Source organism: Hibiscus syriacus, unplaced genomic scaffold (assembly GCF_006381635.1).
Source record: "Hibiscus syriacus cultivar Baekdansim isolate YM2019G1 unplaced genomic scaffold, ASM638163v2 tig00116964_pilon, whole genome shotgun sequence".
NCBI lineage: Eukaryota > Viridiplantae > Streptophyta > Magnoliopsida > Malvales > Malvaceae > Hibiscus > Hibiscus syriacus.
Genome location: NW_024063489.1, coordinates 2,569,030 through 2,689,416, shown reverse-complemented (window position 1 = coordinate 2,689,416; position 120,387 = coordinate 2,569,030). Strand labels below are relative to the sequence as shown.

The window sequence follows — 120,387 nt, the reverse complement described above, 5'->3', positions numbered from 1 at the left end:
ACAAAAGGGTTGGTTAGTTGCAGATTTGAGTCTTGGTAATCTCGAAAGAATATGACAAATAAGTTTAATCAATTATGAATAATTAAAGCTTAATCAGTTCACTGCAGAACAACTTGAGAAGGAATAATAATGGAAATAAACATGTAGAAAACTTGTTTCTTTATCCTTGAAAATACAGACATGCCTACAAATTTTGATCACAGAGGTTGGTATGAGATTGATCCCGTAAATGCCAGCCAAAATGTCATTGACGTAAAAGGAATCGGCTGCGGCAGCACCGGGACATATCTGAACTGCAATGATTTCGCCACCAAGAAATGGAGAAACTGGATTGCCAGTGCTGTAAACCCATCGCTTATGCTTCGTCCCACTAAACCTTGCCCTTCAACTGCAAATCAAGTATTCGACTTTTAAATAAAAAACTTACAAGGAAAAAAACAGTGAAAATTTTGCACTCGCCTGAGTTGTTGACATGGGTGTTTTCCTGTAAATTGTAATGGAAACCATGGAAACACGTGGTTAAGATAACATAGAGAAGCGCTCCAAGAAGAGCAAAGCCATAAATATCCTTGCTCCTGTTGAAATTCTAGATGGCTGCCATTCTAGATGGTAGCCGGTTGAATTCAAAAATAGGGGCTGTTGTGTTTTGTTGAATTTGGGCAAGGGTAAATCACACATTTAGTCATTGTACTTTAGGGTATTTTCAAAGATTAGTCCCTAAGTTTCAATTATAAATACCCTAGCTCATTTAGCTTCAAAATCATCCCAAAATCTTCCAGTTCTCTCTCAAGTGTGTTTTGTAAACACTTGTAATTTTTCTCTTCAGTAAAAGATCTGCAGCAGTCCGGAGACGTAAGCACAATTGGCTGAACTCCGTTATCAATTTTTCGGGTATTATTTTTCCGCTTTTATTTCGTATTCTCACTAATCTGGCTATAGGGAAATTACTTGTTCTCGTTATATTTCCTAACAACTGGTATCATGAGCTTTTGGTTGTGAATTTTGCCAATTTTTTCTGCGGGTTACTATTCACGTGAATAGTGAATTTCGTGAATAGTGAAATTTTGTCGGCGATACGAATTTGTCGACGGAGGTGTTCAAATACACGGCGGTTCGCAGAAATTGTCAAAAACGATTCAAAGAAGCCAGATTCGAGTGGAAGCGATGGCTGCAGACGAAGGGAATGTGAAAATTGAAAAGTTCGATGGTGCGGACTTTGGCTTTTGGAAGATGCAGATCGAAGATTTTCTGTACCAGAAAAATCTATATCAACCCCTCTCAGGAAAGCAACCAGAGGGCATGAAGGATGAAGATTGGGCTCTTCTCGACAGACAAGCCCTCGGAGTTATCCGACTGACGTTATCCCGCAATGTTGCTTTCAACATAGCAAAGGAAAAGACCACGGCGGGTCTTATGGCGGCTCTCTCCAGTATGTATGAGAAGCCATCGGCCTCAAACAAAGTTCATTTGATGAGGCGATTATTTAATTTGCGGATGACGGAAGGGGCATCGATGGCACAACACCTAAATGAACTTAACACAATCACAACCCAGTTGAGTTCAGTGGAAATTGAATTCGATGATGAAGTTCGAGCTTTAATTCTCTTATCATCTTTACCAGACAGTTGGAATGCTACTGTTACAGCAGTCAGCAGTTCGTCGGGAAACAGCAAATTAAAATTCGACGATGTTCGGGATCTGGTACTGAGCGAAGAAATTCGACGGAGAGAATCGGGTGAAGCATCAACCTCCTCAGCCTTGCATACGGAGTCCAGAGGGAGAACTTCAGAAAGGAATTCAAATCGTGGCAGATCGAAATCCAGAAGGGGAAAATCAAGAACAGGAAATAAAGATTTTACCTGTTATAATTGCGGCAAGAAGGGTCACTTTAAAAGAGACTGTCGAGCACTGAAGAAAGATACAAGCGCACAAGGATCTGCCAACATGACAGAGGAGACAGGTGATGCCATGATTCTAAGCGTCAACAGCCCGATTGAATCATGGATCTTGGATTCAGGGGCATCTTTCCACTCCACGTCATGCCAAGAAATCATGGAGAAATATGTCAGTGGTGATTTTGGGAAGGTTCATCTTGTTGATGATGAAACCTTGAAGATCGTCGGAAAAGGAGACATCCGACTAAAGCTGCCAAACCAGACCACCTAGAAGCTGACAGGAGTGAGACATATTCCTGGTCTCAAAAGAAATTTGATTTCTGTAGGACAGCTTGATGGAGAAGGATACAGTACAACCTTTTCAGACTGTGAATGGAAGATTACCAAAGGAGCACTCGTCATTGCTCGTGGTAAGAAGACTGGTACTCTCTATGTAACCTCAAATTTAGAGAATATCATTGCAGTAGCAGATGCTGATGGAAAATCAAACCTATGGCACCAAAGGCTTGGCCATATGAGCGAGAAAGGAATGAAGATACTTCTGTCAAAAGGGAAGTTGCTGGATCTAAAGAATGTAGATGTCGGACTATACGAGGATTGCATCTTTGGCAAACAAAAGAAAGTCAGTTTTGCAAAGATTGGCAAGACACCCAAGGCAGAAAGGTTAGAATTGGTTCATACTGATGTATGGGGACCATCCCCAGTTCCATCTCTTGCAGGCTCACTATATTATGTCACCTTCATCGATGATTCAACAAGGAAGGTGTGGGTTTATTTTCTGAAGAAGAAATCAGAAGTCTTCGATATCTTCAGAAAATGGAAGGCCATGGTGGAAAATGAGACTGGTTTGAAAGTCAAGCGGTTGAGGTCTGACAATGGAGGAGAGTACAGAGACAGTAGATTCAGAGATTTCTGCGCAAACAATGGAATCAAGATGGAGATAACAGTTCCCAAGACACCGCAACATAATGGTGTAGCAGAGCGCATGAACAGAACTCTGAATGAACGTGCCAGAAGTATGAGGATACATGCCGGCTTGCCCAAATTTCTATGGGCTGAAGCAATCAACACTGCAGCTTACTTGATCAACCGTGGGCCCTCAGTTCCTTTGAATGGCAGAATACCAGAGGAAGTTTGGAGCAAGAAAGAAATAAACCTTTCACACTTAAGAGTGTTTGGTTGTATTTCTTATGTACACATAGACTCTGCTGAAAGAAGTAAGCTTGATGCTAAGTCTAACAAATGTGCCTTTGTTGGTTATGGCGGTGATGAGTTCGGTTACCGGTTTTGGGACTATGAAAATCGGAAGATCATCAGAAGCAGAGATGTCATTTTCAATGAGAATGTGATGTACAAAGACAGGTCAATTGTAGAATCAAGTAGTTCAAATACCAAAGCTGAAACAAAGGAATTTGCTGAGTTTGAGGAGATTCCTGGAAATGATGTTCAAATCAATCCTGAAGCAGTTCAAGAAGAACCAAGCACACCAGAACTGAGACGCTCCTCCAGAATTCCTAAACCAACCCAACGGTATTCTCCTTCTTTACACTACTTGTTGCTGACTGACAATGGTGAACCAGAGTGCTATGATGAAGCAATGCAAGTGGAGGATTCAGTCAAGTGGGAGTCTTCCATGAAAGATGAGATGGACTCGCTTATGTCAAATCAGACATGGGAATTAGCTGAATTACCACTAGGCAAGAAATCGCTCCACAACAAGTGGATTTACAGGATCAAAGAAGAGCACGATGGGAGCAAACGCTACAAAGCAAGATTGGTTGTCAAAGGCTTTCAGCAAAAAGAAGGTATTGACTACAATGAAATTTTCTCTCCAGTCGTAAAATTGTCTACAATCAGACTGGTGTTGAAAATTGTAGCTGCAGAGAATTTACATCTTGAGCAGTTAGATGTAAAGACAGCTTTCCTTCATGGTGATTTGGAGGAAGAAATCTATATGAGGCAGCCAGAAGGCTTCATAGAGGCAGACAAGAAAAACCTGGTATGCAGGTTGAAGAAGAGCTTGTATGGTTTAAAACAAGCTCCTAGACAGTGGTACAAGAAGTTCGATAGCTTCATGAGTAGCAGTGGTTTTATCAGATGCCAAGCAGATCATTGTTGCTACATCAAGAGGTTCGACAACAGCTTCATTATTTTATTATTGTACGTTGATGACATGCTCGTTGCAGGCTCAGACATGCAAGAGATTATACACTTGAAGCAAAAATTATCGAAGCAGTTTGCTATGAAGGATCTGGGCGCTGCAAAGAAGATTCTTGGGATGAGGATCAAGAGAGACACAAAGTCGGGGACTTTGATGTTATCACAGGCTGAGTACATCAACAAAGTACTCTCCAGGTTCAACATGCAAGATGCTAAACCAGTAAGTACACCTTTAGGTGTTCATTTCAGACTCTCCAAAGACCAATCACCAAAGACGGAGGAAGAACGTGCACACATGGTGAAGGTGCCATATGCCTCAGCAATTGGAAGTCTGATGTATGCCATGGTTTGTACCAGACCAGATATTGCTCATGCAGTGGGAGCTGTTAGCAGGTACATGAATAATCCGGGCAAGGTACACTGGGAAGCAGTCAAATGGATCCTCAGATATCTTCGGGGTACCACAAACAAAGCACTTTGTTTCAAAGGTGGAGATATGATACTGACAGGCTATGTAGATGCTGACTTAGCCGGAAATGTCGACATCAGAAGGAGCACTACAGGGTATGTCTATACTCTAGGAGGAACTGCAGTGAGTTGGGTTTCTCAACTACAGAAGATAGTTGCTCTCTCCATAACTGAAGCAGAATATGTCGCTGTTACGGAAGCCAGCAAGGAGATGGTTTGGCTCCAAAGTTTCTTGGAAGAGTTAGGCAAGAAACAAGAAAACAATATCTTGTATTGCGACAGCCAAAGTGTTATCCATCTAGCAAAGAATCCGTCTTTTCATTCCAGGACAAAGCACATACAATTGAGATATCATTTTATCCGGTCTCTTCTGGAAGATGGGATTTTGAAACTTGAAAAGATTAGTGGAGCTCAAAATCCGGCAGACATGTTGACAAAGACGGTGACTACGGACAAACTGAAGTTGTGTTCAACTTCAGTTGGCATGCTAGAATAAAAGACCAGAAATACTGCTGCATCGATCAAGGTGTGAAGACAGATTAAAATCAGTCTTCAAGTGGGAGATTGTTGAAATTCTAGATGGCTGCCATTCTAGATGGTAGCCGGTTGAATTCAAAAATAGGGGCTGTTGTGTTTTGTTGAATTTGGGCAAGGGTAAATCACACATTTAGTCATTGTACTTTAGGGTATTTTCAAAGATTAGTCCCTAAGTTTCAACTATAAATACCCTAGCTCATTTAGCTTCAAAATCATCCCAAAATCTTCCAGTTCTCTCTCAAGTGTGTTTTGTAAACACTTGTAATTTTTCTCTTCAGTAAAAGATCTGCAGCAGTCCGGAGACGTAAGCACAATTGGCTGAACTCCGTTATCAATTTTTCGGGTATTATTTTTCCGCTTTTATTTCGTATTCTCACTAATCTGGCTATAGGGAAATTACTTGTTCTCGTTATATTTCCTAACAACTCCACCCATTCAATTTTGATGCCATTTTAGAAAACTTATCAGTACTTTCTGTTTATCTTCTTTTATGTTTCCAAGTTAACTCTTTGGGGTTTCTTTTAAAGCAGTTTCAGGCAACTAGAATGCAATGAGAGTCGACTAACCAAGTCAAGTTCCAATGTGGGTCGTTGCATTAATGAAGGAGAAATTTCTCATTTCAGAATAGAAAGTAGAAACATGGTTGGGGCACCAAATGTCCAATTTCCTTCACCCTTAGTCAACTTAACTCATGTTTCATGCAATTGGACCACAGGAGATAATGATAACCCTATATAAGAACGAACACATAATTTTATATTAGAGCGAACTAATTTATAAAATTTTAAGGAGCAAAAATAGATCATCGCTAAAAGTATAAAGAAAAAAATCTAAAATATATAAAAATTTAAAATTTTTAAGAGGAGACGACTATTATTCAGGTCGCCCTTCCTTGGATCCATCCCTGACCATAAGACTTCCATGTCTGGTTGGAATTAAGCCGTAGGGGGGAGGGAGAGTCTAAAAACCTTAACACTTGCAATGAGGATATATGATAAAAGTACTGTAAAAAATCAATCTATTATATATCATCACTCGTTCGTGTAACAATTCAACTGAAAATAAAATCAATTATGATAATAAAACTAATTTAAGTGATAATAATATATCGATATCATAATATTAAAGTTGTCCCCAAGCTTTGGAAAGCTTCAAATAGAAAATAGTCATTATTTGAAGGACATGTAAGTAATGTAAATTTGTGGTTGTGAAGGACATTAACAGGAAAAGTAGGTCTACATATTGTGTTAATTTATAGATCTGCTTGAAACCTGACATTTTAAAATTTTCAACCTATGTAAAGATGACTATTAATCTACTTGGTAATTTTTTCTTTCTTTTAAGAGAAAGCTAAGGAATTTGAGTTTCTCTTGTTTTCCTTAAACTTTTATTTGTCTAAAAAAATTAAGGTGTAAAATATCAGCTTTATCCTTTTTTTTTTCTCTTTGTATATTGTTTTATGAAGGGTTGTAGTTGTAAATCTATTATAATTAATAATTTACTTTTACTTTTACTTCCACTATTTATACCAAATATTTTTTTTTTGCAATTACTTTCTTTCTTTTTTTACTGATTTTAATTATCCAAACAAAATAATGAAATCTTCTTCTTTACTTTGCTCTTTTATTTTCCTTTAATCCAAGCATTGTGTAAGAAAACTGAAGAGTTGAAATAGCGTAGCAAATGTGAGGCTGTTGACTCATGACTGTGTGGATGAATGGGAAGGGCAAATCCCCTTTGGCAAAAACATAATCATGCAAGAACACAGGTATTTTTTCCAAAGGATAAATCCTCCATAATACCTCAACTCCACGTGTATCTTTGCTTCTAAAATGATTAAACCATGAGCAAAGGATTCAAGGAAGATCAAGAACATATGTTGCGAATAATTATTAGCGTAGGAGTATCTTCAATCAGAGTCCAGAGATGATAAACTCAGCTTTATTGCAGCTTAATTTTTTGGTACAATATCATGAAGTAATCATAAGATTCATTTGATTCAAACTTCGGTTTACTCCCAATCTTTTCAGTCTAAACAAATATACAACAGCAATTTAACAAGGAAAACAAAAGTCTACATATTGTTCCAAAGATCAGCTTGAGACCTGACATTTCCAGTTTTGGTCTGCTTCTAGAGATCCTAGAATCTGCAGGCAAAAGATGAAACAGAAAGTACTATTTATCACCAGAATCAAGAAGGAGGGAGATTGGATTAATTCATTGAAATAGTTGTGTAAAAGAACACATTATATTGAAGCTTCAACTTGACAAGTAGGTTTTGAAGTGGTGTCTGCCAAAGGAGGTTTGCCCTCTAATGCAGTTGAGCATATTCGACATGGAATAAGGCCTAATGTACTAATGTTGATGCCTTTTTTTTTCTCTCGTGGGAGAATGACATGGATTGCCACCTGATTGTTCATATGTTGAAATTTCACATTTTTACAGAATTTCAGTGAATCACCACCGGGATTTTGGCATCACTTGAACATGTAACCATATTCATAAGGACCCACAAATATTTTCACAAAAGATAGAAAGAAGAAAGAAAAAAAGGGTTCTGAAGAATACCTGTAATGGTTGCTTTGGCGCACAAGACCAAAAAAATGTTCTTTATGTGGTGAGGGTATATCCTTCTTGTAAGACTATACGCAGGACGAAACCAGGAAAAATATTTCAAGGTCCCATGAAAGTTATAAATTTTCAAAGGGTTAAAATATTTTTTGGGCGAAACCAAACGAAAATACTAATTTAATTTAATATTATCGATTAATCAAACATCAGCTCAGTTAAAAATTATTAAATTATCTCTACTTTGAATTACTATTATCTATCATAATATATTTTATCTTTTTATATTTCTATATAATCTTTAACTAAGTAAACAAAAATGATATTAGAATCAATCAATCAAACCCATGTTTAATAAAATTTAAATAAATTCTTGATCACTCCACTTATAATTATTATTAAAATGATTTTATAAATTATAACTTTTTACACAAAATATTTCTTTTATCCATATATATTTAATTTATATTTGACTCAAATTATTACATTTAACTTATTTTGTTTTTATATTTTATTTTATCGATTAAATATAAAGATTTAAATTGAATTATAAAGAATCAATTAAACACGTATATCATATATCTTTTACTTATTTTTACCGTACAAATTTCTTTATACTTATTACAAAAGTATAAAAATCAAAATGCATTAAGCGTGATAACATGAGGACCTATTCGGTATTTTTATACATACTTTTTAATACAAATTTGAATATAAAATTTAAAAAAAAATTATTTTCATTAAAATGGTTGGAGATTCACGGAATGATGGAATCAAGATTGTTTTCCAATTTGATCAAGTAAAACATATCAAAATGGTGAAATACAACAAAATAGCACGATCACTTTCATAATTCAGAAAAATCTTAAAACGACGACGTCAGAAACAAGCTGACGTCAATAACTACGATCCCAATCGATCAATGGCAGCGCGAGCAACGGCGGAGGTAGGCTCGACCTTTAGAGCTTCCTCGAAAGCCGCTCTTGCTTCCGCTTTCATCTTCTTCATTTTGTAACAATCTCCCAGCAGACAGAACACCTTGGCGTTATCCCCGCTTAATTCTACAGCCTTGGTCAAATCGTCAATCGCTGAGTCAACACGGCTTCCGCGCCGGTTCATGCTCATCATCAACTCAGCTCGTTTGAAAAGCGCATCGCCCCGCTCTTTATTGGTCAAAGACTTGGAAGCAAGAGGGGATAGAGCAACATCGAGGGAGTCAAGAGCAGAGGTCTTGAAGCCCTGAAGATCAAGAGCGAGGGCTTTGAGGATGTAAGAAGCGGCGTCTTTCGGGTCGAGAGGAATGGCCTTGTCGGCCTCGGATTCGGCTTTTTGGGCTAGAGAGGCGGTGGATGAACGAGACTTGGAGCATCTGGCTTGAGCTAAGAGCTGGGCTCCGAGGACGAAGTGGCGCTTAGCTTGGTAGTCAGCTCGATTCCTGTAACGGATTTTGGTGAAGATCTTCTTGGGAATATCGTGCATAGCGAGGAACATGAAGATCGTAACGAGAATCAAAGCGCCTTGTAAAAGTAGATCCGTCCACATCTTTGACATAATCCCTTGAAAAAATTTTGGGAAAGAAAAACACAACAGAAAGAAGTGAGTTTTCCCAGACGACGACGATGGTTGTTGTAGTAATGATTGTTTTGAGATTGGCCGTCAAGTTGGTTCAGGAATTGGAAGTACTCTATTATTATTGTTTTTTAGTAATTGCAAAGCTAATTTAATTGTTATACGAACAGATACGGGATTTAAGTTTGACATAGAATATTACATATAGAAAAAATCAATCTACTTTTTATAAATAAAAAAATATCAGAGTACTATTTAAATATATCAAACATAAAATACTTCTATCTAAAAAATCAATATGGTGAGATATAAAATATAATTATAACGTGATAGAAAATATAATTTTTTTAAATCATACAATAAGCGTATGATATTATAATAAAATTGCAGTTATAATTTTCTCTAAAATCATTTTTCAAATGTAAAAACTAAAGTTCCATTTCGTTTTAAAAATAGCTTCTGTTTTCGCTCTTGTTTTTTTTTTAAAAAAATACTTTTAATTATTCAAAAACTAAAGAACACTTTTGAATAATAAAAATAAAAATTTATTTTCAGAAATAAAATTAACAAAAATATATTTGATATATAATTTTACAAAACAGAAATGAGCAAATAATTATTAAACCATAGATATAGTAAATACTGTATGCCAAATATCTCAAACTCTGGTTTCTATAGGCTTTGATAACCGAATTAACGATTACACAACCCATCATTTACAAAGAAAATACATAATAAATACTATATAGCCAAAGGTAAATTTCCGAATTCTTAAACCCCTTCGGATTTATACACATCTATTCATAGGATTTATACTTTCTTTGGAAGGCAGCCCCCATGGTCTTAAAACAACAAAAACATATTTAATACAGAAAAGTCGGTTTAAATAGTTTGCTGTAACATTTATTCATAGGCCCCTTCTTTTTTAAAATGGGAATTTAACCGCCTCCCAAATGGGTTTGGTTATATAACACATCTAAATCTACAGTTGCAGTTCTGTTGGTGGAATAAACATTATACAGCCAAGCCAAGTGCAAGAGTTGCTTGCTGCAGTTAAAATAGAATTCCCTGAACCGGCTTATTCCATGCTATTTTCACCGTGGGAATGGCTTGGGTTAAGGGTCACTCTGTCACTGTAATGGAGACTTGAGAAGCTTCTTTAGTGCTTCTACTATGTTGGCGAAAGATGGCCGTTGAGTCAGATCGCTGCAAAAAATAAAAAGCAACACCATCATTGTTAACTACGGAAGTTAAATTTCCAAAGCAAACTGGTTGCATGATCCACTACATGTCAATCTTTAAAGGACGATCATAATATGAATTCTAGGTGCAGTGGATAAATCATGGGACTTAGTTTACTCACTCAGACCAACATGATTCCATTAGGGAAGCCAATTTTGGAGAGGTATTCGGTGGAATGGTGAGTCTTCTGTTTTGGAAAGCAACAGCACCGACCACCTAAAGTTTTTACGTACCACAATTAGCAACGTTACCATTTATTCGAAACAACTCGAATAACAATCTCATAAATACTTATGATTATTACATTTCATAAGAAACACACAAGAGGAACTAGAATGGAACTGAGGAAAAAAACGAATATATTCATTCACCTGGGCAGGACTGAGTCCACTCCAAGGTTGTTGCATGGTCACAAGCTCCCATAGGATTACTCCAAAACTGTAGACATCGGATTTTTCATTTGAAGGCTCTCCACGAAGGAATTCCGGAGCCATCCACTCAGGCTGAAAGAAATTAACTACATGATTACACGCTGATTGATGCAGTCGGATGAAAAATTCTCAAACCACAATAGACTGACGACGGGTTAAATAGAATGCATATACGAGTCTGAACCTTTTTGGTATCTATGCATTAATGTCGGAACTTTTATGGTATCTATGCATTATTGATGTGTGAATGTGCTAGTTTGTCTCCAGTACAAGAGGAAGTTATGGAAACTTACTGTTCCCGCGACAGATTTTGATGATATAAAAGTGCCCGCTTTGAATCTGGACAATCCAAAATCACACACCTAGAAATCACATAAGAAGATGAAGTCATGCTTTGAAATGTAAAAATAACGCATAATTTGGCAAATTGAGAAACTCTTTTGTCGTACCTTTACTGTCCAATTCTTATCGACCAACAGATTCGGGGATTTAAGGTCCCAGTGAACAATGGGAGGATGAAGACAATGAAGATAGTTGATCCCCTTGGCCTGTTTCCAATATAAAACATTAATACTGTCCCAACATCAAGTTTCATTAATAGATAAAAATTGTGAGTAAAGAATGTTACAAACCACATCCAATGCCATGCGCAATCGTCTCCTCTGATCCATTGTTTCCCCAGCAGCTGGCCTATGAATGAGGCGGTATAAACTACCCCTGTTTGACAAAAAAGAACCACGTCTTATAAGGCACATTAGTTGCACAAACATATCAGTTCATTATCATAATGTGAAATAAGTTGATTTTACCTTGGCAGATACTCGGTCACTATTGACAGATGAGGCCGCTTCGTAACAGCTCCCATGAAGAGGACCACATTTGGATGTCGAACGCGTTTCATTATAGCAACCTAAACAAAATGCATTGATAACTTAAGCTGTGTATTTGTATACTATATTTGCTCAAAAACATTCGAAAATAGGAGTAATTTACGTGAGAACTTGGCCATGTGTGAAAATAAACAACATGCCATCAGCTCCTTTAGAAATGTATCACACGGACACAGTTTCAAGCATAAATTCATGCATTAAGGCACAGAAATGGATGTCCCTGAGGAGGACATTGAATGCATATACAAGCCATTTATAGAGTTTTAATGCGGCAGGAAAGCGGAACCAGTTAATAGAAATATGCAATGCTAAAACATACGGATAATAACAATATCTTATTTAGGTTTTATCCAGTACAAACCTCTCTTAGAAACTCCTTCAACTGATCATCATGAAAATCTTGGACAGTCAAAACTTTGACCGCAACATCCTGCATTTGGAGAACAATAGTTTATTAGTTTAAGCCAATAACTCATTAGGACAAAAGAAAAATATCCAAAAAAAAAACTGATAATGTAGCCAAACAAAGAAACAAACTAAAGAAAAACAACTGTTCTCCCTTGCTGAGATATAAGCCCATACTATGCATTTCAACTAATATTGGTCTATGATAAAGAAAAATAAACTTGTATACCATTACACACATGCAACAACAAATGATATATCAACTATGGCACCTTAAGTACAATCCCGTAAGCTCATTTATTATTCAATTACAGTATCAAATGAAGACATATTTCTATCAGAATCATTCATATTCCAATAAATCAGGAAACCAATGATTTTCAGTTGCAAGAACAAAAAAATACTAACCGATCCATGCCACTCAGCACGATGAACTGTTCCAAATGAACCTGCAAAAGGAGAGTTTAAGCAAAAAAGTTGGTACATGCTTCATCATTTATTTTTTGAGATATGATTCAATTTTCCAAATGCATAAAGAAAAGTAAATATGTATGAGTTATATCCTATAACGAAAAAGTAAGAGAATTACCAGCACCAACGCGCTCCTTAATATGCAATTCATCCCATGATATCTCAAGCCAATCCATCGCAAGAGAAGGTTCAAGATTTATAAATTTTGGGATGGTGACAGCAGAGAATCTACCCCGGTTATCAAGTTCAACCCCGATCTCCTCCAGATCTACCTGACTTGGCGAGGTAACTTTCAACTGATTTACACTTTTCACCACTGAGCTACCAGGTATAACAATCTCTTTTCTAAGAGTTTGATCTAAGGCAACTTTGTCTCTACTGAGTTCAGAATTTTCGGGCATTGTTGTAACAGCTGCAGTTTCAGAAGTCAGCAAAGATTCCTTTCCAAAACAACCTTGAGAAATCGGTGCATATATTGATGCCTTTTGACTTTCAAGCAAGTCGCTGCCCTTCAATTCTTGAGATTTCTCATTGCCACCTGCAGGAGATCAGTCTCCACTGTTTTAGTTTGGTTAAACAATTTTGGTCCATTTTTCCCCCTGAATTTGTGTACAAAATATCACGCACCTGAAAGTATAGGATTCTCACAAAGAGAAAGTGAATCCTTTGGATTTTTAATCTGACAATGCGAGGCACTATCCATATGAGGCTGTTGGAATTCTTTTAGATGAGAAATTTGAAATGGTGAAGGCATTGACGAAAGGAATCCTCCATTGATAGATGAATCTGGACCGTGGATATTCCCTGGCTCCCCAACTAGATCAACTACATATTCCCTGCAAAACAGTGTATTCGTCTCTAAGCAACAATGCATCAAAACAGAACTAGAAAATTTTGAAGATCAAAGAATCGCTAATTTTCTCAATGCAAGTATTTTTAAACGATGGCATAAACTTGTCCCCGTTTATTTTATTAAATTCAAACAATTTAATTGCAAATATGTGAACTAAAAGTTGCACAACTTACCTCGGTGATTGCCGGTCATCTTCGATTTTGACAAGGCAAGAAGAACGATGATCGGCTGCACAATATTTGCATCCTCGAGCAATCCTACAGGGCAAACCGATATAGTCCGCCAATTTCTGCAGGTTTGAACAATACACTATGTTAGTTAAGGATCCCAAAAACGACTCATTTTCTCCTAGGTCATCATATGTTAATCTGCATTTAAAGGGTGATCAGGCCTTAAGAATACAAATACATTTCACACATCAACATTATAAAATCAAACGCTCATTTTTCATTTGATATCCTGGTCTGGCGGTTATAAAGTGAAGACAATCTTTTTAATCAAGAATAAGATGAGCCATGTTTGGCCAGAAGGTTATTAAACAACAACTTTGAAATCTTTTGAATTTTGAAAAAGAGAAAATATTTAAAAGCTTTAGAAGTTCATTATATAACAACAGATTTGAGAAGGGGGACAAAGTGAAGACACGAAAACGGAGACCCCAAGAATCAAATATTTCAAAAAGGCCTTGTCAAATTCAACATAGCAAGCTACAATACCTCATTGAATGATCCGTGAACAGAGAGTGCTCATTTAATGGACACTTATATGTGGCTTTTAAAATTTATGGTGCTCAAGGAACTCTCAGTCCTTGTTAGCAAAACCTTATATAAGAGGGCATTTCCAATATATTAGTAACTTCTGAAACACTAATTACTTTGGATCAAAATGAAAAATAAAATGGCAATCCAAAATCATGTACAAATTAACAAAATATATATAAACAAAACGCCTTTCATTCATAGGAGTATATTTCTGGAGAAAGAAGAGATGGAATAAAAGAAACAAACATATCTTTGTTGTTGTGGCGCATATATTTTAACATTCAAGTTTATGGGTTTTGATTAGTCATTAGTGGATATATATTAGATACACTAATAGTGCATAGAGATACACTGTCAGCAAATCGGGATTATATCAATGAAGTGACAAGGAAATGGCATTTTTTATTATTGTTATTGTTTATGCCAATAAAAAAGTAGCAGATTCCTTAGCCACCACTACCGATTTTCATTTTCTGCGTGCCAGTGGATGGATCACAGGAGTAGATTGAATTTGATGAGAAAATAAAGTAATAAAGGCTAATCTTTCGGCACCTTAAAGAGGATTGCACGATGCCTGCAAAGTCCCATTGATAGGCTGCCAATGGGGAGTACAACACACTTATGAAAGTCCCTCAATCTCCTACTGACCAATTTCCAGCGTTTGTGAAGATCTCCTTGCTCCCCTGGAAATGTTCCTCTAAAATATAAAAAACAATTCGAACACAATGAATAATTTGATAAGAAACGGTGAAAAGGAAATGAATCATCAGTGAAAATAGATTTAAAAGAGAATAAAGCCTACCCCATGTATATAGCAACAAGCTTTCCAAGTTTCTTGACCAACACTAAGGTGTTTTCTGAAGCACAGTATAACTCTTGGGCTTTATCTTCAAGCTCTTTTAGGCGCGAATCCCCTCGTTTGTCAACAAGAACAACCTCAATAGACGTCTCGCTGGGTTCAATTTCTTTAAGAGACATCAAAGGTGGTAAGCGTCTTCCTTCTTCGAATTTGTTACACATCACCCATAGATATGGATTCATCCCAATAATATTATAAAAACCATCTGATATCTTATCATTGTATGATAAACAGCCACTAATCTGCAAATTCAATATAAATCCATTAGAGTTTCGCAAATTTTGAAAATGAATACTAAGTTACTAACTTGCAAGTGAAACATGTACAAAAATAAATGTCAATCGAAAAAAATAGAGAAAATACCCATAGACGATAAGAAACAGTTTCTGCATCGACAACAACAGGTCCACGATACTCCTGCAAAAGCAAAGATTCACCGAATAGACTTGCTTGAGAGGTAAGCCTTCTAGCCAGCATAACCTGTAAATAATAACTTTCCTTTGACTTGAGCGCTAAGTCATCTTTACTCTTCTCCACCTCTTGTTCCTCGACTTCCTCCATCTCCGGCACGGGGGTCGATGATGTCTCCTTAGTCCAAGTATCTTTAACGTCGCTCGACAAGGTTCCATCCAATGTCGTCCCAGAAAACAAGCTCCCAGCATAGCTACTACCACTAGAGAACCTCGTAAGTGACACCTGCCGGTTAAAGTTTCTGTCAACACTGCGGTCATCAATGACGGCGCTGGTTTCCGGAGCAGGTGCCGGAGGAGGAGGTGAAGGCTGTGGCGGCGGAGCTGGTTCCGGAGCTAATAACAACTGTTGATCTTCATCATGATCGGTACTCGAAGAGAGGCGTCGAGAGGACGGTTTCACGTGACGTGATCTGTTAGTAGTAGATTTTTTGTCGACGAACCAATCGAGGAAAGCGGCGAGCTGTTGTTTTTTGACGCGAAGCTTTTCGTCTGTGAAAAGATCTGATAACGGAGAGTAGCTGTAGTTGTCGTTGTCGGTCTTAGCAGCTGGCGTCCTAAAATCTTTTGACGCTGTCCCTGAGATTGAGTTGTTGCGGTCATTTTCAGCGTTGAAGTTGCTTATGGCTGGTGTTGTTGCTGTTGAAGTCGCGGTTCCAAACGCAGCAGCTGTAGCTGTGGGGAATGTTTCATTGGCGGCAAGCTTTTTCTCCTGATTCAATAGTTGCTTAGTAGACGCATCGAACCCACGATCGGGAAATTGCCTAGGGAAGAAGTACGTTGTTCGATGAGGCATATTTTCACACGACGTTCACAATATCACTTTATCTCTCTCTCTCTCACTCTTCTTCCCTTCCTTCCTTCCCGCCGGCACGTATGATCAACTCTCCCCACCCAAACTAGTTGGTCATTCCGTCCAACTCCTGCAAATTATCAAAGGATCACGAGAACAAGCTCTGAACAAAGGGGGGGGGGAACGAAGAATATCAATGAACAAACATAAAACAACGTAAAGTCGGTTTGGCTTTTAGTATTGCAACATTGGCGCAAATCAAGGCAAACCCATGGGAACAAACGGTTTTGGAAGTAAAAAGAAAGAGAGAAAGAAAAAGGAATAAGACGTTTTTAATATATTTGATTGCAGAGTACAGCAAGAAAGTATGGGACGTAGAATGAAATGTCGAAATTCGAGACTAAATTACAGGAGAAGGAAGAGAGCAGAAGGGAAAAGGGGTTGAGGCTAACGAGCGTGGAGGCACACGTCCTGTAATAGGCGCACACGTAAGAATGGCAAGGAAGGAGAAAGCGGCCCGTAGATAGGAGGAGGAGGGGGTGCGCATTGCACATCAAAGTGTAGGATAGCCAAAGAGGGCTATGGGGAACCCCGCGGGTTTTCGTGATTAAAAAAACAAACACTCAACTGACATGAAAGGAAGGCTCCGTTATAATACAAACTTGACTTTGGGCTTTGACTCTTGGGGAGGGGAAGAGGGGGTGTGGGGGAGAAATGGCGGACCAATGAGAAGATTTAAGTTTATATTTTCATCAGGAAAAAGCAAAATCGAAATTACCAGATTGTCCTTTGGTTTTGTTTTGAGTGAGCAGCGATTGGATTGGACAGTTGTATACTGGTAGGCTGTGAGTAACGGCATCACGTGACGTTTTTGCCTTTTTGTTAATGAAGAAACAGTTCGCACTTTGCATTGTGTTTTATAATTTAGGCGGTTTGATTTGATTTGCTGTTGTCTCTGCCGTAAAAAGGCCGATTATCTCTTATTTTATGCTGTATTTTGATAATTATTTAATGTACTGTTAATAAAAATTAGGTTAAAATACATTATTGATCTCTCGATTATTGATATTATTTAGTTGACTTTCTTAACAATTGAAAGTTATAAAATGATCATCCTATCATAAGACTTTTTTGTTGAGTCATTTTAATTATTAAAAGTTATAAAATAATCACCGACTATTCATATGTTCCAAATTTATTTTTTTCGTTAAAAAATGAGACTATGTCTCAACCGGACGTTAATATGTTCACTGAGATAAGATAAAAATATAGTTCTAGAATTATTTGAGTTTTGTCTTATAGATCGAATCTCTGTTTACATTATGTCATTGAGTCAGTTTTTGAAACATTATACCACCAAATCAGTGCTTAAAACCAATGACGGTGCTAATAGACATCATTAAAGTACGATTTTATCATATCTCAATCAGCATATTAATGTCTAAATCAAACGACCGTTAAATTTTTAACAAAAAAAAAGATGAGTTTTGAACATATGAATAGTCAAGTGACAATTTTATAACTTTTAATAGTCGGGAGACTCAACAAAGCAGTGCCCTGAGGACTATTTTATAACTTTCAATTGTTGAGAGACTCAATAAAACATCATCCTATAGTCAAAGGAACATTTTTGTACTTTACCTTAAAAATTATTTTCATAAATAATAAAAATTAAACTGAGTATCATTATTATAAATTTAAATATTTTAAAAATAAAATATGTATCGTCCATTTAATATTATTTGAAAAAAAATACTATCAATACACATGGTAATCCTTTTATATATTTCATTTTGTTATTTTGAGTAGGCTTAAAGTAAAAAAAAATCTATCTTTTAATAAAAATAAATATATTTTAAATTATAGTTTTTTTGACGCGTCAACATTTCGTTGATTACAAAAAATCAATTAAAAAATAAGACTTAAAATATTACAAAAATGATAATTTAAATTCTTAAAATGTATATATATATATATGATTACTTAAGATTTGTTTTGATAAAAAATAGTTTTAATAATTAAAGTGAATATATATAATTTAAAGATTTATTTATTTATTTTAAGTCTTTTGAGTTATGAGAAGGAAAGTCAGAATACTTAATAGAATTATCTATTACAATTATCAATGCAGTATTATTACCTTAAAAACAACTTTTTTTTAATCGTATATTAAAATTGCAATACCTTACGGGTCCTATTAAAAAAGTACAACTTTTTATCTGTTATTGCTTTCCCTTTTGAGGAGGTTAAGGGTTGTTTAGTGTTGAATCTAATAGCAATTGGACTAATGGAATTAATTGTTTTATGGAAACTGTTTTTGACTTGAATAGGAAAGATATCTGAAATTGTCGCATGCATCGCGGCATTTCTTGGGCAACGAATTAATTGATAGTTTAAATATTTTTATTTGAATTTAGTATGTTAGGATGTTATTAGACTAATATTTAGTATCAAGGTGTCTTTAAAATATATATATATATTTTAAATAGTTTAAAGTGATTACAAATTAATATTTGTGATCAATTGAAAAGTTCAGAGATTTAATTAGAAATTAATGGTGTAAGTTGATTAGCAAGAATTGAAAGATGGAAGGGCATAATGGTCATTAGACAAAGAAATGAATTAAAAATTCATTAGTGGGTGTATTATATACATGTGGAGGATGAGAGAAAAGGAAAGAAGAGACTTATTTCTCCTCTTCATCTTTCTTCCTCCTCTCCACTGTGAGTCCATAGTTAAGATAAGACATCTTTAAGTTTGTTATTTCTTGTAAATTTTGATTAGTTTTGATTCTTAGAGTGTTAGGAAAGCTTAAGAAAGCTTAAAGAGAAATAGAAACTAAAAGATTTACAAGTTATGGGTGATTGAATATAAAGGGGTTTTGAGTGAATTGAAGAGAAAGAATTAATAAATAGATTTTGAAATCATATTTGACTTGTCATAAGTTGGAATAAGAAATCTAAAGTGTTAGAAATGGATTTGGGGTATGTTGATTATTTGGTGTGATTTTTGTTTCCAAGTGTTCTAATGAGATTTGGGTGTTGAGGAGTATTAAAGTGAGACAGGTTAGTTTTAATAAGTGTATTGTAGTTTAAAGGGCTGAAAGGAGTTAAAAGTGAGTTTTAACTGAGTTTTGGTAAATTTTTGAAATGAAAAAGGTGATTTCTGGGCAAGGGTATCGGTACTGGATGAACAGTATCGATACTTCAAAGCAAAAATGGTGTGAAATATGAGTTTGGGTATCGGTACTGGAAGAACAGTATCGATACCATAAGGTAAAAATGTATGAATCCTTTAAATAGTATCGATACCGAAGGAGTAGCATCGATACTAAGGGTATTGATACCAATGGATAAGTATCGGTACGATTTTTAGAAATGAAATTCAGAATGTAGAATGGGTAACGATACTGAAGTATATTATCAATACCATAGTGAGGAAGTTGTTGAGTTAATCGATTGATGGAAATGGCCAAGAGGGGGGTGAATTGGCAATTAAAATTTTGGTGGAAGCTTTTGCAGAAAATTGAAAATATTTGCACAACGATTTAGAGTGGTTCGACTTTCTCAACCAAAGTCTACGTCCACTACCTTAGCTATCCACACTAAGGATTTTCCAACAAATTCACTAATTTGTTCTTTCTTTTGAGGATAAAGAATAACCTTACAATTCCCTCAAGAATTATACCCCAAATTCTTGAGCACACTCTTTTTCAAAGAGAAATACACAAATTTGCAAACTTACAAGGAAAACCTCACAAGGTAAGATGTTTGCACAATTCTAGAACAAGAAAAGAACACTAAAAAATAATTACAAATGAGCACAAATGGTGTTCTTGAAAGCAAAATGAATATTGAAAGAAAAATTGGCTTGATTTGCACAAACTTAGTGTTTGATGCTTTCTTTCTTGTTTCTCTATGATTTTTTATTGATCAAAGGCTTCAGAACTTGTTTAAATACTCCCTCAATTGATTCTGAACGTTGGGGATGATTAGTGGAGTCAATGGAGTCGTTTAAGTGTGAAAACCATTAATACAACAACTTGGAGCGTGGGGGGAATCGGTACCCCTTATGGTGAATCGGTTCCCTAAGTGTAAAATTCAAATATTTCGACCGTTAAAAAGGGGGAATCGGTACCGCTGGGGGGAATCGGTTCCCTCCGAGCATACTGGAATTCTCGAAGCCAAACCATTCAGGGGGAATCGGTACCCCCTTGGGGGGAATCGGTTCCCTCTGAACAATCTGGAATTTTTGGCTTTGAAATGGTTCGAAATATTTTGTAAAATTGTTTTGAAATTATTTTAAGACTAAAACTTAATTTTACACTTGAGTAAGGATTAAAAATGACTTTTAAAAGATTTGGAGTAATATTTTGATATTCGAATAATTATATCGAATATACTTAGAAAACCTTATTGGAAAATCTTAAAATTCATTTATCTTAATTTGTTATATCGAAATATCAAAATGTTTTCAACAATCTCCCCCTTTTTGATATAACAAAACATTTTAGTAATTTTAAGATTTTGAAATAAAAAACGACGTTTTTGAAAAATTACTCCCCCTTACTTTAACACTTCTCCCCCTTTTTGTTAAATCAAAAAGACATTTTAAAAGATTTTAAACAAGGTTTTGAAATCATTTAGCCAATTGATTATAAATATATATAGCTTAAGCTGCTAAGATCACAATCAAGAGAAACGTTAGCCATTAGTTCCATAATTCAATATTCATAAATAATGTGAAATGACAAAAATTGGTCATAATGCAACTAATATGTAAATGATGCAAAAATAAACATTAAGCTCAAAATGAAAGTTAAAATCAAACCAAATATATAAGCATGTAAGTTCAAATATCCAATTATTCAACAAATTCAAACATCCAAAATAAAACAATCCATTAACATCAAAATGTTTCACAATTCAAAGTTCTGAGTTCAGGATGATAAATCCATTGGCCCGTTTCCTTATCCTTTTTCCATCTTGCTTTCTTTAAGAAAGTAAGATTGATTTGGTTTTGAAGAGGGATAGGAATATCAGAAGAGACCCTAAGACCGAGTTTGATAAACAAATTACTAAGGAGACAACCATAAACCAAGGTTTCTATATTCTTAGAAGGAATAGAGTTTATGGAAACTCACTAAAGATGATCTGTGGCAGATTAATCTTCTTTTTATGTTGGACACAGTATATCCACCATATATCTATGTTTATAAGGGAGGAGTACCTACCTCCGGATGGTCTAAACCACCAAGAGATCAAATAATGAAGGAATCTATCACAATGAGTTCTTAGGGTACTCTCACTATCCTTAGACTTATAGGGTGAATCCACAGTCTCTTTTTCATTAAACCTGAGTTATCTAGTCCAAAATGGGCAACGATTATGCCGGAGTCAATAAAAATGAATTGTTCTAAAAGATATGATCGAATTCCTATAATTTCAGATCGGCACTCGTTTTGGACACATACCACATTGGAATAGAAAAATACGGACTAATTGATGATAAACCAAAGGTTTGAGTTTAAAGAGTTTATCAAACTTCTAGGATTTAAGAGTAGGAAGATATTGGAAGTTCATATCTTCTATAGCTTGGATCGAAGGGATACGTTCTTCCCGGATTTTGTATGACTCAAAACAAGTATGGTACCTATGTTATAGATCTTGTCTACGACCAGGTACGTGAAACAAGAGTTCAAAATGGTCATATTTGGGTTATTTGGATTGGGTGGAGGAATAAGAGGTCGTTTTGACTTGAGCGACTAGACAATGTCCTAGGTCGTTTAGGATTTGACATGGTTTAAGAATTGGAATAGAATATGTAACCTGCAAATTTAAACACATGTATGCAATATAATCAAACCCAAAACTCAAATGAGTCCTCAATATTTCAAGTTTCTATAAACCGAATTCTAAAGGGCAATGTTTTGAAAAACTATTTGGAAAAATAATGTTTGAAAATCATAATACGTATAGTTTTTATGAAAACAACATAATTGAATAAAAAAACATCAATTAAAACAACAATTCTCGATTTTTTTATTTCAAAATTAAAAGATAATTTTGAAAAATTGAGTGTTTTTGACGAAATTGGTTGTAAAATCATCATATAACCAATGCTCGATGTAATGTTCATCTTAGAACTAATCAAAACTAGTCATAAGTTCAAAAATCAATGAAATAGAGGATTTTGAAACATTATCTTGAAAATTTGGATTTTATGAGAATGTGATGTTTGCAAGGATTAGAAGTTGAAGAAAGATCTAATTTCGACTTGTATTTGATGATTTTGGCAAAAATGGAGATTTGGAGAGAAATAGAGGATGAACGACGTTTAAGAAAGAAGAGTGGTTTTGAGAGAATGAGTTTTCTGGTCGTGATATATCCAGAACCCGTGGGGGTATCGATTCCCTCAAGGAGGGAATCGTTTCTTATTCAAAGGGGGAATCGGTTCCCTTATAGGGGTATCGATTCCCTCTGCCAAATATTTAAAAAATTTGTATTTTAAACATCCAATAGAGCTAAATTAATTAATCCTAGTGGTATTGGCAACTCATATTTCAAAAATTAACTATGTTCAAACAATCAAATTTGTCATTAAACATCATTTGAACAAACAATTAATTTTCACTAATAATCATAAACTCCCCCTAACTAATAACAAGAATGCAATCAAAAATATTATTTTAAGCATTTTTCATTTATTCTTAAAAGTGCTAAAAATTATTTTTAAACACTAAGTGAAGATAGGTCAGTTAAACCTAATTATCTCCTAAGTGTCCAAAATCTTTCCTTATCTAAGGGTTTTGTAAAAATATCCGCTAATTGATGCAAAGTATCAACAAATTCTAGAACTACATCTTCCTTAGTGACATGGTCTCTAATGAAGTGATGTCTTATTTCAATGTGCTTAGTTCTAGAGTGTTGGATGAGATTTTTAGTGAGACAAATAACACTAGTATTGTCACACTTGATAGGAATGGTACCTACTTCAATTCCATAATCAAAAATTTGTTGTTTCATCCATAAAACTTGTGCACAACAACTACCAGCTGAAATGTATTTGGCTTCAGTGGTAGATAATGCAACACAATTTTGTTTCTTTGAAAACCAAGAAATCAGCATATTTCCAAGGAATTGGCAAGTACCGGAGGTGCTTTTCCTATCTAATTTGCATCCTCCATAATCCGCATCAGAAAAGGCATGCAAGCTAAAGCTAGAGTCTCTAGGATACCAAAGTCATAAACTAGGAGTGTCCTTAAGGTATCTAAAGATTCTCTTAACAGCTAGTAAATGTGATTCCTTAGGGCATGATTGAAATCTAGCACATAAGCAAACACTAAACATAATGTTTGGTCTACTTACAGTTAGATAAAGTAGAGATCCAATCATTGACCTATATAATTTAACATCTATACATTTACCTCCTTCATCTAAGTCAAGCTTTGTTGAAGAGCTCATTGGAGTGTCATGAGATTTGCTATTTTCCAGTCCAAACTTCTTGAGCATATCTTTGACGTACTTAGCTTGATTGATGAAGATGCCATCTTTTCTTTGCTTGATTTGGAGTCCCAAGAAAAATAAGAGCTCCCCCATCATGCTCATTTCGAATTCGCTTTGCATTAGCTTAGAAAATTCTTGGCAAAGAACATCATTAGTAGAACCAAATATTATATCATCAACATAAATTTGAACTACTAATAAATCTTTACCTTTATGCTTTAAAAACAATGTAGTGTCAACCTTCCCTTTTGAAAAACCTTTTTCAATTAAAAAATTTGACAATCTTTCATACCAAGCTCTAGGAGATTGTTTTAAACCATAAAGTGCTTTTGTCAATTTAAGAACATGATCCAGAAATTTTGAATCTTCAAAACCTGGAGGTTGTTCCACATACACTTCTTCTTTTATAAAACCATTTAAAAATGCACTTTTAACATCCATTTGATATAATTTAAATTCATGAAAACATGAAAATGCTAATAACATTATAATTTCTTCCATCCTAGCTACGGAAGCGTATGTTTCATCATAGTCTATGCCCTCTTCTTGAGTATACCCTTGAGCAACAAGTCTAGCCTTGTTTCTCACTATATTATCACTTTCATCAAGCTTATTCCTAAATACCCATCTAGTACCTACAGTAGATGTATTACTATGCCTTTCAACTAATGTCCATACTTTACTTATCTCAAATTGATTTAACTCTTCTTGCATAGCCATAATCCAATGTTCATCATTTAATGCTTCTTTAATATTCTTAGGCTCTATGCATGAGATAAATGCAACATAATTACAAATATTTCTAAGAGAATATCGAGTTGTTACCCCTTTGGATGGATCATGTAACATCCTTCATACCGGGTTAGTGATTAAATTGTAAAGTTTTAGAATTTGGTGATTAAAGTAGAATGATGGAAAAGTTCAATGACTTATTTGAGTTATTTTGTGTAGGATTGAATTATAAAGAAGGAGGATTAGAAGGACAAAATGGTCTTTTTATAGCAAGATAATTATTTGGGGTCAGTATTATATTAACCACGTGGAAGTATAGGAAATCAAAACAAGCTTCCAGAGTTCTCTTATTCTTTCTTCTTCTTCTTCATACGTGAGACCCAAGCTAAAGGTAATATCTCTTGTTAGTGAATTTCTTGATGAATTTATGGTTGATTTATGACCATTAGGCAATAATTAAGCTTAAAGGAAGTTTAATTTGTTTTAAAACCTCAAGATGAGAAGTATATGAAGAATTAAAGAAAGGAAGTAGAAAAGTGAAATCTTGGATTAGAGTTCATAATAATAATTGGAAGTGAGATTTGACTTGTCATCAAGTTAATTAAGGGATAGGAAGTATTAGAATAGGAATTTGAACATGTTGCAAAACTAGTATAATTTTTGCAATTACATAGGATTGACTAGATTTGGAGTTTAAAGAAGTGATTATGGAGTAGAAATGAGTTTAAGTATGTGTATTAAAGTTAGGAATATTAAAGGGAGTAAAATAGGAAGGTTTGAGCTGAAATAAGGTGATTTTCGAGCTCAAAATGGGATTTCTGGGCTAGGGGAATCGGTACCCATTCAAGGGGAATCGATTCCCCCTCAAACGAATATGAATTTCCAGAATGCTAGAGGGGAATCGATACCCCCACAGGGGGGAACCGATTCCCCCATAAAAAAACTATCAATTCCTTAAATTGTTTAGGCTATTAGAGGTTAATTTCAAGACTTAGTCATCTGATAATCATCTTGAAAATTATGCTTATGTAGATATTGAGCCTAATCGAGTTCTGGAACAATCGACAAGTAGGATCGATCGAGGGAAAGATAAAGAAATCTAGGTGAGTGCATATGCATAGCATGAATATAGTATTATAATCAGTTCTAGACTTATGATAAGTCTCGATTCAATATTTTGATACATGATTACATTCCATATTATGAAACATGATATGAGTTTATACCATATGCATTATGTGACATGAATATGCACGAAATGATATGTCTATGTGATAAAGGTATGAAAATACTATGTCTACGTGATACAAATTATGTGAATTGTGAAAGCCCATGTTATGTAGATGAGAACTATAAGTATAGTTGACATGCCAAGGGTAGAGGGTCTACGCGGTCCTTCGGGATATATATATATATTCTTTGGAACCTGTGTAAAGTCTTGTGAGACACATACTTGATCCCTAGTATATGTATATGATTCTTAAGGAATGATATGTGGTCCTTATGGACATTATTATATGGCACTACGGTGCAATTCTACGTGGCACTTCGATGCAATTATACGAGCTGTGGTGATAGCATAGTGCACAACCTCACAATAGTCACATACCTTAGGTTCTCAGTATGGTATCATGGGCTAATGAACTTAATAATGTGAACTTATGAATGTGAAATTTGATAAGTCTATGTGTAAGAATATGATTATGGTTATTGCATTGATTACATTCATATTATCATTGCAACCCATCTCATTTTGGTAATTTCTTTATATTTTATGGTTATTATTATATTGCCTCACTAAGTCGATGACTTAGCGTGTGAGTGTTGCACACGTAGGATTCGATAAAGTAGACGATCGAGGTTAAGCAGCTGGACAACATTACTCCTGCAACTATCAGATCAGAAGCAACTTAATAGTATGTCATTTTGTTATGTAAATCAGTGTCGGCATGTAATAGAAGGTTAAGTTGTGTATGCTCTGAGTATTTTGTGAACCTTGTATAAACCTATATATATATATATATGTAGATTATCGTATTTTCTTAATATAATTCAAATGTTTTGTTATTTCGTTAAGAATAATGCTTTAAAAAGGTAATGTGACATCTCAAACTCGTATCTGGGTCGGGTACGGGTACGGGTTGGGGTATTACATTTAATGGTATCAGAGCTATGGTTTAGCCGATTCTAGGCATAAACCAGAGTCTATAGAGTCTTTAAATGGAATACATGCCAACATATAGTGAGAACTTCTGATCTGGTATAGTATGAGTATGTTGTTTTGCTAATAGAATGATGTGTTTATTCTTATTAGATGTCCGAACATAGTAGCTCCCGAAGTGAAGCGGGAGAGGATAGGCCTGCTGAAAGCAGTAGTTCACCTGCCCTGGCCAGGCATCTCAGGGAGTGCCTGTACAAGACCAGGATACTTTCTTCAGGACGTTGGACGCTATTCTGACGCGTCTTCAACCTCTTGTTCCACCAACTCAAAGAATGAATGTAGCAAAAGAGTTGAGAGGTTTAGGATCTCCCGAATTTAAGGGAGAAGCCGAAGAAGGTCCGGTTGTGGCGGATCTTTAGTTAAATGATTTGAAAATCATGTTTGATGGTCTCCACTATTCTGAAGTGGAGAAGTTAGATGGAGATGTCTCATTGCTGAGGGGTCAGGCGATGATATGGTAGACGAACATCACCATGAGGATGTCCAATGACCAGTTGACTTGGTCTTTGTTCTTAGATGAATTTAAAAACAAGTACATTAGAGATCAGTTCATTCGGCAGATGAAAAATGAGTTTTTGAATTTGAAACAGATGAACCACTCTATATATGAGTATGAGTGCGAGTTCAACAAGTTGAGTCGGTTCGCAGCCTAACTTGTGCCTACTGAAAAAGATGCTTATGAATAGTTTGTGGAGGGCTTACTGTAACATCCGCAATACCAGGTTAGTGACCAAATTGTAAAGTTTCAGAATTTGGTGACTAAAGTATAAGAATGAAATAGTTCAATGATTATTGGATATATATGATGAAGGTTATTTAGTAATTATTAAAGGAAATAAAGGGCAAAAGGGTCAATTGACCAAGAAATGAATTAAAAATGGGATTGGTAAGGATAAATGCACGTGGAAAGGGAGAGAATTCTCCAGAGTTTTCTTCTCCTTTCTTCTTCTTCTTCACGTGGAAGCCAAGAGCCAAAGGTAAGTTTCTTTGTTTATAATTGAATTGTTGATTTTAAGGTTGGGTTTTGATTATTAGATGATAACTAAGTTTAAGGAAAGCTTAAATCATCTTAAAAGTAAATGATGGTGGAGTTAGGAGAGATTAAAGATTTAGAGTTTACAAATGAAATCTTGGAATAAAGTTCATTTCTTAAATTGGAAGTTAAATTTGACTTGTCAATGGTTAAATTAAGAGATTTGGAGTGATAGAATTGGATTTAGAACATATAGAAAATTTGGTATGATTCTTGAATCTCATAAGGAAGATAGGATTTTGAGGTTAAAGATGATTTACATGGATATAAGTTGGTTCAAGTAATGGTAGTTGAGTTTAATGTCATAAGAGGGGCTTAAAATAGAAGAATTAAGGGAAGAGTTGATGATTTTCGTGCTAAAATGTCAGTTCTGGGCAATGTGCATCGATGCACATTCATTGTGCACCGATGCATCGATGATAAATCCCTGAAATTGTTTAAGGTGCATCGATGCATAAGGAGTGCATCGATGCCTCCCCATTAAATACAAACATCGAATAGGGTTTATGCATCGATGCATGGTGTAGTGCATCGATTCATATCTTCATTAAAATATAAAAATGACTCTTCTTTTAGCCCAAGAAATGATAGTTTAGAATATATTAATTAGTATACTGATTAGTATCAATGAATTATTATGTAGATACAGATCCTAAACAAGTTACGGAACTTATCAAGTAAGATCGATCAAGGAAAGATAACAGATCGACATTGACTAGTGAGGCCAGGTGAGTGCGTACTATTAGAATATACGTATTGTATATGGAAATTTTACTTGCGACAAGTCTGTTTCCAATATGTTGAATATATGATTATATGATTATGTTTGATATTACATGAATTTGCTTAGTTGTATTACATGTTAGGTGGTATGAATTTATATGATATGTGTTATATGGCAATGATTTATGTATTATAGGAATTAGATGAGTTATATGAACCTGAGATATAAATTATAGGAGCATGAACTATGTAAAATAGCAATGATTTATATGATAATAAGAGAAAGGATATAAATTACATGAGTTAGATATATATATATATATATACATATATATAGGAATTTGTATAACCAACTTATTAGATTAGATGAAAAGTGAGATAAGTTAAATAACATTGATTTATAGGACAATATAAGAATAATATATAAATGAGGAGGCTTTGACAGAAGTGATTATATGAACATGTAAAATAAGTTATATGGAGAGGATATATGAATTGAAATGAACATATAATACATGAGTCATATGGTAAAGATTTATGAATCTATAGGAAAATGTTATGGGAACTATGTGATGATAAGTTATGAGAAAATATTTATATAGGTAACAAGCTATGTGAAATTGAATTAAGTAATATATGAAACTAGAATATAATTAATGTGAAATAAGTGATTAGGTAAAACTGTGAGAAGTTATAGGGCATTGTTATTCAAAGTATATGAAAGTATGTATATGGATACATGTATAAGTTTATATGTTATACTATGTGCTATGTGATATACTTGATGTATGAGAATCATATGAGAATAATAGATGACAATGAGTTACATGCCATATGAACACAAGAGAAGTGTTATAAGCTACGTGACAGATGATTATGAAATCATATAAAAGTGAAATGTACATGTGAATATGTGAAGTGATATGAATATAATGCCCATGTTATATGATACGAGAGCTATAGGTATAGTTGGCATGCCAAGAGTCGAGGGTTTTACCTATGTTTTTCGAGACATATGGACAATATACCTATGTTCTAAGGAACATATGGACAGTTTACCTAGGTTCTTTGGGACCTATGGACAGTTGCCGAGGTTCTTTGTGACCTCTGGATAGTTACGGGGGTCTTTGTGACCTCTGGATATGTCCTTCGGGACATTTATATGAGCTGTGGTGACAGCATAGTGGTGCACAACCTCAATAGACTCACATATCTATAGTTCTCACAGGTGCACATGGGATAATAAGAGATATCATTGAATGTAATGTATGTGATGTATATAGGTGTTTTGTGATATAAATTATATAATATGATATATGTGTGTTAATGATTATTGTATATGCTATAAGATATATGATATGAGCTTAATTGATCATATAAACAAGAGAATATAAATATGAAAGGTGATAATATGATAACGATAGGAAAGAAAATAATTATATGTATATGTGGGTGTGATGCTTGTTTGTGATATGTTAGTAGAAATTGTTCAAGCAGGATTACGATTTAGAGTTTTATTATATGTTTTATGCCTCACTAAGTCAACGACTTAGCGTGTGATTGTTTCACACGTAGGTTACAAAAGTGAGAAGAGTAAAGAGCAACGTGGAGCAAGACATGTCAGTTCTTCTTACCAAAAGTCAGATCATAAGAAAGATAAATAATATGTATTTGAATACATAAAGGTCTAGTTGGCATGTATTCAAGATAATATATTGTATAAGCTCTGAATAGTTCGATAAAGGTTTTGAATAAGTTATATGTAATAATGAATTTTAAATTACTCACTATTTTATACAAGTAAAGGTTTTTGAAAAGTCCATGTGGCACTTCGGACTCGGATCTGGGTCGGATACGGGTTGGGGGTGTTACACTTACGCCCTAGATTGAAAGAGATGCTGATAGTATTGAATTTGTCCTCATTCCAGGAGGTGATCAATCATGCAAAAGCTCTAGAGAGAGCTCAGAATGAGAGATTCGGGGATTCAAGAGTTCAAACATCAAAGATGACAGGTGTTTCTTCCAGCTCAACACCATCAAAAAGAGGAAGAGATTCATGATTTCAAAGTAATTTTGGGAATGGATTGGTTGTTCTGTTACTATAGAGATATTAATTGTAGATTGAAAAAGGTAACCCTGAAGAGTCCAGGAGGAACAGAAATAAGTGTGATCAGTGAAAGGCTTAATCCTTTTGCAAATGTAATATCAGTGATGTCTGCCAAGAAGCTATTGTTGTAAGGATGTCAAGGTTTTCTTGCTAATATGATAGATGCCAGAACTAAAGAGAAATGATTAAATGAGATTCCAATAGTTAGGGAATTCTCTGATGTTTTCCCTGCTGAGTTGTCAGGATTACCTCCAGATAGAGAGATATAATTTCAAATTGAAGTAATGCTGGGAACCACTCCAATTGCAATGACACCTTATCGGATGGCTCCGAAAGAATTGCAAGAGTTAAAGAATCAATTGCAAGAGTTGTTAGAGAAGGAATTTATTCGACCAAGTGTGTCGCCTTGGGGAGATCCAGTGTTATTTGTTAAGAAGAAAGATGGGTCAATGCGTCTCTACATTGATTATCGACAGTTTAATAAGGTGACAATAAAAAATAAGTATCCCCTCCCGCGCATTGATGATTTGTTTGATCAGTTAAAAGGATCTTCGGTATTTTCGAAGATCGATCTACGTTCGGGTTATCACCAAGTAAAGATTCAGGAGAAGGACATTCCAAAGACGGCTTTCAGAATGAGATATGGTCATTAAGAATTCATTGTAATGCCATTCGGAGTAACGAATGCACCTGTTGCTTTCATGGATCTCATGAACAGGATTTTTCAGCCCTATTTGGACCAATTTGTTTTTGTCTTTATTGATGACTTACTGGTTCACTCGAAGTCCATGGAAGAGCATAGCGCACATTTACAAATAGTTTTGCAAATTCTTAGAGATAAAAAGCTTTATGCCAAACTATCCAAATGTGAATTCTGGCTAAGGGAAGTAATTTTCTTAGGGCATGTGATCTCTGTTAATGGGATTCGGGTAGACCCTCAAAAGATAAAAGCTATAATGGGATGGGAAGTTCCAAAGAATGTATCTGAAGTTCAGAGTTTCCTTGGACTTATCGGTTATTATCGAAGATTTGTTAAGAATTTTTTGATGATAGTGCTGCCCTTAACGAAGTTGATAAGAAAGAACGTACCGTTTGTTTAGACTCCTGAATGTCAAAATAACTTTGAAGCTTTAAAGAAAATTTTGATAGAAGCTCCTGTTTTGGCTCAACCAGAATCTGGCAAGAATTTTGTAGTATTCAGTGACACATCTCATAATGGTTTGGGTTGTGTATTAATGCAAGAATGGAAAGTGGTAGCGTATGCATCGAGACAGTTGAAACCATATGAAAAGAATTACCCACTCATGATTTAGAAATGGATGTTGTAGTATTCGCTCTCAAGATTTGACGTCATTATCTTATAGGGAGCGTTGTTAATTATATACGGATCATAAGAGCCTGAAGTATCTGATGACTCAAAAAGAGCTAAATTTGAGGCAACGTAGATGGGTAGAGTTCTTAAAAGATTATGATGTGATAATTGACTATCATCCCAGAAAGGCTAACGTGGTAGCAGATGCCTTGAGCAGGAAAACGTTTGCAGTCTTACAAGCTATGGATGCAAGATTATCTTTAATTGGACGGTGGTCTATGTGCAGAGTTAAAACTTAAACCAACATGGTTGGATCGAATAGGAGAATTGCAAAGCCAAGATGAAATATGTTTGAAAAGAATAGAACAAGTAAAGAATAAAGAGATTAAGGATTTTGAGGTGAAGTTTGATGGGAAATTGTATTATAAAGAAAAAATTGTGATACCAGACGATGAAGAGTTGAAGAAAGATTTATTGGCAGAGGCTCATTGCAGTCCATTGATGATGCACCCGGGTGGAACCAAGATGTATATGGATTTAAAAGATCGGTATTGGTGGCCAGGGATGAAGCGAAGCATTACTGAATTTGTGTCCAAGTGCTTAACATGTAGCAAGTCAAAGCCGAACATTAAGTTCCGTCTGGATTATTGTAACCACTTTCCATTCCACAATGGAAGTGGGAAAATGTAACGATGGATTTTGTTTCGGGGTTACCCCTGACTCCAAACAAAAGAGACTCAATTTGGGTAATTGTTGATCGATTGACCAAGTCAGCACATTTCCTTCCTGTCAGAATAGATTTCTCTATGGAAAAATATGTGGAATTGTATATTAGAGAAATTATTAGACTGCATGGGGTGCCTATTTCTATAGTTTCTGATCGAGACCCTCGATTCACTTCAAGATTCTGGAAATCTTTGCAAGGAGCGTTGGGGACTCGCTTAAACTTTAGTACTGCCTTTCATCCCCAAACAGACAGACAATCAGAAAGAACTATTCAAATATTGGAAGATATATTGCGAGCATGTGTCATTGAGTTTAAAGGATCGTGGGAGAAATATTTATCACTGGCAGAGTTCGCTTATAACAATAGTTACCAGTCTAGTATCAAGATGGCACCTTATGAGGCGTTATATGGGAGGAAATGTCGTACGCCATTAAACTGGTATGAGCTCAAAGATCGAAGTGTTATTGGTCCAGATTTGATTCAAGATGTGGAAGAGAAAGTTCAGGAAATTCAGCATAACTTAAAAAGTGGCATTTGATCGGCAAAAGTCCTATTCTGACCTTAAAAGAAAGGAGATTAAATTTGAAGTTGGGGATAAAGTGTTTTTAAAGGTATCTCCATGGAAGAATGTGTTGAGGTTTGGTCGGAAAGGAAAGTTAAGTCATCGGTTTATTGAACCATATGAGATTGTAAAAAGAGTGGGACCAGTAGCATACCAATTGACTTTACCACCAGAAATGGAAAATATTCACAATGTCTTCCATGTCTCAATGCTTCAGAGATATCGATCGGATCCCTCCCATATCGTAAACCCAGAATAGATCGAGGTACAACCGGATTTGACTTATGAGGAATGACCGATTCAAATTTTAGCTCATGAGGTTAAACAATTGAGGAACAAGACTATCCCATTGGTTAAAGTTTTATGGAAGAATCACAAAGTAGAGGAAGCAACATGGGAGCGTGAGGAGGATATGAGGAATCAGTATCCCCATATCTTTTCTTATTGAAAATTCGAGGATGAATTTTCTTAAGGGGGGAGATTTGTAACATCCTCCATACCGGGTTAGTGATTAAATTGTAAAGTTTTAGAATTTGGTGATTAAAGTAGAATGATGGAAAAGTTCAATGACTTATTTGAGTTATTTTGTGTAGGATTGAATTATAAAGAAGGAGGATTAGAAGGACAAAATGGTCTTTTTATAGCAAGATAATTATTTGGGGTTAGTATTATATTAACCACGTGGAAGTATAGGAAATCAAAACAAGCTTCCAGAGTTCTCTTCTTCTTTCTTCTTCTTCATACGTGAGACCCAAGCTAAAGGTAAGATCTCTTGGTAGTGAATTTCTTGATGAATTTATGGTTGATTTATGACCATTAGGCAATAATTAAGCTTAAAGGAAGTTTAATTTGTTTTAAAACCTCAAGATGAGAGGTATATGAAGAATTAAAGAAATGAAGTAGAAAAGTGAAATCTTGGATTAGAGTTCATAATAATAATTGGAAGTGAGATTTGACTTGTCATCAAGTTAATTAAGGGATAGGAAGTGTTAGAATAGGAATTTGAACATGTTGCAAAACTAGTATAATTTTTGCAATTACATAGGATTGACTAGATTTGGAGTTTAAAGAAGTGATTATGGAGTAGAAATGAGTTTAAGTATGTGTATTAAAGTTAGGAATATTAAAGGGAGTAAAATAGGAAGGTTTGAGCTGAAATAAGGTGATTTTCGAGCTCAAAATGGGATTTCTGGGCTAGGGAAATCGGTACCCATTCAAGGGGAATCGATTCCCCCTCAAACGAATATGAATTTCCAGAATGCTAGAGGGGAATCGATACCCCCACAGGGGGGAACCGATTCCCCCATAAAAAAACTATCAATTTCTTAAATTGTTTAGGCTATTAGAGGTTAATTTCAAGACTTAGTCATCTGATAATCATCTTGAAAATTATGCTTATGTAGATATTGAGCCTAATCGAGTTTTGGAACAATCGACAAGTAGGATTGTTCGAGGGAAAGACAAAGAAATCTAGGTGAGTGCATATGCATAGCATGAATATAGTATTATAATCAGTTCTAGACTTATGATAAGTCTAGATTCAATATTTTGATACATGATTACATTCCATATTATGAAACATGATATGAGTTTATACCATATGCATTATGTGACATGAATATGCAGGAAATGATATGAATATGTGATAAAGGTATGAAAATACTATGTCTACGTGATACAAATTATGTGAATTGTGAAAGCCCATGTTATGTAGATGAGAACTATAGGTATAGTTGGCATGCCAAGGGTAGAGGATCTACGCGGTCCTTTTGGATATATATATATTCTTTGGAACATGTGTGAAGTCTTGTGAGACACATACTTGATCCCTAGTATATGTATATGATTCTTAAGGAATGATATGTGGTCCTTATGGACATTATTATATGGCACTACAGTGTAATTCTATGCGGCACTCCGGTACAATTCTACGTGGCACTTCGGTGCAATTATACGAGCTGTGGTGACAGCATAATGCACAACCTCACAATACTCACATACCTTAGGTTCTCAGTATGGTATCATGGGCTAGTGAACTTAATAACGTGAACTTATGAATGTGAAATTTGATAAGTCTATGTGTAAGAATATGGTTATGGTTATTGCATTGATTACATTTATATTATCATTGCAACCCATCTCATTTTGGCAATTTCTTTATATTTTATGGTTATTATTATATTGCCTCACTAAGTCGATGACTTAGCGTGTGAGTGTTGCACACGTAGGATTCGATAAAGTAGATGATCGAGGTTAAGAAGCTGGACAACATTACTCCTACAACTATCATATCAGAAGCAACTTAATAGTATGCCATTCTGTTATGTAAATCAGTGTCGGCATGTAATAGAAGGTTAAGTTATGTATGCTCTGAGTATTTTGTAAACCTTGTATAAACCTATATATATATATATATATATATATATATATATAGATTATCGTATTTTCTTAATATAATTCAAATGTTTTGTTATTTTGTTAAGAATAATGCTTTAAAAAGGTAATGTGACATCTCAGACTCGTATCCGGGTCGGGTACGGGTTGGGGGTGTTACAGATCACCTATGATTTCACCATCCTTGACATAGTTGTACTCTCTTGGGTAAGATGCTTCCCTTTCTTCAATGGTTGGATTCTCGAGAGGATCATGAGTTTCCTCATCTTTCGTTTCTTCCTTTGATGATGGTTCTCCAACGTCATGTCTAACGTCATTTGTAATTATAATACCTACATCATCATTCAAACAAGAATCCTTCCTCGGAAGGAGATTATCATCGAAAACAACATGTATAGACTCTTCTACAACTAAAGTTCTTTTATTAAATACTCGATAAGCTTTAGAATTTAAGGAATAACCCAGAAAAATTCCTTCATAACTTTTAGCATCAAATTTGCCAAGATTGTCTTTACCGTTGTTTAAAACAAAACATTTACATCCAAAACGATGAAAATAGCTAATGTTAGGCTTTTTATTTTTAAAAAGTTCATATGGAGTTTTCTTTAAAATAGGCCTAATCATTACTCGATTAATAGCATAACAAGCGGTATTTGTGGCTTCCGCCCAAAAATATTTTGGCAAATTATTTTCACAAAGCATGGTTCTAGACATTTCTTCTAAAGTTCATTTTTTTCTCTCAACAACTCCATTTTGTTGAGGGGTTCTAGGTGATGAAAAATTATGGCTAATACCCTTAGAATTACAAAACTCAATAAATCTAAGATTTTCAAATTCAGTTCCATGATCACTCCTAACACTAGTTATAGAGTAACCTTTTTCGTTTTGGATTACTTTTGAAAACATGATGAATTTTTCTAATGCTTAATCTTTAGTACTTAAGAATAGAACCCAAGTATATCTAGAATTGTCATCTACCAAGACAAATGCATATTGTTTTCCACCTAAGCTAGTAGTCCTAATTGGCCCAAAAAGATCTATATGGATCAATTGTAATACTCTACTAGTTGATACGTCATTAATGGATATAAAAGAAACTCGCTTTTGTTTTCCTTTAGCACAAGCATCACAGATTTTATCATTATCAAATTTCAGTTTAGACAGCCCTCTTACTAAGTCTCCTTGAATTAACCGTTGCAAAACACTCATACTAGCATGTCCTAGTCTCCTATGCCATAACCAACTATCATGCTCATCCTTAGTAACTAGGCATAAATTAGTCATATTGATAGAATCTAAATGCACCATGTAAATGTTTCCTATTCTATGACCAACAAGCATAATCAAAGTAGATGCAATGTCAATCAATTTTGCAAACACTTAATTTAAAAATAAGACATTGTATCTTTTGTCAAATTCATCTAATCATATTATGCTTTAATCCATTCACATACAAAACATTATGCAATGTTGATAATCGAGATTAAGAGCACATGCATAAAGTTTTTGAAAATGTTATGCATTAAAACTTTATAATAAAAAAATCTATGCATAATCATTAAGAAAAATTTAAGGTCAAAATTTTGCAAAACCAAAGTTCTTGAAAAATCGATATCAATTGTTAAAGAGATATCAATTACATTTTAAAAACAATTTTGAACAAAATTTAATATGATGAACTAGAGTTTATAAAACATTACCAAAAATTATTATGTTCATCATACAATATTTTTCAACATACATGAGACAAAACATAATCATTTAGAATTATTTAACATTTAAAACCTCATGCATGCATAAACTAAATGAGCAACCAAATAAAATAAAAAACATTAAGTTTAGAGGTTACCCATTCCTTTTTCATATGTGGCTAGAGCATCTTGAATATCATCATCTTCATCACCATTGCTCCCACACACCTACAAGAGACATTTAAGTAGATTTTGGTATCCAAATTGCTTTGGATCCTTGATCATTAGTTTCAATGCCTCTTGTTCCTTTTGGAACCCATACTTGTCTAATTTTAAATCGTTTTCCTTTCTTTAAAGGACAAGTATGTTCATTATGACCATGATAATGACAATGTGAATATATTGTCATTATTGAACTAGATGAATTATTTAAAATGATATATTTTTCTATTGTTAAACATTCAAGCTTAACTTTCAAATCTAAATTTTCTTTTTCAATACTTTCAAATTTCATTTTTGAAAGCTCTAAATCCTTCTTCAAGATTTCATTTTGATTTTCAAAATCCATTTTCGTTTCTAGAAGAAGTTTGTTTAATTTGAAAATTTCTTTTTCAAAGTTTTCAGATTTTATTTTTGAAAGCTCTAACCCCTTTCTCAACATTTCATTTTGATTTTCCAAGTCTGTTTTAGCTTTCAAAAGAAGATCATTTTAGCAATAAATTTAGAAATCAATTTATTGTATTTGGAGTTCATGGTCTCAAACTCCGAAAATAGTTTATCATAAGCATCTTGTAACTCATTAAAAGATTTTGAATTTAATATATTTGAGTTAGAAGATACCTTTGGCTCTGTGAGAGCTAATAGAGACATTACCTTTATTGGTTCTTCTTCTTCCTTGTCTTCATAGATCTTCTCAAGCTTATCCCACATCTCCTTGGCATTTGAACAAGAAGAAACTCATTTATATACATTAGGATCAATTGCACAACACAACATGTACATAGCTTTTGTATTTTGTTGAGCTTTCTTCCGTTCTTGATCACTCCACTTTTTTGCCTTCTTTGTAGGAGAAGAATATCCTTTCTCAATCATCATCCAAGCTTCCATATCAAATGCTTGGATAAATATCATCATAAGCTTCTTCCAACGACGATAATTTGTTCCATTGAAGTGTGGAGGCACATCAATTGGTCTGGATTCTTCCATGGAGAATGAACCAGAAGTGGACGCCATCTTTATCGATTTAACTCTTCCCGGATCTACTCAAGAGGCGGTTAAACCTTCAAATGAGTCAAGCTCTGATGCCAATTGTTGAGTTAATCGATTGATGGAAATGGCCAAGAGGGGGTGAATTGGCAATTAAAATTTTGGTGGAAGCTTTTGCAAAAAATTGAAAATATTTGCATAATGGTTTAGAGTTGTTCGACTTTCTCAACCAAAGTATACGTCCACTACCTTAGCTATCCACACTAAGGATTTTCCAACAAATTCACTAATTTGTTCTTTCTTTTGAGGACAAAGAGTAACCTTACAACTCCCTCAAGAATTATACCTCAAATTCTTGAGCACACTCTTTTTCAAAGAGAAATACACAAATTTGTAAACTTACGAGGAAAATCTCACAAGGTAAGATGTTTGCACAATTCTAGAACAAGAAAAGAACACTAAAAAATAATTACAAATGAGCACAAATGGTGTTATTGAAAGGAAAATTGGCTTGATTTGCACAAACTTGGTGTTTGATGCTTTCTTTCTTGTTTCTCTATGATTTCTTATTGATAAAAGGCTTCATAACTTGTTTAAATACTCCCTCAATTAATTCTGAACGTTGGGGATGATTAGTGGAGTCAATGGAGTCGTTTAAGTGTGAAAACCATTAATACAACAGCTTGGAGCGTGGGGGGAATCGGTACCCCTTATGGGGAATCAATTCCCTAAGTGTAAAATTCAAATATTTCGACCATTAATCAGGGGGGAATCGGTTCCCTCCGAGCATACTGGAATTCTCGGAGCCAAATAATTCAGGGGGGAATCGGTTCCCTCTGAGCAATCTGGAATTTTTGGCTTTGAAATGGTTCAAAATATTTTGTAAAATTGTTTTGAAATTATTTTAAGACTAAAACTTAATTTTACACTTGAGTAAGGATTAAAAATGACTTTTAAAAGATTTGGAGTAATATTTTGATATTCGAATAATTATATCAAATATACTTAGAAAACCTTATTGGAAAATCTTAAAATTCATTTATCTTAATTTGTTATATCGAAATATCAAAATGTTTTTAACAGAAGTATCGATACTGGACCTGGGGTGCTGATACTATTCAGAATGAAATTGTGAATTAAAGTGTTTATTTTGGTTTAAGTTATTGATGATCGATTATTAGTGATTCAAATTTCGATATTCATATTAATCGTATATTTTTGTAGATATCGTACGAAAGCAAGTTCCGGACGAATCGACAATATAAGATTGACCAAGAGAGAGATAAGAGTTTTGATTTGACTAAGTGAAGCTAAGGTGAGTGCATACTATTATATATATTGTCTTATGGAATGAAGACTTGCGATGAATCTATTTTCAATGTTTTGATTACATGATTACATGAATATAAGCATAGTTTTGATTTTGTTATTATGTGAACATGCATTGTTTATATTTTATACTATATGATATTGACCTATGTGATTACATGAAAATGTGATATAAGCTATGTGACATTGACCTTTGTGATTACATGAAAAATGTGATATAAGCTATGTGACAATGATCTATGTGATTATATGTCTATGTGATATAAGTTATGTGAAATGTTATAAATGATAAAGCCCAAAAGTATGTGATATGAGAGTTAAAGGTATAATTGGCATGCTAAGAGTCGAGGGTTCTACGTGGTCTTTCAGGATATTTCTACGTGGTCCTTCGAGACATATCTATGTGGTCCTTCGGGACATTTCTACGTGGCACTTCGGTGCATATTCTACTCGGTACTTCAATGCAATCTATATGAGATTTGGTGATAGCATTAGTACACAACCTCAATGCACTCACATACATTAAGTTCTCAATGATGTACCATGGCCTATTAAAAGAAATGATATAAATGAACAGTGCATGATGATATATATGTATATATACATGCATGTTTTTGTTCTATAATGTGTTCTATGGTTTATTTATATGATTTTATGAAATGCTTAGAATATGATTGAGTGTTTTAATGTTTTATTACGCACTTTATATGATTTATATTTTTTATTATAAGCTTTAAACTCACTACAATATAAATTTTTTATTACAATAAAAATTAATATGAATTTATATAATATTTTAAATAAAATAAAATAATATTTTAAATTAATTTTAAATTAAACTATAGTATAACAAAACTACTAGATTGTACTTGTTATAACTGTAGTTAATCGGGATTGTTCTAGTGACGTCCCTACTTATTTATGAACTTGATTTGATTTATCCTAGTTTAGAGAAAAAAATGTAGCACATGAATTGAGTGAGTGGGTTCGCTTTTGTCTTGGGGACAAAATAAAGTGTGATTTATTTATTATTTTATAATTCGTTTTTAAAATAGCCATGTTTTCCCAAGGACAAGGACAGAAATAAAGAATAGATCCGGCACCGTTTCCCAACTTTTAAAAATATAAAGCATATGAAAATTCATAATTACAAGAAAGCTTCCTTATGTACATTGCGAGACGGTGCATGCATTATAATTTGCATCTTCATAACTAAATGGAGCATGTGAATTTATCATATGAATATACTATTGAACTATCTTGTCAGATCACGCACCTATGTTTGGTATAATTTGTTGACCCTAATTCTAAGATATTGGAGAACTTAGGAAATCTAAGGCAGGTAACAAGCAACGTGGAAGATATCCAGCCTCACAAGTCTGGTTGCGTTTTTTTTATTAATAAACTACAATTTGCACAATCATTAGTATACTTCCTGTTTTAGCAAAATAATTGTTTTTAAGATAAATATGCATTTTTTAATTGAAAACGGACGTTATTTCCTAATCGTTAAAAAAATATCAGTTTTCAATATGTTAGAAATTTAATATTTTTACACGAATCAGGGTAAATGAATTATTATTGTTTCTTGAGGTTTCGAGTTCTTAGACCATGAATGTGAACGTTTAATATCAAATGTTCTTTGAAGAGATATTGTCTTGTACTTATCACGTACTTATCACATATTAATCAATGAAAAAGTTAACATTTCTTATCCTATAACACATTATAATTTTAAATTGTCAAAATTAAAATCATTTTTTAATATATAAAGTATATACCATATTTTTAAAAAAAAATGGAAAAGCAATGCACGGCCCATAGATAATTCACGTTCGGCCTCCAACAATGCGGGCGGAGAAAAAGAAGTTGGGTTACAACGACACCGTTTTCGTTGAATGTGGTTTGAGTTATATTGAGTTAGAAGAACAATTAATGTAGGGAGGTTCCTAACCAAATTTGGTTGACTCACTCCCAAACTACCTGTGAATGAAAATTGGTTTTTTACTTTTATAAAAAAATACCAGTCCAAGTACATGGCATACAATTAAAACTTGTATATAAAAATAATTCCTTCTTCGACCGTGTTTAAAAAAAACAGTTTCACTAATTGTTCTACGCTAAGAAACACACGAACCTTTTTCTTCTTATTTAAGTTTCTATACCCTTTGTGGATTCGAAATTTGATTTCGATTTGACCATAACTGCGACTTTTTAACTTTTGAAAAAAATAATGTGTTTCATAAACTAATTTTGTATCTAATGTAACTCTCAAATTTAAAAAAATAATTGATAAAAGATAATTTTGATTGTTACGATATTAATGTGACAATTCACGGTGGGTGGTGATATAGCAGAACTTAATTGATTATTTTAGAAATTATGAGAGCTTAATTGATTTTTTAGAGAGTTCAAGGAATTGATGTTATTCTTTGAGGTTTCGAATTCGAGTTCCATAAATATCAGATGTCTGAGTGTTCAGTGTCAAATGGTTGAGAATTACCTTTGAACAAATATTACCTTGTACTTACCCAAATAAATAATATATATATAATAAATACTTAAAAATAGTTTTTTTTTTTAAAAAAAAACACTACAAATCTTAAAATATCACAGCTTATAAAATGATAAATTACAAATTATCAATAAAATAAAAACTAAAAAAGTATTTTAAGAAAAATTAAAATTTTTGAATATTCTCATTGAAAAAAATCTTAATTTCTCTTATCGACTTACGTTTATTGTTATTTATTGAACATATTTTTAGTCGAATATATAATAATATTTTTTATATAGTTTTAATTTTTTAAAATACTTCTCGAACATAAGTTCATGTGACCATAAAATATGAATTCAGAAACTAATAAACAAGATAAGTGCACTTTACATGCCAGCTTATTATATGATATGTTAGAGTCGTTGAATAGCCTTTTAAGTTATCTGAAATATAATTAGACATGTGTATAATTAATTCGAATGAGTTATGATACTTTCTAATTATGTTCGGATGTAAAATTCTTAAATCTCAACTAATTCAATAAGAATTCTTTATATAAAGTATATATAAATATATGATAATAAAAACATGTTTAGCATGTGTATATGTATGAGATAAAAATGTATGACACGTGTAATGATATTTGATATAATTATGAAATTAAACCTTTGAACTTCCTAAAAAAATCAATGTTGCCTTCAAACTTGTCCCTCTATTATATTATTATTAACATGTTAACCGTTATGTCAACATAATAAACCACTGCATCAATAATATAATAGGCCACATCAACATGGTAACAATCAATGTCAAAGAACTAAATTGACCCAATTCGCGAGTTTAAGTGTTAAATTAAGTATACTTTTCGGAGGAGGTTAAATTGATTATTTGGTACGGATTTGGGGGAAATACCATTTTAGCCTTTATTTAACCTTTTAAAAATATGTGAAAATACAATAACACATTAACACGCATATAATGATATTTATTGTATTTTAGGAATAAAAGTAATTTTGTAATTATTGATCGAGTTGATATTTAATTAATCAATAACATCAAACTCAATTAAAACTTTAAATATCAAGTATAGATAATTAATTAATTCAAATAAATCGATGTCAGTTTCTTATTATTATCCGTCTGCCTTGTTGAAACTTTTGTATGATGTTTTTCAATTCCTTTATTAGCAGACAAATTGGGTATTCCAAGCTGACTTGGACAACAAGTTGAGGGAGGAGAGATTTCTTGTGATCACTAAAAAATGTAGGAACTAAGCTGGTGAAGTGAGGTCCAATCAATTCATATTCTTAACCGATGACTGAAAATAATGCACCATTATTCTAATACAACTTGCATGCATGCCATGGCAGCAACAGCAAGTTGCACATAATAATAATAATAATAATAATAGTAAAAAAACAGATGTAGCAAAATGACGATCTAATTTCATAGCCAGCTCTCGCAAGCTTCCAATTGAAGTGTTTTCCAAATAGCATTCTTATGTTTCATATACAACTTGATTTATAAATAATTTTATTATTGATTTCTGAGTTTGCATTTTATCTTTACGAGAGGTAGAGATTTAAATAGTGATTGGTAGCAGAATAACAACTGATATATAATGGTAGTGACGGTGTCTAAAACTGTTATTGTAAAAAATAGTGGTGTGAAGTGAAATTACACTATGGTGGTTCGCGACCATAATTTAACAAGTAGCGGCCAATTGCAACAAAGAAACAAAAACCAATTCAGTTTAATCGATTGTAGTTAACTCTATTATTTTAATTAATTTAATTTATCTCGTGTTAAAATTATTAATTATGTTTAAAAATATAAAAGACGTGCAAATATATTGTATTTATTTATATTTAAATACGTGACCAGTCATTTGATTGAAAAAAGCACTTTGATTAGTATTTTTATGTGACTGATATTTTCATGAGTTGTTGGAGCAAGAAAATTAAGGCTAGAATGCTACCATTTCCGTGAAGGAAAATTTATGAGATAAAAACTTTTCCATTTGGTAACAAGAAAAGCACGGGATTTCTACAAACTCACGTGAGCTAATCTAAGCTGTTCAAAGATTTTCTACGGGAACAAATTAATTAGAGATTTGGTATGAATATAAGTTCACATAATGCTATTTTTTAATAAATATAATTAATTATTAAAATACTAATTACTAACATTTGTTTTAAGATGTTTCCAATGATGAGCCAGCATGTGGTTTACATTAGATTTATAGCATAAAATACAAACCGATTACAAAGTTAATTTTTTTTATTAGTCAGAATGAATACAATATAATATTTGTTCAAAAAATTTCAATCATTTGACATTGAACGCTCATACCCTTACATACGTGGTGTTCGAATTCAAGACCTCGAGAAATAATAACAATTTCTTAACCGTTAAGACCGTTTAACTCGTGCAATTACAAAGTTATTTCTAAAATGTTTTTAAAATTTATAAAATCATAATTTTAACCATATATAATCAGAATTTGTTGAATAGATATTAATACAAATTTTATAAAGAATTTTCGTAATTAAATATAATTTTAAGTATCTTTTAAAAGCATAATCTTTTAATCAAATCATAATATCATTTTTGACGCAATACAAATTATAATATCTAAATTATTATAATTTTCAAAAACTGAATTAGAAGTAAGTGTAACACATTTGAATTCACCATCTCCTAAATGTTACAACAATGACAACATCCGCTTAACTAATATTTAATTAACTTTAAGAACATAATTTAAATTATTTTTAAAAAAAAATTACATAGTATAAAATTTAAGTCAAATTAATATAATATTAAAGAACATACATTTGAATCTTATGTTCGCTATATATGCCTTCGTTTGAAAATGGTAATTTTTCATCAAAAGTATGCTTATTCATGAGGGAAAAATTCAAATGTTGTTTGAATGTGTAAACTCTCAACAGTGGCCTAGTAATTAGGAGTTTATTTTTCTCTCCTAATAGTCTAAGATTTGACCCTCTGTGTAGTAAAAAAAAAAATACAATTTGGATTTGCAAATACATTCAATAGACAAACTTTGCATGTAATCTCTACAATCATTATTTACAATAGGCAATTTCACATGCATGATAAAACAATAGGAATCCCTTGTGGCCTTACTCATCCACCAAGAAAAAGAAAAATACAAAACAATAGAAAGGCATATAGGCTAAAAGTCAAGGCCATTATTGGAGGAGTTTTATAGTAATACAAGTTTCAAAGAGGGTGGGAGCATTTAAAACCTAAGCCACTAGCTTAAGAATTAAATACATATGAATAGATACCCCATTCTAATTAACAGAAAAACATATGAAAAGTTGGAATTCTGACTTGTGCATAAAATATCTGAAGGAATCATGAAATGCTGATTGATTATCCTTAGATGCTGCTATAACAAGAGCATATGTGAAAATGGTACCAGTTTTTTTAATACACGTGAAGAGTTTATATTGCATCTTAATGATGTTACTCTTTTTTTAAAATAATAAGCCTTCAATTATGATATTAAAGGTACGAAGGAATGACAAATTATGCCGAGCCTTCAATCATGGAATCGGTTTTTTTTATGGGTATTGGTGCTTATTAGATTCTTGTATTTGATTGGGCCACCCTTGCTGAGTAAGACTTCTATATGCATAGCATAGGTCCTGAGAAGGGACTAGAGGTGCACAAAAAATCCGAATATCCGATTTTGGGTAAAAAATATCCGAAACCGGATTTTGGAAAAACCGGTTTTTTTTAAACCGGATCGGATATTTAAAAACCGGATAGTATAACCGGTTTGAGAAAAAATTGAATGACCGGTTTTTTTACCGGATTAAAAACCGGTTTTTTTCAAACCGGATAAAAAACCGGTTTTTTATCCGGATAAAAAACCGGTTTTTTTAAAAAACTGGTTTTTTATCCGAAAAAATCCGGTTTTTTTTTTTAAAAACCGGTTTTTTGCAAACCGAAACCGGTTACACCGGTTACACCATTCGACCCTCCAAACCGGTTAGGATCCGAACCGGTTTTTTTAAAATCCGGTTTTTGGGTTGGGAGAAAAAACCGGATCGGTTTTTATCCGATCCGGATCGGATTGAAATCCGGCTTCTGTGCATCTCTAGAAGGGACGATTTCTTTAATCTTATATTTGACACTTTATGTTGATATCTTATTTAAATATGGAACCAACTGGCCAACATTACATTTTTATTAGAGAGATGCATTTAATTTTGGATAAAGAAGAGGTGTATAATATTAGTGTCACTTCACAAGACTCTTTTTCAGTCCGAACAATGGAGATTCCCCCCCCCCCCCCCCAACATAATACCCTTTGTTCTCTAATTGATGAAAAAGAAACACTTCGTTCTCTAGTTTCTAATCAGAAATTGAAACATATTCTGCTCTAGTCCGCTTTTAAATTCGAAGTATCATATTATTTTAGATGGTTCGAATACAATTAACTTGGGATAAAAATACAAACATGTTTATTCCACACAAAATGGCATCTCAATTAGAGTAACTTTCACATTTATTTCTATTCCAAAATATAAATTATTTTAAATGTATGTACAAAACTATAGTGATTGGTGGCTTTTATAATCTGTTTATATTTTTCTACCCAATCTACAAAATGTATGGATTTGAACCTGCTTCAATCACTTGGTCTCTATCAGGCCAAATGAATGGAGGGTCATTAAGTGCAAATGTGATCTAACCCAGGCATCCAAAGATCAATCATCCAGAACAGAAGGGTATCATCAGACAGTATATCCATAGTCAATATTGGCCAAGCACAGGTATACCTTCGTGTTCCTTGAGCTTGGTGATCTGCAACCATGTTCTGTTTGAAGATCAGCAATGAGTCTATCTTCATGCATGTTTAAATGTTAGTCAAAATGCAGCTGCTTGTCATCCCTGTTCGGAAGTAAATTGGGCATACATTTGCAGATCACATACTGTTTGCTCCAATTAAGGCCATCAAACAATCCTTATCAGTTGATGAGACGAGTCTATTCATGAATATCCTCATATGGCGAGGATTCACTAGAAGAGTCGGTTTCAAATGAAGTGATCTCCATCGGATCCATTGGTGATGATGGAAGTGATTCTCTCTGTTGGGAAGATGAACCTGAACCAGAACAAAGTATAGTCAAGTCGGTCGGTGATGATGGAAGTGATTCTCTCTGTTGGGAAGATGAACCTGAACCAGAACAAAGTATAGTCAAGTCGGTCGGTGATGATGGAAGTGATTCTCTCTGTTGGGAAGATGAACCTGAACCAGAACAAAGTATAGTCAAGTCGGTCTAAATTAAATCATGTATTAAATTAATTAATTAGAAGAATTACCTAAAAATGAACAATAAAAACTTTCCAATTGTTTTTATGGATGCATTGGGTCAAATTTGGGAAACAATTTAATTTTTTCTGAGTGATGTTGGACGGAAATTTGTAGTTTAGTTAAAAGGGTAAAGCTAATAGGGAAACCTCAAGAATTACACCAGTGTTCAAACAAGAATAAGGGAACCCTTCTTTTTACTTTCATTTTCCATAAAAAACATAAAAATGGTAAGGAATATGTTAAAGGGGTGGAAACTCATACATACCTTTCTGTCCTCTTGAGCGGAACTTCTTTGTGTGCCGCCTAATAAGTTTCTTAGCTTTGGTTATGGTCAGCTGCCTGGCAAATGGAGAGAATTCGGCTTCATTTTCACTCCTCTCTCCATGGAAATCATTCTCTGCTTCACCCCTCATAGTTCGTAGCACAAATTGCTTGGCTTTACGCCGTTGAGTGTTGAAGAGGCCCCTAATGGAAGTAACAAATCCATCCCCAGCTCCATCACTAGGACGCTTAAGAAAGGTTATCGGATATGGACCAGGTTTCTCAACCTGGTCATTGTCACTGAGATTCAGGTCACTATCAGGAACTCCAGTTCCACTCGGCTGTTGAGTATGTGCCTTGTCTTTGAACTTCTTACCCTACCAAATACCAAATAATTAATAGGAAAATCAGCAGATCTGCATTGGGCCTCACTTAAGCTTCACCAAACTTGCAAATGCAGTTATGAACTACAAATTCTAAATTCTAACATTGTTTTCCATGCTGTCTCAGTTTTACAATATTTTTCATGAAGCATTACAAATATCCAAGTCATAAGCCAGGCCAATAGGAGGGGACATGGAGACCAGTGCCCTTAAAGTAAGAGAGATTTCAGATTAGGTGATTTGCAGGTAGCTTCGTATCAAGATCCCTTACCTGCATTCCGGTTACAGACTTTAGAACTCCCCATATAATATGCTTCTTAACTCGAGAGAACAGTCTTCTCCAAGTTCCAGTGAACTCCACACGGTGAAAAGTATCCATGAGCAACTTGAGATCATTTACAACAAATCTGGACCCTTCATAGGTAACTAGTAGCTCAACCTAATTCACAACAACAGAAATTATATGGCAATCAAAAACAAATAACAGAAACACACAACAGATAACCAATTAAAATCAAGTAAACAAAACCAACCTGACTTATCTTGATATTGTGAAATTCCATCATTTTCCTAGGCCTAGATTTTTTCTCTTCATTGGATTTTCCGACCTTTTTCTCTTCCTGAGATGATCGACCAGACTTAACAGGTTTGGTGTCTTTCATCTTATTTTTAGAGGACTCATCTTGTTGTTCAACATTAACTAGTGTTCCACTTTTGGTAGAAGAAACGCTGGAAGAGTGAGCATGTAGGACAAGCTCATTAGCCACTGATTCTGCAACATTCTCTTCCCATGTTCTGTCAAAAGAAGATGATCTCCTCAACTCATGGCCAGAACCAGAACCAGAAACAACATTTGATTTTGGGGCTTGCACCTTTGATGTCTGCATGTAGATTCCAAAAGGAGTTTATGGAAACTAAAGCATAAAAATATATAAGATCCTAAGTTGCCACTATACTACAAAGTAGGGAAGGATAAGGATGCTCACTTGGGCTGACGCAGCAGGAGCAGACTGATTGGTAATGGATGTACAAGACACACTTGGTTTGGATGGTACCTCAGACTCCTTTGTTGAATGGTTGCCTGATGCAGAAACATCGTGGTTTGAGGCACCCTTCTTTAGACGTCTAGCACCAGCTGTTGTGGAGATCCAAACTTCCTGCATCTCCAAAATTTAAAGCATGAGAACATTCACCAATTGTTCACTTATGGACTCAAAGGTCTAAAGCCCAAAACTAACCTGCCGTCTTAGTGAATCTTGTTCTTCTTCTGGGAAGAAATACCCCCACATCATTCTGTACATTGTCTCGGTCAAATGAATCTTAAGGGGGTATATCTCTACCTATAGCACAAATATATAACTAGTCAAAATTTTTTTTTTGATAGGAATAGCTAGTCAAAATTTACAAACAGTAGTTCGTCAAAGTCACAGATGCTTCCAATAGCTAATATAAAAGAAATGCTTATTTCTAATACAAACTGCTTGCGAGTCTATATACGTTAGAGAACAAAATTGCTATCTGAACTCTATGCTTCCAGAGATGATCTATTGGAAGATACTTGGGTCTATTTTTGGCACACATGGTCATGTTATTGATGCCTTCATTCCTAAAAAAAGAAACTCGAAAGGGGTCCGTTTTGGGTTTATTCATTGAAGGAGAGCGATCTCAAAAATGAATGGCTCTCGTATCGACGGCAGCAAAGTTGGCGTTTCTTACGCTAAATTCAAACCTCGACATTCCTATTGGAGGAAGTCCTCGACAGGTGTTCTTCGCAAGTCCGGGATGGAAGATGATTCGAGGAAGAATCATTATAAAGTTGAAGGTGTTATAGATGAAGAAAAACTTCAGGTGTTGAGCAATTGTCTAGTGGGGTGGTGCAAGGACTTTGTCAAAATTGGTCATCTCGCTAGACAAATGCAAGCGAAGGGCCTCACTGGCTTTACCTTAATGAGAGCTGTTGGTAATGCGATTTTAATGATTTTCGAAGACAATGCTTCATTGAGAAGTGTGAAGAACGATAAATCAAATATTCTCGCAGAGTGGTTCTCAATAGTCGAAGCTTGGTCAGAGAGTTTGGTAATGGAGTGTCGTCGAGTATGGTTAGTTTGCGAGGGTGTTCCTTTTCACGCATGGAATTGGGATACTTTCAAGAACATTGTTGATAAGTGGGGTTTATTACTAGCTATCGACGAAAGTTGTCAGTCTCCATCATCCTTTGATCGGACAAAAATTCAAGTCCTCATAAAGGCTGATGCGAGAATTGATGCGATGGTGGAATTGAAGGTTGGTGACAACTTCTTCAAGATCATGGTGCATGAGATAGAGCCTTCATTCAAACCAAACTCTTGGGCTCCTGAAGAAGACGAGTCTCATTAGATTAGATCTTGTCTCTTCAATTGTGGTTTTGTTTTTTCTATATGGTTGTAGGTGTTGCTTTTAATTTGTATTATGTTCTGTTGCGTTGTTTTAATCCTACTGCTAGTGGTGTAATTAGAAGTAAGATGATTAGATTGTGGCTTTGGATGAGGTTATATAGGGTTAAGGTGTTTGTTGTAATGGTGTACATCACCATGAGAGGATATTCCGTGGTGTCTTTTGTATCGGGTATTATTATCAATAAAATTTGAGGTACTCTTTTCTTCCTTCCATTTTTCGTTAACATACTTTTAGTATGTGAACGAATACGAAGGGAGTTTTTAATGAGACCTCCAACTTCTATCAAAAAAAAAAAACTCTATGCTAAACACTCAGTTAATCACATGTATCAGTAAAGCTTCCCCACAACCAAGGTCTGACCCCAAAGCCATGATGCAATTATGGCTCTTGCATTCACAACAATAGACAGCCATATATAAGACCCTGGCTTCTCTATCATTAAACACTCAAACTCATTTGAACTACATGCTTAAGGAATAAAGAAAGAGTTAGTTTTACCTGAAAAAGATCCAGAGAAGAGTTCCCATCTTTTGGAGCTCCCTGCTTTGCATCTACACGAAGCATGACTTTTCTGCAACGGGAAAAATTCATATCATGATTTTCTAAAGAATTATCACAACATTAGCGGAGGTAAGTAATCCAAAAATCTTCACACGTATCACCAGATGAAAATATACCAGAGAAAATATTCCCTTATACCCCAACCACACACAACCACATGAATAACCAGAAGTATTGGCCTCACTTCAGTATGCCAGTTTATAAATAATTCTTTTCTTTATAAAGAAGGCCATCTTCACAAAAAGTCATGTTTCTGATAACAGAAAGGTAACAAAGTAAAGATTGGTGGCAAAACCAGTCAAACATAAGATAGAAGTAAATATAGTAGGTTCTTTTGGCAGAGGACCATCTAATTGGGTATTAAGGAGGTTGAAATGAGGCTATTGTCAACATAATAGCTAAGAAAGTCGCAATTTTAAATATTCATAAAAGTAGTTGCAACTAAGCTATGACTACATAAGCAAGTAAAGTGACAAAGTTAAGGAAACAGTATGTACTTTCCCCATTCTCGAGGAGGATTCCAAGCTGATAAAAGCATATCAGACTTGGCATTAGGCAGGCAGTTTCTCACAACAAAAGACTTGGTTCTAAACTGAGCAACACCAACATCTTTGAAATCGCGGTCAAAATCATAAATCTGCATGAACAGGAGAAACATAAACTTGTGAGATACAATACTCGAAAGCAAAACATTATTTAAGTGCAACTCATTATGGAATTCAAACCTCAACTCAACCACAGTCCAATAAATAAAAAACAGTGAAAATTTCAAAATAATAATAATAAAAGCAATGGACAGAAAAACCAATATTAACTCCTTGTACTCAAAGGTGCAAGCCACATAAATAGCATATGCCAATGGAAAGCAAGGCACTAATTTCTAAGATGAGTGATCAATCAAAACCAACTTTATATTTAATAGGTTAAATATATAACTTTGGTTATACAAGTTAAAAAAGATGAGCCCAATCATTTTCTAGTAGTCCAAATATAGGCACCATCAGACCTAATCAAAAGTCCTCATCAAATTCAAGCTCTAAGTTCCATTCACAGCAATATATAAGTGTATTCCGGCCCTTTCTTATTCCTTTAAACCATGCATGTACTATCACACCAGTCAAATAAGTTACAGCTGACATAAATTCAAAAACAAGGGGCTGATTTTCTTAGTGCCTTTTTCCTTTCATGATCTCCACATAGGTACAAATAAGCAAGTACACAATTCAAATAAAACAAATTTATTTGGGTTGTTTAGCAATCTCTCTTGATTTGCTTCACTGTTGTAAATGAGTTTCTAAAAACTTTTCTTGTTGATGATATATACAAAAATATATATATATATATGTTTATCAATAAAATTTTATAATAATTTTTTTTTTTTGATAAAATAATGCCTCATTAAAAACCCCCTTCTTATCCTACATGTTACAAACATAACATGAAGGACATTGGAAGGAGGAAAAGAGTGCCTCTAACTTTTATTAATTAGAACAATAATACACCTCCACACCTCAACAGCTAACAACTTCTTACAAAACAGAAAACCATAAATCTGAAAACATAACACACCCTGATACTCCCTAAATAAGAACAACCAAGGCATAACACCTTAACCATTACATAAACCTAAAAATCAGCCTATACCAGCTTTAGCTAATTCATCCGCTTCCCAATTTGCTGCTCTCGAGATGAGCCTTGTGATAATACCCTTCCTCTCCACAGTAGAAGCTATATCCCTTACCAAGGAATGAAACAAAGTAGTACTAAGGTTCGGATTATTAATCCACTTCAGAGCATTAGAAGAATCCGATTCCAAAATGATCCTCTGATTTGAAAAGAAATCAGCTTCAACCTACTCAATAAGAATCAACCCTCTCTTGATCGCCAAAAGCTTTGCGAGTAAGGGAGGACCTCCCCCTACCTTCTCTGAAAATGACCCAAGCACCATCCCACTGCCATCCCTAATCAAGCCACCTATTCCGCCCTTATCCCAACATTTGACCATTGCACCATCTACATTTACTTTTAAGAACCCTTCCGGAGGAGGACTCCACCTAGAAGAAGGAAGATACCTCTTATTCAGATTGACATGTTGATCTGCTAGTTTTAAATCCCCCATCAAGGAATCGAAATGAAAATGAACATCCTTAACTGATGTTTCAAACCAAGAAACAGTTCTGAAACGTGAAATGAAGAACAACGCTGAATCTACCTTCCCATTCTGAAAAATCACCTCATTCCTACATTTCCAAACAGACCACAACACTGCTCTTGAAATAAACTTCCATATATGAGATCGCGGCACTAGGTCATCCCAGGCAATTAAGAAATCCGTCAACGAACCAGGAACCGCAAGGAAAACATTCCATAACTTTAAAAACTTAGCCCACAAAACCCATACCACTTCACAGTGAAGAAACAAATGAGAGACCGACTCATTGTACTTCCTGCACAAAGGGCAGACGGAGTCTTCAACCCCAGTAACTCCTCTCTTCAGCAGTTCCTCTTTCACCGCAACTCTATGATGAGCAAGTTGCCAAACAAAAGATTCCACACGTGGTGGAGCTACTCCTTTCCAAACATACCTTTCCCAATTACTTTCTAATTGATCAATACCCTCTCTATCAAAATAAGTCTTCATGCATGATTTTGCTGTAAAACAACCCTCTCCATTTCCCAACCAAATCCAACAATCTTCCTCTACTAGAGACAAAGAAGAGCTATTCAATAGAGAGATAATTTGCAGCCACTGCTCAACCTCCCAATCCACCAAATTCCTTCTCATTTGAATATCCCAAACCCAACCCGAATCATTGTACAATCTGAATTCTGCAACCTTACCCTCTTTGTTATTCGAAAGAGCAAATAACCTTGGAAACCTATCTTTTAGAGGAACCGAACCCAACCAAACATCATGCCAAAACTGAACAGTTTCTCCATTTCCAGCTCTAACACACAAATTTCTCCTAAAACAGTCTCCAAATGCATCACTTGAAAAGAAGTTCTTAACAACTCCTCTCCAAATCCAAGAAGTACGAGCTATCCAAGTATTCCGGATCATCAATGAATTAGGATCCATATTGTAAACACAACACACAACTGATTTCCACCAAGAATTTTTCTCTGCAAGCAAATTTCCACACCCATTTCCCCATAAGAGCCCTGTTTAATAGTAACAGATTCGGAATCCCTAAACCCCCCCAACTTCTTTGGCTTACACACCAAATCCCACCTGATCCAATGAATGTTCTTTTAATCTGATGATCCCCCATAGATCATATATTTCTTCATTTTAATATTTTCTATAACTTTTTATGAATACAATATTTCACATAGATAGCTTATTTGTTAGAACTAATATTCATTTTTTTTTGTTTTAAGACACCTCACATGGAGGGAGTGTGATGATCTGTCTAATTACTCTTTGTAACATTTGGGAAGGAGGGGGTTTGCTCCGTGTCTTTGTGCCAAAGCATATGGCTTAACTACACTGTTTGATCCGGGTCACTGTTAGTTCGGGGAAACAAATATATTTGGAATTACAACCTCCATTAAGAGATACAGGAAGATATAATTTGATATTTCTTTAGCATATCAACCTTCAGGAACTCACCATGTCATTTATCTCAGCCTCGGCAAATGATTTACCATCCACAAGCATGCTCCATACGACTTTGTTACTTTGCAAAGAAATTCGCATTGCACAGGATGGACTTTTGTTCTTTTCTTTCTCCATTAGCCGTAGTTGAGCTGCTTTCTGCAAAGCAACCCGTAAGGATACAGATGCAGCCTTCCTTGACTTTTTTGCATTAATAAGTTCTCTCTTCAGTCCTTGCACCTACACATTTCAAGTTCAATTGCTTAAAAATCTGCCGTGTGCTAAAGAATAGCAACCAATCCACATGGTATCTTTGAAGACAATCAGCCATATGGAATCTTAGAAGACAATCAACCATATGGAATCATAGAAGACAAATACACAGAAACAAAATCCATGCCCAGACTGTAATACAAATCCATGAATAACAAATGTAATAAAACGGGCATATAACAAGAGATAAAAGTCATAAAAAAACAGTAAGCTGGCAGCATTTAGAGCAACAGAAAAATGCCTTATCAAGGTGCGCTCTTATCCCAATAGTAAAAAACAAAGTGCATTTTTGAAATAAATGCCAGATCCAAAGAATTATGTACAATGTAAATCAGTGTCATCTTTTCTAGATTTGATGGTTCAGTACATGTAGGTAGAGTATCTTACTAAATCCACAAGCAATAACACACCGAAGGAGATTACCCACACTGAATTTCACTTTCAAGGAAATTATCCACAATTCTACCATCATAGACGCAGATACACACACTTTGAGTGATGGGTATAAAAGAGCTGAGAACTCATTACAAATTGGATTTGGTATGAAAGAGATGCAACAGGAACACTTAAAATCAGTCTTAACCAGTTAGATAATGTGCATCTTCATTCAACTGTATATTACTGATAATAACCTCCAACAATCACTGCATTCACTGCAGAAAGAAATTTATGGGATCTTAGGAAATGTATTTCCAGGAACAATGTCCCTGAGAGATTTCCCAGACAAGATAAAATGGGAATCAAGTGCATTTACATCATCAGTCAACCTATCAATGTTCCAAAACATTTTTTTCTTATATGAATTTTCTTATAACATAGGCTCCCCAACACAATTAATCTTTAAAATTTGAGGAAAAAAATTCAAAGAGACCATAACTCCGCAATCATGGAAACTTCATATTTAGAGATTGTTAACAAGGTTCTCTTTCTTACCAATATAGATCTTTCACCATTTACCATCCACCAATCACCTTCCTTTTCCAGATGGTCTCCTGAAGTATCACAATGAAGAGACAGCTTCTTAATGTCATTGAGTAGCAACTTCTGCTCCCTTTCTTTCTGTTCAAGGGTGATTTTGGCAAGTTCCACCTCTTCAACACCATCAGGAACCACTTCATCTGCCTCCTCTCCAACATCTTCATCATCTTCGCCAGGACAAGAGAGACTACTTTTTCGAGGCCTGAATTAATCATGTTACTTGCATTAAATTTGGAATAATATACCACTACCAATATTATGTACCAAAAGGTCTATTGGTGCAGAGATTACGCGACTTCTTTAAGTAATTACTAAAGTAAGAGATAATTGCACCATATGACAGAAATGGTGAATGAAGAACACGTTAGGTTTCAAAATGATCAATATAAGACATGTAATAAGTGTAAAGACACTTTGAGTGATATTAATAAGAAATAATAAGCCAAAAAGTACATTTATGGCTTGTAATATAGTATGAAAAAGAGGCCTGGTAAATTTAATAAAACCTGGCTGCAAATGGAAAACAAAACACTGATATCACTTATCATTTAAGCATAGGAAAACAAACACCAACAGAAAAGTAAGTAGAGTAGCTTGTCTAAACTAGCGAAAATTGCTTTACACATTCTTTTCAAACAAAATGATGGCAATCCATGGTCATGTTGATCTTTTTTTTTTGATAGGAATGGTCATGTTGATCTTATCAAGCCAAACCTAACAGTTGAATTTGGATCCATCAAGGACAGTTGCACATATTGAATCCATGGTAGGTCTCACTTTTGCAAATGAAAAAGAAATGATGCCATCATTTCAGAAACACTATCATAATAAAGCCATTTGCCGAACTACTTGTTTTATTGTTCAATCTGAACTACTTGTTTCAAAAGATAAAAATGGAGAAACAATTTTTTTTCTTTTAAAACTAGCGTTTTCCAACAAATAGATCCAACAGGCCAAAGTATGTGAACATTTGGAAACTCCCTACAATTAATTTCTTAAAAAGGAAATTGTTCTGAAAAAAAAACAAAAATCATCAAAGAAACAAAGAGAAAATACTGCAGCATGTACTCACTTGGGAAGCCGAGCAAAGAGAAGATTGGTCAATACATCCAACATAACCTGAAACTGACGAGATGTCATGGTAGCTGTTATGTTGTGAGAGTTAAAGGTCAGTTCTTTTAATGGCTTCACCTGCAACAGGGTTAAAAAATGCATGCAAAATTAAGAGAAGTCAACTACTCAACAAACTGTCATGCAGTAAAGTGATTAACTATAAAAGAAAGCAATTTCAAAGGATTGTATGTCAACACTTTAAGCTTTAAAAATTTTGACAAGTTGAACTTAGCCCAACTGAGACTTTCAACCACTATTAATTCTGCGCTGTGCACCAAATAAACACTCTTTTATCATGTCTCCTCATTATCTTCCTTTTTGTTTTAAATCAACATTTTTCTTCATGTAATATTTAGCTTCAATACTTCTATTAAATTACATCTCTTTTGATTTATAATCAAATACTTGGACATGGATATTGGGGTTGAGAATGTTTGCTCTAGGGAGACTGCAAGTGGTGGGATTCCATGTCAGCAGGATGTTGGGGGGAATTTTATTGAAGGTTGTGAAAGGGGTTTGAGCATGGGGAAGGCCACCTTGGGGCTTGATATTGTTGACCAAGTCAGTGGGTCTAAAATTCAAGGCAGCCCATTGTCTAAAAATAAGGTTATGAAGTCTATAGAGTCTTTGAATGATAGACCTCGGTTTCAATTTATTCCCCGGGCTAGAAGTACTATTAATCGGAGGATGTTAAGAATTGCTCCACTTCGCTCTGGTAGCTCGGAGGGAGAAGTTTCGATCAGTTTTCACGACAGAATTTATAGGAGGGTCAATTCAAGATGGGCTGGGGATTCTTTGGTAGATGCTAGTTTGTCTACAAAGTCTTCTCATTCTTCTTTGAATGCTAGGGTCGAAGCTGCTGCCACAAGGGAAGTGTGTGATCTGTTGGATATTTCTTTTTCAGGGGGTCAACAGTTATTAGAAGATGAGATTTTTAAGAGGGAGAGGACAGGGATTTCGGGGGATAGGGATTAATTCTCTATTCTCTGAGGGGTGCTATGTTTTTCCTTCTTAATGTCTGATCTTAAAATTATTTCTTGGAACATTAGGGGTTTAGGGAAAAGGGAAAAAAAGAGCAGTGTTCAGATTGGTTAAACAGTTTAAACCGGCTATTTTGCTCTTACAGGAGACGAAACTTAGTAACTGTTTGAATGGGTTATTTAGGAAATTAGGGGGTTTCTTGTTGAAGGGAGGCTCTTTTCAACCAGCAGAGGGGCCTGCAGGAGGTCTACTGTGTTTGTGGAATGAGAATGTTTTTGAAGTGACTACTATTTACAAGCAGATCAGATTTGTGGCGTTAACAGGAAAGTTCAAGGTGTCTAGTTTTGAGTGTGTTATTTTAAACATCTATGGTCCGGCTGTAGAGGCTGAAAAAGAGTTCTTTAATGAACTGCTGAGTTTTGTTCAAAGCATTAATTTGCCAATATGCATCGGGGGAGATTTCAATGCATATCTTGTGCAAGAAGAGAAGTGTGGAGTTTCTCAGAATTGGCATTCAATGGAGCTGTTCAGGTTTTTTGTTCAGCAATCTAATCTATTAGATCTTCCACTTTAAGGAGGCAGCTTTACTTGGTGTAGCAATAGGGAGGTTTTGACTTGGGTTAGACTAGATCGGTTCTTAGTCAATGCTGTTTTTTAGGCGGTTTTCCTAAAATGGTTCAAAGAATGCTTCCAAAGTCCCTCTCTGATCATAATCCGGTGCTGTTGGTTGAAGACAACATTAATTGGGGCCCTAAACCTTTTAGGTTTTTCAACTATCTGTTAGAGGAAGAGGGTTTTGTAGATGCTGTTCAGAATTCTATTGCAGATTTGAAAATGGATAGAGGGAGAAGGGGTATTTTCAGTATCTTACAAGGTACGAAATAGATGATTAGGAAGTGGCCAAATAGAAGTCTTTTGGGTATTTCAGAAGCCATTTCAGATTTAGAAAGCAAAATTAATGAGTTGGAGCTGAAGGCTCAGGTCACAGGGTTTTCTTCGCATGATTGGGAACAAATTTTGCTGTACAGAAAGGAGCTGTGGAGATTGCACAGGGTTGAAGAGAGTATTTGGTTCCAAAAGTCGAGGGTGAAATGGTTCAAAGATGGTGACAGAAATACTCGGTTTTTTCATTTATCAGCCTTGAGCAGGAACAGAATCAATAACATTTCTGCTTTGAAGGTGGCAGGAGAAAAGCTGATTGATTCCGACCGAATTAAGTCCTTTGTTTCAGACTTTTTCAAGAAAATTTATAACTAAGGATACTCTGGAAGTTGAAGACATGAATTTTCCTTTTGCAAAATTAAGTGTGGACCAAAGGAACAGCCTGGAGGTTAAGTTTTCTGAGCAGGAGGTTAGGGAGGCCATTTTTTCCTCGGATAGTTCCAAAGCACCTGGGCTGGATGGTTTCTCAATGGGATTCTTCAAGAAATTCTGGCCTACTTTAAAGGTGAAAATTATGAAGTTTGTGGATGACTTCTTTGGTGAAAAGAGTTGGGATCATGGGGTTAACCATTCTTTCATCACTTTGATCCCAAAGAAGAGTAATCCGGCATCCATTGAAGATTTCAGACCCATCAGTCTTGTGGGTAATCTTTATAAAATAATCTCTAAAGTTTTATCAAAGAGACTTGTTTCAGTCATTAAGGATATTGTCAGCCCTTCACAATTTGCTTTTATACCGAGGAGACAGTTGCTAGACTGTGCCTTTCTTGCGAATGAAGGCATTCACTTCTGGAGGAAACAAGGGTTGAGAGGGGTCGTTTTCAAAGTCGATTTCAAGAGAGCTTATGATTCTATTGAATGGCCGATTCTTCTAAGATTACTGAGAGTCATGGGATTTGGCGAGCGATGGGTTTCATGGATAGAGTTGTGCCTTTCTTCGGCTTCAATCTCGGTTTTGTTGAACGGCTCTCCAACAGAGGAATTTTCCATGGCTAAAGGACTTCGACAGGGATGCAGTTTATCCCCTGTTTTGTTCAATATTGTTGGAGAACTCTTGAACCTTATGTTGATCAAAGCTTCTAATTTGGGTCTCTTTCAAGGGTTTTCCATTGGGAGTTCTGATCCTTTCATTTTAACACATCTTCAGTTTGTCGATGACCTTATCTTGTTTTGTCGAGATTCGGTTACTTAAATATTAAATATTAGGAGAGTTCTGAGGATCTTCAGTATAATGACGGGGTTACATCTAAATCTTTCAAAAAGCCATCTATATGGCATTAATCTGGATCATGTCATCTTAAACGAATGGGCTGCTAAGGCTGGTTGTGTTGTAGGTTCTTTTCCCTCGGTGTACCTAGGCCTTCCGTTAGGTGCTAAGAGTAATTCCGAAGCTATTTGGGATCCGGTAATCCAGAAATTTCATTCAAAACTATCTGGTTGGAAAGCCTCGGCATTGTCAATGGCAGGGAGAGTGGTGTTGCTGAAGTCAGTTCTGTCCTCGCTCCCGATTTTTTTCCTATCTTTGTTCAAAATGCCGTTTAAGGTGAAAAAGAAGATTCAGACTTTAATGGCCAGATTTCTCTGGGGGAGAGTATTTCAAACAATCGTATTCACTGGAAAAATGTTTGTCAACCTATGGAAGAGGGAGGTTTGGGAGTTGTGGATCTAAATTTTTTAAACAGAGTGCTGCTTAGTAAATGGGTCTGGAAGTTTGGGAACGAAAAGATACTCAATGGAAAAAACTGATCTGTAGCAAGCATAATGTAAGTAATCTGTCCCTCTCAATTGATAGAGTAGTTTCTCCTATGGACTCGTGGATTTGGAAAGGCATTGTGAACAATTTTATGAAAAATGAAGTGGGAGAAGGGTTGAGAGCTCATGCCAAGATTCAAGTTGATAATGGTAAGTCTGTTTCTTTCTGGAATGATATTTGGGTAAACGATGACACTTTAAAGAATCAATTTCCAAGGATTTTTGCACTTTCAAATAACAAGTGGGGGAAGGTGTCGGAGTTTGGTTGTTTTGTGAACAATGGCTGGGTATGGAATATTCAATCTAGGCGTAACTTATGTGATTGGGAGTTAGATCAGTGGATTCAACTTATGTCGCTGCTCGATAACATCATATTGTCCGACTCAGTGGATGACTTCCTTAAGTGGTCGGGGAAGGGTGATGGTCTTTTCTCGGTCAAGTCTTGTAGGTTGACTCTTTCCCTTAAGTCTAGCGGTTCTTTTGATTGGAGTAAGGAGGTTTGGTCTGGTCTCGCTCCTCCCAGAGTTGAAACATTTTTGGAGTAAGGAGGTATTATTATGTCCGTTATGTTTGATTCAGGAAGAAACGGTCCATCATCTTTTTCTTTCTTGTTCGGTCGCAGGGAGTTTATGGAATAGTTTTTTCAGACTTTGGGATATTTCTTCAGTTCTTCCTAAAGATCCGGCGGCTCTGTTGAGTTCTTGGTCTGATCTAAGGGCGAAGTCTTTAATCTGGAAATTTATCCCAGGTGTCGTTTTCTGGTCAATTTGGAAGACTAGGAATTCAGTGGTTTTTGACAAGATGATGCTGGACAGTTCATCTCTTTTCTTCATTTCAAGATTTAGATTGGCTAAATGGTATCTAGCTAAGTTCCCGAATGTCAATGTTCAAGTCGACTCTCTAATTGGGGATCCTACTATTGCTGATAAGCTACCTTGTCCTGCTGTTAAGAGGAAATCTGTTCAGAGTTGGCTTCCTCCTCCAATTCACTTTTTTAAGTTTAATGTTGATGGGGTGGTCAGTGGTGATGGGCTAGTGGGTGGAATTGGAGGTATTTTGAAGGACTCTACCTGTAATGTCCTAGGGTCTTTTTCGATTAGTGTTGGCCCTTGCCTCCCCCCTTTGGCAGAATTGAAAGCAATAGAAAAAGGCATTGATTTTTTCTCCATCAGCTTGGGCTAAGGAGGGAAGACTGATCATTGAGAGTGATTGTAAAGTAGCTGTGGACTGGATTAGGTTGTCGACTTCAGCACCTCCTTTCTTTAGTTCTTTGGTTGGGAAGATTATTTCTATAATTTCGGCTAGGGAGATTATTGTTAGGCACATTTCTAGAAGTTGCAATTGGGAGGCAAATTCCTTGGCTAAACAAGGGATTGGATGATTTTTGTCTGTGTTTTGGTTCTTATTTGTTGGTGTTGGGAGTCTGTTTGTTTTGTTGGTGTGTAAGATGCTTTCTTTATAGTATGTTGTACGAGTATGCTTTATTAATAAATCGAGGCACTCTTTTCCCCCTTCCGCTGATTATGGAACACCGTTTTGGTGGTCCGTTAATCATGAGGGTTTTTTTTAATGAGGCCTCACATTCCTATAAAAAAAATACATACATCATTGCAGAAACAAATATCACATACCTTCAAGTCTGGGGTTCCACCTTTAAGCCTTGTGTATCGGAAGTACATATCACAAGGCATAAACACTCTTTCAAGTAGAGCACCAGTACGTTTGACCTTTGGAGAACTTTTACGAATTTTTGGAAGCCACTGTAGTCCAGCCCCAGGATCCACATCAGTTGGTGCAACATGTGCCTGCACATGCTCCAGCATCACAGAAAACTCCATACGCTTCAATGTCATGTCATGCCCACCTTCAGGAATATGAACATTCCCAGTGCCAAGTGCTTGCTCAATCAGCTCAGACCCAACATGAAGAACTGAATGAAATGACCGAGCTAAAACACGACCACTAACAGCAGCCAGAAGAAATCTCCCCTGATAGGCATGAAAGAAGTAACTTTACTAACATGACTAACATATGATGACAACCGTAAAAAATCACTAAGAGACACAAAAAATGTCATACAGCAGTTGAACACGGGCAGTGATCGCATAAGTAAAAGAAATTTTCTGAATGTTTGCAAAAGGATTGCACAAAATTGTAGGATGTAAAAATGTTGCAACTCACATTGGATTCTTCAGAGTGAAGATTGAATTGAGGCTCAATGACATTCACCATAAAATGCCGAGTCCCTTCCTCTTCAGAATCATTGACCTCATATTTTGCTAATGCTACAGTAAAATGTACAAGTCTCAGCAGCAATTTTTTGAAGTAAAAAAATTGTCCATGTAATTTAACAACATAATTATACTTATAACAATCTCTTTTTGAGGCAGCTAACAATCATGGCAGTTGACAAATGAGTTTAGAATCACAAGATCTTACTAGCATTAAATGGAAAACACGCCTCTAAAACTTAGCTTGTAAAACCAAAAATCTCAAAATATCAGTCGGCCTGAGACATACCAACTTCAGCAGTAGATGATTTCTCCAAGACAACTGTATGTGATTGAGATGAATGTGGTCCTGATGTCTCCATGTTCTGAGAAGGGCAAGGAACACCATGATTGGTAGAAGGGGACTTTGAAGGATCCTCTTGAGGCATTTCCGGTTCACCAAATTTCTGTTTCTCCTCAACTAACTTCCTCTGTGCATATTGCCGAGAAGGTGAAGGCTTTTGAGGTTCAAATGCTTTGGATATTCCACCAACAAATGACCACACAGCATCTCTATTCTCTATGGTCCATAAAAGTTTAAGGCTGTAAACAAAAACACGCTGACAATTATCAGCTATAACCACATTGTAACCATCATCATCACTAGGATCTGACCGTGCATGCTCATCACTCTCACTCCCATTCTCAAATTCAGATCTGACATATGTCATTTCAAGATTTTTTCTCCCAGCCTCCTGCCATGCCAATAACCTTGCAGGATCAGCCTTCGGGGCCTGCCTCCTGATAGTAAAATAATCAGATGACAACAAAAATCCTTCATCACGATGCTTCTCCGTGCAAGCACTCATATAATTAGTTTTTTCACTAGGAACTCGCTCCATGGATGCAGAAGGAGAACTTTTCCTCGTCGTTTGAACTACTTTTGTAACACTAGTGCAGTCTTCTTTGTTTAAAAAAACCTTAGGCATATGAAGGTCAAGTCCCTGGTACACAAGATCAAGAGGATCACGCTTGCATTCAAAAGTATATTTTTGCTTACCCCTACTGTAACATATTTCATATTTAAGCTTTGTCATATTAAATGTCAGTCCTTTTGCTGGATCATCATCATCTAATGTCATATGCTTTATGCAAGCAGGTGTAGCATCTAAACGGAGCATAAACTCTGTCATCACCCTATCTAAAGACAAGTTTCCTGATCTAGGAACTCTTGGAACTCCAAAACGAGGCCACCGAGAAAAGGAACGCAATTTATGAGGAGGAATATAATTCATATTCCAAAACTTAATTATCCAAGCTAGATCATGTGCACCGACATTGAATGTTGGTAAAGCAATTGAACCATTCTCTGCCTTACACTGTGCCCCATTTACAACTCCATCTAGAATAGTATAATTTGAGGCTGAGGCAGATGGGAACTGTTTGTCCAATGGGGGAAGTAGGGGTTTAAGAGAAAAGTTCCATCGTAGGGAAAGAGAAGTAGATCTGAATGGATCGAATACTTTCTCTCTGGGTTTCCCTTCCATAGGAACTGCAAATAAATAATGATTCATGGGATTACCGGACTCACATTCCCAATCCATTGTAACCTGAAGGCTAAAGACCGGGGCTTCAAGGAATGCACCAGATGCACTGGTAGGAAGTTTTAAGCTTCGACTATTTACCAAACTCTCCAAACTGCTCAAGAAAATTTTAAAATCCTTAGCAGAAACATACACACGGCCATCTGATTGCTGTATCTCCATAGAACCAGAAACAATTTGAAGCTTATCAAGCTTTTCATAAGGATCAGTAGTTGCAAGAATGTTCCATTTAGTTCCAGAAAATAATAAGGTTATATTTCCATGGATGTAATTTCTCATTTCATCCCACCATGGCAAGCTCCGCTCCTTTTTCGGAGGCTGTGGAAGGCCAGGGCTCCTTTTACTTAAATTAGACCTACGGAGCGCGACAGTGAAAGCATAGCTTATGTCAGCAAAAACCGGTTCATATCCCACCCCAAAGGACACTTCCGCTTTTTTGAAATGTATAGACAAATCAGAGTATGTTTTCATTGGTGGAGTTGTACCACTAGCTGAACGAAGCATGCAGACCTTTCTCCATCTCCCAATGAAGACATCATGTGAAATTTGGGGCTGAAAACATGTTGCCTAATTTCAAAGAAAATAATTTCAATCAGTGTAAGATCAACAACCTTCCACCCTACTTTTTTTCTTCAAAAAAGGCATCAGATAAAATTCCAAATGTGATTATCTTTGAATTTAAAGGGACAAGTAAAAGGAAAAAAGAGGGGGTGTTAAACTTGGGAACTTACCTGCTGTGCAAGTACAACACGGCCTTCACATCTACCAGAAACTGCTGAAAAAAGAGGAGATGTGTAATTTCTTAACTGAACAACTAGACTGCCAGTGTTTAAGAGAATATTACTCCCATACAAACGAGAAAATGGTATATTGCTTTCACAACACACTGGATCAAGCTGCTTTAAGACCTGTACCATCCCGTCATCTCCACCATCAATTCTTGTCAAGGTTACATTAAACTCTGTAGCTGAAACTGAAAGAAGAGATGTTCTTGCAGTGCTTGGCTTAAAACCAGCCTGAAAACCTTCCCTACAAACACCAGAGCCTTCCGATTGTTTTAGCTTCTGACATGCCAAGTAATAGGATCGGAAAGACTGTTTATATATCTCTTCTTGCATTTTTGTTATTGTGTTAGGATCTTGCGCATCAATCTCAGCTCCATTATGACTCCTCCTCCTTTCAGAAGAAGAATCATTGGTTTCTGCAGTCTTAGGACACTGGTTGGAGAAAACATAATCATCAAGAAATTTCAACCTAACAGCTAACTCAAAGGCCTCATTCTTCATTAAATGGTAATGCTCATCAAGCCAACCCTGGATTGGTTCTTCCTCAATATCAGCAGTCAACTTCCGTATGCAGAACTTTATGCGTCCAAATTTTGTTGAACTAGAATTTTTAGGTTTTGAGCTTTCTTTTTTCGTTGGAAAAATTAGCTCAGTTTTAGCTTTAGTTATAAGCTTCAAAGCACGCAACATCTCCTCAACAGAATCATCAATTGCACGCAACTCCAGCCTGAAAGGCATGCAAATATGAACATCAAGTGCTTGAACCACCCAATCCCACATAATAGCCACAGGTACTTTTGCATCAGATGAGCTGGAACAAGCGGGAATACGAGAAATTTGCATTCGGCTGCTTCTGAATATCCGGGCTCCATTGAAACTAAGCATCAGTCCTTCAAGAAGTACTCCTATCCAGGCATTCTCAGAGAAAATTGACTGAACCTGCACAAGCGCATCAACTCCATCTCCAACTTCAGCAGATATACTCAGCATCTCCACATCAACAGCAAATATAGATTCCTTTTTCCTTTTTTTATCAAGATGACCTGATTCAATCACAGTGACATATTTCTTCTGCTCAGCACATTTTACACCAGAAATATCATCCATGTGTTCATTGTCAAGTCCCTTAACCTTCTGATTGTGAACTAGAGCTTTCAGTTTCAAAACAAGTTCAAACAAAGACAGATGCACATCAGGCTCCCATCTGATGGAGATATCAGTAGCACTGAACAGAGAGCAGACAGCAATCTCCTTGAGGCCACCAGAGCGACGTACAAATTTTGCATTCTGCATGTCAAACAATGTAACTTTTGTCTCTGGTTTATCATCTTCCAGACATTCCTGATACACAGATCTGGCTCTTTCAAGTTCCACCTGTGTGGATTGTTTCTCCTTGTTCACACACAAACTAAAGTGAAAGATGTCAAGCAAAAGAGAGTATTTCAATTTCTTGGCCTGATCAGAAACTGTGGACATTATAGTTGCATTACGTGGTGTACCATCAGATGAAACAATAATAACAGCTCGACCACCTTGAGACCCATAATTTACACGCTTGGGATCCAAGACAACTGTGTTTTCCAAGTAAGTGTCACCACAAAAACTAACTGAACAACGTTCAAGATCAAATTGTAAAAGTCGAGTGCCCTTCCCCGATGGTTTGGATGAATGCCCTGCCCGGCTCTGCATTGCTTTCTTACCAGCAGAAAAGTTTTTGAACAGTGCTTGGACGGACAAAGCTGTTACTATAAGTGATTCAACACGTTTAAACGTTAAATAAATGCCCATTCCAGTCACATCAGCAGAAAGAGCTAATTTGCATCTTGGGCCATCTTCTGCAGAGGATTCCATGTCCCTTTTCCCCCAATCTAGACTAACCTTCGCTATATGCAGTAACGAACATGAATTTGATTCCACAGTGAAAAGGCTTTCATTCAAGCATTCTTGATATTCATCTGCCATATGCAAATTCAGCTCACCAAGTTCCATGTGTACTGTGGTTCCAATACTTGAAATGTTGTTAGAAAAAAGATGTGATGACTGTGAGCACCCCTGCATTAGAAATCAAAGTCAAAGGTGTTTTAGTCATTGTGTTATACCAAAAGTCAAACATAAATCAATTGAGGAATACAAAGTGAATAGCAAAAGAAAAAAGCAGAATGAACATGGTCCAAAAAGAATATCATGTTACTCAAAATAGCAAATATATAAGAAAACCGTTGAAGAAAAAAAACCCTGCATTATAGATGTGACCGCAGAAGATCATCTTATTGCCAGCCTTGCTTATACGGGTGTAGACCTTAGTGACTACAGGTCTAACAAATACTTTTTTTTGATAAAGAAACGAGGCCTGGTTAAAAGTCCCCTTCATAACCACTGCTGTACTAAAATACATCAGCGGATATTGGAAGGAGGAAAAGAGCGCCTCAAATGTTATTCCAAAAATAAATTACACTTCATAACGGCAGCCGGCTATTACAAACACCCCCCCCCCACCACACATAATCCCTACCCTCTCTACGCCCACACTATACTGAACTACTACCCTATACCAGCCTTAGCCATGCTGTCTGCCTCCCAATTCACAGACCTTTTTACAAACCTTATAATAACACTATGTTCGAAAACAACACTGACAATTTCCTTAACTAGCTGTGAAAATACTGTAGGATACACCTGAATTCTTAATCCAATATAAATGAGACAGAATATGTTGCTTACATGATACAGTGGCACACCACTGATACTATAAAGCACAATCATCATCTCAGGGGCTGAGACGGTACATGTCCACATGATAGCCTTGGATTCAGTCGATTGTGGCTTCTCCAAAGTAGAAGTTTCCTCTTGAAGAATCATTCCATTCTTTCTGGAGGACTGCAACCTCAACCATGGCTTCAATCTACTCATTATAATGTTGCATTGTGTCCCTCCAAGCTTAACATCAACTTCAGCTCTAACAGGTGAGACTGGCTGAAAAGCAACAGCATTAAAAAGAATAAATCACTTAAACAACCTGATAAATCATGGTAAAAGGCATACTTCATGGCAGAAATTTTCTATTAAAACATATTTTACCAGTTGTACCACAGAGAAACAAACCTGCCATGATTGCACAGGACCTGATTGTATTGGAATGTAGACAAAAGAGACAACATCAACTTTCATTATCTGCAATACTGAAGAGCCGGCCTCTCTAAGAAGCTGAAAGAGAAAAAAAAAACAAAGTCAATAGCAGGCCAAGATGAAAGAATATAATTTAAACTATAAAACAGAAAGCTGGAACATCAATAGTAAGGACTATACATATATCTCACTCAAATCCAACTGAACATCAAGGCGCGTGCTCTCCCCTACATCCTCAGTTGATCTTGATTTAATGCATTTCAATTGAATGCCCATGATGTTATTCTCAACAGCAATATCATGTTGCCGATGCATAAATTTCACGTCTAGTTTTGGCAAGTTGACGCAAATCTGTCTCAAAAAACAAATGAATGAACGAATGAAACAAAACTAAACTTCCCACCAACACATTCAAATAACTGGAGCACCGCCTATCTTCTTAACTTTTAGCAAGATATTGCCATGCATTCAATTTTTAGTTTTCACTCATCAGCCAAAGAAAATATGGCTTCACCTAAGAAAAACCCATCCTTGTTTATAAGGTTTAGGAATCTCTATAATGCACTTCTTCATCGGACTCTATTTTTTGGTTTCTTAAATTATTTTCAAAGTTATTAAGTATGCCACCCGCCAACACTAAACTGTGCTATTCCAAGAAGGTTGAAATTACATCTATACTTGCTCATTCAATTAGAACAGAAAAATGACAATTTTAATGATAAGGATTTAAAACAAACACATCCAAGTTCAAAATCAATGTTTACACTAATAATGAAGTTGCCTACAGATGCTTCTAATCTTTGAATTCATTGAGTAAAAGCACAAACCTTTTCTGGAAACATAGAAGTATACTTTTTCAATGCCAAAATTGCTGCTTGTTTTTTCTGAGGGTTTTTAGTGGCTTCAAAATCAGCAGCTGACCCTGCAACTTTATCGGTTTGACTAAATACATCTGGCTTTTTATTCCTTAAGAGCAGCTCCTCGTTGAGGTTCACAACAATGTCTCCACAGTTAATGGCCACATTTTGAACAACTACACCAGCTTCCCTGCATGCAGATTAAACAAACAGAGGATCATTTTAGTCCATAAAGAAAAAGCCAAAACAAGGGATACATGAATAAAAGGATAATACGTGTATGAGACAGAAAACAACCCAAGGGAGCATAATGCAAGAGCTAAAACTCATCTCCATTTTCGGAATTATTGTGTAAGTTAACATGGGAGAGAGAGTAAGAGAGAGAGTAAGAGAGAGAGCGATAGAGAAGTCGAAAAGTCAATCTTCCTCCGGTGAGGTATGGACAGCGTTCGTGGATAATCTGAGTCGAAAAGTGTCAAGGAGTGCATTAATAGAGCTTTTTCAGTATCATGGGTCGGTTATTAGAATCTTCATCCCGAGGGTTATGAACAAACCAAAATACAAAGCCTCTACTTTTGCTTTTGTTCAGTTTGCTAATGAGAAGGGTCTGAAGAATGCTATTGTGAAAGTTAGTGGATCGTGGATTGATGGGAGGAAAGTATCAGTGGGGGTGGCGAAGTACCAGAAACCTCGAAGAGGCACAGTCACATCAGGTATAGTACAGCCAGAAAAGAAAAGCGAAAGTTAGGGATGTTTTTTGGTTTTCTACTTCCTATTAACGGAGTTATACGGTGTTGTAATTCCTATGTACCTTTTATGATATTAATGAAATTCTAAGGCACTCTTTTCCTCCTGCTGATTAAGGAGCTTTCACGAGCTCTATTAATCATGAAGGGAGTTTTTAATGAGGCCTACTATTCTTATAAAAAAAAGATGAAAATAAGAAAAATAAGGTCAGAGATGAGACCCCGAGAAGTACAAGAGATGACAGGTCTTACAAAGAAGCTTTGGTTTCGAACAAGAGGTTGAGGGTGTATCCTGATACGTTGGAGAACAAAGGGGGGACTTCAAAAGCTGGAACAAGAATGAGGAATTTATGGGAGATGCATATCCCTGCGAAAGAGACGAATTGGAAGAAGTGCTCATTGACGGGGGTTATTAAGGCATCCTTAGAGCTGGAACTGGTTCAGAAGGCTTTGCACAATGATGGTATTGATGTGAAGTTGGTAAGCTGGGGTTATGCATGGAACTCTTGTATTATCACTTTTCAGTTGGTTGAAGTATTATCGGAGACATGGAATAGCAAGAAAGATGAACTGTCGTTATGGTTTGATTGGGTGGCACCTCTTCTTGATGAAACGAAACTCCAATGGCGTATTGTTTGGTTGAATTGTATGGAGTTCCTTTATTATGTTGGCAGGAGTCTTTCTTACAAAGGTTAGCTAAAAGATGGGGATCGCTGGTAGGTATTTTGGAGTCAACAAGGAATAGAGAAGACATGTCGGTAGGAAGGTTGATTGTTAGAGTGGCAAGCCCTTTCGATGTTCCAAAGACGATCACATTAGGGTCATATGGAAGATCTTTTAAAGTTAGAATTAGACTGGGTTTGGTTTTTCAAAAGTCGAGTTATCTTCTGGAGAAAGAATCAGATGGGGTTTCAAAGGATCAATGGACCGAGGAATCGTCGGAGGAGGACCAAGATGGTAGGAGGCTGGCAGTGCTGGCTGAGGGAGACGGATAGTCAAATAAGGAGTCCCTAAATAGGGTGGCCTCATGTCTTGTAGATGGAAGGACAAATGGCTCTTCAGAGGAGAGGTTGAGACAACAATCATTACTGTTGGGTAGAGAGAATGAGATCAATAATGAAGGGGGGCAGATTACCTCGAGCATAGGAGAGTTTTAATAGGAGATTATGCAGATTTGGGGTTAAGAGGAAATATGAACTTATCCTTTAATGAGCAGGCCTAATCAAATGAAATGAGCGAGCCCAGATCACCTATTTTCAGAATTCATCCTTCAGGGCCAACAATTAATATAACTCAATGTGGGTTTAGAAATGAGGTTGGAAAATAGCCCAAATCCCCTTGGGTGTCAAGGGGGATGGGTCTGGTGGATTTGAGGAGATAGAGATATTACCCAAAAGCGGTGGAGAAGGTGCTTTAAAAATAAGTCGTTGTTTGACCGGGAAGGGGAGTGGGTCAGAAGGAGAATCAGATTTTGCAAATTAAGGATTTTAGTCAGATAAGGTCTCCACCCCTTTTTGATAGTAATACTTCGGTAAGAAGTGGCGTGGATGGAAGGGTCATGAAAAGGTTGTTCGAAAGAGTCTACTACAGGTCAAGGGGAAAAAGATAGATGTAGATCGGAGGCGGGTGACAACTCGGTGCAAATTCAAGAAGTTGATGAGGAATTAAATGCCACCTGGGAGGTAAGCAAATTGATGGGTATAACATTTCGAGGTGGGAAAAAAGCGTTTGCAACGAAATTTGAAGATTTGGGAAAAAACAAGGTTGTGGAAGTTGGGAATGGAGTTCCCATCTTCGCAGGAGGTGTATGAACCATTTTAATGTCAAATTTTTCACGTGTATCTTGGAATATTAAGGGCTTGGGGAGGAAAGAGAAGATAAGAGCAGTGAGGAGTTTGATTTTAAGGAGGAAGCCAGGTACTGTGTTTCTGTAGGAGACAAAATTGGAATCTGTGAATCAAGCGTTGCTAAGGAAGTTTGGTGGGAGAAAATTAAAAGGTTTGGTCTCGTCTCCTTCAGAAGGGGCAGCAGGAGGTTTAATTAGTCTTTAGGATGAAAATTGGTTCAAGATAGAGCAACAGTTTATTTTCAAAAGGTTCATAGCTGTGAAGGGCAAAATTAAGGATAATGAAGAGGATTGTTGTTTTGTTAAAGTGTACGGTCCTACAGTTGAATCAGAAAAAGAGAGCTTTTTTGAGGAACTTCTAATTTTCTTAGAACAGATGGAATGTTCTTTATGTGTTGGGGGGATTTTAACTCATATTTGTCCTCGGGGGAGAAAAAAGGGAAATCACATAACATACATTCAATGAGACTGTTAAGAGAGTTTGTTTTTCAGGCTAACAGATCTTCCTTTATCTAGAGGGAATTTTACGTGGTGCAACAATAGGGATTCCCCCGCTTTTGTCAGACTCGACCGGTTCTTGGTGGATTCTTGAGCATTTATCCAGATGTTGTTCAGATTCTTCTCCCTAAATCGCTATCAGATCATAATGCGATTCTACTAGAAAGGAGTGTGGTTAATTGGGGTCCGAAACCATTCATGCTTTTTAACTATCTGATGGAAGAACAGGATTTTTAGGAAATGATGGAATCAACACTAGAAGAGATGAAAAAAAGATAAGAGGAGAAGAGGAATTGCAAACATGCTAAATGAATCAAAGAGAGTAAGGTTTTATCTCATACAGGTTTTGGAACTACAAATTCAAATAATGCAAATATGTTGTGGAAAAATATGACAAATTCCATCAGAGAGGTGGGCAAAAACACCCTTAGGTTGTCGACAGGGAAGGTCAAGGAACATAAAGGATCTAGGTTGCATTAGGTTTATTAAGGACAACAATGGTGTACTGTTAGTGAAAGATCATGATATTAACAGGGTTTGTGATAGTTACTTCTTTGGCTTATTTAATAACGGTGCCTCTCCCTGTAGAGAGTATCGTTGATGGGTCAGCCGACCATCATACTACGGCCAATGACTGCCCTACAAGTAGGATTGGGATTGAGGAAGTCAAAATGACCCTTAGAAAGATGGGGAGGGACAAAGCTGTCGGTCCAGATCAAATTCCTATCACTGTGTGGTTGACCCTAGGAGAAGAGGGAATTAAGTGGTTGACCAACATCTTTAATATTATTTTAGAGACTGCCAAGATGCCAGAGGAGTGGAGTCCACAGTGATACCAATCTATAAGAATAAAAGAGATCCCCAACGATGTGGTAACTACAGAGGTATTAAACTACTCAGTCATACCATGAAGCTATGGGAAAGGGTGATAGAGGTTAGGTTGAGACAGGTTACTAGGGTTTCGGAAAACCAATTTGGCTTTATGCCAGGCAGGTCTACTACGGAGGCGATTCATCTACTTCGACGACTTATGAAGAAATATAGGGAAAAGAATAGAGATCTTCACATGGTGTTCATTGACCTTGAGAAGGCGTATGATAGCGTACCCCGCGATACGATCTGGAAGACCTTGGAAACAAGACGGATACCAACTACTTATATACGGGCGATTCGTGATATGTACTGTAGATCTACTACTTACGTCAGGACTACAGTTGGCGACACCGAGGCATTCCCGTTGGAAATCGGACTCCACCAGGGGTCGGCTCCTAGTCCTTACATTTTCGCCTTAATTATGGACGACATCTATTGTGGGACACCGGACGGTATTCCATGGTGTATGCTTTTCGCTGACGACATTGTCCTAGTTGCGGAAACAAAAAATGAGCTGAATAGAAGACTGGCTACCTGGAAGACTGCTTTGGAAGAAAAAGATCTAAGGATCAATATTGAAAAGACAAAGTATTTATGTTCAAACTTCAGTGGGAACCAAAACGCTGAAGATGTAGAAGTGTGCATCGAATGACTCGTTCTCCCCTCAAAGAATTGTTTCAAGTACCAAGAGTCTATGATACATAAAGATGGGGGTGTAGATGATGACGTTACACACCGTATAAAGGCGGGATGGCTAAAGTGGAGGACTGCTACTAGAGTTTTGTGTGACAAAAAGGTGCCTCTAAAACTTAAGGGAAAATTTTGTAAAATGGCAATTAGACCAGCGCTGTTGTATGGATCAGAATGTTGGGCAATCAAGAAGGATCACGTATGAAAGATGGAGGCCGCAGAAATGAGAATGCTTCGATAGGCATGTGGTAGGACTCTGTGGGACATGACACCAAACTCTGCAATTAGAATGTCTTTGGGGGTAGTGTCTGTATCCGAAAAGTTGAGGGAGGGAAGACTACGATGGTTTGGGCATGTCCTTAGGCGACAACCGTAGGATGCGGTCAGGAGGGTAGAGTCGATTACAGTCGAAGGTGCCAGAAGGAGAGGTCAACCAAAGAGGAAGTGGGTAGACTGCTTGAGATCTGATTTGAAGGATTTAACCCTTATTGAGGACATGGCCTCTGACAGGAAAATATGACTTAAGACCAAAGTAGCCGAGTAGTGTGGGTCACAGCAATAGGGTATAGCATCTCTGTCTTCTTTTTAATGCCTTTGTAATAATTTCCATAACTTCTACTTTTTATACGTTTCTGTCATTGGAATTTATGAAGGCTTAGAACTAGGGTAGCGGAGTAGTGTTGCCTTAGTTTAGGTTTTAACCCATTTGACTTTATTCCTTCTCGTAACTTACTATCTCTGACTACTGTGTATCATTCTCTTCATGTTTCTTCTTTTTAAATTTAGTCTGGACTTACGTTTCTGTCTATATGCAGAGATTTTTACGCAGAGATTTATTTACAGGGATTACTTCCCATTACAGACGCGCATGTGTAGACTGCATATGAAGACTGTTCAACTATGTATTTATTTATTTATTTATACATGCACTGTATTTTATCTTTATTTTTTAATTTTCTGACTGCCGGATGTCTTCCACGGAAGGTGCTCTCAACCTGGCGTTGAGGGCAGCCTACTACCCTACCTCCCTCTTACCCCATTGCATATGAGAATAGGGTTTTGTTGTTGTTGTTGTTTCACCAGTGTGCATCGAATAAGGGGAGGGTAAACACCCTGAAGGTTCTTAAAGTTAATGGCGAATGGGTCTCAGACCCAAATCAGATTAAGTCTAGTGTTTTCAATTTTTTCAAGGAGACCTATAATAAGAAACCAACAGTGGGAGTGGATAAAGTGGACCTCGAATTTGCCAGATTATCGGAAGCAATAGAAAAAGGCATTGATTTTTTTCTCGCGTCAGCTTGGGCTAAGGAGAGAAGACTTATCATTGAGAATGATTGTAAAGTAACTGTGGACTGGATTAGGTTGTCGACTTCAGCTCCTCCTTTCTTTAGTTCTTTGGTTGGGAAGATTGTTTCCTTAATTTCGGCTAGGGAGTTTATTGTTAGGCACATTTCTAGAAGTTGCAATTGGGAGGCAGATTCCTTGGCTAAACAAGGGAATGGATGATTTCAGTCTGTGTTTTGGTTCTTATTTGTGTGTTGGGAGTCTGTTTGTTTTGTTGGTGTGTAAGGAGTTTTCTGTAAAGTATGTTGTACGAGTATGCTTTATTAATAAATCGTGGCACTCTTTTCCCCCTTCCGTTGATTATGGAACATCGTTTTGGTGGTCCGTTAATCATGAGGGGGGTTTTAATGAGGCCTCACATTCCTATAAAAAAGAAAAGAAAATTTGGGAGGCAATCGCATCCTCGGATAGCAATAAGGCGCCTGGACCGAATTAATTAAATATGGGTTTTTTAAGAGATTTTGGTCGGTTCTGAGGGATGAAATCTTTACGTTTTTCTCGGTTTTTTATTCAGGGAAGAGGTGGGAGAAAGGAGTGAATCATTTATTTATATCATTGATCCCTAAGAAATTGAATCCACAGAGTTTGGAAGATTATCGGCCTATTAGCCTGGTTGGTGGTCTTTACAAAATTTTGTCGAAGGTTCTTTCAAGAAGATTGAGGACTTGTATTGATTCTCTTATAGGTAGGGGTGTGCAAAATTACCCGACCCGGTTAACCCGACCCGTCGACCCGCCGACCCGAATCTAAAAAAATCGGGTAATTCTCTAAAAAAAATTACCCGGCCGGGTCGGGTACCCGGCCCGACATTTCCCGGGTCGGGCCCGGGTCACAAAATCTAGTTTTTCCGGGTACCCGGTTACCCGAGTACCCAGTTAGTTTTATTATTTTTTATTTTTTTATATATAATTATATAAAATATAATGAATTATTTATATTATGAATTATTATATTTTGTATTTTGAACTTTTAAATTTTATGTTCGGATATTAGAGTATGTAATTCGAAGTTTCAAACATTTAAATGTGTATATATTTTTTTAAATTAATAATTTGAAAATAAAAAATTAAAAACCGGGTATCGGGTACCCGCAAAATCCGGGTACCCGATTACCGGGTACCCGTAACATCCGGGTCGGGACACGGGCCGAGAAATCGTCGACCCGAATATCTGGGTACCCGGATTTGCACACCCCTACTTATAGGTCCTGCTCAATTTGCATTTGTAACAGGGAGGCAGATTCTTGACTGCTCCTTTATAGCAAATGAGGGGATTGATTTCTGGAGGAAAAAAGGGTTAAAAGGTGTTGCTTTTAAAGTGATTTTAAGAAGAGCTTACGATTTAATAGACTGGTCGATCTTGTTGAAGGTTATGGAGTATATGGGGTTTGGGTAGCGGTAGCGTTCTTGGATTTTAAAATGTTTACTTTCAGCTTCCATTTTCATCTTGGTTAACAGCTCTCCGACTGAAAAATTTAAGATTTCTAGAGGGTTACGCCAAGGTTGTTCGTTATCACCTCTGTAGTTTAATATAGTGGGCGAGATGTTAAGTTTATTACTGTCTAAGGAGGTTAAGATGGGCCTTTTCAGTGGGTTTCATATCGGCAGCCCTAATAAGGCATTCTCGTTGTCTCATTTGCAATTTGCTGATGACCTGTTAATTTTTTGTGGTGCTTCGGAAGGGCAGTTGAAGAATGTGAAGAGAGTATTGACTATTTTTGAATTGTGTTCGGGGCTTTACCTAAATTTGTCTAAGAGCAGAATTTTCGGTATGTTGATGAAACCTGCATCAAAGAGTGGGCAACTTTGATTGGATGTTCGGATGGAGTCTTTCCAACGGAGTATCTTGGATTTCCCCTTGGTTCGACGAAGAATTCGATTACTTTGTGGGAACCAATAATCCATAATGTTACCAAAAATTGGCGGGTTAGAAAGCAAATACTCTCTCTTGCAGGGAGGGCTCTGTTGGTGAAGTCGGTTTTAAGCGCTTTGCCAAGTTATTTTATGTTGATGTTTAGAATGCCAAATAAGGTTCTGAGGAAATTGAATTCTATTCTGTAGACTTCTTATGGGGAATCATCTCAAAAAAATTGTATCCATTGGGTGAAATGGATGATTGTGTGTAGACCTAAAGTTCAAGGGGGTTTAGGTCTCATTGATTTAAACCTTATGAATAAGGCTCTCCTGGGGAAGTGGGCATGGAAGTTTGCTACAGAAAAGAAGTCTTGGTGGAAGTATTTGGTGTGTTGCAGGTATAATTTGGATAATAGATCAATTTTGATGGATAATGTGGTACCCTAAAAGTCATCTTGGATTTGGAGGGGAGTTGTTAATAACTGTTGAGCGAATGATGCTTTTGGTCATTGTTTTCGAAATCATTTTCAATTATGAGTCGGAAAGGGGAATGATTTTTTGTTTTGGATTTGCACTGTCCCTCCTAGGTTGAAGTTTCCTAGGCTGTTTTCTCTTTCCGTTAATAAATAAGAAAAAATCTTCGAGTTGGTTTTTTTAATACAGGGGGTGGTGCTGGGATATTCAGTTGCTAAGGAATTTATTGGACTGGAAATTCGAGCAATGGGTTGAGCTTTTGTCGTTATTAAGTAATGCTAGTATTCGGAATGATGCGAATAATTAATGTGTGTGGACGGGGAATGGGGAGGGCGCTTATTCGGTCAAATCATGCATCAAATTACTGTCATGAGGGTTTGTTGTGGATCTGATTTGGTCGAGACTGGTTTGGATCGGTTATGCTACCCAAGAGTGTAGGCGTTTATGTAGTAGGTTTTGTATCATAAATTAGCTATTAAATATCAACTTATCAAGCGTGGTGTAAGTGGGATAGATAACATTTTATGCCCTCTTTGTGGTTTGCATCAAAAGACGGTTTCTCATATGTTTTTTTCTTGTTCTATTGCGTGGGGCTTATGGGTGAGTTTCTTAAGGTTGTGGAATCTATCCTCGGTCCTTCCAGAGAATCCTAATGCCTTCTTATCTTCTTGGGGAAGCCTAGTTCCTCGGTCTATTATTTGGAATTTTATTCAGGGAGCTGTCTTGTGGTCAGTATGGAAGTGTCGAAACCAATTGGTTTTCGAGAAAAAAAGTTTTGATCTTAAACATTTGTTCTTTATTTCTAGATATAGATTGGATGCGCGGTTTTCGGTGAAATTTCCTAATTTTCCAGTTCTCTTAGATTGCCTTGTTGGTAACCCAAAGTTGGTTGATTCAAGTAATCCGTCCATGAAGGTAAACTCCTCATCGGTCTCGTGGAGTCCCCCACCCCCAAGTTTCTTCAAAATTAATGTGGATGGGGCGGTGTGAAGTGATTGGAAAAGCAGTGGAATTGGTGGAATTCTTAGAAATAAAGAGAGCAAGTTGTTGGGTTCCTTCTCGACATCTACTGGTCCAGGTCCGCCTATTTTAGCTGAGTTGAAGGCCATTCAAGATGGTTTAGCTATGTTTGTGGAGTCATAGTAGTGTGGAAAGGGTCGGTTAGTTATAGAGACTGATTATGCAATTGCAATGAAGTGGATTAAGACTCTGGAAGTGTGCCCTGCCGTGTTTTCACAACTAGTTGAGGAAATTGTCAGTGTTGTATTGGAGCATTGTGTTATTATTAGGTTTGTAAAAAGTGTTGTGAATTGGGAGGCTGATAGTTTGGCTAAGTCGGGTATAGGGTAATTTTTTTGTAACTTTTTGTTTGGATGATGTGCTTGTATAGAGGATTGAGGTTAAGTTGGTGGGTGATGTTTGTAATATCATGTTGTTGTATGAGGTGTAATTTCTTTTTGGCAATAAAATTTGTGGCACTCTTTTCCTCTTTCCAATGTCAGCTACGATACTTATGTACCGCAGCGTTTATGAAGGTGGTTTTTAACGAGGCCTCGTTTCTTATAAAAAAAAAACTGACTAACAAATTTATGTCAGATAAAATGGGTTGCAATGGTTTGGGCTCTTTCAAGAAAAATCCAGAAAGAAAATAAGTACCTATCATGGCCAAATTCACAAGAAAGAGAGAACTCTTCACATCTAAAAGCAGCAGAAGGCTTCTTAATAATGCCAGAGAGCATCTGAATAGCGTAGACATAAATTGGTAATATGTGCAGCCTAACAAACAGATTGTGTTTGGAGCCACCATCCTTAGATATGTCTACTTTGAGTTCCTTAACTTCAGCAGCTGCTTTAGGTGTCTGCATAGTTTCAAGATACAATTAACTTGAGTATAAGAACTTAAAAGAAAGCAGGTAACAGAAAAAATAGATAATTAACAAAGAATAAAATTTATATTGGAGCTATGTGAAACTAGGGAATTCATATATTGCTGAACGCAGACAATGATAAAGCATAGATGACATTTGGTGCCTGAACAAGATCAAAATGAAGTAACAAATATGTTCCAGAATCGTACTCCAAGATCAATTTACTTCCAAACTGTGTAGACGTGTGATACTATGCATGCAGGAACCAACAAAAAGTTATTACTCAATTTCTTATTTGATAACTTACGATCAGAAGGAAGGCAACTATTGAAAAGCATTAACATTAACTCCCCAATTATCATTTATTTCAGAGAACACACAACAAAGACACATCGAAAGCATTACCAACTATTTGCTGAAAATGAATTATGCAAAAGTTTGATCGCTACTTAAAATGGAGAAAGAACTGTCAAAGATTGGTTACCTTCATAACCAAATCTGTGACAGAAATTGAAAAATATCTTGCAATGTTAGCTACAACCATCCACTTTCCCCTGCCTGGCGTGCGAGGTTTCCGCGATCTAGATTTCTGTGAGCTTTTACTCGAAGATCTGAATACAACTTCCAAGTCGCATATCAACACCTGCAACTTTGGATCCTTAGAAATAATGCCAGCCCCAAGTTTAACCAAGGACTGGCGTAAACTAAGCTTGATTTCACCCACTGATATGGATTCAACAGCACCCTGAAAAATTTTCCAAGAAATAAAATATATCAAATAAATACATAGTAAAACAAACTTAGATTGTTTAACTTCATGATTTTCAAAGGGGATGTCGAACTTTTTCAAATACGTTGGATTGGCTTGAAAAAAACAACCCCTTAAGCTATTTATGAATAGAAAGGTCAATAATGAGAGTAAATCAATATATTGGGCCATAACTATATTTAACACTATACATCTAATTCCAATCAAAGTAATTCAACTCAAAGACACTTTCCTCTTGCCTGTGCCCCCTTAACATCTATTTAAATTTATTTAAAATACACATCACTCGCCCCAAACTAAAACAAAATAAAGAGACTTCCGATGACAAGGTCCTCCACACACTAACACAGAGAAGTTACATAGGTAAAACATACACCTTGCAAACCAAATCCAGGACAAAGTAATGCATATAAGTTGACAGCCAAAAAAAGAACATGTCATTGCAGTATTACGTCAAGTGGTATGGTCCATCATAACAAATACAAAGAACTTAACCCCAATGGCAGAACATGAAACTTCAATTTTTTTTTTTTTTATAGGAATAGAAGGCCTCATTAAAAACCTCCCTCATAGTTGCCTCTTGTAAAGAGACAAATAGCGGAAGGAGGAAAAGGGTGCCTTAATATATTAATAATCCATAATTACATAAGATTACCAACTATTACATAAAATTACCTAACATAAAAACATAACCAAAATAAAACACCATAACCACTACTCAAAACAACAAACTCCACACTCTCTAACCAATTCCTGACTTAGCTAGACAATCAGCTTCCACATTAATACATCTATTGATATGCTTAATAATAATATTAGATTGCACAACTGTCTTCTGAATTTTTTAGATCAAATCAACAAGGTGAACCGGACATATTTCCGGGCTGTTGATCCACTTCACAGCAAGGAACGAGTCACTTTCCAAAATCAGAATACCTTTATCCCTCCAAACTGACTCAAAAAACACTGCTAACCCCACTTTAATAGCAAAAATCTCAGCAAGAATAGGAGAACAAGGTCCTAATGCTCTAGAGAAAGAAACCAGCTTGTTCTTGTCAGCATCTTTAAGAACTCCACCAACACCACTTCTTCTCCAATCAAAGTTAACAGCCCCATCAACATTCATCTTAAAATAACCTGTAGGAGGAGGACACCAATTTAATCTTGACAGTCGAAAATTGGAGGGGGACTTAATCAAATCCGCCAAAGAAAGATCTCCCACAAGGCTGTCCACTTGGATAGACACATCCTTGTTTTTAGCTAAATACCATGACGCCACCCTATACCTCACCAAGAAAAACAAATTAGCTTTATCAAACTTGCCTTTCTTGAAAACAATATGGTTCCTACACAACCAGACAGACCACAAAACAGCTTCTAGAATAAATCTCCAAATACCCGAGTTTGGTCTTAACTGCACCCATGAAAGTAAGAAGCCCTTCGGATTATTAGGAAGAACTGAGATAACTTTCCACAGACGGAGGATTTTGACCCAAATTTGGACGCACGAAAAAAATAAATGACTTACCAATTCTGGTTCCACTCTACAGAACACACAGAGGGGAATCGAAATTATTGACTCCCCTTCTCATTAAAACAGTTTTGACAGCCAGCTTCTGATGAATAATTTGCCAAAGGAAAATCTCCACTTTTGGTGGAACTAAACCCCTCCACACAATCTCCAACCATGAATTATCTGAGTCTGATAAACTTGACACTAATCTAGAGCAAGATTGAACCGAGAACACACCATCCCCACTACCTTTCCACGCCAAATGGTCTCCACCCTTCAACAGAGGTTGAAAATTATCCAACAATACCATCATTTCCATCCAATGTTCAAACTCACTATCCATTAAGTTCCTCCTAAGTTGTAAGTCCCACACCGACTTCCCATTAGACATACACCCAAAATCAGCCACAACCCCTTCCTTATTAACTGACAGTGCAAAGATTCTTGGGAACATAGTCTTCAAAGAATAATTAGAAATTCATGAATCATGCCAAAATCGAATTGAATCTCCTTTTCCCACCTAAAGCACAAGATTATTCCGAAAGCATAACCCAAAAGAATCATTAGTCCGAAAGTTATTAACAATACCTTTCCAAATCCAAGACACATTAGACAGCAACAGATTCAGAAATTCGCCCACTAGATTAAATAGGAGCGGGGATAAAGAACACCCTTGTCTCAGCCCCCTAGATGTTTTGAAACTTTCAGTAGGAGAACCATTAACAAGAACTGAAATAGAAGTTGAACTTAAGCAATTATAAATCCACGACCTCCATCTTCTGCTAAACCCCATACACTCCATAATTTGAACTAGAAAATTCCAATCAACAGTGTCATAAGCCCTCTTAAAACCCACTTTAAAGACGAGACCTTCCCTTCCTTTCCTCCTCCAAAAATCTATGGCTTCATTAGCAATTAAGGAGCAGTCACAAATCTGTCTTCCCGGGATGAAAGCAAACTGAGATTGACCAATTAGCCCTCCTATGCATAGCCTTAGCCTTCTAAACAGAACTTTAGACAGTATTTTGTAAAGACCCCCTACCAAACTGATTGGTCTGTAATCCTTAATACCAACCGGATTCTGCTTTTTCGGAATTAAAGTAATGAAAGAATGATTGACACCTTTCCCAAACTTCTTTCCAACGTAAAAATCCTCGAAAAACTTATGGATATCTCCTTTCAACACCGGCCAAAATTTCTTGAAAAATCCCATATTCAATCCATCCGGACCCGGAGCTTTGTTACTACCCGAAGACTCTATTGCCTCCCAAACTTCCCCCTCCGAAAAATTCTCCTCCAAATGTGCAACTTGATCGTCCGAGAGCCTATTGAAATTCAATTCCAGTTTCTCAACTTCAACCGTTGGAATGGCATTGTAAGCGTTCTTGAAATAATCAAAAACATCAGCTTTTATCCTCCTTGGCTCCTCAATCAAATTACCACTCACATCCAAAGAATTAAGAGCATTAATCCTCCCTCTATTTGTAGCACATTGATGAAAATATCTTGAATTCCGATCCCCATCCATAATCCACTACGCCCTTGATTTTTGGAACCAAACTAACTCTTCTTTTTTATACAATGACCATAATTCACTTTTTTCTTTTGCAATATCCGCCATAGAAACGAATGAATTCCTTTGTTGTAATTGAATTTCCTGATTCGAGATTAGCCTCTCTTTGTTGTCTATCAAGCTTTGTAGTTGCATTCTGCTTTCATTAGACCAATTCCTGATTTCCATCTTTGTTTCTCGAAGTACCTGCTCAATGCTCAGCCCCTTCCTACTCTTAACTTCAGAAATTTTCTTTTCCACTGCTTCCTTGAATCCCTCCTCCTCCATGATATAATTAAACAGTCTGAAGGGTTTCGGACCCCAATTTAGCTTACTGGATTCCAAAGCCACAGCATTATGGTCTGAAATTGATTTAGGTAATAACAACTGAACAACATCCGGGAATAATCCTAAAAAGTCATCCGAAACAAGAAACCTATCCAGACTCACGAACGTAGGGTCTTCCCTATTATTACCCCAAGTGAAACTCCCTCCCACCAAAGGCAGATCCATCAGACTTGCTTGAAACAGAAATTCCCTGAACCATGCAATTGAATTTTCATTCAGAGATTTCCCCAACTTCTCTTCCTGTGATAAATGAGCATTAAAATCTTCAGCAACACATAATGGGCAACCCAATGTAGAAATAAAACAGGTTAACTCCTCAAAAAAAGGCTCTTTATCAACTTCAACAGAAGGCCCGTAAACATTAATAAAACAACACACCTCTTGTTTGTCCTTTACTATACCCTTCAACGCTATAAACCTTGGAGAAATCTTCACCAACTGAGGTAAAAACCAGTCCTCATCCCAAAGAGTAGCCAATCCCCCTGATGCTCCCACTGCCGGAGATTCCACCAACCCACCTAGATATTTACCCCCCAACTTCCTCCTCATACCTATATTAACCACCTCCAAGTTAACACCCAACATTTGACTAACCTGCCAAGTTAATTCCATTTCTTCTTTATCCATTGAAAATTCAACTGCTTAAAAACCCTTCTCCGATTCACCTCTCTTATTCTTCTTATTAGATCTGCTATAAACTCTGTCACAGAAAATGGTAGCATCACTATGAGACCGAACACGATTGGTTGGAGGGGAAGAAGAACACTCCTTGTAGAAACTTTACTAACTTGTACCCCATTAGATCCAAACTGAACTACTGCAAAATCCATCTATGAACCCTCCAAAACAGTCTAATGAGGATCTCCACATTCCCCCCTATTATTAACTAACTCATCAGGCTTGTAACCACCCATATTTGAATTTGGACTTCCCTGAACGGACCCATTATCTTCTTCCCTACCCATAGTACCATTAAGCCCATTAACATGGTCAACATTATCATGCCCCAAGGAGACCTCACCCCTATTAACCACCCATTCTCTCTCTTCTGTACCAACCCCCAACCTTCTCTGCTATCCCTGGACATCACCCAGAACTGTCTCCTCTGCACATAAGTCAACTGCCACTAAATTTTGAAAAACCCCTTTTCCTTCCAACCGCCCATCGAAAATTGTGCGCTCCCCTTGTGACGAGTCCAAGACCCATGCTTAAACACTATTTTGAATATCTGACAACGCCTGCTTACCCACCCTCCCTTCCTGCACTTCGATGTCTTCCCCATTACTCTCTTCCGGCAAGATATACTCCTCATTATTTATTGTTCCGTCATCTTCAACCACATCATCTAACTCCGGAAAAAGATCTTCACTTCCTTCCACCTTCATCTTAATCATGAACGATCTCCCATACGTATTAATAGTGACATGGGGAGGTATATCAAAAGGATTTTCAACTCTCAATAGCATATGAGCAACTCTACAATCCACTCTTTTAGCAGTTTGTTCCTGAATCTTAACTAGTTTGCCCCATTTTGACGCCAAGCTTGTGAAGAAAGGAACTGACCAACAGTTTAGAGGAACACCAATCATAGAAACTGCACAATAAGGTAATGGCACACCCTCTTCATCCATAACGTCCTCTAACCTTTCAAACCAAAAGTACAAATTCTACCACTTGTTTACCATCGTTGCAACTTTCTCCTCAGCAGTCTGGAAAACTACCAGACAAGCGTTCTTTGCATAACCCCATTTAACCACTTTGACATTGATTCCCTCTGATCCTAACGCCCTCTGCACAAACTCAATTTCAAATAATGGCTTACAAATACCAGTTAGAGACGTTTTAAGCCATGACCTATCCTCCATTGGAATAAATACTTCCAATTGCTTCTTCACCTCCACAAAACTCCCCACTTTCTGGCCCTCAACTTCTTTTACTCCCACAACCGTATCCTTATATGACCTTCCATTGTAAAACTTATTCATCATCTCCTTCTTCCCAGTACCTGCAACTGAAGATGATGGTAATTTCTTGAGCAGCTCATCTCCACTAGCAATTGTAGATCTCGCCATACTAGTACGCTTGAGGCTCGTCGAAGTACTTCTCTTCTGATACTTAGCAGTCGACACCGATATTTTCCTCCCATTGAGCAAGACATTATTCATCTTTCCAATTGCAAAATGCAGATCATCTTTGCTAGCAAAATGCACAAAAACAAAAGTACTTTCCTTGTAATAAGGTTTCCTATTAACAAATGGAATGAACACCTTAATAACCTTGCCATAATGACTAAAACGATCTCATAATGCACTTCTCTGCACTCGCCTACTAAGATTATCCACAAATGCAACCCACGATACTCCTCCAGACAAAGAACTATTACTGGCGGGACGAACAAAACCCTTCGAACTCTCCCTCACTCTCTCTTTACCTTTCTCACTCATCTAAATTGTTTAACATAAACACTGTTATAGGCAACTTGATGGATGATATGACATGAAACTTCAATTTTAAAAGGTCCATGCTACTATTTAGGCGAAATAACTCTATATTATTCTCTTAAACAAAATCTAGTCCAAGATCTACTTTGTTATTGGTAGGAAAAGGGGAATGATAGAATGGTGCAAGAGAAAACAAGAAAGAAAAGTAAAGACACTTCTCAGAAATAGGAGATGTACCTACTGGTAAGCATTGTGAACAACCAATGTTTTCTATTTGATTCGTTAGTACCCATCTCTCCAATTTTAACTGAATTGACCGGATTCCAAGCACTTAACTTCCCTTTCCTTTCTTAGATTGAAAGGAACATGAAATAGTTTAGGTAAAACAATGGATTATGAAATACGAAAAACTCATGTTATTGAAATAACTATTCACATTTCCCCTCTCATAGTTACATCCTACCAAGCAAGTATAAGAAAAAAATTATTTTTGCTTCCACTTTTCTCTCCTTTCCAAGGAAGAAAACATAACTTACATGCTCCTTCTCGTATGTAAATTGATTAACACTGGAAGGAAATAAAAGTTGTTCAACAATAAAGGACTCTTATTAGCAACTAGGAAAGGCTTTAACACATAATTACATGTGTTAACACTAATTTAGTAGAACATTAAATATGGATTCTCTTTTCCCCTACTAAGGAATTCCCGATGGCAAAAGGTTTAAGACAATGTTGTAGTCTCTCTCCCTTACTGTTTAATATAGTTGGTGAACTACTCCACTTGATGTTGGCAAAAGCCGTTGATCTGGGTCTCTATTGTGGATTCTCCATTGGATGGTTAGAAAATCCTTTTCAGCCGACCCACCTTCAGTTTGCAGACGATTTAATTATCTTCTGCCGCGCTTCACTTAGGCAAATTAAAAATGTCAAAACAGTATTGAGAATTTTCGGCTTAGTGGTTGGGCTACACCTCAATCTCTCAAAAAGTAAATTATATGGAATCAATGTGGAAGATGACATCCTTAATGATTGAGCCTCGACCATTGGATGCTCAGAGGGCTCATTCCCTATGGAGTACTTAGGCTTACCTTTAGGAGCCATGAAGAATTCAGAATCTATATGGGAACTGGTTATCAAAAAATTCAATAAAAAGCTGCAAAGTTGAAAAGTGTCTTCCTTGTCCATGGCTGGCAGACTGGTGCTTTTGAAATCGGTATTGTCTTCTCTTCCTATTTTTTTCCTATCAGTTTTCATAATGCCGAGCAAAGTTAATCAGAAACTAAACTCTTTGATGGCAAGATTTTTGTGGAGAGATGAACAGAGAAAAATCGAATCCATTGGGTGAATTGGCCAATGGTTTGTCATCCAAGAGAATTTGGAGGCTCGGGAGTTCTATATTTGAATTTAACTAATTGGGCTTTGTTGGGGAAATGGAATTGGAAGTTTGTAAACGAGAAAGAAACCTTGTGGAAGAATTTTTTTTTATAGGAATTGAAGGCCTCATTAAAAACCCCTTTCTTGATTAAAGGAGTTTAAAGACAAACTCCTTAATCATCAGAAGGAGGAAAAGAGTGCCTTAGGATTTCATTGAACATAAGAAATTACAATATACAACCAGAAATCCACCCCCAACATAAACAGAAAGCCAAAAACAATCGAAAATAACCCTAAATAACAGCATAAACTCTGCCTAATCCACCTTAGCTAGAACAACAACCTCAAATAAGACTGACCACATTTAAAACCTAAGCTTGGCCCGAAAGACGTCACAACACAAAACAACTTTAATATAAACCAAATAAAACAAACAACTCAATCCATATACACCAAGATCACCCACAAAGGCTAAGAGTTTCCACATAAAACGGATGCAAAGGAGCAAGCTTCGAATCTCCTCCTTACTGCCAAATATTGCTCATCTTGTTGTCGAAGACCAACCGAACTTCCAACTCCAAAAACAAAAATCATAAGTAAGTCATCTTCCAAAACTTCCATTGTCGTAATCTTCCGATAACAAAACCACTACTGAGCCTTTAGACTCAAAATCCAGATCTTTCCCTAACTTTAAGGAGACTGTCTCTACCTTCTTTAGACTCTGCCCCAATGCTGAAATTCCAAATCATAAAGGAATCTGCTTGCAGGATCCTCGCGTTGCATCTTCTTCTGTTTAAAATTGCTTCGGCAGTGATAATTCTTCCTTTGAGGAGCCGAATTTTTGTCATGAAAAGAATGTAGAGAGGTATATTTATTATAATCCCCCTCTTTAACTCTGTGTTTCTGCCTAGAAATGTGCGAGAATGAATCATCCCTCAAAGATCATGCACCACCTTTGATGGGCAAATCAATTAAAAAATCCTTCATTCCCTCCTTAGCACGTGTTGTCGTACAACAATTCTTGTTGACATTTTCTGCCTCACTCTCCTCAAAAACCAGCACTATCTCGTGTTCCACCTCCTTTGTTCCCCGATTCAGCATGGCCTCACCATTTAATCTATTGAATGGACAATTATTTATAAGGCCCTCTTTAAGCACATCCTCCACCACCTTTGACTCAACTCGACCATCCAACATGGGGAAATCAGAAAAATAATCCTTCGAACCCTCATAGCCACGTGCAGGCAGACACCTATCCTTATAGACATCCACTGCTTCTCTCTACGCGTGCACCAGCACTGTCTCATGTTCCCCCACCTCCTCAATTTGCGAATGAACCGTCCCCTGACCCACAATGGCGCTCCTCAGACCCATCATCATTTCCTCGCCTATGTTCCTGTCCTCCTCACCCTCCCCCGATAAGAAGCAACCTCTAGTACCACTCCCCATACAACAGAAAACATTTTCTTCTTCCTTAGAACACCTCTCGGGACACTGCACCTCCGATGAGTTAACGTTTCTACCAGCATCTTTAGCACACACCTCCAACTCGGGAAACTTAACTGGAGAGACACCAACGAGCTCCCCCACCTTGGATAACGGGGAGGCGACTGCCTCTACCATCAAAGACGACTTAATCCAGACAGATTATGGGCTGAAACACGACTCAAACTCAGAAACATGAACTGTAAAGAGCTTATCCCCGGCTTTCAAAACAATGGAATTTTCCACACGAGCTTGACAGTTCGTGATGATCTGAAGCAAAGCCCTATCAAAAGAGTCGTTATTTAAGGTCCCTTCCTCAATGGAAATAAGAACTCCCCATTTGAGTGCAATATTTCTGAAGGTGAAGAGACTCCACATAAACGGAGGGATCCCTTTACACGAAAGCCATGCCCGACGGCTGCTGCACTTAAAATCTTCCGACCAAACTTCCACTGTGGAAGAATTTGATTTGCAATAGACATAATGTTGACAATAAGACTGTCAATCAGCAAGGTACATTCTCCCATGATTCTTGGATTTGGGAAGGAATTGTAAATAATTACTTGAATCGGTTGGAGAGTGCTTAAGAAATCATTCTCGAATTCAAGTGGGGAATGGCAAGTCAATATCATTTTAGAATGATGAATGGGTAGATGATTTCCCTTTGAAAACTCAATTTCCTAGAATCTTCGCACTGTCAACAAATAAAAGAGGCAAAGTGGTCGAATTTGGCAGGTATGAATCCACTGGTTGTTCTTGGAATATACAAAACAAGAAGAATTTTGCGAGACTGGGAACTGGAGCAATGGATGGATCTTATGAGGAAACTGAACAATATAAAGTTGACTGAATCAGTCGATGATTTCCTCTCTTGGTCTGGAAAGGGAGATGGGTTGTTCTCAGTGAAGTCCTATAGGCTGACTCTATCTAAGACTGCTGTGGAGAATCCTATTTGGAAGAAGTGGGTCTGGATGGGGTTGGTTCCTCCAAGAGTAGAAACTTTCCTCTGGCAAGCAATTAACCAAAAACTAGCTGTGAAATCAGAGTTGAAGAAAAAGGGGTTCCCTTGGCAGACAATGTTCTTTGCCCGATATGTAAACAGATTGAAGAATCTGTCTAGCATTTGTTTATTTCGTGTTCAGTTGCTTGGGAGCTCTGGAATAAATTCCTTCTGTTTTGGGAGATCTCTTCAACATTGCCTATTGACCTTCCATCCCTCCTAATTTCTTGGGCTGATTTGATGCCAAATTCTACCATATGGAAATTCATCCAGTGTGTTTTACTTTGGTCTATTTGGAAGTTCAGAAACTCTATTGTGTTCGATAATCGAGAATTAGACTGGGCTTCCCTTTTCTTTATCATTAGATTTAGGCTGGCAAAGTGGTTTTTGGCCAAGTTCCCTCATGTTTCCATCTTGGTGGATTCGTTGATTGGTGACCCCTCCCTAGTAGACAAGTTCTTGTGCAAAAAGGTACAGTGTAGGCCAATGCAAAGATGGCTTCCTCCTCAAGTGGACTTTTTCAAGCAGAATGTTGACGGAGCAGTAAGGAAATATGGGCTGGTAGGGGTATAAGGGACATTCTAAGAGACTAATTGCGTCACCCTAGAGTCGTTTTCATAAAGTGTTTGACATGGTCCTCCTCCATTGGATGAATTGAAGACAATCAGAAAAGGCATTGAGTTATTCTTCTCTGTTTGGACAACTAAGGGTAGATTGATAGTGGAGAGTGATTGTAAAACTGCAGTGGATTGGATTAAGTAATCTTCTTCTGTCCGTACATGTTTCAACATTCTAGTCAAGGAAATTGAGTCTCTTGTAATGTCTAGGGCGATAATCATTAGGTTGATTCCTAGAAGCAGTAACTGGAAGGCTGATAAATTAGCTAAAAAAAGGATTGGGTGATTATTAGGATTCATTACGGTGTTATATTTGTATTTAGAGGGCTGTTTTGCTGGTATTGTAAAAGGATTATTGTGTTTTGCTGGATTTTTAATAAAATTGAGGTATTCTTTTCCTCCTTCTGCTAGCTGCTCTTTTCCTTCGTGAAAGGGACAACTATGAAGGGGGTTTTAAGAGTCCTCCTACTTCTATAAAAAATAATTAAATATGGAAACAACCAAGGGAAGTACAGGAAAAACCTTATTGAACTTTACAACAACATCCTTCAAACATTTCCATCCAGCAACACGGAATCCCACAGATGCTCCAAGTATCCTGCTTAGAATCCAAGCCAGCAACCTTGAAGCAAATCTGCAAAGGGAAGAAAACATATAACACAGGTTTTAACAACAGCTTATGGATCATCACTCGAAATGTCAAACAGAATAGAAGCAATAAATTGAGAAACAAAAAAAACAATGTAGCGGGGGGAAAAACAATTCCGCTACAGAAATATCTCATTGGAATTATTCTGCTCAAGAGAAGAATAGATCCATTATCGACGTCAATTACCTAACTGTAATAAGTTAAACTAAATATGAGACAGCTTTGTCTTCGAAATGTGAAAAAACACTAAAATAACAAAAAGATTTCCAATTTTATTTCTTTAGAAAAACAAAAACAGAATAATAAAATAGAAATGCATAAGCGAAAAGCTGATCGAAATAACATTTTTAGAACTCAGATAGTAAACTAATAAAAATATAAATGTTGACTGACAATTACATAAACAAATTTCAACACAAAGAGTAAAAAGCGGAGGGACTTACACGAAAACCATCCACAATGTGATGGAAATCATAAAGAATCCAAAGAGAAACTTGACAGGAGAAGCCGCCATTTTTTCTAGTCGCAAAACTGCAATTCTACGGAACCGTAGAACATCGATCAAATCATCCAATTCGGAAAAAAGATGACGGAGCAACGGAAAATGTAACAGCGTCTGAACATAATAGCATCACCGAGTAGAAGAACAAAGGAGGGAGAGGAAACCCTAAAGGAGTTGAGTTTCCAAAAGGTGGAAAGCGATCTGATAGTTTACTTGAAGGAAAGATAGTGACTCTTCAAGGATCAGCGATCGGAGGGGAGAGTATTGACGTCAAAGAAGATCCGATCCATGATATGCTCGATGATCAAATGAACCGACTGCTCCTGTTTTTTGTTTCCAGTTTTTTTCTTTCTTTTTTCCTTTTTTTTAATTTGATTTGGCGAGTAGCGAAGGGTGAGATCAGGTGCTGTAAGGGTGCAAGCGAGATGGGGTGTACTGCGGGTTTCTCGACGAACGTGAATAGGACGTCCCATTTTTAAATGTCGAATGTGTCCTTGGGAGATGGATGGGGAACTGGGGACAGTCAACGCCTCAACGGTGCGTTTTGTTTTGGGTCGGCAGCTCGGCATTCTATTTTGGTAGTGAGGAAGAATTGGGTTACCTGTAATCAACGTGGATTTGGTGCCGCGGCTGAATTTGATTGGTCCAACAATGTAGTTAAAATCAGGTTGGTCAAACAAGGTAGCTATAAATACTAAATAATTTGATAGTAATTATTTTATTGATATCAATTTATTGTGTGACTTGTTGTATAGATTATAATATTAATTTTTATTGATGTTAGTCGATTAATAAATCGAATATAATTGATTAATATAAAAAAATATAATTGATTATAATGTATACTCAAATTTGATTATCATACATAAACATACATATCACAGTTTTCTAGAATTTTGTATCCTAATAATAATCTTCTTCTTTAGAAATGAAAATTTTAAAAAATAATGATAGGTTATCAACCAATAAATTAAATATCAGTGATTAGTTAAAAAAATAATTAAAGCCTAAAAAGCAATTGTATCAAAAAAGAGACTATGATCTAATTCAATTAGCTTTAAAATTAAGAGTACTCAAAAAGTAATTGAATTTAAATAAAAATAGAAGGACAATACTTTATATATTTAGCTTCGAAATTTAAAATAATTAAATCTAAAATATTTCGAAAAATTTATCTCGTCTCATATTATTCATAACTTTATCTATGATTGAAAGACTAAGAATAAATTAGATAATGATACAATCAAAAATAAACTCAACTTCTCAAATTTTCGGATTATCTTCTCAAACCCTCAATCTCCTATGTTCTTATTCTCTCTCATTTTTCCGTTTTTTTTTTCTCCACCTCTCTTTGATTGTTCTCACACCTTCTCTATATATATATGCATCGAAGGACAAACTTTTTCAAAAGGAGAATAGCCTTCAGACCGAGAAGAGTATTAATAATAAGAATTGACCGAGCCTTCGCAAACTCATGAAATAGCCACCTTAAATTAAGGAAAATATATGTTGGAAAAAGCATTTAAAGGACAAGTGGAATTAGTTTGCTAAAATTGTGAAGATTGATTTGAAATTTTGAATGAAGACCGTGTTGCTTGAACTTCTTAATAAACCTTCCATTTACACAGATCTAAATAGTAAATGGTCAATTTGAAGCTTATCAAGGGGAATTTTTATAATGTTTCAAATTAAAATATTTTTTCAAAACGTTTAACAATTAAAAAAATGAATAAAATATTAATATGGCAGTAAATTTAATGACTGCCAATAACATTATATTTTAATTAAAGTATTTAATTGATTATAATATTCAAAATAATAATTTAATTAATCTTTTGGAATATACATTCAATTATTTTTTTTATCATTTTACGGGGGACTTTTTTGTATTTGAGTTATTACTATTATAAATTAATATTTAATACTTATATAATTTCAAGTAAAATCAGTATATCCAAAAAGTACACATCATAAATAAATTTTAAAATTAATTTTACTTAAATTTATATTTTAAATTTGATTATAAAAAGAAACGGTAATTATGGTTACAAAAAGGTTTTTCTGCATCCTATTAATCATCTATCTTTAATAAATGAGTGTCTCAGTTATGTTTATCAGATGCATTAAAGTAGTGCATGTATTTATTGTGTCTAACATCGTTACCAACATGCATGCATGGACCAATGATAAATGAATCAGTCGTTTAAGTAAGGTGAACAAGGGCACTGGTGGCACATGGGATAAAATGCAGTTTAGAGGGATTAAAGTTCTTTGGCATAGATTGATACGATGTATATGTCTAAGTATTCAATTATTGTTTGGTTTATTGTCTTATCGTCTCGCTATTAAAGATTAATTCGTATGGGGATTATTATTGATAGTTATTGTATCTTGTGTGGTTTAGCTGCTGAGATTAGAGACTATGGATCGTTGAATCCATCGCCGGAATCCAAGCCAACAACCCTTCGATCATCGATGTTCCCCTCATCAAAGTTTTCCAGGTATGACAGATTTTCCATGTCCTCGTTTTCTCCTATCCTATTAGGGTGCGTTTGGATGGGAGATTGTGAGATTACCGGGGAATTTTTTTTCCGAATGTGATTCATCCGTTTGGATTGCAAAGATTCCCAACCCTCGATAATAAATCATTCCTAACAGTGACATTTTGGGGCTTATTACCGGGAATGTGATTTCTCCCAATCCCTTAGGTATTGTTATATTCCCGGCATTTTTGACTAAAATACCCTTAACATAACTTTTTTTCAAAAATATCATTCTTCTATCGTTGAATAAAAAAATTCTACGAAGGTTAAATTGTAAATTTATCCTTAAACTATTTTAGATTTACAAAAAATCCATAATTAGAATTTTATATGAAGTTCAGGGGTTAAAATAAAATTAAACTCTTTCATTAAACCTATTTATCTTTTAAATTTTGTAAAAAAATTATATAAATTTTATGAATTTAAAATTTTTAAAGAAAATATATAAATTAAAAATAGTAAAATTATATGTTTTCTATGATCTTTTATACAAATATTTTCATTTGAATATTTAGATTTCAACTTGTTAAAAATCCGATATATAATAAGGACAATTTGATAAAATATGCATTCCAATAATATTTTATTCTTTTAACCAAACATTGTAATATTATATTCATATTAAACGAACCAAACACAACAATGCAACATTCTCATTAATGTGTTAGGTAATGTTATATTCCGGTAATCATATTCCCAGAAGTAATGCTATATTTCATTAATCAAACGCACCCTTAGTATTAATTAAATAACATGTCTCAAACTTTACGACATTGATTTATAAGTGTTAAATAAATAACATGTCTCAAGCTTTTTTCGAATATTCTTTTTTGTTGGAATTTAGAGAAGAGTCTTTAATTTTTACAGGTTGAGGAGAGCTATAATGTTGTCAACGTTAGAGTTGGAGCAGGCGACTCCTATTTGAAGGGTAAGTCTCTTACTGCCTTTCTGCTCAAAATGGTCTGGGATGCATTCATTTACCTTTTTGAGAGGAAAGAAATAAAAAAGCTGATTGGAGCTTTGGTTAGGAAGGAGTATGAGGTTTTGAGTTGTATTAGGAAGATTGTGGGTGTTAAGCTTTCAAAGAAAATTTTTGAAAGGGGATCTTGTAAATTCTCAATTATGTATAGCATGAGGAATTAAGAATCGAGTGTCGAATTTTTTTGTATGATACTCTTATTTCTTTAGGGGCCTTTGGTTCACGGAATGTAAGATTATATTTGAGAATGACATTATTGGAATGTAACATTACTATAGGGATATTGTATTACCTTGCTTGTTTGGTTTGTTTAGTAGAAATGTAAGATTACAATGTTTGGTTGGAGGAATGTAAGATTATTGGGATGCATATTTTACCAAATTTTCCTTGTGATATATTTTTTTAAAGTTAAACTTTAATATTAATTTATAAATATTTGAATAAAAATTCAAAAAAAATTTAATTGTTATATTATCTAACTTTTGAGGAAAAATTACATTTAATATATAATTAATATAATTAGAATATTAAATTTATATTTTTAAATAATGTTCATAAGTATCATATTTATTTATATAAATTATAATATAATATAAAAATAATATCATGGTAGTAAAATATTATTTTAAATAATTAAAATTCTACAATAATACTATTTTTTCATCCCATAAAATTATAAATAGTAAAATATTGAATATTAAAAATATAAAATATTTTAAATTTTCAAAATTATTAATATTTTGAGTAAAGTATAAAAAATAAGAATTTAGAAGGATCATTATAAAAAGAATTAATAGTCCAAGGGTATTCTTGTCCAAAGTAGTAGGAATATAAGATTACTTAAGAATTTTGAGGTACTAACATTCTTACCATTTTAACAAAAAATGATACTATTGGGAAAAGAGTATTTCCGGTAATGTAAGATTCCGTGAACCAAATGTGGGAATACAATTCTGGAAAAAAATATTTTCCCTAATAATGTAATATTCTGCGAACCAAACGCACCCAATTTACTCCTTTATTTAGATATAATACTATCTATTTATCAATTTATATATATATATATATATATATATATATATATATATATATATATATATATATATCAAGTACAATAAAAATTATTAAAATATTTTATTAATAAATTATAAGACAAACAATATAGATTCTACTTTTTTATTAAAAGATGTGAAGAGTTTGGAAATATATATGAGAAAATTATGACAAATAATTTAAAATTTATTAAATGATATAAGTGTCGCGATCGTCTTTTGGTTGGGCCCGAAATTGAGTTTTAACTTGGATTAAATGCTTTGGGAGCCACCACTGATCATTTATTTAAAAGCAAGTAGGTTGATCGGGTACCTTATTTCTTACCTGATCTGCGTCTTACCAATGATGTGTCGGATTCGGGAGTCGATTACAGTCAATGAAGGATTAACACCCTTGAACTGTCCTTTCGGTACTATGTAATTTTCAGTTGTCTTAAATTAAGAAAGTTGCAAGTTAAATTTAAAGGTAAAAATAATATTCCAATTACTTACCTCTAATTGGTGAAAATTTCCTTAAGAGTTTAAAGATGTTAGACTTATATTAAAATACAAGATCGAATTAGGAGAAAAAGACATGTAAATATGAGAGCAACAACAAAACAAAAAAAAGAACGATAACTTTAGTAGACATACAAATAGAACAGAATAGATAAAATGATAACATGAGTAAATATATAACAAAGTGAAAAAAAGAATAAAACCATAAACAAAACAAGAAAAAACACAGAGAAAACAAAAAAAAGGATAAAAGGAAGAATGAGATAAATGATATATACAAATTATAATAGAATATGATATTTTAAAATAGAAAATGTAATAAATATATTATGCATACATGGAAGCATTATACCAAAACAAACAAATGGATATATATACACATAAAAAAATAAAAAAATACAAAACAAATGAACGAAAACAATAAATAAAAAATAGAGAAACCTATAAATAAATAATATATATACATATAAATGAGTAAAATAAGAAGAAAATGATAATAATAGTATTAATAGTATATAAAAAATAAAAGATAAAATATATATATAATAATTTGTAAACAGAGATAAAAAGTAATAAAATAAAAATAAAAAATTAAAATAAGAAATATATATATATATATATATATATAAAGTAATAATATTAAAAATAATAATGACGGTTATAATAAATAAATAAAAGAAAAGCAAAATAATAGTAATGGGACCAAATTGAAAGAAAACCGTAATTGCAAGTCGAAATCAAAAGAAAATTGGGTTTAAAAATCAGATTTGGGGGTCAATATTAAAGTTTTCAAAACAGGTGGGTCAAAAAGTGCAATTTACCCTTTTAAAAACAGAAACACGCGGATCCCCTCATGATGGGTCGGGTCGCGCGCGGATCTCCTGATAGGTTTAGTATAAGAGTTAATTTTTTTTTTTTTGAAAAAACCTCATTTCCTTCATTTTGAAACCAAAAACCCCTCCCCCCTTAAGCCTGTCTCTCTCGAGTGTTCTTCCCCACGAAGAACACTCCACCGTTATTTTTAGAATTCGACGACATGCCACTTCGTCGGTCGCCTGTCATCGGTGACAAATCCCCAACCTTTTTACATTGTTTGAAAGCCCAAAGCCCCCTCATTTCAAAAATAGCCATAGTTTTCCAAGATTCGCCTCATGGGGTGTAGATCTAAGAAAAGCTTTTCGTACACCCCCTTTTCCGGTCATCGACGATTGGGTTTTAAAACAGGAGAGCAATCACACATGCAAAAATAAAAAACTCAACGAGGTAAAAAAAAGTACCTTTATTATTTCACTTCGAAATGGTTACAAGCTGCTTGGGTTCACTGTTTTTTCGTTTTCCGAGTATTACTTGGGTATTTTGGTAGCCTATTTCGTGTGTAATCTCCTATGATATCGTGTGTAGTGTTACAAATGGATGTTATTTATACTGAAAAAAATAACTGTTTTTAGACTCCTATTTAAAATAGAACTCTAATGCGTTGTTGTTTGTTGATGATGGCGTTGGCCTCGTGTGCTTTCCTTGCGCCGGAGAACTCGGACTGTTGGAGGTGAGAGTCATACGGCCGTGAGATTCAGGCATGGGATGAGGCGCCGCTTGGAACGCTAGGGTTCTGGAAACCCTAGCTCGCTGGAATGGTTTGCATGCAATTGGTCTTGAGCTGTTTCATTTTCGTGTAATGGGCCTGTAACCTGTAATCCAATGAATAAATAAATATTATATTCTATAATATAGTTTGTAATAATAAAAAAATATATTATAAAAAAACTATATCAATGGACGAAATTTGATGTCTTCAATAAGGACATCTACATTACCCTTTAAAGAGTAATTGTATACTCGTTATCTTAAAATCTTTGTTAAATTTGGTTTAATATATTAAAGGATGAGAATTTTTTTTTGCATATATATATTTTTAAAGAGTATTTAATTTTTCTTTTTTTTTTAATTTCTAATTTCACCAACGATATAATATGATTAGATTATTTTATTATTGTCTCTAAAAATAAAATTATTTATATCACGATCATACTTAAATTTAAAAACTAGTTATGAGATTTTAATAATTAAAGGATAAGAATGAATAATATTTCTATTTAAAAAATAATTATAAATATATATTATTCTAGATAATTTAATTTTTTTCAAAAGGCTATCTAATTACTCATTTATATTTTCACCATTTTGTACGACTTCATTTTGTCCGCATTCTTAAATTATTATGCTTTTCATTTTTATACTTTTAATTTTTTTTACATATATTTTTGAGTAATTTCGGTGAACTACATTTCTTTTAGTGAGGCTCAAAGATAACTAGAACACATAGTATTCAGTGGTTTTGGTGGGCAAAGATGTGTAATTCAAAAGCGGATGGTGGAATGGACCATCTAGCTCAAATTAAGTAAGCCTTTGAATTAAAAAAAAATAATAATAAAATCGACATTCAGATTTAATAAAAAAATAATTTAATCGATCTGTCACGTCATTAATTACAACAGATTATTACATCGATATCATAAACTATCATATTAATATCATAAATTATCACGTTAACATTATAACAGTCAATGTTTGATTTTATTAGTAAAATAATAATATTTAAATATATTCTCAAAAGTTAATATTTAAATATATTATTAGTTTAAAGTTATATATTTAAATATACTTAAATCAATATTTAAATATTGACCATAACTTAAATACTATCAAATTATATTTAAGTTATATTTAAATATAATTATGGATTATAATTAAGCACTATAATGGTCAAGTTATATATTTAAATATACTCAAAAGAATATATTATAGGAAAATGAAGGAGAGTACTCCTAGTGAGTCTATAACCCATAACTTAAAATAATATGAAGGAAATAAAGGAATAACTTGACCAACTAACCAAATATACTTGATCAAAATTATTATATATTTAAATATACTTAAATCAATATCTTCTAATGTTATAATAATAATAATAATAATAATAATAATAATAATAATATAATTAAAATTCAATCAATAATATATATTTTAATTATCAAATTGACAATTTATTATAGTGCTTAATTATAATCTATAATTGTATTTTGAATTTAATTGATATTTTTATCAAATAGTGTATATAAAAATATAAATTAAATATATTTGAATAATTATAATTATTTATATTATATTCATAGTAATCACAATTATTGCTTTTTAAAATATAATTTTCCGCTATTTATTAATAAAATGTTATTTGACAAAGAAAAGTGATTTTGGACCACATGGATCAGACAATTAGTATCAATACTCCGCCCACGAATATGATCCACGACAGGCAGAGGAGCCTAAACCGTAAAGTACTCGAACAAAATAATAACGGTCCATCGAATACAAATTCAAATTCAAAGTTCAAACGCAATTTTAGCAAATTTAAATTTGGAATCAATTAAGGCATTACGACGTTTTGTCTCTTTACTCTTACCACAAACCTTGATAGTTTTCATGGTTAGCATAAAGTCAAAGTAAAAAGAAACAAAAAACCAAGATTTTCAAAAACACGGTTCCACCTTCGAATTCCCTCCCTTTATTATAGGTGTTCTCCAATGGCAGAACCTCAAATCCTTAAATCTCATATTCAAGACTCCAAGTTCCTAAGCCCTAATTCTAGGCCTTGGAGTTTGTATAACCGCGAAGAAGATCCGAATTCTACTATGAATTCTGTGTACGAGAATGAACATCATGAAGATGAAGTGGATTCATCACTCTGCCTTTCTGGTTCAAGATTTATTGAATCTGGTTTGGTAACCTCCGAATTCTCAGGTTTATCTCGTTTTCTTTATTTATAATTTTCAGTCATTTTCCTTTTCTTCAATTCTTGTTTCTTTATTTTGTTGTCGGAGTCTAAAGTTGATGTTTTTTTGGGGTGTCTTTGGTTGCTATGACCAATAATCTCGAATTCTTCGAAATATTTGATAACTATTAAATGTGAAAGCGACTTCCAATGTTCTGTTTTGCTCTAGGCAATGCTGTAATGTTTGTAAATGCTGGAGGAGGGACTTTAATGAAAGAAGGAACTAGCGCAATAGATGTTCGTGGCGATAGCTTTTTTGAAGGAGGGGATGTTTTAAGAACCATTGAAAGCATCGATGATGGTGGTGATATGCCATCCATTTATCAATCAGCTCGTTTTGGAAACTTCACATACCGTTTTAATGATTTCCCCCCGGGGGACTACTTGGTTGATCTTCATTTTGCTGAAATTGTGAACACCAATGGCCCTAAAGGAATGAGAGTTTTTGATGTCTTCATTCAAGAAGACAAGGCAAGTCAAATTTATTACTTTATATAATTTATTTGGTTCTTTTTTGTAGAGGAATTTCGCTGTTCATTTTGGTGAGAATGGCAGGTCTTGTCTGAACTTGATATATACTCTATAGTTGGAGCAAACAAGCCATTGCAAGTGGTTGATATTAGAGTTTCCGTGGGGCAGTGCAAGGAGATTGTTGTAAGATTTGAAGGTGTTTGCGGAAGCCCAATGGTTAACGGGATTTGCATAAAACGGGCAACAGAAATACCTGGTATCTTTTTTCTTTAGGGTTAGCTTTCTATTGCGGATTTTCCCTGAGAGATTTGCTTATTTTCTTATATCTTCTAAACCAGATGAAGCATCTCGAGTGAACTGCGACTATTTTCTATGCAACAATTGTTCTGCTAAAATAGACATTCCATCACCTCAGGTGAGATGGGAACTTTGGATTGAGACCATTTTAAGTACAAAAGTTCTCGCTTACATTACATTGATTTTAAGTTCATATGGTTTGCAGAAGAAACATATGAAAATGAAATCTACATTAAAGTATGAAAAGAAGATAGAAGAGCTGAAGAACCTGTGCCAACTCAAGACAGATGAATGTTATGAAGCTTGGATGTCATTAACAGCTTCAAATAAGCAACTAGAAAAGGTCAGGATGGAACTCGACAACAAATTCTTCCAAAATTTGAATTTAGGTAAGGAGCGTATTAACTGAATGTCTTGATAGAAGAACAATTACATCTGGGTTGCTAAAAGGGGAGGAAAATATAAGAACTGTTCTGTTTGTTAGAAAAACTGAAATTTTTACATCGTGCTAATGTTTATGTAGATCGGGCCTTGGAAAAGCAAGCTGCAAAGTTGAAAGTTGTTTCTACTAAATATGAATGTGATAAGAGGTTATGGGTTTCTTCAATCATTGAGTTGGAAAACAAGATTAAGGTAAACTAAATTCTGTCCAAAACTTGTACAATTTTCTTGACAGACCTAGCGAAACATCAAATAGGTTGTTTCATATTCACTTCCTTCTTCAGACCATAAAGCAAAAGCATTCTCAGCTATCTAATAAGGCTCATGACTGTGCTGATTCAATTCCAGAATTGAACAAGATGATATATGCAATCCAAGCATTGGGTATGTATCACCAAGCAACTATCTTTCTTTTGTAAACACCTCTATATTTTAGTAATCTATTTGAATGGCAGTGGCTCAGTCTGAAGATCTAAAACTGAAGCTCAACGAGGAGCAGGAGCTGAGAAAAAAACTTCATAACCAGATAGAGGAAGCAAAAGGCATGTTGTGATGTTTAAAGTTCACATCAAGTTTTCCATGTTTGTAGTCTAGATTGAACCTAATCCAATCTAATCACAATTTACAGGAAACATTAGAGTGTTCTGTAGGTGCCGCCCATTAAGTAACGATGAGGCTTCAGCTGGGTATACAACAGTTGTAGATTTTAGTGCAGCTAAGGATGGAGATATAGGGATACTTGCAAGCAGCTCCGTGAAGAAAAATTTCAAATTCGATAGAGTTTATACACCCAAGGATGATCAAGGTAAGGACATGTATAGTATATTTTTCCAATAACAACAAATATTTTAGCTTCTCTTCACCCGATCCAAGTTTATGGTATATTTAATAACATAATGAAAGTAAATACTATAATTAGATTTTGTTTATTTTGAGTTACTATTTTGGCAAATTTACCCCAGTGGGTCAGTTTATTTTTTCCTCCGGCTATATTGCCCCCTTCAGAATGATTAATTTCTGACTATGTTTGAAGCCCAAAAAAACGTTTTTTCCAATAGTTCGACCAAATGCTACAGTTGACGATAAGGATAAACAAACATACTTTAACCTGAAGCTTCTTTGTTGTTACAGTTTCGGTGTTTGCAGATGCATCCCCAGTGGTGACTTCGGTTTTAGATGGTTACAATGTCTGTATATTTGCATATGGGCAGACAGGGACAGGGAAGACTTTTACCATGGAAGGTACTGGACAGAATCGAGGAGTCAACTATAGGACTTTAGAGCAGTTGTTTAAAATTGTTGAACAGCGGAAAGAAAATTCTACATACAGTATATCTGTCAGTGTGCTTGAAGTCTACAATGAGCAAATCAGAGACTTGCTTGCAACTGAACCATCATCGAAAAGGTAAATTCAAAATCTTATTCTTATCGTCAATTAGTTTTGGCTTGGTATCTGCTGTGAGTGTAAGAATTGCCTTTGTTTGGTCTGGTTTATTCATTAGGTTGGAGATTAGGCAAGCGTCAGAGGGGTTTCATCATGTTCCTGGGATAGTGGAGGCTAAAGTTGAAAACATTAAGGAGGTTTGGAGTGTGTTACAGTCTGGAAACAATGCAAGAGCTATAGGGTCAAACAATGTGAACGAGCATAGCAGCCGATCTCACTGGTTAGTATTGCCAAGGACTTTCATCAATTTAGTGGCCTTTTCCATATTAACCATTTTTCGTTTTTTTTTCTAGTTATTTGAGGCTCGGATATATGTATTGTTTTTGCAGCATGCTCTGCATATTGGTTAGAGCAAAGAATTTGATCAGCGGTGGGTACACCAAAAGCAAACTATGGCTTGTGGATTTGGCCGGTAGTGAAAGGCTAGCAAAAACAGAGGTGCAAGGAGATCGGCTTAAGGAAGCCCAAAATATTAACAGATCACTCTCTGCTTTAGGAGATGTGATTTCGGCTTTGGCAAACAAAAGCAGCCACATACCATATAGGTTTGCTGCTTATCTCATTGTATGCCAGATGTACGTCACCGGTTTTGAGTACTCAGATTTTATCTCCTTGGTTTTTGCAGGAATTCCAAGCTCACGCACCTCCTTCAAGATTCGTTAGGTAAACTATCACATGGAAGGAGGTTCTCATTTGAATATCCTATTAGTCAACTGTGAAAAATTCAAACAAAAAGAATCTTGTGCCTTTGTATATATGAACACATTTAGAAAAATGCTAAGAGTTAAGCAATGCTTTAAATATAGAATATGGTGCCGTTATCAATGATGACGGGCTACTGATTTGTTATTATATGAAGGAAACAAAAGCATTCTCTCTACCGTTCTTAAAAGCCTTTACTAACCTGCTGCAGGCGGTGACTCCAAAACCTTGATGTTTGTACAAATCAGCCCTTTGGAGCAGGACATAGGTGAGACCCTAAGTTCGTTAAATTTTGCAAGTCGGGTTCGAGGAGTGGAATTGGGTCCAGTAAGGAAACAGGTTGACACGGCTGAGCTTCAAAAGTTGAAACACATGGTAAGCTAATTATTTTATGTACATAATTTAACGCAGAACAATAATGTGCCGATTCGCCTTATCTTCCTGTTGAACTATTGAAGCTTGACAAGGCCAAGCAAGAACTGAGATCAAAAGATGATGCTTTAAGAAAGTCAATGGAGAACTTTCACAACTTAGAGGGTAAAGCCAAAGATAGTGCACAGCTTTGCAAAACCCAAGAAGAAAAGCTCAATGAACTTGAACACCAGCTTTCATCCAAGACGGAGTTTTGTAGACAAATAGAGAGGCAGTTGTGGCAACTTTCAGAAAGAATGATGGAAAAGGAAGAAATTTGCTCAAATTTTCAGCTAAAGGTTGATTGTAAACTGAGAAAACATGTTTTCTATCCTTGTACTTTGTTTTTCCTTCTAATTAACCATATGCCATGTTTGGCTTCTATCTTTACCATAGGTCGAGGAGCTCGAGAACAAACTGAAAGAGCATGTTCAGAATCAGACGGCATCCTTGCCTCTACAGAGAAAGGTTTTTCCGTTGAATGAACTCTGACATTTTAACTTTGTCGAGTTTAAGTCATTAAATTTGATGCACAATGTTGAATATACGGAGAAGTTGGCATCGATACTAAGTACCATTAGGTGACCACTGGATGAGAAAGCTTCATTGGAGAAAAGAAAAAGTCACAAAGATTAGTTCACTTTTAAATTCATTTGATTGGATAACTTTTACAGGTCATGGAACTTGAAAGCATTTTGAAAGAGAGAACACAGGAGTTTGAACTTCATTCAGGGACGCTACAACAAAAGGTAATAGTAACTAATGAAAATGATTACTTCTTTCCTTTTGTGAGATTTCTTGATTTACCAATAAAAGAGCATTTGATAATTGACATCTAAAGCAAATACCCACTTGGCCTTTTGACATTGGTTTTTAATTCAGCAACTAGTGGTAAATGATGTTATGTCATCCCATTAGATTGACAAAATGCCAGTTTCTTTCTGGAAAATTTTTATTATGGCGAGTTTAGTCTGAAAAGAAAAGTTGTTGAAGGAATCAAATTTGGTAATTCACTGGTAACACAAATGATCTTAGAAACCTCCATTTTTTTTTGTATATTAGCCCATTATTACTCTCAGGATGTGTGATATGATTCTACTGATACAGGTTAAAGAACTCGAAAGCAAGTTGAGAATGGAAAGAGAAAGTGGAGGATCAAAACAAAAGGTTCTTTTTACTATCTTTCAAAGTTTGGACTTTGGAATTAAAGTTTTGGGATCCTACAGCCAAAAAAACTAAACCCTTCTTTGTGAAATTTTAGGGTAATGAACTTGAACAAAAATGGAGACAACACCAGGAAGAGATTATGCGACCGGGAATATCATATTCTGCGGAGAAATTACAAGTCACACCCAAGAAAACCATATATGGCATTGATCCTCCAAGTCTAAGGAGCTTAAACTCTAATGGGAGCAGGATAAAAGAGGAGGGATCTCACTTGTTGAAAGGAACAGAATCCCTTAGAGAGTTAAGAAGGAAAAAACAGGTACAAAGCAAAGGGACTGAGAACAATTCATTACTAACATCTTCTCTGCTCGAAAAGAAGGTGTCGAGTGAATCAAAGCACTACTCAACTAGAGCATTGGCTAGGAATGCAAAATCAGTCAACACTGTTGAAAAAGGCTTATCCAGCAACAAAATCAACCTGGATCAGCGTAGGGGGCCTAGAGATAGCGGCAATAAGTTGAAAATGTGGTTAAGATAACCGAGATCATGCTCCTTTTCTTTCCTTTTTCTTAGGTGGCTCATCACAGTTTTACTTGACCAAAACATGAAGGCTTATCACAGTTTTATTTTTCCTAATGTAGGAACAAGTGATTATTCTCACGTATATTTTGTGATATGAATGATTTTTTGAGAGAATAGAACTCCGTTTTAAGAGCGAGAATTTTAGAAATGAAATGTATTATTAAAAAACATTAATTGATAAATAAGTATCCCTTTAAAAAAAAATCCGTTTTAAGAGAGAGAATCTTCTTTCCATTTCTCTCCCTTTTTCTTTCTTCTCTTAATTTCCTAAAAGAAATAGATAAATGAAAATAAAAAAATTACATCATATATTCATCAAATAATTTTTTTAATACCTTTACAATTTTTACCTTAAAATAAGAACATAAAAAAATTCTAACAAAAAACACTTTATGCGCTTAAAAATTTAATTTAAATTTCTAATTTATTAATTAAATATTAAAAAAAAACAAAATTCACCTCAGAAACTATTATTATTTGATTTTGGAAAAATAAATTCATTTAGTTCGTTTGTATCATTTTATTGGAAGTCTTAAACAAAATCATATGCCACAACTGCTGCTCAATTTATAAACAAACCACATATTTCTTCTCAATTTACAAACACACCGCATATCCCATTTTAAATGATCCACGGTGCCCTTATAACTATTGTCACAAAACATACCCTAAAATAATAACGTTAATAACATTAAACAGCTATATTGACCGGGGGAAAATTAAACTCTTAAATATAAAATTGTGCATTAATTTTTGGATCCTGGTGCAGTGATCTTCTGTTATTTTACAAAACGCGCTGAGATTAAAGGGATTGTCTAAAGCCTAAGCTCCTCAACCAACTGAACTCGTTTGACAATTTGCAAATCAAATAACAAAAAGGTAAAGATAAAACTTACCAAAAATAGTAATAAAAAATTTACTTAATGCAATTATTGTTCAACTTATAAAGTAATAAAAGGACCAAATTGCATGTAAGACCACCGGGAAAGAAGCCAACAATGTGATGAATCATTAGAGACCCTCTACTACAAAGGCAGGCAAATCTAGAAAGTAGAAGAAATGGGGTGAACGAAAAAGATGGCAAAATTTAAACTGCCAGAGCAATTCCAATGGCCAATATGTGACTACAACATATAAACATGTACTAATTCAACGTTAGCCTAGCCCCTTATTTACAATGATGGCCCCAATTACTGCTTCGAATCTTAACCGAATCCAAACCCTTCATTGGCTTCATGAATTGCAAGAAGCAATCTCTCTTCTAGATGTTCCTTAGAAGGATACTCGGGTAAATCCAATTGATTGAAACTGCATTAATCACAAGGAAATGCTTCTTATTAATGATAGAATGATCTAAAGATGCAAATTGCATGCAAATGACTACTGGCAAATATGTCGCATTACCAGGTATGAGCAGAAGGCAAATGATCAGGGCTGCCATATGCTTTGTGTATCTGAAACTTCTGAGAACCTGAAATCCCTTGAAGTGCACTAAAGCCTTCTAAAGGCACCTGTAAAATTATAACGAGCAACAATTGCCATTTGAGGTCGATTATGAATCAACAGCTATTAGTATCATCATTCATCATATTGAAACATAATTTAAGGTTGGTGATTGTAATAACCCCTGTTGGTTTATAATTTGTATTTAAGGTTGGTGATTGCAACAATTGCCATTTGAGGTCAATTATGAATCAACAATTGCCACTTGAACTAACCCCTATTGATTTATAATTTGTATTTAAGGTTGGTGATTGTATTTTTGAACAATATTATTTTTAAGATTTTCTTTTAAATAATTTAGGGTGAATACGAGCTAATATCTTTTCAAAGGCTCTCAGTCATTTTACATTACACGCTCATAATTTCTGCATACTAAATGTTCCAACTCAGAACTTTAAAGAATAACAATAATTTCTTAACCATTGTGATCAATTGATCCGTACAATTTTAAGATTTAGGTTTGAAAGACTTGTTAATAATAAATATAACTATTTGTATATATAAGTATATCATATTGAAACATAAAATGATGCTAAGTCAATAACAATTTCAAGGTGGGTTTAGAAAGTTGTTATGTAAATTAATTTATGAGTTCTATTGAATTGAATGTAGTTGAAGACTCTCAAATACACTCTTTATTTTCTTCAGAAAAAATATGAGAATTTATTTAATTACATGAGTAATTATACTTTTTAAACTTTATAGTTAATATTATTTTAAAATTTAAATTTATATAATTTTGTAATTACAAATTGTAATATCAAATATAATATATACCATTAAGATGCAATGATATTCTACTAATTTTTGAAAGAAACACTTCAAAAAAATATGAGCTAAAATGACCATTTAAGTGAATATTAGAGTCTAATTTTAATATTATAATTAATATTTTCTATTTAAAATTTGATGTATTTTTTAGATATGTTGTTAAGCGTAATAAAAATATAATTTACAAGTAAATCGATTTATTTTTATCCATTCTTACACTTTAAATATTTTCATTACTTATAACGAAACTTCTCTTCTTCTTTTTCTCTAGATTTTGTTTAGTTGATTGTTCAATATTTTAGTAAATAGTTTTGCCTAATCTCTTGTATAAAAACGGGAGTAATATCATTATAATCCTCCTATTAAGAACTCAACAAAATTGATATATATATAAACGCATGGCGTTGTTTGGTACCAAAGCATGTCCGGTCACAAAGAACGTGCTTTGTTTTCACACTGACAAACATGGACTTAAATTAAGACTTGAGAAAATGACCGAACAAGTGCTAAAACATCGAATATATTATTTTGATGAAAATTTCGTCCATCTTTTGTTTATCTTTTCGGTTGGTCTGTTTTGTGGGTACTTCTCCTCTGCGACGTCTAAAAATAGGTTAAAAAAACGGCATGATCGGTTAAAGAAGTGATCGGTTAAAATTTAGACCGGTTATGTGATATCATTTAATCGGAAATATTATCAAACACAATAACATATTAGGTAGCGCTTATATAATAAAATATGCACTTATATAATAAAATATGCATTTAACCGGAAATATTATTAAGTACAATAACATATTAGGTAGCGCTTATATAATGTAATATGTATCGCTTATATTGACCTATTTTCTCATAAAACCGATAAATTTCAACCGGTTACATTGTAAATTGACCTATTACATTATAATTATCGGTTTCGAAGTTTTTGGTATCGATACAATTTTAAATGTATCAACATTTTATGCGTGCATCTGTTTGTGCTTTCATTTTGGAAAAAAAGTATCGACACATATTTAAAGAGTGTCGATACATAATGTAGACATATTTGCTAATTAACCAGTATATTTTTACCGGTTACAATGTAACCTGTTAATAATTATCGGTTTCATTGTATTGGGATCGATACTTTTTATAAATTTATCGACAATTTATGCGTACACCTCGTCTGGACAAGTGTATCGACACAAATTTAAAAAGTGTCGATACTTTATGTTGACCTATTTTCTCATATTTTTAGCTGTTATATTGTTATCGATCGATACATTTTCATAAAGTGTCGACACTTTTTAGGCGCTATAACTTCTTCTCTTTTAAATTCAGAAAGTGTCGATACTTGTATTAAATTATCGACACTTTCAACATAGTCGGTAGCGTTTTACCGGTTTTGTCATTTTGAGACCGATTTTGTCATATTTTTACCTGTTATATTGTTATGGATCGATATATTTTTATAGACACTTTATAGGCGCTATAACTTCTTCTCTTTTAAATTCCAAAAGTGTCGATACTTATATTAAAATATCGACACTTTCAACATATTCGGTAGTTATTTATCTGTTTTGTCATATTTTTAGTTGTTTTTATTGTTATGGATCGATACATTTTCATAAAGTGTCGACACTTTTTAGGCGCTATAACTTCTTCTCTTTTAAATTTAGAAAGTGTCGATACTTATATTAAATTATCGACACTTTCAACATATCCGGTATCGTTTTACCGGTTTTGTCATTTTAAGACCGATTTTGTCATATTTTTACGTGTAATATTGTTATAGATCGATATATTTTTTCAAAGTATCGACACTTTTTAGGCGCTATAACTTCTTCTCTTTTTATTTCCAAAAGTGTCGATACTTATATTAAAGTATCGACACTGTCAACATATTCGGTAGTTATTTACCTGTTTTGTCATTTTGAGACCGGTTTTGTCATATTTTTAGCTGTTATGTTGTTATATATCGATACATTTTCATAAAGTGTCGACATTTTTTAGGCGCTATAACTTATTCTCTTTTAAATTCAGAGAGTGTCGATACTTATATTAAATTATCGACACTTTCAACATATCCAATAGTGCTTATATAATGTAATAGGTAGCGCTTATATAATAAAATAGGCATTTAACCGGAAATATTATCAAGTACAATAACATATTAGGTAGTGCTTATATAATGTAATAGGTAGCGCTTATATTAACCTATTTTCTCATAAAACCAATAAATTTCAACTGGTTACATTGTAAATTGACCTGCTACATTATAATTATCGGTTTCGATGTTTTTGGGATCAACACAATTTTAAATGTATCGACATTTTATGCATGCACCTGTTTGTGCTTTCATTTTGGAAAAAAAATATCGACACATATTTAAAGAGCGTCGATACATAATATAGACATATTTGCTAATTAACCGGTATATTTTTACCGGTTACATTGTAACCTGTTAATAATTATCGGTTTCATTGTATTGGGATCGATACTTTTTATAAATGTATCGAAAGTTTATGCGTACACCTCGTCTGGGCAAGTGTATCGTCACAAATTTAAAAAGTGTCGATACTTTATGTTGACCTATTCGTCATTAACCCGATATATTTCTACCGGTTACATTGTAAATGTATCGACACTTTATGTGTGTCTGTCGTTTGGCCATTCATTCTAGACAATAAGTATCGACATAAATTATAATAGTATCGATACGTTATGTTGACTTGTTTTATAATTAACCGGTATATGTATACTAGTTACATTGTTAATTTACCTATTAGATTATAATTATTTGTTTCGATGTTTTTGAGGTCGATACTTTTGGAAAATGTATCGACACATATGTTTACATATGTATCGAAACAAATCTTTGTGTTTACTAATTTTGTCATTAAAAAGTATATTTTAACCACCTATATTGTAATTTTACCTATTACTTTAAAGTTATTGAATGTTGTAGTTATTGTACATACCTGAATATATCCTGTAAATTTAATGTTGTACTCACCCTTCAACTACCACTACCAATACCACATTCTATTGAAAGCACCACTGAAAACATGTTGTTCAATGAACCTTTACTTACATCTCCATCAACTCCTGTTGGGACCACTGAAATTGCATAACAAAATTTTTTCCATGGATCATACTGATGTAGACAATGTTAAGCCAACCGATGAATGCCATGAAGAATATAATGTTGATGAATATGACATAATGGTTGGTAAGCTCTTCTCTTCACGTGATCAAGCTTGATACTTTTACAAGGGATTCACACGGGAACATGGGTTTAGTGCACATCGGGGAACAACACGGCTTGACATGGAAGGGAATGTGAAGACACAAGAATTTTGTTGTTCGAAAGAAGGGTTTCGAGAATCAAAAGTTAATACCGTTGATCGTCAACGTGCTCATACGTCAATCACAAGAACAAGATGCAAGGCTAGAATCATAGTTACAACAACGAATAAAAACGATCAGTGGGTTATAAGTAAGTCTTATCAGAAACATAATCATGCATTGTGCACACCTACTATGACACCATTTATGCGTTCTAATAGAGCTGTAAGTAAGGCTGATATCGATGAGGCAACATCATTGAAAGAGGTCGGTGTTGGCACGTCACAAGTAATGAACTATTTAACGCAGAAGGCAGGGGCTATCATAATGTTGGATTTACACATAAAGACCTCTACAATGTACTTCAAAGAGGTAAAGCAAAGGAAATCGTCGATGGTGATGTGAATGCGCTTATTGCTTACTTTGATTATAAGAAACATGATGATCCCAGGTTTTTCGTGACATACTCGGTAGACGAACCAGGGGCGTTGTATAATCTTATTTGGTCAGATTCTACATCGAGATCATATTACATATGCTTCGGTGATGTAATTGCGTTTGACATAACGTACAAAGATAATTTGTATGGTCGACCAATTATGCCTATTGTCGGTGTCAATCATCACCATAACTAGAGCTGGGTATATGAGCTAAGGCCCGCGGGCTACCCGTTTAACCCGCGACCCGTGCGGGCTTCGGGCCTAAAAAATTGAAGACCGTTTAAATTGCGGGCTTTTTAGCCCGGACCGTTAAACCCACGAGTTTAATGGGTATAACCGCGGGCTACCCGTTAAACCCGCTAAAGCCCGCTTAATTTAAAATTTATAAAATTTTAGAAAAAATAAACTTAAAGAATTTTATAGAAAAAGAAAATAAATTAATTATAAATATGATGTTACTTATAACTATTGTAGTTCTTAAATTTATTAGGGTGTTTGTCATAATTTTACCGTTGCTTGATATTTTTTTCATTTAAATATACATCATTATCATTTTGGTATTTAAAGTTTTTTTATTTAATTATGACCTTTATTTTTTTCATGAAGTATGTTATCCATTTTGTTCTTTAATTATAAAAAGTCACGTGATATTCTAATAATATATCACATGACACGTAATATTTGGATTAAAAATAAAAAAGAAAAGTAAAATAAAAAATTAAAAATATACTTTTCAACTTTTAAAGACTTTTACAAAATAAATATATTTTAACAAATTAATACTTATATTTTATCAATTTTAGTATAATTGTATCTTTCAAATTTGCTCTTATACTGTAAGTATTTTATTTTATATTTTCATATTATGTTTTAGTATTTCTCTAAAGTATCCATAAAATACAATTATTAGAAACACTTGACAACTTTCTTGCTAGATTTGTATAATGTTTGACTTTGTTAAATTTTTAAGTTTGAATTTCTACTTTCAGACACTTCTGTGTATTCATATTATAGCCTTGAATAATTGTGTTTTATAAAAGTATAATGTGGTTATTGTTTTATTTGTTTTTTAATTTGGTGATATAAGTGAATATTGTTTTTTTAATTTGAGTTTAAGTAATTATATCATTATTATATATATATATATATTAATGATTAAAAAATTAAAAAAAATTATTTTATAATCATTTCCGGCTATTTAAAATAAAATTTAAATATTATTTATTATTTTGACAGTGCTACCTTCCTTTTCAAGTTGCTCGATCATTTTTTAAAGGTGTAGTAAGTTAAAACATTATTTTTTATTGTATTTAAAGCATTTAAAATTATTTTTATTAAACGGGCCGCGGGTAAGCCCGTTTAGCCCGCGGGTTAAATGGACGGGCCGCGGGCCTTAAAATTCAAAACCGTTTATGAATGCGGGCTTTTTAGCCCGCACCGTTTAAGCCCGCACCGTCAAAACCCGCGGGCTAAACGGGCGGGTAGCCCGTATACCCACCTCTAACCATAACACAATTGTGTTTTCTATTGCCATAATCGCTGACGAGACGTCCCAATCTTTCGAGTGGGTGCTACATAATTTTTTAGAAGCCATGATGAATAAATCGCCTATTTCAGTTGTCACCGATGGGGATAGGGCAATGCATAGGGCTATCAAATATGTTATCCCTGATGCTAAGCATATATTATGTTCTTGGCATCTTTCTCGCAATGCACAAGCTAACATTGGTGACCCAAAATTTACAGCAGCATTCTCAAAATGCATGGCTTCCTGGTGGACAACCAATGAATTTGATATTCAATGGTGTTCAGTTGTTTCAGAATTCAATGTCGAAAATCATCCATGGGTGATTGAGAAGGGAAATACTCGGCACTTATGGGCACAAGCATATCTAACCAGTTATTTCTTTGCTAATATTCGCTCAACACAAATGTGCGAGTCTATGAATGCTTCAGTTGCAATTGCATTGAAACACAAGAAGACTTATTTAGATGTTGTTCGTGCAATTGAAGATGGAATTAGTAGAATGCGTCTGAACAAGTTGAAAGCAGATTACTTAAGTTCCCAGACGAAGCCCTTCTAGATCACAAAACTGGTTGAGTTTGAAAGTCATGCTTCTGAGATTTTTACGCGCGAATCTTTTCATGCATTCCAAGAAGAACTTCAACGGGAGACATTGTACCAGATTCAAGAAGAGATTCAGTCCTTGTCAGATGAATGTCAATATTTTTATTTGAAAAAGTACAAAGAAAAAATAGGACATTTGAAATTAGTTTTGATTCTCGTAAGGAAACCCTAAATTGCTCATACAAAAAGATTAAGACCGTTGGACTTCCATATCGCTATCAACTTCACGTTTTGAAACACTTGGATTACACATATTTTCCCAAGTCTCTGATTCAAAGTAGGTGGACTAAGGATGCGAAGGCCTTTGCACCCAGTTTTTTTGATTTGAATGTGCCTCTAGAAATAATGCAAATTGCAAGGTTTGCTTCTCTATGTGCAACATCAAGTATATTATGCTACGCTGCATCAAAGACAGACGCGTCTTTCAAAATCGCAAGAGATGAGATGAAAAGACTAACAGAAGAATTTGAGAACTCGTTTGGTTTGAATGATTCAGTCAATCGGAGCAGTGTATTAAACAATGTTCGAGACCCTCAACGGAAGCTACACAAGCGAAAAGAAGTAACAAAGAACAAGGTCGAGAAGAAAATTAGGCGATGTGGGTTCTGCAATGGTGAGGGATATAACAAACTAACATGTCCTCAAGTCAAGTTGGGTTTGAATACAAGCACACAGTCTACTTCAACTGATTTTTTTGAAGACAGAATGGAATGGTTATTCAGTCCAACACATGATGTTAGAGACATTTGGAATAATGCAGAGAACGGTCTCCATATATCATAAGTATCAACATGACTCCTACTGTGTATAAGAAACATGTACAACAACCTATTGTTATTGCTAACTTTTCTCATCTCATACATAATTAAATTCACATTCAAATTGTTAGTACGTTAAGTATTATAAACCACAACATTCAATCTATGACTTTTAACAATTTAACCGCAAACTTATTTTTAATTCCACTTACAAAATCACCAGTTACCCCTCTAGATCCGATCGTTTCCATCTGCCATCAACTTCAGATTATCCAGGTTAATCATGTTGACTGCATAGCCAATAAAACCTAGGGGTCCAAATGGTCAGCTAGGAATTGGTAAAGCAAGTTTCCTTTGGGGTTTAAGGACTGAATCCCTCCAACGTAAGGAGTTCATGTTTGAAGATTACAACTATATTCGTATAAAATTAAAAACGATTCTTCAACAACTGAATACAACTATTTAATGTAATGTTCAATCATGTACTTCTTACTTTGTAGGGGTTCAGTCCCTAAACCCTCAAAGAAAGCTTGTCTTACCAATTCCTATCTTACCATTTAGACCCTGAAAGGGTGTTTTATTGGCTATGCAGTCAACATGATTATGAGCTTCCTTCATCATTTTGCATTCAGTCAGAATGTAGAGATTTGAAATTTGTAATCAATTAAAAGTTCTTAAAAACTTGAATCCAATTACCATTTCAAGAACAATTACATGAATACATTGATACTTACTGGTCGCTATCGATTTTCTTCAATGTTGATACACTGGGCTCCCTCCATTTGAAGGTCATCACCGTCGGAGTGGAAGAGTTCTCTGTCTTTAGGGTTTTTCGATTTGAGTTTTGTATAAAAATAATGAAGGGAAAAAAACACGCGTAATTTTAAAAAGTGTCGACACGAATTTAAAAAGTGTCGACACATTATGTTGACCTATTTTCTATTTATACCGGTAAATTTCAACCGGTTACATTATAAATTGACCTATTACATTATAATTTCCGGTCTCGATGTATTTGGGTCGATACTTTTTATAAATGTATCGAAACTTTATGCGTGGACATCAGTTGACATTAATTATGGACATAAGTATCGGCAAAAATGTAAAAAGTATCAATACATTATGTAGACCTATTTGCTCATAAAACCGGTTACATTGTACAGTGACCTATTACATTATAATTTTTGGTCTCGATGTATTTGGGGTCGATACTTTTAATAAATGTATCGACACTTTAAGCGTGCACATAGTTTGGGAATTTATTATGGATAAAAAGTATCGACACAAATAAATAAAGTGTCGATACATTATTTAGACATATTTTTCTCATAAAACCGGTAAATTTAAACCGATTACATTGTTAATTTACATATTACATTATAATTATGGGTTTCGATGTTTTTGGGATCGACACTTGTTATAAATGTATCGAAACTTTGTTGTGCACTTGGTTTTTAAAATACACTCTGGACAAAAAGTATCGACACTTGTTGGATTTGTGTCGATACTTTATGTATACATGTTTTCTCATAAATCGATATATTTAGATCGGTTACATTGTTAATTTACCTATTACATTATAATTATGGGTTTCGATGTTTTTGGGATCGACACTTGTTATAAATGTATCGACACTTTGTTGTGCACTTGGTTTTTAAAATACACTCTGGACAAAAAGTATCGATACTTGTTTCATTTATGTCGATACTTTATGTATACCTGTTTTCTCATAAACCGGTATATTTAGACCGGTTACATTGTTAATTTACCTATTACATTATAATTATGAGTTTCGATGTTTTTGGGATTGACACTTGTTATAAATGTATCGACACTTTGTTGTGCACTTGGTTTTTAAAATACACGCTGGACAAAAAGTATCGACACTTATTGTATTTATGTCGATACTTTATGTATACATGTTTTCTCAAAAACCAGTATATTTAGGCCGGTTATATTGTTATTTTACCTATTACATTATATCTATGTGTTTCGATGTTTTTAGTATCGACACTTGTTATAAATGTATCGACACTTTTTAGTGCACTTGGTTTATAAAATACACGCTGGACAAAAAGTATCGACACTTATTGTATTTGTGTCGATACTTTATGTATACTGTTTTCTCAAAAACCAGTATATTTAGGTCGGTTACATTGTTATTTTACCTATTACATTATATCTATGTGTTTCGATGTTTTTAGTATCGACACTTGTTATAAATTTATCAACACTTTTTTCGTGCACTTGGTTTGGAAATACATTATGGACAACATGTATCGACACGAATGAATAAAACAAATTTATTATGCACATTATCACTAGTGTTGATATTTGAAAAAGGTAAGTTGTTACCTTAGAAATGGAATTTGATGTTTTCTCCCGATGCATCCATTGAGTAAGTTGTTTTTTGGATGGATGAAATTTTGGTTTAGGGCTAATATTTATAGTGGAGCCGAAATTTACATTTAAATTCAAACTCAAACTCAAATTGAAATTTAAATTCAAACTCTAATTATAAATAAAATGAAAATGAAATGCCATGTTAAATTGAACATAGAAATTGCATAATTGATTCATACTGTTCAATTAACATGTGTTATGAACCATAAAGCCTATAAAAGACAATATTGATTCAGTACAAAGCTGAGTTATGAGTTGATGGGGTTGTCACACTTGTCACATGAAAGAGATAGATAGACCCATCCAAATAGAATATTTACTGTATAAGTCACATGTTATAATGTAATATTCATATTAAAAGACACAGTTACTGTGTTATATGATTTAGTTTTTTTGAATGGAATGAAAATATACACACAATATAACCAAACCAAAACATACACACACAATAAATTTATAGATAACAATGTTCAAATAATGTACCTACAACGAAATTAATCTGATAGAAAATGATTATCGCTAACGAAGTCCGGAACATTAGGCACCTTCAACAAATTTTCTAAATACTCGCGTATTTTCCCACCTTTTGCTGAGGACATAAATAAATAATTTCAATTATCAAACTAATCAGGTGCAATTTTACTAACAAGAAACTATTTTTTTTTGATAAGGAACAAGAAACTAAATGAGCATAATCAGGAATAAATTTGTGTCATACTTAGAGCATCGTCGTCCAAATGGGAAACAACGTCGAAAGAATGTGGACATATGTAATTGTTTATCTAATAAAAAACATAAATTGTTAATCAATCAATCTATGAACAATTGTTTAACTATGAAAATATGGCATGAATGTAACTTACCAGATTATGAATCATTTTTCACGGTGAATCATCGACCAACAGTGTATTTAGGGCGTTAAAATCAGTAAACTCTTTCCAAACATCATTGAGATCATTACAGTAGGTAAACTTATCTTCTGTTTTGCACTTACTTTGATCCTGTTTACAAACAGTAGAACATAAATATGTAGGAATCTTAGACAAATTAAAGTTAGCAAATTGTAATGACAATCATCTTACCCAAACAAATAGAAAGTGGTCAGAGAACAAACGTAGTTTATCAAGTACACGGTCCATGTTATGCCTGAGATTGTAATCAAGTTTGAATGTTAACATTTAATTGTATATTAACGATTTTGGCTATAGTAATTTGAATTGCTCAATAGTTCTAACCTCATCTTGGATGACCAAATGACAACAACAAAATTCTGTAAACAAAATTGCATAAATTCATATAATCCATTTCTGAGGATAACATCTGCAACATGAAGAAAATGAGATTAAAGTTGTACGCTTATATGTTAAAATAATGGATACTAATTAACATAATTGAAATCTTCTGGATGTCTTGGGATGTAGGCAAGGACACCATTGACATAAAAAATTACTAGTTTTCTTGCAGACGGCGTTGAAGACACGATATACTTGTTTGGATCATCATCATCTTCATCGTCATCTTTATTGACCGCTTGGTTGTCCACATCTGTTAAAAGAAAATAAAATACATTTCAGAACGTGTAAATGTTTATAAACTTAAATAATTAATTACCTAACTCGTTTGATGTCGTTGTCGTAATTCGTCACACAACATGGAGACTTCATCGCGCAATGATGAAATATCGGCTCACATTCCGCTCATAAGGGAATCAATATTCTCCCAAAAATTGACCATGTATTCCATCACTGTCGTAATTGTGACATCCTGTCCAACTTGAGCTTCTGGAGCTGCTGCAGCTTCTTCCATCATTGCGTCTCCCATTGGTTGGTCGTCTTCATTATCCTCCCTCTCTAGATCTAATCCAACATCCTTGACACGCTTTCAACCAACTTTTTCAACAAAATCATATCCCGCTTTTTTTAACAAATAACATGTCAATCTTGTGGGTTAATCGAACAGGGGAGTCAAATGAAAAATCAACTTCTTTCTTATTCAACAGATGGGTGATGACACATCCATATGGTAGTGAAGTTGAAATTGATGTTCCCTTTGTGACTATATATACAATTGTATTAAAAATCAGTTTAGTAATTTTTGGAGCCGTTTTGGGTTTGGATTTATACTTTGCTATCCACCAATAATCACTGTCTCGAATCATTGAATGTTTTCCCCCACTAGGCCGAATAAACCAAGTCAGCATTTTGTTGAAACACTCTCTACTCTAGATCTAGGTGAATTGGGCTATTTCTAGCAGCCCGTTTAATTATAGACCAATCTACATCATTTTCATCTGAATCCCCTTTATTCGTTACACCTAAACCCTTCGCAATAGTTTCCAGAGAGATATATATATATCCTTCCCCATGACATGGGTATTAATTCCTATTATATTACTCTTATTAGGCTCATACTCGAAGGAAGCATTGTTGTAGAAGACTCTAACTAGGTTGGGGTAATATTTTGAATCTACACCAAGGAATTCAAGCCAACCCCAAGATGTAAACATGGATTTAAACTAAAAGCATATTTATCATCGAACAAGAAACCCAAGTCAATGAGACGTTCGGGATGAATC

At 35.1% G+C, this 120,387-nt stretch overlaps 4 protein-coding genes across 5 annotated transcripts; 1 reads left to right on the top strand and 3 right to left on the bottom strand.

The window, feature by feature from the left end:
• Positions 1-8,531: 8,531 nt before the first annotated feature.
• On the bottom strand, positions 8,532-9,170 carry LOC120190946. The gene has a single exon (XM_039193953.1). The coding sequence runs from the start codon at positions 9,168-9,170 to the stop codon at positions 8,532-8,534; it is 639 nt and encodes a 212-aa protein (XP_039049884.1).
• Positions 9,171-9,835: 665 nt separating this feature from the next.
• Positions 9,836-16,804, bottom strand: LOC120191027 (serine/threonine-protein kinase CTR1-like). The gene is made up of 15 exons (XM_039194030.1): positions 15,473-16,804; positions 15,053-15,351; positions 14,803-14,947; positions 13,663-13,778; positions 13,264-13,472; positions 12,755-13,174; positions 12,574-12,614; positions 12,122-12,190; positions 11,680-11,780; positions 11,503-11,587; positions 11,320-11,418; positions 11,164-11,232; positions 10,811-10,942; positions 10,561-10,655; positions 9,836-10,403 (listed from the first exon to the last, which is right to left on the bottom strand). The coding sequence occupies exons 1-15, from the start codon at positions 16,373-16,375 to the stop codon at positions 10,328-10,330; spliced, it is 2,859 nt and encodes a 952-aa protein (XP_039049961.1). The 5' UTR covers positions 16,376-16,804; the 3' UTR covers positions 9,836-10,327.
• Positions 16,805-46,938: 30,134 nt separating this feature from the next.
• LOC120191045 (protein SABRE) lies at positions 46,939-92,577 on the bottom strand. 2 transcript variants are annotated; one of them, XM_039194044.1, is made up of 24 exons: positions 92,280-92,577; positions 92,008-92,180; positions 91,438-91,549; positions 80,301-80,561; positions 79,605-79,807; positions 69,595-69,814; positions 68,948-69,118; positions 68,744-68,845; positions 68,363-68,614; positions 65,588-67,693; positions 63,563-65,423; positions 63,224-63,327; positions 62,674-63,030; positions 57,327-57,445; positions 56,210-56,456; positions 55,019-55,243; positions 51,903-52,042; positions 51,343-51,415; positions 49,647-49,748; positions 49,395-49,565; positions 48,942-49,289; positions 48,680-48,847; positions 48,030-48,402; positions 46,939-47,698 (listed from the first exon to the last, which is right to left on the bottom strand). In XM_039194044.1, exons 2-24 carry the CDS (start codon positions 92,076-92,078, stop codon positions 47,436-47,438), a joined length of 8,049 nt encoding a protein of 2,682 aa, XP_039049975.1. In that variant the 5' UTR covers positions 92,079-92,180; positions 92,280-92,577; the 3' UTR covers positions 46,939-47,435. The 2 variants fall into 2 exon arrangements, with proteins under 2 accessions (XP_039049975.1, XP_039049976.1); XM_039194045.1 differs by having other exon boundaries at positions 46,939-47,554; positions 92,008-92,576.
• An 8,072-nt stretch (positions 92,578-100,649) lies between these two features.
• Positions 100,650-106,531, top strand: LOC120190838 (kinesin-like protein KIN-14R). The gene is made up of 19 exons (XM_039193873.1): positions 100,650-100,936; positions 101,137-101,438; positions 101,523-101,694; positions 101,777-101,853; positions 101,941-102,124; positions 102,259-102,368; positions 102,461-102,560; positions 102,632-102,718; positions 102,805-102,981; positions 103,308-103,581; positions 103,679-103,840; positions 103,950-104,165; positions 104,246-104,283; positions 104,534-104,697; positions 104,781-105,032; positions 105,130-105,201; positions 105,408-105,482; positions 105,841-105,900; positions 105,995-106,531. The coding sequence occupies exons 1-19, from the start codon at positions 100,720-100,722 to the stop codon at positions 106,436-106,438; spliced, it is 3,183 nt and encodes a 1,060-aa protein (XP_039049804.1). The 5' UTR covers positions 100,650-100,719; the 3' UTR covers positions 106,439-106,531.
• Positions 106,532-120,387: the final 13,856 nt, after the last annotated feature.

Excerpts from the sequence above, each read along its gene's own strand:
- LOC120191027 (XM_039194030.1), bottom strand. The coding sequence starts at position 16,375 with ATGCCTCATCGAACAACGTACTTCTTCCCTAGGCAATTTCCCGATCGT. Across the intron at positions 14,948-15,052 it reads CTTGTTGCTATATACATGGG|AGGAACATTTCCAGGGGAGC; the intron begins GTAGGCTTTATT and ends TTTATATTTTAG. Across the intron at positions 12,615-12,754 it reads TAAGGAGCGCGTTGGTGCTG|GTTCATTTGGAACAGTTCAT; the intron begins GTAATTCTCTTA and ends CTCCTTTTGCAG.
- LOC120191045 (XM_039194044.1), bottom strand. The coding sequence starts at position 92,078 with ATGGCGGCTTCTCCTGTCAAGTTTCTCTTTGGATTCTTTATGATTTCC. Across the intron at positions 79,808-80,300 it reads TCACAGATTTGGTTATGAAG|ACACCTAAAGCAGCTGCTGA; the intron begins GTAACCAATCTT and ends GAAACTATGCAG. Across the intron at positions 56,457-57,326 it reads CTCTTTGCTCGGCTTCCCAA|GCCTCGAAAAAGTAGTCTCT; the intron begins GTGAGTACATGC and ends TGATTAATTCAG.
- LOC120190946 (XM_039193953.1), bottom strand. The coding sequence starts at position 9,170 with ATGTGGACGGATCTACTTTTACAAGGCGCTTTGATTCTCGTTACGATC.
- LOC120190838 (XM_039193873.1), top strand. The coding sequence starts at position 100,720 with ATGGCAGAACCTCAAATCCTTAAATCTCATATTCAAGACTCCAAGTTC. Across the intron at positions 101,854-101,940 it reads TAGACATTCCATCACCTCAG|AAGAAACATATGAAAATGAA; the intron begins GTGAGATGGGAA and ends TATGGTTTGCAG. Across the intron at positions 102,719-102,804 it reads CCAGATAGAGGAAGCAAAAG|GAAACATTAGAGTGTTCTGT; the intron begins GCATGTTGTGAT and ends CACAATTTACAG.